The sequence below is a fragment of the Gambusia affinis genome, linkage group LG02, assembly GCF_019740435.1.
Source record: "Gambusia affinis linkage group LG02, SWU_Gaff_1.0, whole genome shotgun sequence".
NCBI lineage: Eukaryota > Metazoa > Chordata > Actinopteri > Cyprinodontiformes > Poeciliidae > Gambusia > Gambusia affinis.
In genome coordinates this window covers 14,418,019-14,524,994 of record NC_057869.1, presented here as the reverse complement: position 1 = coordinate 14,524,994, position 106,976 = coordinate 14,418,019, and the positions used below count along the sequence as shown (strand labels likewise).

Sequence of the window (106,976 nt, the reverse complement as noted above, 5' to 3'; positions counted from 1 at the left end):
TGTTTTATTGTATGTGAACTTGCAAATATGTGTCTCTGGGTGTAAAATATTTCTGATGAAAGCTGTAGTTTTACTCATTTTATGTGTGAAATGGTCAGTGTGACACTGTTATAAAAAAAAAGAGTTGACTTTTCTACTCTTATTGTTTTCATAATAAAAAAAAGTTCAATTAAAAAATGTGTTGTTATTTATCAGAAAAACCCAAACTCATTTACTCCCAGGAGTCTTCACATAGGTCGTGTTGCAGGGCCTGTCATAGACAACGCTTTGTGAAGCCACCTTTCACTGCAAACAGAATTGCCATTCTTTGGGATATTTCTACCAGCTTTGCATGTCTGGACATTTTGAAAATAGTTCAAGATTAAAAGCATTGGATGGATGATGGCTGAACATCAGATTTCAAGTCTTGCTATGACTCTTTGACTGGGTCATTCTAACATATGATATACTTTAATATGGATTCATCCATATTAGTTCTGCTTGTAAGTCAAGAGTCACTGACCTGTTGAATGTGAATCTTTGCCTTCGTCCTGAATCTTTTGGAACAAGTTTTCTTCTCAACAACGTGTTTGAGAAGAAATGCACATATAATTTACCACAAACGGCGAAACTTTCTTTCCTTTAGGTCCTATGAAGCCAGAACATTATCTTCACATGCTTACATATCATCTTAAGACTTTACTTCAGATACCTTAGAGTGGGATGGTAAGGTAGGAACAAAAAACCAAGAAACTGAGGCAAGAAGTTGCATGTTGGGTCATCAGCTTTCCAAATAACTGTTAGACCTTTTCTCCATGCCTGCACAGGCATGCCTCCTACCATCACAAATGTAAATTTTTTGATGTTTCTAAAAACACTGTGATGTGAGCTGAAACCTTATGCTTTAGTCAGATGAGAGTCAGATTGAGAAGTTAGGAATAAAACCTTCATGCAGGTTTAACATGAAACAAAGGATGATTTGTGGAAAACCTCTTCATGCCTGCTGGAGTATTTCTGATCCAGTGGATCTGTTTCTCTTCCACAAGCCCCAGAATGGTTTCTAGACTTCATGGCGCCGTGGACGCTTTCAAATACCGGGAGATTTTAATTAGAGATCTATAAGTCTTTGCCAGTAATCTTGGAATCTTAAAATGGGTCATCATTGGATTTTTAGACCTCTCTAATGCAGAGGAGAGCAACAGGATAGCAATGTCCTTATCCAGAGTAACAATATGCAACTACTAAACATTGTTCAACACTGGAGACAATTAATCATCCTGAACTTTAGATCACATTTGGTCACAAAACTGCAAAAATCCTAATTTTATATCATATGAGAGATTACTGGGTTTTTAAATAAATCTTTAAACTCGCCTTTTAACCACATCTTGTCTGCTTTAAGTCAAATCAGTAATCACACAAGTACTACATTGTGAAAACTTGCATAAGTTTTCTTCTTCACATGAACATAATAGTGGATCTGATGTGGAGAGGCCACTTGACTTTAATTATAACTAATTACACTAAATTAGGGCACAGTGTCACTGCTTTATTTTCAGGGAACAACGTGTTCAGAGTCAGGCAGAATTATGACTTCCTCTTCCTCCCATACAGCACAGCTTTGTCCATAGCACAGACCAAATCTCCCCAGCAAAAAAATAATGTAATCATGGTTAACTTCCATACTGTTAACTTTTTAAGATCATTTAAGATCATCAAGAGAGGTGTGTACAGTATTTACAGAATAATTATTAGAATGTAAGCTTTTGATTACATTTATTCATAAAGTGGATTTTCTGCTGCTCTTAACATCTCTTTATTTTATAAGCACTACTTGCTTTTAGAGAAAATATAATTTTTAATAAAATATTAATACTTTAGACCTATACTGGGCACTATGTGAGTGAACTTCCACAGTGTTTTGTACCATTTCTTAAATAATTTTTAGGTTAGCTAATTCTTTCCAGTGGTTGACAAGCCAACAAGTGGTACATTTCACAGTTAATTATGCTTATATTTACTGTCATTTCGTGTTTAAAGCTTCAACATGACGCCCTCGTGATTACTGTTTCTAGGAAAGGGCAAACTGCTTCAGGTTATGAGCCTTTTACTCTGAAAAGTCACTGAATAATATCATTCAACTCTCTTCAAAGAGCCATTGGCTTTTTGTGAAAAATGTTCACACATTCAAATGATGCAGAAAAATCCCTAGGCAATGTTCAAATTTACAAGACAGTCATTGTTGTACGCAGGTGATGGGCATGATCAAAGAAGACAAGATAAAATACTTTACTGGAATTAGACAGTTTGGTAATGCTCTCTTGGTCAAAGTGTCTACTTTAAGGGAGAATTCCCACGTTTATCCAAAGGACTGGTCTCTCATTGTTAATGAAATGAAGATGCCTCTGTGTTTTTCATTTGGTTTTACAAAGCTACAAAAGTCCAAAGGTGTTTGACCATTGGACACCAACCGGTCATGAAGGAACACAGCAGATTGTTTGAAGTAGAGCTAAAATACAAAACACTATCCAAAGCTTTGAAAAAAAATCTCACAGAACACCAATACATCATCTGAAACAAGATTATTGGTCTCTGCTTTATTTTACACAAATAAAAAGCAGTTTGCACAAATACCATCTTTATTCTAACATGGCTGTGCATCTCAGGATCAACATTTCTGGTGTATGTCTTTGTTTATAGTCTTTCCGTGCCCTCTTTCTTGTTTTTCGAGTTTTGTTGCTGTTATTGTTAATATTATTATTAGCAGTAACGTAGTAGTGGTTATAATATTGTTATAACTGGAATCAAAGAGCTGCTATTGTTATACATTTGTCTGTCTTATTCCAAATTTCTGTTTAATTAAAAAAGTTAAAACTCTTCAATTTAAAAAGTTAATTCTATGTGAGTGCATGTTTATTTTTCTTTTTAGCTACCAATAAGTCTTGCTGATGAATTTCCCAATGAGACACAATCAGAGATTGTCGTCTATTTTATTCTATTTGGGTCTCAATTAAGTTTCAAAGTAAATTCAGCAGTAATTATTTGGCTATTCTAGGATAGGATGAAATAAAAATATCACTAGGCAAAATTCAACTATTTTATTGGAAGGATTGGGTGCTCAAAATGCTAAAACTTCAAAATAAAAGCTTAATACATCACTTTAAACTTAGTTATTGTATTTAAATCAAAGGAAACCCCTCTTAAATTAATAAAATACACAGATATTGTCTTAATCTTTACATTATCTAAAATAACTCGCATCAAAAGTGCACAGATGCTCGCTGAAGGATTTTATTCTGAAGGAAACAAACCGGAAGCAGCGGTTGAGATGGAGGTAAATTTACTCTTCGCCGTGTGATGTTGCTGATGACAGGGGCAAAACAACACTCGGAGAGCAGCCCATGTTAACAATATTAGTCGCTACAAAATACGCTTTACCATCTGGTTGTTGTCTGATGTTTACACGGTAAAGGACGGGGTAAGTTTTTGTACATACTCGCTCTTAAATGCGTCAGAATTAGTATCAAAACAACAGAAGAAAACATTGCTTTTTGAAGCTGGTTAGCTCGTTAGCCTTAGCCGGGATGGTGTTTATTTGCCATTTCATGGTGGTAGGATGGCTGAAACATGTTGTTTTTCATATTGAAGATTATTTTCTGCAGTAATATGTGAAGTGTTGCGTTGTTTAGGTGACCATTCAACGGGAGTCCTGATTGGTTATTATGAGGTGATGAAGCGTGTACTTGCACTGTCTGCAAGCTTTAAGCTGTTTTTAATGATCTGAACTCATGCCTGTTTCTCAGATTCTAAGAAGAGATAGAGAAGACATGCAAATTAGTTATTTGTATGACAAGCATTGTCACTGCCATTCAGTTGTAGTCATTCCTTCTTTGATTGAGCTTTTAACAATTTTAACAGACAGCTTTAAAGGTACCAGCCATACAGTTCAATGAATCCAAAGCATTTATACTTCACTACTTTAGTTTTCTGGATTGTTGAAATCATAATTAGGGTTTAACTGACATGATATTTTCTATAGGAGCAGAACATTTTCCAATATACAGTTAGCAAGTGGACACATTAGCTAGCCAGCTTCCACTGTAAACTAGCCCTGACTATCAAGAACAGGGGAAGTGAATTTGACTGCCTGTGTGTCATCTTAGTTGGGTTTTTGTCTCTCTTAGATGTAGCCGATAAAATGGAGTATGATGAGAGACTTGCACATTTCCGTCAAACTCGCCTCAATCCCTTTGATCGTGGAGAAGAGAACGATCAACCTGGAGGAGGGAAAGCAACCCAGCAACATGGTAAAGAAAATTGTTGTTAATCACAGCTATGCAGAAAAACACAAGTATAAACAAAATATATAATTATGAGACAAAAACAAGCTGTAAGAGAAATGTTAACAGTTTTTTTCTACAGGTGAAGAAAGGTATTTAATAACGGTTTAACACCAAAAACCTGGCTTGTTTTACACATCACTTATCGGGATACAGTTTTACAGTCCCGACTCTGGCTTCCTGTGGCTCAGAGAATAGACTTTAAAATACTGCTGCTATTTAGAAATCACTGAATGGCTTAGCATCACAATACATTAAAGATCTGCTGCTGTTGTATCAACCTTCCTGACCGCTCAGGTCTTCTGGTTCTGGTCTGCTCTGCATACCCAGAACCAAACATGGAGAAGCAGCATTCAGCTTCTATGCACCACAAATCTGGAACAAACTTCCAGAAAACGGCAAAACAGCTGAAACACTGAGTTCCTTTAAATCTTGACTAAAAACCCATCTGGTTAGAGTTGCGTTTGAAACCGAATCATGAAACAATCAATAATCTGATGTGGAAAATGTAATGTTGTTGACTGTGTGTACTATGACTTTGTAATTTTGTGATGTAAAACACTGAAATGCCTTGTTGCTGAAAGGTGCTATATAAATAAAACTTGATTGACTCTAGATTTAAAAACGTCCCCAAATGTGGTCTTTAATTGAATGGAGAGAAAAAAAATACTAATCACAAACATTGTCCTTTCACTTTTAAAAATTTTATACATTCAAGTGTTATTTTTATTTTTGTTATGGGATATTTTTTTTCTGTGTTCATGGGCTTCCCCTTCATCTGCTTTTTGTTAATGTGACTTCCTTGTAAACTTCCTCACATTTGGTGCAAGACTTTCCTTCTTCAAATCCCCTTTTAAGAAATGGTTGAACATAATGAGACAGTTTTAATGTCAGTGAAATACTAGCAAAACAAAAAAGCCAAATGAACTCTTGTGACCAACTCCAGGGCTGTAAAACAAGAAGTGGGAAATGCTGTAGCTAAACCAGAATAAATGAGAAGCAAAAGCGTAAGCAGGAAATCAGTAACACTTCCTTGGTTGTTGGATTTGGGAGCACAAGCAAAGCTTCTCAAACACTTTATCCGTTCTAATTCTTATATTGCAAGTGATTCGACAAGATGTTTTGCTCTGATGTGTACACAGGTAAAGGATACATTTTTCTGCATTTTTTCACTTTTAAGCCATATGAATATGATTGATATTCATATGGATTATCTTCAGTCTTTACCAAAAGAAAACATTCAAATATATTTTTAGTCTTTTTAGTTATGTTTATTCTTCTTGGACTAACAAGTTTTTTTCTTCATATTGACTTAACACCACTTTTACAAAAATGTCTGATTTTTTTCTGTTAAATTTTGATGCAGTTTTATGTACTTTCTCATTAAAATGACAAAAAAAAAAAATGCAATAACTGCTAGGATTTACAAGTGGTTTGTGTTTTTGTAAAGCGAATGTGGTTACCCAATGTGCATTTTTGCCATAGTGTAAGGCCTTTTATCTGGATTGATATGGTGTTGCTAGGCACCGGCTCGTAAATAGGAGCAATTTAGAAACTAAACAGCCTTCTGCTTTTTATTTACATTTGAAAAAACCCCATTTTGGTGTCAGGTTTTCATGTTTTATCAGAAAGCAACATGATTATAACTTGGAGCTCAGCTGCTGACATAATGCACAGCTTAGTCAAACAAATAGGTGGCAGTTGCAGAATTTGTGGTAAAAGGAGAAATTACTTTTGGTCTAAATAACTATTAAAAAAGTGGATGTTAAAAAAACAGAAAGAAAGAATTAAACTTCAGAGTTAATTTACTCAGCTGATTTATGATTTATTTTTTTTTATGACTGTGATCACATGTCCTTTTTAAACAGCTTGGTTACACATTACTGGACGGTAATTAAAACAGTTCTCAGTTTGTTCCTCTGTTTGTGATTCTCCTGTGTGTGGAGTCAGTATGGAGGACTGAGTAACCAGTGTTTAACTTGAACTTAACTTTAAAAGTTGTGATTCTGTGTTTTCAGAAGCAATCTCTGAACTGTTCTCTGGGACCAAAACCCACAGTTCTGATCGCACCATGGACCTTGGCCTAGCTGAGGACCATTTTTCCAGACCTGTGGTGAGTTTTAAATGTTTTTCCTGTAACAGTTGGAAAGTAAGATGTGCGAACTGGCCAGGATCAGTGCATCCCTGTTTCTGTTTTGCTGCTGAAGCCGTGCTTTGCTTCGCTTTGCTCTCAACACAATGAAAGTGTTAAACTGCTGAACTCCTTAATTTAAGAAACGTCTTGGAGCACTGAAAATTCTCATAAATAGATGTAGGATAAAAAGATGGACTAAAATCAAATGTTTGGTGTTTATTTTTCGACAGTGACTTGTTATACTTTTTGCTTGATCTGTTTAGTTAAACAGATCATCTTACATAATCTGACTTTTAGCCATGATACAACCACTGTTGCTGAAAGCACATTAACCAAAATGGCTGTTGCTGAGATTCAATCAAACTGTTGCAAAGTAGAAACACTTCCATCTTAAATTAATGTTGTTTTTTTTGTTTTGTTTTTTTAAATGTTGTTGTTTCAGGGTTCCTTTGTGGCTTCTGACATTGAACAGCTGAAACTGGCCATAGAAGAATGTAAGAAGCTGATCTTGGAGCTGCCGGAGCATTCAGAGAGACAAAAAGACACTGTGGTCAAACTGATCCACCTGCGACTTAAACTGCAGGAACTTAAGGTTAGAACTGAGACGGAGATGATGGATGGATGATGCGTTCCTCAGAGTTCTATTTTTTCTATTTGAGTAACTTCTTTATTCTCTTCTTCTAAATATTCCTGACAAATCTTGAGTGGCACACTGGGAATTATTCTGAACTAACAGCATTACACTTCAGGTCATAGCGAATGATGGTTACAGAAATCAATCATTATTTTGAATTGATCCCTGTTTTTGATATGCATCCACAAACCCAACCACATTATCTCAAAATCGGAGTCTCATTTTGCGGTTTTCCTCTGAAGGACCCAGAGGAAGATGAGCCTAATCTGAGAGTCATACTGGAGCACCGCTTTTCAAAAGAGAAGAGTAAGAGCGTGAAGCAGACCTGTGACAAGTGCAGTACCATCATTTGGGGTCTAATCCAGACCTGGTACACCTGCACAGGTAAACCATAATATACACCGATGCAGCACTGCAGGGTGTGTTAGTGCAGAAAACTACAAAACACCACAGAATATGTAGAAAGTAACGAGGCGTTTGTCGTTCACATTAAAGGACTTAATTGGACCCTGGAGTTTTAATAGTTTAACTCAAAAGCATTTGATATGAACTGATAATGAAACCGTTTGCAGCATTTGTTCATGAACTCATTTTTCGAGTTTAGAATAGAATAATTTGAGCTGCACCACAACGTTCACCATGATGTCGTCACACAGATGTGCATGTTTCTGATTACATCATCACACAGATTGAGCCACGTTTGTTTTGTCTAGATGATTACATTTTTCCACACCGAGCTTCACTCCGAAGCTCAGAGCACGAAGGGTTTATTTTCAACCCTTCATGCTGTGAAAATAAACCGTTCACAAGTTGAAGGGTTTATTTTACTCAGAAAGATTATCCAAAATCCCACTAGCATTGCCTTTGTTTCTGTTCATACTTTATTGTTACTTATTTTTTGAAGGTCAGTTTATGTGTCTAAAAGAAGAAATGAAACGAACAGTTCAGCTCTGACTCTGCTAGAAGGGAAGTTAAAGAGAATATCAGTTTGTTTATGTGAAGCAGGTTTCGTCCAGGTTCTTCTTACTTTATGAATATCACAGTTTAAAGTCACAAGGAAACAAAATTTTAGTTTTACTAAAGCTTTTTTAAAGGCTTGCACATTCGAGATAAAATCAATCTTTGTCTGAGTAAGTTAAAATCATTCTTTTTTTGCTTTTTGCAGCATGCAATTGTGTTTTTCTTGTTTCAGGATGCTACTACCGTTGCCATAGCAAGTGCATGAACCAGATCACGAAGCCCTGCGTCCGGTCAAAGGTGAGCCACCAGTCAGAGTATGAACTAAGCATCTGCCCAGAAATAGGACTTGATCGACAAGACTACCGTTGTGCAGAGTGCCGGACTCCTATCTCACTGAGTGAGTACAAATGAGATGGAAAGTTGTCAAAATCTGCCATTAATTCATTGTGAGGTTTTGAATTTGTTCCTTAAAATTTGTCTAAAATAAGAATGGGGAGCCCATAAAGTGTCATTCTGTCAAAGTATGTTGAGAAATGTGTAGGAGTCCTGTACTGCCCCTCCCCTACAGTAAGTATAATCCTAAATCTCTGAATGAACAACACGTAGCTGTGATGCTGTTTGCTGCATGATGTACAGTAATTTCTCTACTTTCACCGCAGCTTTCCTGTAATGCGCCATGTTTATGCTTCAGGAGGCGTTCCCAGCGAGGCCAGGCAGTGTGATTACACAGGCCAGTATTACTGCAGCACGTGCCACTGGAACGACACGGCCATCATTCCAGCTCGGGTCATCCACAACTGGGAGTTTGAGCCGCGCAAGGTATCGTCAGCAGGCAGGGGATAAAAGTTGATGCACCAAAGCGTGAGCTTGTTGGAAATGAGTCCCGAGGCAGGACATCATATTCATTTGCGGTTATCTGCAGACCTTAGCAACTGAAAAGCCAGACAGTCAAAATGACTGCATGATTTCAAAGCATTTTACAATCATTTCTCTGCATCTTTCACGGTTTAATTCAGTTTATTTTCTGTTTTCTTGTTGAGAGAAACAGCGATGAATAAATAAGTTTCATGGTCTTTCTAATTTGGAAGATTATGGGTATATTTTCCTAGCAACTCAATTAGCTACTAAAACACAGTTCATGGTGAATCATGTTTTTCTTTTTTTTTCAAATAATGTTTTTGTTTTGGACATCACAAGGATTCTCAGTGCGTTGAAGAGCTGCTTTGGACACATAAAGTTACAGATTGTAGACGCGATCACCTGCTGCCACCTCAGATCCTAACAGTCTAATCAATCTTGAGTGGTTTGGTATTCAGATCAGACATAATGATCGGTGGTTTTCTTATGGCTAGACAGTGGTTAAATCCCATGAGATTTCTTTGCATTGTGCATGTGGAAATGCTCTTACTTTAAAAAGAGGACAGAACTGCAAGTTTTGCATTTTGTTTATGATGTGATTTCACCAAAGATGTAAGTGATTGTTAAACCACAACCAATCAAGATTTTTGTTTTTGACCACTTCAGAGATTGCTTAAGAAAGACACTGTGACACTATTCTCAATTTTTTGGGAAGTGAGTGCTAGATATATAATAAGAAGAAAGGTACATCTTTGTTTCTTGGGTAAAAGTATCTTTTCTGAGAGGACATTTTCTCTGTCCCAGGTTTGTCGTTCCTCCATGCGCTACTTGACACTCATGATGCCGCGACCTGTGCTGAAGCTGAAGGAAATCAACCCACTGCTGTTCAACTTTGTGGAGGAACTGGTTGAGATCAGGGTGAGGAAATTGATTTATTTCTCTTTCTAAAAATCTTAAGTTTCCCTTTAAGTTCACAATTTTGGGGAGGTGTGTAGAGTTTTGTCCTGGTAGCTCATTTTAAACCCTCCTTCATTGGATTGCTGCTCTCAAACCATCACTGTTACCCTTAAAGGTACTTTAGAAAACTCATATTAAATGTGACCCAGTGCTGAACCACAGCTGAAATTGCTTTATATATTTTTTTAAACCTTCCTCATTGGAGCCTGCCATAGCAGAGCATAGGAGATCTGCTGCTAAGTGATGAGCATGTATTCTGGTAACCAAGCGCCACAAAGTAAACATCTGAGTTTTACATTTGGAAAATTTACCAGCTGTAAATTTCTTGTGTCTAAGCACATGAAGAGTATTTAAAAATAACTCATGTTTTATAAACAATAATTAATTTTGTGCTAAGAGATTAGCTTTTTTTTTTTCTGGTAATGAACTGCCACAAAATATAAATCAGATTTCTACATTTGTTTATAATATATTCACCACCAAAGACAAAAGAAATGTAACATTTTCACTTTTCTTAAAAAATTCACCAACTGCACAATTCTTGTTAAGTAGTGCAAGATAAACAGTATTTCAAAAGACCAGAAGAAATCTTCAGTTTTTTGAACAATAAGAACGTTTGATAGAGATGAGCGCAATTTCTGGTAACCAAATGCCACGAAGTAAATTGTAAATTTCTTCTTTCTAAGCAGATAAGCTCTATTTCAAAAGAGCTTATGTTTTATAAGCAATAATTTTACTTTTTATTAATTTGTTGTTAAGGGATGATCTTTTTTTTTTTCTAGTAACAAACTGTCACAAAGTATAAATCCGATTTTTACATTTGTGTTTAATGTCTGTTTTATAATGTATTTACAACCAGCAGCTTCTGCCCACATTACCAGTAGCCTTTTCTCTGAAATGTGTTGTTTAGCTATTTTGTTTATTTATCAGCCATGTTCAGCACACTGGATGGAGGAAGTCAATGTAAGACAACATGCTAGTTGCACCTCATGCCACTGGCAGCATTTTGGCTAATTTTAGCTCATACACTAAATTTAAGGTGCTTGTGACTCTCCACCTGTTGTTGAATACATTATATCTTATTTAGCATTGATGCTAAAAGCATCAGAGCACTGGGTTCCGACCAACACTGTGGCAGACCCTGTTTAATCTTTTTCAGAAATGTTCTGGTTCTCTTTAATACTGCTGTTGTTACAGACTGATTTAGTGAGTTTTATTTGATTTTTAAGTAAAACAGAGACAGCTGTTCTTAACACTTAAAAACTTTTGAGTGATATGTAACAAAATGGCTTCTGTTAAAGATTTTTGTTTCATTAATATTTTGGTTCTTCATCATTTATTTTTTATTACAGCTGCTGATAATTATGATGAGAAACCCCCCCCCCCACATTTTTCATTGAGGGTGGCGATCTCATGCTGGAAGTTCCAACAACAACATTTATTTTTGTTTGTGTCTGTTTTGGATTCACAGAAACTTCGCCATGATATCCTCTTGATGAAACCTTATTTCATTACCTGCAAGGAGGCGATGGAGGCTCGGCTGCTGCTGCAGGTCAGTAACTATTTGAATTATCAACTTAACAAACATCCAAACGACTTAGCAGCATTCTCTTTAATCGGTAAAACAGAATGAAACATTTTCCTCTCTTGTGGTGAAATTGTTTACCTAGTAAAAGTATCTAGGCGGTAGTGTTCAATATAATCTCTCAAATGTTAAGCATTTTAATTTCAACAATCCTCATTTTTCTTTAGTATTATTTTATGTTTAGTATTTCCTTTGGTTATATAGAAACTCGTAGCATTAAAATCTTTCAATTCTACTCTGTTATGTCCATGAACACCTTATTATTGGGCTACTATCCTGTTAAAGATGAATCATTACAGAATAATAAATAATCACCACTTTTGCCATTTGAGCACCAAAACAGAAGTTTTCTTGTTCAGGAGAAGGAAAGAGAAACCTAGAAATAAAAACTTTCAACACATTAGAATACAGTTGTCAAACTGCAGCCCTCAAGGTACAAAACTCTGGAATGAAACGGCTTAATGACCTCCTCCTTGTGTAGATCAGTTCTCCAGAGCCTTAATGACCTAATTATTCTATTCAGGTGGTGCAGCAGAGGAGAAAACTAAAAGTTGCAGGACAGCGGCCCTTGAGGACTGGAGTTTGACACCCTGCGTTAGAACATACAAGTGACTATTTTAATTATCCGTTTCCTAATTTAGAATTCACCCGCTTCTTTCCAAGTTGAGAGTTGCTGCGTTCAAGTCGCCTGCACAGGTTCTAGGCTACACTGCTCTGGTTTTGCTTCATGTTTCCTTTGTGTTTTCGCTCCACAGCTGCAGGATCGCCAGCACTTTGTTGAAAATGACGACATGTACTCACTACAGGATTTGATCGACATCTCCACTGGGAGGCTGAGCTGCTCCCTCACTGCGATCCACACAACATTTGCCAAGCACATCAAGCTGGACTGCGAGGTGAGCCCAGTCCACTAAAAGTCATGAAGCTTCCCATTCGCACATTAGCATCGGGAACAGTTAAAAATATCATTCATGAAGTATCTAAACTTGATATCACTCTTGTTCTGCTCCTGTGTTGTACTTGTGTGTGTGTGTGTGTGTGTGGTGTGTGTCCAGCGTTGTCAGGCCAAAGGCTTTGTCTGTGAGCTTTGTAAGGAGGGAGACATCTTGTTTCCGTTTGACAGTCACACCTCAGTGTGCCACGAGTGTTCTGCCGTCTTCCACAGGTGAGGAGCCACCAACCTTTTAAACTGAGCTAAACTGAAATATCTCAACTTTTAAAGCTGAAATTGTAGACGTAAGGACTTGAATCACAATTGCTTCAATATGAAAAGATGTTCAATAATATTTAATTTCCATTCAATCTGAATTCAGAGACAGCTTTTCATTAATACCCTAACTGTTTGTTAATGGGTAGTTTTATTAATACATTCTCCTTTTGAGGATGTTTGTGATCTTGATGTGGCTTGAAATGAAAATGGGTTTGACACCCCTGGGTGTTCATCTGTCTAATCCTCTATTTAGGCTGTAATAAGTAGATTAACAAAACTTTATTGTACATTCTCATTTGACTGTACATATTGCAATAGTAAGCCAATAAAATCTGACCTGATCTGGCCGGATTGGATTTGGCTTAGGCCATAAATCTAAACTCTACCCACGTAGAAGGAAGATAATTTTCAGACCTTGTATTCAGGATCTCTTTCATTTAGTCATGGCACTGGGAATAAGATCAAATTCATGCAGGCAAAACAGACACAGCTGTTGCTTTGGCCATAGAGGGATCAGATGGCCACTAAAAGCCACCCAGATACCTGTCGTCCTGCAGAGCCCCACAAAATGCCTCATGGGAAACAGTCGTAAGCCTTAAGCAGATACACAAAACACATGTAGGCCGGAGAAGCAAACTCAACTGAGCCTCTCACCACTTTTACGAGTTTAAAGAAATAAACAAATCAAATGTCTGTATTATTTGCAGTTGCTGGGTCATTCTTCTAGTTAAGAAAACAACTGTTTGACTTGTCTAAATTTTGCATATATTGTGTATGTGTTTAGAGACTGCTACTATGACAACTCTACCACCTGTCCACGATGTGCTCGAATGACTGACCGCCAACAGGATGAGGTGGAAGAAGACAAATGAGCTCGACTCCAGGAAGAAGTTTTTTATAACATGTTCATTACTCTTAGTCAGGCCAAACTAGCTTCCCGTCTCGGTATTATGTTTGACTTGTTTTGTTTTATTTTTGTCTTCATCTCTTCTGTGCACTACATTGTGAAACAGGGAACTAAAACATTTAAAACCTGGTGTACTGAACGTTCTTGTGTGTCTGAGGTGATATAGTGTTCTTGTTTGAATATTTGTGAACATGGCTCCTGGTGCAAGATTACAATTCAGTTCCCTTTAGAACAGTTTCTTGACATCAGTCCAAGATGATGCCAAAAGAAACTATGTATTTCTCTTCTTGCATCTAAACGCATGTCCTTTAATGAAATGTTTTGATGTATTAAGTCGAAATTCCCTGCTTTCAATTACAAGATGGAAAAATGTTAGCCATCATAAATGTACTACTCCTCTTCTTGTTTTGTGATTTTTCATATAAAACTAAAACCATGTGCTCAATATCCATTATTGTGGCAAAACTAAACAGAAAAATACAGATTTTAATTCTGTCCTGATTCTGCAGGTTCTTTAAGAATATTTTCTTTTTTTTTTCAAATCAAACTCTAATAATCAGTTTGAAATAGTTTATGAAGTCTTTATATAAACACAACTACAGGACAAACGGCAATATTTATTTGCATGATTCAGTTTGCATTTATGCTCATATTTCTGTCAGTCAGTAGAGGAATAAACTTTAAATATTATAATTTGATGAGATAAAAAAAGTGATTATATGCCTCTGCTGCACAGTTTGGACTAAAGGAGTTAATTGTGCTTCTCTGTTGTTTAAATCTGTGAACTCATTCGTACATTCAGGCTGTAGCTAATGGGTTGGATGTTCAGCTGCTATCCAAACATCTTGATGTCATTGTGTTGATGGTTTCAGTCTTACGCTATTGAGAACAAGTTTTGTGTAGACATGAGGAGTTTATAAGGTGGCAATTTTGTTAAAGTGACCATTTGAACAAAGTATTTGTTTTAAAATATCAATGTTTTGGCTGTGTTATTTTTTCAGCAGCACTATAGTACTGTAAATATATTGTTTGTTTTTTGTTTTGTTTTTACTTGAAGACCATACATGCTGTTGTGGAAAGCAATGCCTTGTTGTAAAATGACTAAATCAGTGCATGAAATAAATAAACTTCCTGGCTAATTATCTGAAATTTTTATTTTTATTTTTTTCAATATTTCAACATAATCTTTCCTCTCAAAAAGAAAATGCCATCTAATTTGTGAAGTGCACCAGTGAAACACCCATTATTGTTGGGGACGGGGTTTTGTTTTGGATTTGTGTGCTGCTGCATCTTTTTCATCCACCAGAGGGCGCCTGAGGCTGCTATTTCTGGTGGGGCGTGCTGACGGTTCTGCTCGCCTGAGTTCTATCGCCTCATCATTCCTGGAGTTTAAAAAGAACAGACTGCCGGCACTTCATCGCTGGAGTGTTAGCCTGTTACAGTGCCCCTTGTGACGGCGTGGATTTTTTTTTTTTCCAGTGAGGATTTCGCTCAAACTTTCTGGACTACTTCCCTTCTTGACGCCGTGGATAATAACCCATTGGATGCCCGAACTCAATCTTGAGTACATGAACTCACCATCTCGTTTTGTCGTCCCTAGCGCACAGACGAGCCCGTTCCTCGGACCTCCATTTCCACCTGGTTTTAATAAACATCCTTTCCTCTGATTTCTGTTTTCTCCTGTGGTATAGTTCTGCATGTGGGGCAATCAATCTGACACCAACATGACAATTATATGATGCTGGTAAAGGCACATTTATTCAAATATGGTAAAAAGATGAGATGAAAAGTTTTTTGTTTTTTTTTTCCAGATTGCACATCATCAATAGATAACTGTACCCACGTGGTTCTGTTTCACGCTGCTAAGGATTTTTGTCAAGAGAGCTGAAACATGGACAGTTTCAAATATCCTTCAATTTTGACTCGAAATCTTCAAAGGTCTCAGACAGCTGAGGATGAAAAGCAATTTTGTTTTTCAGCACATTCAAGCATGCATCCAAACTGAAGTTTTTGTATTGGCTTAGTCAGATTACATAACAAAATGTTGTGAGGTCACATGAAGAGGGCTGCGGATGAAGGATGTCCCCTTGGAGACGTCTTGCACAGTGGAGTGGACGAATAACTGAAGAGCCAGAGCGCTGATGGACAGCTGTTGCTGAAATTAGAGATTTGTTTATTTTTCAGACGAACTGACCCCGGTACTATCTTGAAACAAAGCCATAAAATAGAAAAGTAGACACCAGATAAATAATTGTAATAAACTGAAATATGTTCGAGATATATTTAAATGCGTCTTCAATTAACTTTCATCTCGCGAGATCCTTGGTTTGAACTTGTTCTAGGTGCGCGCTGCGCTGGTCTCCAATGAGCGCAAAGCACAGCTTCCTCTCGGCTCATCCGATGTGCGTCTGTGAGCTGATGGGAGCAGATATCAGGGGGACTGTGAAATAACTCCTCGTTATTCTGTCTGACGGGAATCTTGGTCCTCAGCATGTGGTCTGTTCGGAACCGAGCGCGGACGGTTCGGACGTGGAGGCAAAACTTTTTCACAGTTTCAGCTACTTTGCGCTTCAAAGGGGTTTCGGTAAGAAGAAATGTTTTTATTAAGTAAATGTATGCATGTATAACAATGTATAACTTTGCAATAAAATAATAATAATAAAATTCTGTATAGAAAAATGCATTTTCTGTAAGATGCGTGAGTTCCTACAATGAGCCATGAACTTATCTGGCGTGAGAAAAACCTTTGCATCTCTGCTGACAGCTGCCCTTCAAAGCCTCAAACAAACAAACAACAGTAGCTCTGCTTCTGCATCATTCCTCCGCTGTTTGTATTCTCCTGGGACCAAGAGGCCCGGTTCTTTTGATTATGTAGTTTATGAGACAGTTTCCTTAGTTCCATGATGTTCTTTTTGCTGTCCTTGGTTTAACATGATGGATGAGAAGGAAGTCTTTTTTTAGCAATTCAGTGGGAAAAGTATTTCCTTTGTGCTTATGCCCAAATTATGGACATAAGAATCAATATTTTATGTTAGATTTACTAAAACAATATGATTGGTTTTGAGATACTAGCCAGGCCATTGTTACCTCATAAAACGATGTGAAATGTCCCACAGTTTATTGCAACAAAGACTTAACTAATAAGATTTCAATAATCCGGTAAAGTTTGGAGGAAAACAGGTGGTGGATTTTTCCTAACAACTCCTCGCTTGCCATGAATTATAGGGCTTTTGGTGAGCCTTTTCTGCTATTACCTTGGCGATGTTCATTTCCTGTCAAATATTTTTAACTGCAGATGGCGTTGCTCATTCAGGGAAGATGTGGAGAACTGCATCAACTCAGTTTTGCTCGGCTTCTCGGCTCAAACAGGCCTCTGAAAGGTACGTGAAGCACTCAGCAAGCCATCTTACTCTGTCACACAATACAATGAATCCATCTGACCAGGCCCAGTGACCCAAATATTTTTGGCCAGTGTCAGCCATCTGATTTGCTAATTTTCTTTGTTCTTTCAGGTTTTGAAAAATTGCTCCCGAAGAGAAAGGAAGGAACTGGCAGCCGAACATCAGCAGAAAGTAAAGAAAGAAAAAGAAAAGTCCTCATTAAGAGAGGCATTTCTTAAATTCCTGTGTGGTTTGCTTTTCTGCAATTTATATTTGGTTTTTGTTATTTAGTTAAAAGAAGTAGAGAGCAAGACTCACTTCGGACCAAAAGACGTGAAGGGAATGATGGCAGTGGTGAAAGAGAAAAGGAGAGATCTCAGTGGTATAAACGATTCAAGGTGAAGATCTAAGTGTCTACTTTAGTTGTGTTGTCAAAATGTTCTGCACATTCTTTAAACACGTGAGACTCATTTATCTTGTTTTGTGAAATAAAGTTGTAGTATAACACTTTGATAGAAAAGAAAGATTGGATTAGAAAAGCACAGGAATGTGTTTTTTTTATCTTCAAATGACAAAATAATAATAAAAAAAACTGCCAAGGTGAAGATGTTTTATAATTATGCAGTTAATTTGTTATAAAGCAATATTTGAACCGAGGCTCGATTGATTGTATTTGTTAAAGAACTTTACTAGCCTATAGGTAAACAAAATAACCTTTTTTTTATCCAATAAATTGTTAATGAAAGATTGTTCTGATTTACTACGTAGGGACAGGCTTTGTTGTCTTCTACCGCAATGTGAAAAATTAGGAAGGTTGCGTCCAAAAGTTGAGCATTTTATAGATAAACAAAGCATTAAAAGGTTTATAAATTTTAAAAAAAGAACTTGATCCCATAGATCAAATACTTAAAGCAGTTTATGTTGCTTTCAGAACCACTGGGTTTCAATTAGAAATGTTCCAAAGTTGTTGAAATTCACATTGTCTTCTTATAACAGTGACACATTCAGCAAATAAAAACAGAGTTTAAGCATTTAAAATGAAAAGGTGATTTACTGCTCGTATGCATATGGAGGGATTTTTTTAATATTACAAAACCCTTAGTCTGTAGTAACATGATATTGTTGATGTGATGCTTAAGGCTAAGTAGGTGAAATAATGGTTGAGCTTTAAGGTTTTAACTAAGTTGACCTTTATCGCCTTAACTTATGTGGTGGAAGGTTTTATCTTTAGTTTGGGCTTCCTTTGGTTTAATAGTTAAAACTTAACGTAACAGTGGTCAGAAGCTGATTCATCTGTTCTCATTTCAACGTTTCCTCGTCCTCCAGAAGGATTTTCCCTTTGATGAAAGGACTGTCCAGAACGTTGCTCTCGGCGCTGCGGGCATGACCGCAGCCTTTTTGTACTTCCACTTCAGAGAAACTGGAGTCCAGATCTCCTGGAAGGATTTTGTTCTGTATCTGAGCAAAGGCTTGGTACGTTTAGTTCAGTGTCGCTCCTGGAGTCTTTCTCAGCTAATCTCCTTTCATCAGTAGCGTAAACAGATCATTTTGTTCACACAGGTTGGTCATGTAGCGGTGGTCAATAAACAGTATGTCAAAGTGTTTCCGGCCGATGGAGTGAACTCATCAGAAGTGGTTAGTAAGATAATACTGTGCCGTGTCCTGACTCTCTTCAGAAAGGGGCCACTTCTTACGCCGTTTTTTTGGTTTTGTGTTTCAGGATTATTTGTGGTTTAACATTGGCAGCGCGGCCTCATTTGAACACAAGCTGGAGATGGTTCAGGAGGAAATGGGCCTGGACTCCACACAGAAAGTACCCGTCCTCTACACCAGTGAAAGTGACGGGTGAGAGTCTTTCCTCAAGCTGAAGCAACATGTAAATTGGATTTTCTTCTCCAGCTTCCTCTTCATTCCTCCTCAGGACGATGGTTTTAAGCGTTCTCCCTACGTTCCTCTTGGCTGGCTCCTTACTGTTTGCGAAGCGACAGGGGCCCATAGCCGGAGCACACGGCGGCAGTTTGAAAGGAAATCCATTCAGCATCAAAGCATCTAAAGCAAAGATAATTAAAGACTTTGGAAATGTTTGCTTTAAGGATGTGGCAGGCTGTGAAGAGGCCAAGCTAGAGATCTTTGAGTTTGTGAATTTTCTGAAAAACCCAAATCAGTACCGGGAGTTGGGAGCCAAGATCCCAAAGGTAAGTCTGTGTGTGTTTTCATATTGGAGTGCATCTCAGATTTTCTCTGCCACGATTATTTTCACATGCTACTCATGACACGCATTTTGTCTTTGCAGGGTGCGCTGTTATCTGGGTCCCCTGGAACTGGGAAGACGTTGCTGGCGAAGGCCACAGCAGGGGAGGCCAATGTCCCCTTCATCGCTGTTAATGGCTCCGAGTTTCAGGAAGTTTTCGCTGGGGTGGGACCCGCAAGGGTCAGTCCTCCATCCTCAGACATTGCTTAAAAATGTATCTGTCCGTGTCACAAGTCGCTTATGATCTGGTCTTTTGTCAGATGAGAGACCTGTTTGCCATGGCTCGCAAGATGGCGCCCTGCATTGTTTTTATCGACGAGATCGATGCGGTCGGCAGGAAAAGAGGCAGCGGGAGCTTTGGCTGGCAGAGCGAGCAGGAAAACACTCTGAACCAGTTGCTTGTGGAAATGGATGGTGAGCATTTAAGCACGTTTATTTTTCCAGTTCCTTAGGCAACATTTTAAATCCCCGGCCTGTTTGTATGACTCCAGGATTCAACAGCAGCACCGACATTGTCGTGCTAGCCGGCACTAATCGAGCTGATGTCCTAGACCCGGCTCTGATGAGACCCGGCCGCTTTGATCGACATGTATATTTGGGTGAAGTACAGCACAGACTCTTCTCTAAACGGGAATATCATTCCCCTTTCATTTATTCCCTGTCTTGTTGTATAACGTCCTACTCTTATGTAAGTGATTTTAATTGCACTTGATGCAACATTTTCCTGTTTACATGATGCTTTTTCGTGCTGTGTCGCCTGGGTGTCGTCGTTGCTGCTGCTGCAACTCGACAACAGTGGCAACAATGCCCAGGCATGACATTGTTAGTTTATTTTTTCTATTGGAGATGAGATGCCAAGCTTAGTCTTTGAAGTTTATTAAATTTGCACATATTTTCTCATCTCTGCTCTCCTCTAATGTCATTTAAGCCGTACTGTGTTTGTCTGGCTGCTTTTATGTTTTGGTGGAGATGGTTGATCGTTGTTGTACCAGCTAAAATCTAATTTGCTCGTAACAAGCCGGTCTAATGCTGACAAAAAAAAAAATAATTATGATAATTGATTGAAAGATAACTGGAGACCAAGCTTCGGGTTGGGACTAATGTTAGCAGTCAATCAGAGGGTGTTGCTTTTGAGTAGCTTGCAGTTAGTTGAATTATATCTTTCTTTCTGCAGAACTCTACAGACTTAGATCATGTTAATCTGCAAGATTAACGCCTGTTTCAAGACATCTTTCACCTTTTTGCAGCATTTTTATTTTCTTGAATAAATGGATGTTTCACAAAGAATGTATTTTACCAGCTTGCAAAGAAAAAAAAATCACTGATGTGACTTTGTGTTGCTCCTTTTAAACACAATAAAGTTTGAAGTTGTGACGTCACAAACCTTTTAAATTCAAGTAGTAGACATTGTTATTCGAGATACTTTACATATAAAGGTTCTCCTTAAGATCTTTTTTTATTTTTTAATTTATGGCTTGTAAAGGCAGCAGAATATAATTTCAGTGTAGGCTTCCCTTTTCACAGTTCTCTATCACTACTTTTTGAGTTCATTTAGATATTCAGATGACAGTTTCCTCCTCCAGCAAATTAACTTGATATTGCAGTAGAAATGTACTGTAGAATTCATACCAGGCTTGTTTTCTCTTTCCTGCAGGCCTGCCTGATATAAAGGGCAGAGCATCCATCTTTAAAGTGTATCTGAGACCCTTGAAGTTGGAGCCTTGTTTAAACCTTGAAGCTTTGTCCAGGAAGTTAGCTGCACAGACCCCGGGTTTCACAGGTAAGAATGGAAAGTGGGGCTCCTACATCTGTTGCTGATGCTAATTTTACAGCTCAACTTTCCAAAAATGCTGAACGTTTTGCTGCAAAGGCTGGAACAAAACTATTTAGTCCCAGCTTGCAAGCTTTTTTTAAAGCGTTACGAGTCACGTTTCACTAGATGCATTGTGGCTGTTTCTCTTGTGTGTTTTAGGGGCTGATATTGCCAATGTTTGTAATGAAGCTGCACTGAGAGCTGCACGTCATGTCAGCCAGTGCATCAGTGCCGAGCACTTTGAGCAGGCTGTGGAGAGGGTCAATGGAGGTAGGTCAACCAAAATCTAACATAAATAATTTTATTAAGCAACAATGTTCAATGTTCAACGAAGTTCAACTCTTTTGTAAAAAAAACAAATGCATTTGATTTCAAAATGAAAGCATCTTTTAATAAAGAATTGATTATTTAACGCCATCATTTTTTCATGACTGGATTATTTGCTTTCATGGTGAATGTTTCTGTGCGGATTCACCCACCAGATGTTAGCAGCATTAAGTTTTCTGACATCATGTGTCACAAAACCACTATTTGACGTGAATACATAAATGTAGGCTATAGCTCTATTTTCAAACAATGTAATGAAATTGGGCATTTCATGCAACAATTTTGGAATATTTTTTTTTTGCTAAGTTCTGATTCTGGAAGGCATCTTCTTTTATCTGAGGTCTGGATAAAAACACTCAGCCGTTACAGCTTGTGGAAAAGACAACCGTGGCGTATCACAGGGCTGGTCATGCCGTAGCAGGATGGTTCCTGGAGCATGCAGAACCACTGCTTAAGGTATTCCGTTGGAATAATTATCCGGTCCAGATAATCCAATAAGCTCCTAGTAATTACATCTGATTTGGAGGACTTTTACTTTACGTTACCGTCAGGTTTCCATTGCTCCTCGAGGGAGAGGTTTGGGTTATGCACCGTATTTATCTAAGGAGCTGCACCTGCTGAACCAGGACCAGCTGTTCGACAGGATGTGCGTGATGTTAGGAGGACGCGTGGCCGAGCAGGTTTTTTTTCGACGAGTCAGCACCGGGTCCCAGGACGACCTCAGGAAAGTCACTCAGACGGCGTACGAGCAGGTCATCAACTCAATTAGCAGTCGAGATTTAAAATATCTTGAAACGTTTGTCTTGCATGTTGGATTTTTAGTCAAACCTTCGCTCTGTAAGTGAACATTTCTATTTGCTTCTTCAGGTTGTTCAGTTCGGCATGAACAAGGCTGTGGGCCACGTTTCTTTTGACCTCCACCTTCAGCAAAACGCCGTCACAGAGAAGCCCTACAGTGAGTCGGCAGCGCAGCTCATAGATCAGGAGGTCCGCTCGCTTGTAGACGTCGCCTTCCAGCGAACACTCCAGCTTGTTGTCGACAAGAAGGAGATGGTGGAAAAGGTGCGACTCGTCGGCCTGCCGTGCACTATGCAGACTTTCACGTTTTAAAGAACACTTCTCTTTTGCAGGTGGCGAAGCGTCTGCTAGAAAAAGAGATTCTGGACCGAACGGACATGGTGGAGCTTCTAGGACCTCGACCTTTTCAAGAGAACGGCTCGTATGAGGAGCTTTGTGAAGCACTAGAATTTGAAGAGGAAACTCCACAACCCGAAGGACTAAAGTGTGGAGGGGATGATAAACAGAACAAATCACCTTTTCACATGATTCATTAACAAATTTACTGCACCTTTCAGAAATATTAGCATCCCCTGAACTTAACATTTTGTCATTACAATCACATCCATCCATATTTGATGGGGATTTATGCTGTACACCAGTACAAAGCAAGGGAGGCTTTTTTTTTTTTACAAATCTCCAAAAAGGGCTGATGTTTTCACAATGACTTGAAATTTTCTAGAACCAAATCTACATGAAATATTTGCCTTGTTTGCAAAAATATTTCAGTTTCTGCAAGAGTGTATGTAAGAGTGGATGTGTGATACTCAGATCTTATGATAGATTGCTAAATTGAATATGATCTCCCTTTGATTAGCTCACGACTCTGCTTTGATCTAAACCATTTGATTTGAATCATTACATTCAGGCTCTAGCAGGTTTTCTTCCCTGGATTTAGCTACATCTATCCCCCATCAACTCTGACAACAGCTGAGAATGTGACCTGCACTTTATCTCATTGGGTTTCAATAATGTCCTCTGGATGAAGCTGCACCCTGAACTTCACTGAGTTTCCTTCAAAAATGACTTTTTTGACCCTTTTTCTATGAAGACCACACTGCTGGTCTTCATAGAAAACTCCTGGACAGGTTGGGTGTAATACTGTTTTTATTTTATTTTCTTAATATTTATTTTTATTTAGCGTTATCAGTGAAAACAAATGCATGCCACACTTTTTAGAAACTATAAATTTTTTATTTTTTTTCTCCAACTCAATAATTTCAATTCACTACTTTGTGCTGGTACAACATGTAACATTCCAATAGAGAGGAATTTGTGGCTGTAGCCTGACAAAATTCAGCGTGTGCAGACTTTCTGTGCACTGAAATGCCCATTGACCAAGTTTTTGTAAAATTTGCTCTATGGACAAATGAAAGAAGTTATTACTGTAACTTGATCATCTCCGTCATAAAATATAGACAATTTTTTCCCTCCCCGATTTTTAAAAAATTAAGAAATCCGTTTTGGAAATTAGGATTTTTAGAAAATTTGTTTTATTTTGTTTCATGATGTTAAAAAATGCCTTCTCCGTCATGTTTTCCATAACTTTAAGGTCAGACAGACGTTTTAGATGCAAATATTTCTTTAACCAAGACTAGTGCTTTTAATTCATGGACACGGAAATCACTGTATGACTTTATATTGTTTGTAAATGACATTAGCTCAATGTTTATATTTTCTGTTCCTGCTCAGAACAAATAGGTTTAAAACATTTGTTCACGTTTTGCTTAATATGACACTTTTTCGGGAGTGCTGTGGTGGCGTAGGGGATAGCGATTCCTGGACCCGACCGACATTGGCCGCATGTCTTCCCCCCTGTCTATCCCCCATTCCTGTCAGCCTACTGTCATATAAGGGACACTAGAGCCCACAAAAGACCTCCTGGAGGAGAAAAAATAAATAAATATGACACTTTTTCAAATGTTTTTTAAATTAGAAATCAGAATGAATGACGTTACTTGCAGAACCTGATCTTCTGTCTCAGTAGTCTTAAAAAATTATTGCCATAGAAATTGATTTAAATTTTTTTAATTCCTCCTGTGGGTAAACTTGTTGCAGACACCAGAATAACTTTAAATTGGCTTCTCTGAAATTTTATACATTTTCATTTACATTTATAAAATTTCTTACAAAAAAGAAAGGTGTTTGCTGGATATGAAAATGACGATACAAAACTTAAAAGGAGCCACAATTTTATTGAATCCTCAACCGACCTCTAGCATCATATTTGATCCACAGCATTCAGAGTTGACAGTCCTATAGGCAGGCTGAACATGTGACAAACCAAGCAATCCGTTATCCATTCACTGACAGTAAAGAAATATCTTGAGTTAATTTTACTATTAAAACAAATGTTGGCACTTTGTTACGTTTTTTTTTTGTTTGTTTGTTGGGTTGTTTTTTTTTTTTTGGCATCCACACAAATTATGATGACCTTTGCTTTGAATGTATTTTCTTTTCAAGTTCTGCTCATTTGCATCCCTGGAGCATCGACTGTGGCAGCCACACATTTCTCTGAGGGTTGGAGGTTGGAGGGAATCGGTAGCAAAGAAGAAGAAAAAAAATCTTACTATGGAACAAATTATTGCAAGTTGCTGCTACTTTGTCTGTTTACTTGACTTTACTTGTCTACAATCCTGCAGGGGGCGCTGGCTATACAATTTAGAGAAAGAAGTGCAACTTTTTTATTCAGGCTTTTTGCATTGATACACTTTTATTAATAATGAAGATACCCCACATATCTCCATTAGGGCTACCTTCGCTATCTTCACAGTCAGCAGAAACCTCTGATGCTTTAATAAGAAACAGTAAGTCTTAATAAGCACCTGAATGTTTTAATTTATATTTCATCTAACCTCTCAAGAGCTGCCATCACTGTGGCTTTAACTTTTGCTGCCAATCTCATAATGTCGGCCCACCCTGAGGTGTTGTAAGGACGAAGGTGTTGATACTCTGTTGACCTCATACCCTGTCTATCTAAAAAAAAGAAAAAACTATTTAAATCATCTGGCAGCCCAGAGTGCAATAAGAACCCTCCGCTATAAAAACACGATGACTGCACAGGTTTGCTTGAGTTGGTGTGAGAAGAGAGCAGGTACAGTGAGATTATTGCACGTCATCATTGTCTGTAGAGCAGAGAGCCGAGTTTCCAGAGTTGAGCCTGAACGCGCCAGCACTGCGGGGCATCACGTGCGTGCACAGTGGCAGATGGAGGCGTCTCGGTGGCTTGGTTTCGCCACTGTGTCTGTCCAACAGGCTCGTTTCGGGTTGAGCTTTATGGATGCTTCGCTCTCTCCAGCTTCATTAAGGGATCTGCTGTGTCTGAGTCACTGTGATGCTTCCTCTCACGAGGCAGCTCCACTTTACTGCAGCGCGTCCACGAGGGAGAGCGCATGTAGCCGCTCCTGGGCAGCACAGGCTGGTGGGAACCTGAGGACCAGAAACACATCAGACGGAGGGTTTTGGAAATAGACGCACAATAAATCAGGCTGTTCAGAAACAGTTTATGCAATGAGAATAAGAGTGTTAATGTTTTTAATGTTGCACCCTACTAAAGTGCACTTGGAGTTATCTCAAGAGCTAATTTATTTCAGTGTATAGTATATAAAACAGAATTATAAACTCTTCTTCCATAAAAACATCTGAAGGAAATGATCAGTGTTTTGTCACTTTGCAACCAGGACATTTAATCGCCTTTTTTAAAGAATTTTATTGACCAGCAAAGTAGCACGTCATTGTGAAGTGGAAGGAAAATTATTGTTTTAAATTCAGTCAAACCATTTACCTATGAAAATTACCTAATTAAAAATAAAGAAATACAGAATTCACCAGTGTGTGATTCAATCTTAATATAACACCAGTTCTCCTGTGGAGATTTCAGAGGTTTATTAGAGACATACAAAGACCTACAATCCTTCTGAACTGCTGGGTTGGATAAGGACAACATTAATAGTAGAGAAAGCCCAGAGGTCCATGGTAACTCTGGAGGATCAGCATAGATCCACGGCTCAGGTGGAAGAACTATAGATGGTTGTGCATTTCAAAAATCTGGTCTTCATACAAGAGCTTCAACTAGAAAACCCATGTTAAATCAAAAGCCAAAAACTTTTTTTTTCTGCAAAATGTGGTGTGGATAAAAAAAAAGTGACAAATAAAACATCACTGTAAACACATTTAGCTTCACCAGCTAAATACAGGACACTTCTGGAAGAAAAGACTTGAGACGGGAGAGGAGGGTTACCTCCCGACAGGAAAACAAACACAAATAGCCAGAGCTGTAATTCAATGATTTATGTAAAAAAAAAAAAATTATATATATATATATATATATATATATATATATATATATATATATATATATATATATATATATATATATATATATATATATATATATATATATATATATATATATATTCCCACTGGATTGGCCAAGTCAAAAACTATTACTTAATTAAGTCAATATGTAACAGCTTCCAAATAGCTGTTTACAAATTCTGCACTCCCCATGACTGAGCTCAAGCTATTTCGCAAACTAGAACGTGCAATAATTTTAATCTCTAAACGTGAAGCTTTGGTAAATATAAATCCCAAAACTCACTGCATACAGATAAAAAGCGAGATTTCCATTTGTTTATACAAAAAATGGTTCAAAAATCCCAGATCCTTTTTACTAGTTTCCCTCCACTTCACAGTTAAGCTTTACTATGTTTAAGTCTAGGGCACACATTTCTAATTAAACACATTGATATTTGTGTTGGAAATGTGACAGAAATTCACTGAAGAAAAGAGACCTAACCATCACATAGAATAAACAAATAAATCTCTCAAAAGAGAGCGAAGATATTAACATTCTCTCCTCTGACATGGTACAGACGTTAAGGTGTTGGTGTTGTTGCCACTTCACGCCACTTGGTGGTGATGTTGAACCTTCGTCAATAACATAAAATCAGCCTTAAATGAGAGAAGTAGAGCTCTTGGGTCCCGTCTCTTCGAGTTCTTCTCCGCGTAGATATCTCCCCAGAGACACATTGTATTCTGCAATATATTAAAGACCGAATGGCGACAAAAGAGAGAGAGGCGTTGGAATAAGACAAATATTGATCTCAGATGATTGATTGCCTCTCTGCTGGATTTTAATGAGTTGTCAACCTCATGTGAGGCAGCGAGGACTCCGCAGTAACATGTCCCATGAGAGAAACCTCCCTGGTGCATTTACGCCACGAAATAAATGTCTGCAAAGTGTGCAAGCTGAATCCTGCCTGTGTAATGCAGACGTGATTGTTTTGTGTGCTGTGTTTGAATCTCTCCTGACAATTGGATTGCAGGAAAACATGAGAAGACAAAATGGAAAAAAATAATAATTAAGAACTACAATAGTTGAGATGTTTCTTTTTTCTTTTTGTCCCTTGTTCTTTTGCTTTCGAAGGCGCCAACTTTGTCTAAGCTCCCAGACAGTGGTATAAATATAGATTTCTCTGCTTCAGTCTGTGAGTTTCTGATTCACTTAGTGTTACTGAATCACAAGATGTCTGCAGTTTTCCTCTAATTTGTAAGGTATAGCTTATTAAACTGCATAAAATTTTGCTGTCCTATGATTACAGCTCAAGATTTCTTGTTCATTTGAAGACATTATAATAACATTATAATAATAATCACTGTAAACTGTCAAAGTAACAATGTCTAAAAATACATATCAGCACTTCCCAAATTCTGCCAAAAACAATTTGTTTTCTTTTTTTCTTGCACAGCTCAACCAGAGTTTGTGAACTAGGACAAGCAGTGACTGATGATGATCTGAAAGTAATTAAAGGCCTAGGTAAGTGCTAAAGGCAGCCAGTTTGAGCCGGAACCTGACCTTTTTACATTCAATGGCGCTTTTATAGACAGACTCATGCTCCTGAAGGAGGAACGTAGCTGAATGGCTGAAGAGAGGAAGCAGCTGTTGAATGTACACTTTGTGGGAGCAAACTTAACTTTTCTGTTTGGATTTCAAGCAATTGCATAAAGACAAGTGTAGTGTCGACGACGGGTCAGGTGATCCAAAATGCTGCAGCAGGAGTTCTAATCAAAACTAAAAGAAGAGCTCATTTTCTTTCCAATTTTGGTTTCCCCTCATTGGTTCCCGACCAAAATTGTCGCATTGTGAGATCAGATGATTGTTTCACATGTTTCCAAAAGAGGTAGCTCCTAAATTTTAAAGAGTAGAATGAGAGGCAGATGTTTTGGTCCTTATGTTCCTCTTTTTGTTTATCGTCTCACAGATGATGCTACCAGCTCCGCACTCCTCTGTTTCATTCTGTTTCTCTCCAATAAGAAGCCCTTATTGTGTACTCTATGCTTCTCTTCAGTAAAATCCTGGATCAATGCTTCTGTGTTTTAATATCTGTTCTCTGAAATCCTGCAGCTGAAGTGACAAAGCTCTGTCCAGGGTGGGTTGTCTGTGTGTGTCTAAATTTTATGTTTCATGAGTCTGATTTGAGCGTAAAACGAAGGGCAAACCAACTAAATCCTCGTCATTCTTTTGTTCAGATTCTCTAGAATAAAAAGCCCTTAATTGGTATTTGTTCTGAGCTTTCTAGAATGCACGTGTTTTGCTACATGTCCAAACTTACAAAATCTAAATAGGGATGTAGACTGCTGGCTGCCTAAAGGAAGGTGAAAATAAAATCACACGGCACAAGATTTGAGACTAGGAAGACAAAGTGCAAAAATGAATTCCTTGCATCCTGGTTGTGCTTAAATGGCTTGAGAAGAAACAGGCTTTGTTTCCAGAAGGGGAAAATCAATTATTTAACAGTCTGCACATAGCTTGAACTCACTCACCCATCTTCAGCTTCTCTCCCCGCTTTAACCATTGTCTCAACCCTGATACGTCCTCACTATTTTTCCATTGAGCGATTTTCTCTCGCAACCAAAGCTTAACGCTATCTGATCCGAGTTAGAGGGAAAACCTCACAATTCACAAAACGTAGAATCCAATGTAAAACCGATATTTCATTCACTCATGTATTTCAGCTGTCAGACAGAATTAATCTTGCAAATCTCTGTATCTCTGTGAACATACCGCATGTTTTGTAAAAAGTTGCCTGAAAATTCTGTTTTAAAAGATGCAAAACCTTTTTCTCACTGTCTGATTTTAAATCATGCCAAGCATTTCCTATTTTAGGCCTGTTAGGATCAGCAAAATGATTTATGTCTTCTAAATGCCAAAATGAAGAGGGAAGGTTTTTTTTTTTACACAACTTTTAATACTTTCTTCAAGGCCAGACAATTATCAAATGTAAGATTACAATGCTTTCACTTTCATTGTACAATGAGACTAAAATAAAAAAATAATGTTTTTTCAGTTTTAGTAATAAACAGAAAAGAGAACAGGGAGAGGGTGGATTTCTTGAAGATGAAGGTGTTTGCATTGTTCAAGGAGAAAATGACAAAAATACTATTTTTAGCTCTGAGGTGAATGTGAGACAGGAGCCATGAGCCATTATTACATAAATCTGTTTGATTTGCCACTTTGCTAGAGCTGAGCAAACACTGCTTCCATATTTCAGTGCCATGTCTAAGAGTTCTGTCTGAACTTTTCTGCACATGTATTTTATTCTTTTGTTTGTGTTGCCCACATCCTTTCCTCATCACCCCGACTGCTGGTGTGCCATAAAGATGTATGCCCAGTCCTGTCTCTTTCTTCACCAAAAACGGTGAACCATTTTAGAAAGAGGTTCAGAACTACCATGATTCACTTTGAAGTTGAAGTTGTAGTTTTCAACCCTCCTTATGTTTGAGTTGTCCCCTTGTGACAACTCTTTAGTTTCTTTAGTTTTATTTTATCGTTTGTATTGACGCTCACCACCAGTAATCTTCACTCATCGTGCAGTTCATCTGCTGCGCCGCCTACTCATCATGTTTCACGTCATGTGTCGCCACTCATGTTGATTTTTCACTTTTGAGCGTCGGATTCTCTATTTTTATGCCATGATTCACATGGCATAGTTATCCGGTTTCTGAGTTTTGCACAATGTGCTCGTCGTTTTTATTTTATTTTTGTTTATTTGTTTGTTCCCCCCATGCGGTTCGGAGCGGGCGGGAAGCGTATTGATGGAGAAAAGCAGACTGACGTAAGCTTTTTAAAACAAGGAAAAAATCCCGGTATTCTGATTATGGAAATTCAAAACTGCTGGAACGCTACCGTTTCATACCGGATCACTTAAAACAAAACATGTTAACTGAATAAAATGAACGCTGTCTATCGTGGTATGGTATCACCCATGGAAGGATTTTTTAAATTATCATTTAAATGGGTTAATTTTTCAGAGTGAGGGTATCGTGATTTTAGGCATCACATGTTTAGAAGAGCGATTTTCTGTTGTCCTTCTATGGAAGAGTGCAGCATCCAGAGGGACAATAACACACTTTTTAATATAAGTTTGACATGATCACAGCACTGCCAAAATATATGTGCAAAAATCCTGAATTAAACATAAAATATTTGAAAATCAGACAACAGACAAGTGAATCGCAGCAACGTCATCAGCCGGTGTAACGAGGAACTGGTGCAGTGAAGCTACCAGTAGCAGGAGAACGGAGCTGCGCTAATAAGCTAACAGAAACGCTGAAGAGAAGAAGAGCTGCCATCGGTACAGTTGCAGCCAAGCATGTTTTAATGTTACACTATACAATTTTGTGTATTGAGCAAGTTGCTCAAAGTCTAAACTGGCATAATTGTGCATAAAAGAGGTAAAGTTTACCATCGAGCAAACGTCCCCCAAAGGAATCGCAGAGCCCCCCTTTTGTAAAGATTTCCGCCAGCGCCCCCTGCCGTCCTCTGTACGCCCCCGTTGAGAAACGCTAGCTCATAAAACACCAATAAAGGTTTGTGGAAAAGTTGCAGTGAATTAAAGTGTTTTAAGCCACTCTAAAACAAATTGTGAAAATAAATAAATAAATGAACAAAATCTCACCACGAATATGAACATTATCTGTGACGCTGAGGGTCACTTGACCTTTGAGCTCATTATTGCTCAGCAGGGTTTTTTGGATCCTGTTGCGATAATCATTTGAAACTCTGTAACTCATTGAAACAGACTCATCTGCAAATGGATGGCTCAGCTCTATTGTGAGATTGCTCAGACACATTTATCCACATTCTTCATTCAATGTTAGCGATTTTTTATATTTTTCTTGATACTGTAGATTTTTTTGTCATCCGTTGAATACTGTGCCAGGCCAAGATATGTCTGATAGAGCTCATTTTTTTTCCTGGATGGAGGAGAACAATTGAACTGTTGTGTGTTTGTCTTTTTAGAGCTACTGCTGCTACTGAAGCAATAATTGTAAATCTCTTTCATTTACTTTCTTCCTTTGCGTTTACTGTAGCACAGGACTTACCTGCTGGGGACTCTCTGTGGTTTTCCTCATCAGAATCAGCGAAGACTTCAGCCAGTTCTTGGTCAGACATGTCTGTCAGCTCAGTCAGGTCCAACAGGTCAAAGTGGACCTCCAGAGACGACACACTGCTCAGAGGTTCTGTGGACAACAATGACAAAACCAGCATGCTCTCAGTCAGGAGTAAGGGGTTAAAATATACTAGTTGTGCACATTATTATTTCTCTTACAAATTATTGGACAAGAATTTTTTTTTTCCTGTGGCTTTTTTAAACATTTCCAGTTTCGTCAGTGCTCACTGCTGTTCACTGAGTGTATTTGTTTAAGCTTGACGCCTGTGTGTGTGTGACTGAAGACTGGAAGGAGATGAAAATAGCCACTTCTTTACCACTTCACTATATCATTTTTCTCCCCTACGCTGCACCTGTTCATTTTATTACCAACGCTTGTTCTTCAGCAGGTCAAATGCTCTGCTGCTGAATGCAGCAGGGTCATATTTACATGTAGCATGCATTAAAGTGTGTGACTCAGCACTGCAACCAGGCATCCAGGGGAGCTGAATTGGTAATGCACTGAGGCAAGGGTAAAATTTAATCAGAAGTGCAAGGACTTCATATATGCAGTACAGCAGGAGTCTAAAAGCATTTGCTATTCTCTCCATCGTTAAAGTGAGAAGCTGAAAAAGTGTGCACACTGCAATACAAAGCAGATTTTGATAAAATGATTAATCATTTTACAAACTTTTACTACCTTCACATATATATATTACGAAATTCCACTAGAAACAAATTTAGGGCAAGAGACATAAACATCAAAAAAAGCTGCAATAACCTGACTGAGTGAGTGTGCCCACCTTCAAAACAGTTTATTTTTGTAAGGTTTCAAGCATAGTTTGGCAGAGCCAATGCACAAACAGCTACATAGCGCTTTACCTAGTCCAGAGGACTCCCAAAGAGCTTCACACTACACCCAGTAATTCACATATTCACACACATGCCGATGGTGGTGAGCTAGACTGTAGCCACAGCTGCCCTGGGCAAACTGGCAGACGCAAGGCTGCCATACAATCTGACCACCACAGCAGGCGAGGTGGATGAAGTGTCTTACCCAAAGACAAAACGCCTGAGACAACTAGTCAGCTGTCCAAAACAGCTGATTTGACCTAGCACCACCTTCAAGGCGTGGCTATTTCTCCTCGACGATGCAGTATCCAAGTTACCAAGCTTCTGCCTCCCGCCCCGCACCTCCCCCACTCAACTCCTTCAGACCAGCCAGTAACAATTAGCAAACACCTGGGGGAACTGCTCAACAACAGAAGGTAACATAGTTACATAAATATGCTAAAGAGTGGCACTATGTTCCTTTAAAATACTTAATACTGGCTCTTTAAAGGAAATGATCAAAGCACAAACATTAAAGGAAATCAGAAACCGAACACCATAGGATCAGAGCAGTTGAACGATCCTTTGTTTCGTTTCTCTACTTTGCAAAATTAACCTCAAATTAAAAAGTAACCTCAGAGCAGAATAAAGCCACCACCACATTTCACTGTGAGTTCAATTTTAAAAGATGTTAACCAGGTATTGATGTTTTCTTTGGAAGAACAGTCTTCCAACCCAGATTAGGAAACTAGGAGCTTGCTGTCACATGTTCCAATCCTAGGTACAAATTCCTGCAGGACTTTCAGTGTTGCTATCAGTCTCTTGGCAGCCACTGTGATCAGTTTCCATCTATGTGTTTTGACTTTTTGAAGAATGTCTAGCACCTCCAGTGTTTCTATGGTTCCAAGTTATCTCCTGTTATTGACGGTTGTTATTCCTGTGGTATTTATATAAATTGCCCTGGACTAATACCTTTGTACAATAATATAATTTTTACCAGTTTATGACATCTCTTCAAACTATGGCTTTAGTAGAAGCATGCAAATGTACAAATGTCAGGAGTATCTGACTGGAAAGGTGAACTTTACTATATTTAATTAGTTTTCCTGACTAATGGCAGACATTAACTCAAGAACCTGACTGTTGAAACTGACTTAAAACGCACTTATGCACTCAGGTTATCGAACCTTTTGTTTTATTACATATTTTTAAACTTAATAAGAATCCACTTTTAAAATAATTTTTTATTGTCTCATGACGCTGCATCTCAAGAACATGGCATTTTAACAACATATGTTGTTGTCTTTTTAGCTTAAATCTAGATATGAAACAGAAGCAGATGAACGTGTGATTTCCTCATAAATTAGTTGATAACAGTTTACTTTGTAAAGTCTAAAGCAAAGCTCTTGGGTCAGACGTTGAGAGGAGAACAAAGGGAGAATGGCAGGCTGAAAACTGCTATTATCCCATCTGCATGCTGCTTTCAAGGCTGCTTCATGTTGACGAGGCAGAGCCAAATCTCCTCCTGGCTTCTTTGTCTGCTGTACCTCATTTCCTCCATTCTACACCAAACAGACCCAATATTGATTTATAGAAGAGTATCCATCATGCTGAAATAGTAGCAATGAGTAATTTGTCAAATATATTAAGAACATTCAACACAGGGTGTGGCGGAAGACATGTGGGATTGAAACTAGTAGGCTGTAAAAATGAGAGAATATTGATAATGAACTGATTTTATCATTTGCAATTATGTCTGAGTATTTCAAGGAATACATTTTTCATTTAGTTCACTGAAAGAGGCTTGTTAGCAGTTACTTTTGTGAGCATCTTTTTTCGGAGGTAAGTGGAAACTAGAGGCAATGAAACATGAAGAGAATTGTGGGGGAGGAGATGAAAAGAAAAGCGGGAGAGGAAGGATGATGGGGAAAGTAGGGAGAGTTGAAGCTACAGGAGAGATGATAAATGTAAAACAATAACAGAGGAAAAAATACATAAGTATAAGACATAATGTGGTAAAAATGTTCCTTACTATTGCAATAATTTGCAATCAGCTACGCTTCCTTTTCAGACGTTTTTGGGTTTTTTCCCTTAGGTTTTTTGCATCCTCCATGCCCTCTCGCTTCTTAAATTATTGATCAGTGTGATTTCACTCCCAGGCAGGCACTGAAACAACTGCCTCATCTCAAAAGATGATCAGAGAGCCTCTGAGACATGATTGGGGAGGACTACTAAATCCTGCTGAGACACACCTTAGCTGAAGCCAAAAAAACTGGAAGGATTTTTTTTTGCCTAAAGCACATGTAAATAAATCTCTCTCTGCATGCAAAATGATGGATTTGACTTCACAATTCAATAAAAAGGGCAAGATAGAACACTAATAGACACGGGTTGAGTCTTAAAAAAAAATAAGAAAGTGGGGTTTAGCTCATATATATGTATTTTTTCTTTTGCAATTCCCTTTTTGCTGGTATATAACAAAAAGATTTCACACAGTACTTTAGTTGAGTGTTTCTGTTATTTATTTATTTTTTGGTGCTTTTTCTTCCAAACAATCTTTCTTGCAATATATGTTGGCATTTAAAAAAAAAGTTTATTCTGTCTAAATGTAAGAAATAATGTGCATCATTTTGTGAAATATCAACCTATGTCGTGAATTTTTCCTGTTGATTGTTCATATGCTGCTGATTTGTCTGTTACACGTCCTTCATGTACTGAGATGAAGGATGTGCTGCTGCACTTTTGCCATTGTGTGCGTGTGCCACACATTATTTTACACACCAAACTATATTTTATGACCCCTGTCAGGCCCTGTTTACATGACAGTGATACAAGAAAAATGGAAATTTTGTTCCATTTCTGTTAACAGATTTACATGAAGACATTCTAATTACCGTACAATATTTGTTTACACAGTAACGGAACACATCGAAAAGGCGTAATGCCCTCGCCAAGCCACTAGTTGGTGATAGGTTCTTTGAAACTAAGTTCGCAAGTGTTAAAAAAAGTTCTACTTGAAGGCACGTCATTTCGCGATTTCCCATCAGGAAATGTTCCCCAAGATATTGGGGAAAAAACACACTATGTGTGTCTGATTAGGGTGCAGTTGTAAAAACGTGGGATAACTTCGCTGAAACACGTTGTTTGAGCTTTCACGGTGTCCGTAGTTCTCTAGATAAGAGCGCTGAACAAGCGCGTGCTTGTTATGATTGCTGAACAAGCACGCTTGGTTTTTGCCACCTGGGTTAGGGTGACCAGACGTCCTCTTTTTCCCGGACATGTCCTACTTTTCAGACCTAAAAAATGTCCGGGGGGAATTTCAAAATCGTCCGGGATTTTGGTCAACTGCCACAAAACACATTACATAGCTTACAGTGCATTGTGATTACATTGCCACGTACGCCGATTCTACCTCCCCCCCCCCATAATCCTTAGGAAGGTAAAGCTGTTTAAAAAGTTCAGTTAGGAAGCTACAACTGGTATTTCTGTTTCGCAGTCCACTTAAGCTAATCCCATTTTGTTAACACTATTATATGTGCAATAAGCTGCTAATTAGCTTTTGTCTCAAGGGTCCATGGATAAAAAACAATAGTTCCTTTAAATGTAACATTATACTATTTAATTGTCCCTGCTCAAAGAAAATGTAAATAAAAACAATTTCGTTTCTTCAAGGACTTCAATGTCCTTGTCTTGAAAACTTCAAGACAAGGACTTGTCTTTTACTTTTGGGTCCAAAAGTAAATAACGCAAAAATCTCAGGAACCATTACATTTGACCTTTTGTAGAAACAGGAAATCTTATCATCTTATCTTCTGTTTTGTACTGGAATACTTTCTATATTAATCAGAAAATAACCTCAACACTTGGGCATGCTTTGGTGGCGTAGGGGATAGCGCAACCCACATTTGGAGGCCTTGAGTCCTCGACGTGGCCCCCGGCGACATTTACCGCATGTCTTCCCCTCTCTCCCTCCCCCTTTCCTGTCAGCCTACTGTCATAAAAGGGACACTAGAGCCCAAAAAAAGACCCCCTAGTGGGAAAAAAGAAAAAAAGAAAATAACCTCAACACCCCAAGCATCTCAAACACATTAAGCATGAAACATGTTGGTCATATTTTGCTTCATTTAAAGTTTTAATAAGATCTTGTTAAAATAATCTATGTTATTTAAGACAGTATCATTAATATCTTGCATTTAAACCAAAATTCTGGTCGTTTTTTTTCTGAAGCATCGTCTTCTCACTGATTTCGCTCTCCCGTCTCAGCATATTATCTGACCTGCCAGGTACCAAGGGTGGTTAATGTGTCACTTTCAATCCCAGAGACCTGTTTAGTTAGTGAAGCAGATAAAAGGGGCCTTGTTGTCATTTATGTCGCTTCTGTATTTTCAGTTGCTGTGCTTCAGCGGCCTTGGGGTTTGGTGGCACATGTACACGAGCCTCTGTGTGACACAATGAGTCCTTTCAGACGAAACTGTGTCAGAGCAGTCTGGTGGAGCAGAATACTTAAAGGAGACAGAGACGGTTAAGAACGGTTAAAAATTCAGAATTAGTGCATGCTAGATGTGATCTAAACCAACATAGTTTTCAATCATCATTAACAATGAAAGCACCTTTCTTTCCTTTTTCCTCTAGAAGTGTGGCAGCTAATCTGTTAGAAAGTTTCACTTTTAAAAGTTCAAAGGGTCCCTTTCTAGTGAAGCAAAATTCTCAAATATCTTCTTGTCTTTACCCATTTTTTTTTTTTACACTTACGTCTCTTCTCGCTGATGTGCAGCAGGCTGGCAGTGTGGCCCGACAGGCTGGGCTCTGCCTCCCCTGACGGGTGCTGGAACAGCTCCTTGGATAAATCCCCCGAGCTGGACGGCTTCAGTAGCTTCTGGATGTCTTTGTTGGGCTCTGTCGTCACATGATCCCAGAAACAGAAAGGGAGAGAGTGGAGGTAAAAAAAAAAGTTATTGATCCAAGAATTTTTGTCATTTTTTTAAAAAATAGAACATTTTAGGAAATTAGATTTTTTTTTCTGTATGTTTGATCTCCACTGAAAAATCAGGAACAAAAATGTTACAAGAATGTAGAAATCTGACTCTCAGAACAGCGTGTCAGTTTGACAAAGAGATCTTCATTGTCTCCAAAGAGAAGGGACCGAATGATGGCAAAGGAAATAAAAGCACTTACGAAAAGTGGCAATAAGATGAATGACTTGAAATAAGGCAGGAAAGGTAGGGTGGAGGGAAAAAAGGTAGAAAATTAAAACAGAGGGCCAAGACAGAAAGATGAATACATTCAGACAATCATAGAGAATAAAGGCTAGGAATAAAACAAATGTTTCATACTCTGTTTTAGTTTTCTATATTTATCAAGACTTAGAAAACTTTTCAAACTTTTTATTATGCTTTTCAAGTGTGTGTATAAACTCTGTTAGAAATATTCTGTATTGAAAAAAACTGTGTTCATCAATCATCCTTGCTACACCCGCTTATGTGATTGATTTTTCATACTTACAACCTCTAGTCAAGTTTATGTATCAAAACTGCAGGTTTTATCCAGTTCATATTAACTTATATCTTAAGTGTTAACATGTTTGAAAAATATGTGAGCGTCTTTGTTGTTAGAAGCTTTAAATGGTTTTTCCAATAGAAACCTTTGTTTTCAATTTTATTTAAAGAAACCCAGCGATCATGTCCCTGCTGATAAATGTTTGCTTTTCCACTTTTGTCCAAAGTCCTTAAAGTTTTAGGCTTGTTGGTAAGCGATGTCATATAAAAGCAACATTTCTTAGTGGTGAAACGGCAGCTCTATCTGACACAGCAGTGCACAGACACACAATGCAGAAAGTACAACAAAGAGGTGAAGACACAGACTGAGCCACTCAGTGTTGAGCTTTGAAACTGAATACTCAAAAAGAGATTTCAATTCTCCTATTCCCTCTTTTGTTCTCATGATCAAAGATCAAAATAATTGTTGACGAGGAAAGTGTTCCTTTCTTTGTGTCCCTGCAGCACATTGCTGTCAATGTGCTGATTCCTGTGTTGGAAAAATGTTAAACTTCCCATTTTACTGCTTAATTAAACTCAGTTTAAAAATTGTAGTGGAGATTATAATCATAGAAAAAAAGGAAAACAGCAAACATAACAACATTCTCATCTCTAAGCCTTTTAGGAAAAACCAAGCTGTTGGTTATTTCTATGTTTACAAGAAATATAATTGTCTTAACGGCTCCTAAAGCCTCGGGGAAGAAAAAGCCCTGTGATGGAAATGCTCTTGGAAAGACAGAAGGATCGATGATAAAACTAGGTGTTTCAACAAGAACCCAAATCACACAAGCACTGTGATGTATAGGAGCATTTAACAGCAGAGATGAATGTGCATTAATGCAATACTGAATAGAAATGAACAGACAAACGTAGAGGCAACGTGTGATCACTTTCCTTTCGATGCTATAGTTTCTCAACACCTTCTCTGTTACTTTACACTTTAAGTATGGTGGGCTGAATTGGTGTAGATAAAGAAGACGCTCCTGTATTCTTATAGAAGAGTTTTTTGTGGGGTTTTTTTTTACAGTGCTTCAGTCAACAAACCTTGTGAGATCACTTAAAATGAAAAACTATGCGAGTCATAATGGGTTGTCCTTGTGTTGATCTGATCTCAGCATACAACGCTCACTTAGGTTTTGGATCAAACTGTCTGGACCGGCACCAACCTAACAAAATGAGGAAATTTAGGAAAACATTCTTCGAGGCATATGGAGCATCACATTAATTTTAGGCATTCATGTTATGTTTCATTTCATTTTCAGATGTGATATTCATCACCACGCTGTCACGTTCTTTCAGCTGATGTGTTTTGTGTTTTAAGGCTTGACTAGAAAACCATCATCCTCTTCACTTCTAAAGTCACTAAACAGAACGATTTTATAATAGCACATTTTCACATTTAGGAGTTAATGCTCCACAGAGGTTCTGCTTGATCAGGGTTAAGACATCAAAGACACAGTCTGAATACAAAGTCTGGGCAAAGAAAAGCACAAGTGCATGGAAAGTGCTGCACATCTTCCCGAAATACAAGATTGTTGACGGTGGGTCGAGCAATTACAAACTACACAATGATATTAAAAATGTTCAGTTTTTAAGGAGAAACGATCAGACCTGAAGAACTATTGCAGTGCGGTGTGGGAGTGCAGCAGATGGGTCTCAGCAGATGGCGGCCACCATTTCTCCGTGCAATATATGCTCAAAGATTGTTAAATTTCTGGAACAAAGACAGCTGAATGCAGTAGAGCGAGGGGGAAAGATGGACATACTGTGGTATGCCTTTGAGGAGAAATGGCAATCACTGGGTATTGATTTATTTCCCCCACTGAGGAGCTGTGCCTTGAAAGATTTCAGTTTAACCTCTGTAGTCATAATGAAATGTTTACTCAATATTTGGACGGCAGGATGGGTTTCAATTCCTACAGCAGTGTCTCTGTTCAGTCATATATCCATAAAAGCTGAACTTGAATGTAAAAACAGTTTTAAAATGCAAGATGTTAACGGCTATCTATGTCTAATGCTCAGAATGCATGTCATGTTAAAGTTCCCACAGAGTTTTCTTTCTTTTTTTTTGTTTGCATCTGTGGTTTTGGTGAAAGATGATTCAGATAGGAGTATGACAATGGTCTAGAGTGAGATTATTATCTGGGGTCAGATTGAATTTGATCTTGAATTAACAATCAATTACTGCAGGACAAGAGGGACAAATTAATACACCACCCAGGATGCTGTCAGTGTTTCTTCTGCATTCTGTGTTTATTTATGTAAAGTATACACAAACTTCATGCTGTAGGTGATTTTAGATTTTCAGTCAACATCTGAGTTGGTTTACAGTCATGAAGAGTTTCAAAAATAATTTCTGTTGTTAATATCGATTGTTTTCTTGTTTCATGTCAGTCAGACAGCATTAGGAAATTGCTAGGGTTTGCAAACACATGGTGCATTCCTTAACAATCCAATCACTGATAATCTGGGTAGAACTGATGACAAAGGAAAGATTTTCCACCGATAATTAGACAGCATAGATGGAAAACGATCCGAGTTTACCTCCGCAGTAGTCAATGACAACACAAATGAGCAATAATTAAATACAAATTACCTGATAACTGATATACACTAAACCTTCATGAATGTGATTTTACTGACTTTTATTTTACCCTATAAGGACACATTTTGCTTTAGCATGCAAACACCGGTGAGAGACTAACAGCTACTTGGCAAAGGAAATACTACAGCATACTATGGGGAAGACATTTAACACAATATCTTATTATTACGATATCTTAATCTCAAATCACTCAAGATACAATCTGTCTGAAAAGCCACTATCATGGTTTGAATTATATCCAAATTTGGGGAAACAGTGTTTTCTAATTGATCACATTAAATATTCCAGAACTGAAATAGGAATTCCACAAGGAACCGTCATAGGTCCCATAATTTTGAATTACATTTCAACAATGTCTTAGACTTTTGTATCAGTACTGCATGACTGGGATTACTGGGAAAAACAGAGATGCTAAAATTCAAGAGTAGAGAAAGTGTACACTTATGTCATGAATTGGGATTGTTACAAATTATGTATTTCAGTCCTGATTTGTTTTTCAAACATTTTAGGTGCTTTTTAAAAATTTTTTTTGCTTTGGTTGCTTTTTTTCCATTTATATGTGTAGTGTTTATTTAAGGACACCTCTTTTATAAATAATTTAGAACTGTTTCAGTATTGAAAACTTTCATGAAATTAGCTCTGTAATTTAGCTGGTGGCTTATGAACCTCATTATAGGACAATTATTACTTTGTAACACTGACTGCTCTCAGCAGCTGGATCTGAATGGTTAATGCTCCATTACAATCCGCACTTACCAATCGCATCAGCATAAAGTGGCTGCAGCCGCTCACTTTTAACTGAATTCTTGTTCGATTATTAAACTTGTGCAGATGTTTGTAACAGAAATACAAACCACAGGGTGTTTTCATGATTAGTTTATCAGAACAGAAGAATATGTGCAATTAATTTCAGGTAGTCCTGAACGACTTATAGAACAATAATGTTCAGCTGTCAAAAACAATTGTTTTGTCTTCATGTCTTATTACACCCCCAAAAAAATTCAATAAACTGAACAGCCCCCTTTTATTCATCACAGTTTAATGGGCGTGTCGCTGAGGGCTCCTATGTTATCTATAGCATACCAGTGCTAAACACAAAATACAGCTGTAATGTCATCACTTTCAATTATGATTCTGTCCAGCAGCAGTAATAAAGCCTCCTCAGTGTCACCGTAGCACAGGCTTTTCTGGGTGGCTTTTACACAAAGGCCACACTATTGTTCCACAATTTGTAGTTCAGCAGTCCAGCCTTTGCACGGTTGACCTCCTGTGAGCTGATTTAAAAGCAGATTAAACTGTGCGAATGGGGGGAAAAAAAATCCACCCTCCTTTTCTACATCCCTTGTAAAAGAACAATGGTAAGTAGGGCTTTGGTGCTATATTTAACCACATATATCGTTATTGAACTCTTCAAGAGTTGCTTAAGATCGGAGACCAAAAGCAGAGATAGTCACACAGTATATTTGAAAAAAGGGAACAAAAAGGCATCATTTTTAGCACAAGCCTCTTGAAGCGACACAGGATTCTGCTTCAGCCCTGTTCCCAGCTGTGGCATTAAAAAGAAAGGACAGGAAAATGGCTCTTACCTGGGCTCCCTGCCCCTCCCTGTGCCTCCATGCAGCTCAGCCGAGAGTGTTCTGCTGCTCACCACACCAGCATCAGAGAGTGGAGGACACAAATGGGGAAGGGGATTGTATGCGAGTGAGTGTGCATAGGAGAGAGTAAAGAGGGGGTGGTGGAGGTGGGTGGACACAGCGAGACCTAAGCTCTGAACTGGCTCTGTTCCACCCTTTTTCTTTTTTTCTTTTTTCTCTCTCTCTACTGCTGTGCAAATTGTCCCAAACAGGAGATGTGGAGTTCCTCCTCCAGCTCTGGCCACCTGTCCCGCTCTGCCATCAGAGCCATGTGAAGACTACAGAGCAGACAGGGAGGTCTGGCAACGGCGACATCACAGCAAATTTATCAGCCACTTGCTTTGGTAAACGCAGCATTGTGAGGCTTGGCTCAGAGAGAAATCCAGAGCAAAGAGGAGAGAGAAAGAGAAAAATGGGGAGGGCTGGGCTGGCCAGCTGCCCAGACTGCAAGAGAGAGTGGGGGAGTCAGGGAGGGCAGTGGACCACTGGAGATGGAAAGCTGTGGGAGGAACACTAGGGAGGACACGTGCATGAATGGGACACAAACCCAGAAGTCAAGTTGACAAACCCAGTTGGGTCAGTTAGTGTGAAATATTGAAAATTAAGGCGTGGTGTCTGGATGGCAGTGAAGAGCGGTTCACTGCAACAAAGACAGTTTGTTAGACAAAAAAAAAAAAGAAAAAAAAAGAGATTGCCATACCTTTAGATAAGAAGGAAATGGAGCCTCCCTCTTCCCAGTAAAATAAGCTGGTGCAGCTCGCCCTCTACTGGAGAAATGAGATAATGTCACGTTGTCAGAAGACAATTTTTGATTTAGAAAGAAATGTGTTTGAGAGAGCTGTTTGGTTCTACACAGAGAAATCAGAAGAACAGACAGCACAAATATTTTATGCAATTTCTTTTAGTAAAACTTAGAAGTGAAAAGTTCGATTTTATCTCAAGTATTAAACAGTCAAACAATGCTAATTTATAATTTCCTTCCAACGAGCCAGACTTTTTTCTTCTTCAATCTTTATTTACGTTTTTCTTTAATTATTTTTAAAACTAAAGTTCATCCTGATCAAATTTAAAATAAAAATGTTTCTGTTTGTTAGATCGCTTTGGTCTGACCTCTAAATAATTCAGGGATAAAAAAAGGCCAATGTTTTGTCTGCACATTACTGGACATAGCTTCTTTATAAGAGCGAAACTTCAAAGACATTGTGTACGTTTATCAAATACTTGCATTCACGGCTGCGTAAAAGTCGAGTTCGCGCTTTCTAAAAGACTGTCCTGTGCAAGCTTCCGTAGCAGTGATAAACATTGACAAGCAGCTGTTTCTGCATGTTAGCGCTCACGTGGAAGATTTTCCAGTGCAAGTCAGTGTTGAAGAAGCAGCTCATTTCTAACACCAACAACATCATGGAGCCTGTCATTAAAATAAACCCAGGTAAGGACAACGTTCCTCCTCGCTTTACTTCTGTTTATAAATGTAGCTAAGGTTCTGTCCAGATCGCTGCCATCGTCGATGTAGCTTCGTCTGTTTGGACTTCTCCTAACCTCACTTGCCTCCTCTAACGTCCAGAAGCGTCGAAGTGGGACATCCGTCAGAGGGTTTGGGACTACATAGAGGAAAATAACTTGGCTAACTTTCCCAGGCCTGTCCACAACAGAATCCCAAACTTTAAGGTAAGTTCCGACGTGTTCCGACATCGTAATACGTTTTTATTATTTGTTAATGTTCTTCCACCATGAGTGCTGCTTGTGGGCTATTTCGGGTCTCTGGGGGTCGTTATTTTTTAGGGACCCTAAAAATAGCATGGAACAACTGTTTTTCTCAGTTTTCTTAGGAGAGATACGTCACAGACAGACCACTGCGCAAAAGTTGCAGTTCTTCGAGAGAGAAAGATAATCATCTATGCAATCTGACGTGGTTAATTCCAAAAGTACTTTTTAGTTTTGCGTCACATTGTCGGTTTTCTGCTGAGTGGCAATATTCGACACCATGTGCATGAAAGAGACTGGTAATGGACAGCCTTGCTACAATATTTCATTATATTTTTATGTGGTAGGCTCACCTTAAAAAAGTAAATCATTGAGAAGTGGAAGAAAAATCTTACATAATATTCTAAAAACTTAAAATTTAACTTAAATTTGTGTGCCTCCTCTAATATACCTAAATTAAATCTAGTGCTAGTGAACTTGCTTTAAAAGTTCACCTAATTGTCAAATATAGTCCATCCCTTGTGCAAATTAACTGCTGTATAAATACAGATGCTCTGCAAAGGCTTCAGAGGTTTGTTGGGTAACTTTAGTGAAGATTCCATGTTTTCTACTTTTAACGTGGGAAAACAAAATGTTCAATTAAAATAGATGCTTTGGCAAGGTACTACAGCTATGATATATCTACAAGTTGTCCACTAAGCTTAATTAAATTTGGGCAACAGATTAATTGATTTAGAAACTTGCTACAAAGTTTCCTATTTTTAGCTACAGTTGCTACAAATCAGGAAACAATTAAGACAAAATTATCTTGTAAACATGACAAATAGTAGTTCTGTAATAGTGTTCATTAACTGATTGATACCCAAGTGAAAATTGTTTTATTAAATCAGGTGTAAACACAAATGTTTTTGCCTCTAAAATAGTAATTGCAGAGTCCTGTTATTTATTTATTCTTCTGGTTTACTTTCTTATTGTGTGTTTATTGATCAGGCAGCCAATCAAGCATGCAACAGGCTTGCAGAGCTTCAGGAGTTTAAGTCAAGCCAGACAGTGAAAGTAAACCCAGACAGACCTCAGCAGCAGGCTCGCTTTATCACCCTAGAAGTAAGTTGATCAAAGTGAAAAAAAAAAGCTTGTGTGAATTGCTATTCTTTCCTCTCTAGGGGGCTTTTGGAGCCTGCAGCAAAGTGGCAGAGTTGCAGACTTTCGCCCAGACGGCCGAGGTGAAGGTGGATCCTGACAAACCTCTGGAGGGTGCTCGGTTCGCGGTGCTGCAGGTAGCACGCAGCTGTTGGAAGAAAGCACCAAAAAGCACTTTTTAAAAAATAAAAAATTCTTTGCATTTTTATGAAAAAACTGTAGTTGCTCAGACTAATCTGGATATATAAATCTATAAAACAGTACATGCAAAACAAACTATTTAGTGTATTTTTTTTAATTTTTACTTTATATAATTAGTAACATCAAAGCCATTGCAACAGTGTACGTCATTTCATCTTGAATCTTACTGCAACTTTCATCCTCACTCTACAGTTCTCTGATATATGCTGGTTATATGTAGTGTTTAATTAAAGTTAGTCTAATTCCCAGTCTTTAGTGGTCTATTGTTTGGCATAATTTACAGGCACAGAAGACTTTGTTGGTTCCAACTCCTCGTCTCCGCTCTGGTCTCTTCAATAAGATCACCCCGCCGCAGGGTGCCAACAAAGAACAGCTGCGTGTTTGTGCCTCATCTCAGGTTTGCAATTTCAACCTGAAACAATATTCATGAGAGCCAAAGAAATTCAGAGGTACTTCTAACTGTCTAAGTTTTTGTAACTTCTAAATCTCCTGCAGGGTGTGAAGGACTTCAGTGTTCCTGTTGGCCTGGAAGCAAAAGTGAAGGTTGACTTGGTGGTGGTTGGCTCAGTGGCAGTTTCTGAGAAAGGTTTGTTCTTCTTGACCAAAGACTGATGTTTAAAAAAAAAAAAGAATCTGTATTATTTTGGAAAAAAAAAATTCCAATACTTTCAGATGTGAAAGTATTGGAATTTTTCTCATTTATTCATCCCAAATAAAATAACGCTCTTGATAAACATTTTCTTTTAAATTATTATTAGCTTAATTCTGTCTGTTATATAAAACATAAAAAAAAAAAACAATTTCTTTGAAAAATGCCTGAGCATACACCTTGTGCAGGTTGTCGGATTGGAAAGGGAGAGGGTTATGCTGATCTGGAGTGGGCCATGATGGCTTCGATGGGAGCCGTGAATGACTCCACTCTAGTTGTCACTGTTGTCCATGACTGCCAGGTTAGTATTTGTTTGATTTTTCTGGAAAATTGCAAAGGTTTTATAGTATTTTTTTCCCATTTAATGAAATGATTAAATGGCTCCATTTGTGTTTTAGGTGGTAGACATTCCAGAGGAGCTTATAGGAAGTCATGACCTGACTGTTGATTACATCCTCACCCCAACCAGAGTCATTAAGACTGAATGCAAGCTGCCCAAACCACAGGGAATCATCTGGACTAAGGTAAAAGCTAAGGCTATTCATCTGTCTTGTGTACTGTTAATAAATATTATTTTTATTAAATAAAAAATAACATTTTGGTTATTCTTTTGGCATGATGATTTAAATTAACTTTCTCAGGTTGAGAAATATATCATCTTAGTTGAAACATAATCAGAAAGGGACACATACAATTCAAAGGTTGTTTTTTATGCACAAATATTACAGCTATAATATTTAATAGATTCTATCGCAGCAGTAGGAACTATTGTTGCTGTTATACTTTAAATACAATAAATTAAATGTTTTATGTTGTAATTTTTTTCTGTAAAAACTGGGAATATACTCTTACTTAAAGGTTATTGTACCAATAAAATCTCATACCCTCTTTCTCTTTTATGTCAGACATTGTTCTCTGTTGTCAATTTGAAGTTGCATTTATAACAATTAAGACCTTGATCATGTGAAATATTCTACTATGTGCCAATACATAGTATTTAACATTTTTGAAGTGGAACCAAAAAATATACCTGAGATGCAGCAGTCATGTTTTTCATGACCGATTTTCCTTTATTGCCAGTATTTCAGCTGTTTCTTTCGCAGCGACCCCCAAACATATTAATTTTATTTTCCAGGAAACTAACATTCTCATTACATATGAATAGAAAACTTCCATAAACATAGTCCTCCTCACCACTGGCTTTGCTTCAAACCACAGCGATATTTCATTTTTTACTCATCCAGGAGCAGAGTGTTTGGTTTTCATAAACACAGTCAGCTGCTCCTCTGCATTGAAACACTTCTCGCTTTGTCATGCTTGTGTTAAAAACCATGACATATGTTTATAAAAAAGAAAGGAAGTTGAAAGAAAAGCAACAGCATGAATTAAGGCACTTCATCAGTCCTATTTGTTTCTTTTTTTATTATTATTATTTTTAGTATCATTATACCTGGAAGTCCTTTGAGATAAAATGTCTTTTTTGATAGAGACCTGGCCAAGAGGCACATTGGCATATAGTTTACAAAATTGTAATTAAAAGGTACAATTAAATCATTATAATTGTACCTTTATAATGATATAAAGAGACATTATATCATTATATAACTTGGTCATAAGTTATTAAAATGTGTCACTTTTTTCACTTCCTATTAACTATTTTATTAGAGTGTTACTGCATTTTAGGTACTTCTAGGGTCTTTCCCCCTGCTCAATGCACATATTGAATATTTATAAAATATATGTTTGATTTCTTTTATGTAAAGAAATACATTTTTTAATATTATTGCATTTATTTTTTCTGTTGAAACTGTGAACTTGCTTGCTTATTTCTCTTGCAGATGCTTTTGCTGATGTTCTTGTTTCATATTGGAAGTCGTCTGCCTCTAGGTTTTTATCAGGCAGGTTTTGCAAATGTACTTTACCTTAAAGGCTTTACCCCAGACTGAGCTTCAGTACCTACTTTATTAAGGTCACACTGCCCCCTAGTGGGCCAACCCCGTTTACTCATGTTCTCATGAGACGCGAGTGTTTTAAAAGTGTTTCTTTATGCAAATGTTTCACTCCTATAGCCCTCAATACATCTGCTGTGTGAGTGTATCCTCTCTGTATGATGTCCAATTACTACTTTCTTTCCTGTCTACTTTTAATATGGTGTGGCTTGAATCCTCCTCCTTATTTATTTCCACTGGCAGAGACTGTGTGTGAATTTCTTGTTGATAAAATTCCTTGTCATTAGACACGATGAGCGTATCATTCTCATCGTGTGGCCACGTTGTGTGTAACCTCTGGGTTCTCTCAGACACACATGTAAGTAAACAAGGCCCACTGACCTCCCAGCCAGGAAGGCCAAGTCTGATCATCAAAGGCGGCTCTGCCCAGCCACCTTGGCTCTGCAGGGTTCAGGAGGAACGACGGGTCAAACAGGCCAGTGTGAAAAACAATAGGCTTGTATCCTTTACATGACTGGTCAGCATCAAAGGCTGCCAGGACACTTGAAGACCCAACAAATCAAGACGGCAGCGGTTATTTTTAACTGTGTGGGAAGTGAAATATCCTGCCGCTGTAAAGATATTTATTAACGGCGGGCAGTATGGGCTAAAACCGGTTCTTTTGTCTTTAGCTGGATGCAGAAAAGTTGGAGAAAATTCCCATCCTGAAGAAGCTGCGTGCCCTGGAGGAACAGGCTGGGAAGGACGTGACTCTGGGGACAGCGTCGCATGCAGCAGAGCCCGGTCTGCAAACTAATCAACCGAAAAGACAACCCAGACGGAGGCCAAGGCGGAATACACAACAGGATACTGAGGGAGAAACCAGCCAGGAATCTAGACGGGAGAAAAAAGGAGAGGCAGATCAGAAGCCCAGACAGCAGCCAGCTAGAGCCAGGAAAGACAGCAGGGGAAGTGGCAGAGGAGATGAGGAGGGAGAGGCTGGCAAAGCGGTGAAAGGTAGGAGCAGGAGGATGGCGAGGGAGCAGGGCCCAGAGGAAGGTAGAGGTGAAGCGACGACCCAGCGGAAGCTCCCTCAAAGTGTGACCACCGTGTACCTGGGAGGAATCCCCGCCGGGCTGCGCGTCAGCGAGCTGAAGACCACGCTCAGGGAGAGGAACGCCGCCCCACTGAGGCTCACCTGGCAGGGCGCACAGCACCGAGCCTTCCTGGACTACAGCGACCCTCAGGTGGCAGAGCAGGCCCTGGAGGCGCTGCAGGGTCTGAGCCTGAACGGTCACAGCCTGCAGGCCGAGCTGGCCAAGAGCCAGCGGGGACACAAGAGGTCCGGACAGAGACAAAAACCACCCGCGGCTGCGCAGTCGAAAGCGTCCCCGCCAGATGCTAAAAGTGACACCGCCAAGGAGGCTGATCAGTAACGGCAGCAGGCAGTGTACCGCCACAAAATATCTTCATATTAATGCACGTTTAATATCTCTAGAAGTGTTGATCTGTTTTTATCATTTCAAATGGAATCTGTTACTTGAGCTTAATGTTCGTTGTAGTTTTCCAGCAAAAACAAGACTTGAAGGTGTGAGGAAATTAAATGTAGGGTCAGTCTCAAACATTTCCTGAATTGTATTGGTTGTAACATTTGAAATAAGCTTAAAGATTCCCACATGTGCCTTTCTCTGTTTACACCCAACTCTCACTCCATGTGTTTAGGTGATCTTCCTGCCTGAAGGTTTATTTTGTGTAATTTCTTGCTGCAGCTCATGATGTATCTGTAGTTTTCTGTTCTAATTTAAAGACACACTAAATTTATTTTCCATAGTCAAGCTTTTCCAAGTATAAAAATAGCTTTTAGGGCTGAAAGTCTGCTGGGTAAAAAAAAACAAAAACAAAACAAAACAAAAAAAAAAACTACACAAATGACTCCACCGTGTAAAGGATATTGATTATGGATGCATGAGACCCTACAGTGACATTTCAAAAAACTTTCAGTTTGCAAGAAAACTTGCATGCACAAAGTTGCCATGTCTTTAATTTATCTTTTTTTTTTTTTTTTTTTTTTTTTTTAAAGCATTCTTTTTTCATTTTTTTAAAATTCTAAAAAGCAGAAGTTTTGTCAAATTTTGTATTTAAGATAGCATTGGAAACCACTGAAACCACAGATGTCCCACTGGACAAGCTCAAAGTCAAACCTTTTGTGCTATTTTAGCTGAGATTTAAATGTTAGCTCAAATTTAAATCTAGAAAGTCTAGAGAGCCCTAGTTTGGCCGTAATTATCTTTTTGAGTTATTTGTGTGATTTAACCTGCAAAATTCAGGTTTTGTACTTCGAGTTTAAGATCATTGTTTGTATTTTTTGTGTAAAGCTGTTGCGTTAAGGCAGACTTGCTTCTTAGTCATTTGAACTTTTTTTACTGTGACATCCTGATTTGATCCTCTGTTTAATCTGTTTGATAGTATTATTAAAGCTCCCATTCATAACTAGACAGCATTTGTCTTTTTCTCTCCCCCCAAATTTAACGGTTGCACCAAACTTTGTTTTGGTTGTGATGAATGTTGAAAAGGATGAACTTGTGCCCTTAAAATGAGAGATGAGAATTGTGAGCTCAGTCTTCAACTTAAAAACTATTCTAAATGGTAGAGCTTACATTTATGCATGACGTTTAGACAATCATTTTCCTGTTTGAAAACGGGTGATAATGTAACACATAAGATGCCAGTTACACTTTAAAAGTGGAGCAAACCTAAAGTTTTTTCCTAATGAGTCACTGCCTTTCTGAAGTTCTCACTGCAGCTCACCTCTGAAAATGTCTGAGCTTCTCACAAGAGATTAATCTGAAACTCAATCTTACAATCCACTTATCCTGATTGGTGTGTAATGTATTGTAGCTCTGTTTTTTTTTTGTTGTTTTTTTTTTGTTTTTTTTACAGATCTCAATGTTACCTGACAAATGACCGCTTCCATGTCAGCTCTGTTAGCTCTAAAGCCAGGCTCCTCTGAGACACCAGCCCACGGTGCATCTGTCTGCACGGAGCGGGGCTTGGGCTTTTTATGGAGCTGTCATCCAGGCCTGGCCTGGGAACAGCTGCCCGTCCTGCTCTCTCTCTCTCTCTCTTTCTCTCTCTCCTTCTCTCTTCCTCTCTCTCTCCTGAGCCCCAACAGAGTCGTGAACCTCAGCAAATGTCGCCAGTTAGTTAAAGTGCCGTTGCCCCTGCTCAGGCCGCGCAGCGTGGTATTTCACTGGGGTTCAGTCAGTGGTCATGTGAGATATCAGAGCAACTAAATGGAGTGCGTTGCTCTCTGTGAGTATGCGCGCCTGGACTCCAGCGCCAACAAATCCTACAGACTAAGATTAGCAAAAACGATCTTGCGTGTTCCGGATTATAAGATTTGTGAGTCGGAGCAGGTCGTGTTGCGTTTGGCTTCAGACTGTAGCTTCTAGAACCAAAAGATATGTTAGCATCTTTCCTGGGGGTTAATTCAAAGGATGACACCAAAGAAACGACAGCCGCAACCAAAAGTAATGCCCATAAAAAATAATGTTGTTAAACTTTCACCATGCTGAATTATGTATTGATTTGGGTCTACTGCGATGTGATAATAGAACACGCTGGTCTACACGTATTCATTATTTACGTTTACTTTAATTGAGTCGTATAATAATGAGTTAATGTTAGGTTATTCTTCATTATGTAGTTTTTTTTCCACTGCACAATTATATATATGTATTTTTTTATGTATCCCTGAATGAGTGAGGCTATAGCTAACACAGTTCATTTGCATTTTTGATGCAGATTGAGATTCTTTTTCTCATTTTATGTTATTTTACTTTAAATTATGAATATTTTGGGGTAATATATCTGAAATTTACACTGGAGTGAGATATCTTTTGTTTCTTATTTACAACATAAATTTTTTTGAATACCAGCCAGCGCAACCACCTGACCTTGTGAATCAAATTTTATTTGATTTATTAATTTTCCATTGGAATCGATCATTTTTCAATTTGAATGAATTAACGTAGTGACCCGCCCCCCCTCCAAATTTCTTAAAAAAAAAAAAATAAAATCCAAATTTTAGGAAGAAGGGATCTGAATTATTGTTGAGCGAAATGCACGTTGGTTCCCAATGGTTGCCGTTTTGTCTTTACCTATTTCTTCACAACATTCCTCTAAAATGCAAGATAAACTCTCGTTTTATGGACGTTGAAGGTCAAACTGCCCCAGAATTCGGGTGGTTTTATTTTAATAAAAAAATGATGAAACATCAACTCACACAGGATGAACCCTCGCTGTTTTTCCTGATAATAGCCTATCTACACTAAGTGATAGAAGTAATAGTCCACATAAATTTGACAAACGAGACAGTGCTTACAATATATCCTTATTTTCATTTTTTTTTTCAACAAATTACACGCATCTTGACAAATATTGCCAATAAAGCACGTAACTCCTTGGCCAGTTCGCCTGAAACTGAAAATACAGGCCTAGAGAATAAATAAAAAGTTGCGCTTATAGGCTATTCAAAAAGTGCCATTTTTTTTTTACACAGTATACAGTATGGACGTACAGTATATAGGCCTATGTAATGTCCATAATTATTTATTCAGAAATCAACGCCGGGTATTTTGTTCCAGCTAATTTGTCAACAACATGAAAATTAGAAATAAAAAAATAATAATAAAAATAAAAAATAATAAAAAAAACTTTAAACGGAAAAAACGAAGGTGTGCATATTTTACAAAATGATTAAACACGTGAGAAGTGAGAGGTCATTCGCTCCGCAGGACTAAGTACCAAACAGCGAGTTTTTTTCCTTCCTCTCTCTCTTTCTCTCTCTTTTTGTTATGCCACTTTGAAGGTATGAAATTGTTTGTTTTGTTATATATTATTATTATTATTTTATTACTGTGTGGCTTCAGTCGTCTGGTGTCCAACAACACAGGGAATTAATCCGGTCTACAGGAAGCAAGGCGCTCTCTCCTCAGCACAAAAGTCTCTCAGTGGTGATTTTTGTTGTTGTTTTATTGTTTTAATTCTCTGTTCCCGTGCTGCTGTCTGCATGGTTCCAGTCCGAGTGACTCACACACACACACACACACACGCACCCACCCACACACGCACCCCCTCATACACACACACCCACACACACCGTCCATGCGGTGTGCAGCGCGTCCCGGCGGGGTTCACATCACGCACGGCTTGATGTCCTGGTAGGAGACCTGCTGGTGGTGGTAGTAGGCGCCGTTTCCCGGTGAATGCATGGCGGAGGAGGTCATGGCGTTGAAGGAGAACACGAACTCCTTCCGGTCGCACATGCTGGGAGACTGGGAATGGTACCGGGGAATACCTGCGTAGAGAGGATGGGGAATATTTAAAAAAGAAAAAAGGAAAAAGAAATCACATATGTATAAATTCTGGGAAATTTAATTTTTGAAGATGCCATAAATTAATTTTAAAAATTGTAGATTTATTCCTAAATACAAGAGCAATAAAAAAATGATCATACTGGCATACAATAAGTAAACTGAAAATATAATCCCGGCTCTTCTAAACAGTGCAAACAAAAACACATTCTTTCAGTTTTAATTTAAACATTTTCCAAATTACATTTTTGTTTGCACAATTTTAACTATAAGTTGAACACAAGGATTTTTGTTAGTTGGTTTTGTTTTGTTTTTCTCTTTCTCACAAAGCAGAAGTCCATTAAACGGGCAGAATCAAGATCATCGAAAGCAGAGGCGGGCTAAGAAGGGTTAATTGACAGCGGCCCTTTTGCACGCCAGTCCCGGAGGATCGGGGCCCTCGGGGCAAGGCAGGCTGGACCTTACCGCGCTTGTTTTTATAGCGCCGAGATTGGCACGCTTCTCTGCCATGCATCCCCACGCCTTATTTGTCTATATCCTTTCCATAAAATAAAGTAAACGTCTCGTTCTCATTCAAGTTTTACTCAAAAGGAAACTGATACTTGCACGTTAATTTCAGAAGAATAAAATAGGTGGTGATTTCCCCTGGTGGTATTAATTTAGGATATTCCGTAGTAAAACAGCAGAATAAAGGCTGCCATTGCCAGCACTGCGCTTATTTGGCACAAAAACCGATGTGTCCGTTTTTCATGCAGCCTATAAAAAAACTACTTCTTTTATGTGAATTAAATTTTGTGCCTCTCTCTTTGGAGTGTGCTCTTCTTATTTGTTTTCTTTGTGAATTTCCACAGCAGCAGCATCGCGGAATATTGAACAGTTTTGTGACATCGTAAGCTTTAAGTATACCTTGTAAATCTGTGGTGCTGTGTCCGTTCTGGTGCAGGTACGACTGGTCCAGTGAGTGTGTGGGCAAGCTCGGCTGCAGGCTGTTCGCCCCCGGGTTGCACGGAGACAGCGGCTGCTGCTTGATGTACGAAGCCCCGTTGTTGAGCGACGCTGGCGGGGCCGAGGCCCACGCCGAAGCCGAGCTCGAGTAGACGGGGTGAGGCTCCATGACTCCCCCGCTGGTCAGCAACGGGGAGGCGGAATTGTCGTGGTGGGGGTAATCGCTCCCAGTGGATGCCGTGCAACTTCCCATGTAGGAATGTCCACTGTTGCTCGACAAGTGAGACATGGAGTGGCCGGACAGACCCATCCCGTCCATGTTACCTGCCAAGTGTCCATTCATCATCCCGATCCCGCTGTCCAGAGACAGGCTGTTGGGCGGACAAGACAGGCCCCCGCCGCTCCCCTGGTAGTTGTACGCCTCGGGAATGTGGTTGAATCCCAGGCCGTTCATCATGCTGTACATGGGCTTCAGCGCCTGGCATTTGCGCCTGAAACCTCTGGGTCTCCTTCTGAAGGAGCCCTCCTCGAACATGAATTCGCTGGCCGGGTCGATAGTCCAATAGTGGCCCTTCCCCGGTCGGCCCAGGCCCTTGGGCAGCTTAATAAAGCACTCGTTCAGAGACAAGTTGTGACGCACGGAGTTCTTCCATCCCTGGTACGAGCCCCTGAAGAACGGGAAGCGGCTCTGCAGGAACTGGTAGATTTCACTGAGAGTCAGCCGCTTGGTTGGGGAGCTCTGGATGGCCATGACTATCAAAGCTATGTACGAGTAAGGGGGCTTCTCTGGTCGCCGGATCCCTGCGTTCGTCTTCTTGGTTTTCGTGGTGGAGGACGCGGTTTCCATCACCACCGTCTGTCCATGCGGTTTCTCCGGCGCGGACATCGGGCTGCTCTGGGCAGGAGGCTGCGCTGGGGGCTGCTGGCCCTCTGCCGTCATTAGTTTGCCTGGATTCAGTCTTCGAGGTGGCAAAAACAAAGAACAACAACAACAAAAAAAATTCTCCACTTATGGCTAGAAAGTTTGACAACACTTCCCTGGCATAAAGAGGAGGGGTGGGAAAAGACCCCAAGCCCAAAAGCGGACGATTGTCTTTTCGACTCTCCTTCGTTGGTTTTAATTCTGTCCTGTTTGGAGTCTGAAGCCGGAGCGCTTTTTTTCTTCTTCTTCTTTTTTTTTGTTTGTTAAAAAAAGGCGACGTCCGAAATGGAGCGCGGAGCAGAACAGGAGCCGCTTTCCACTTCAGTTGGTGTGTTGTGCGTCCGCGGAGCTCACTTTTTACTTATCTGTTGCCATCGGCGCATTGGAAGCTGTAAGCCTTGTCATTCTAATGCTGGGGGCCCGCCCAGTCCCCTCCTACTCCAGTGGTGGGCTGCAAACATACACATCTGCGTGCATGCGCTCCCCCCCCCTTTTTTTTAGTAAAATGATTTTATATCGAACAGATATGGATTTTATGTTATCTCGAGCAAATTAATTTATTCATTACACCCCATGGATCATAAAAACAACTACATGCATCATCTGTCTTCAGCTGCGTATTTGTGTCGTACTGGGTTCCAATTTGAGTTTATATTTGTTTTTATGCATGTGTTTATATATTTTTTATTTGGACAAAAATAATAACATTTTCATTTGAAACGATCCAATCTCTACAGAATGCCTCGTTTTTACTGTGCGAGTGAGTCAATGAGCCTCGTTGAAGCTGCAGCAGGAAGGACATGAGTCACATTAAATACTTAAAACAAAAAACGCATAAAAGGTATAAAACTATCTATTAGACAACGCGCTCCTCACATTCAAAATCTGCCTCCGAATTTCTGTGAAAAATAGTCAGGGACCTGGGCAGGATGTTTATACAACAAAATGTAAACATTTTCCCGGACCTTCTTTAAATAAGAAAATCAGGCAAAAGCCTTGTTAGATCTGCTAATACCACACAAACTAATGAGATATAGCAAGAAAAAATGTTCGTCCTTCTTACGGCAGGCTACATGTTGGACTTTTTGCACCCCCCCTCTCTCTCTTCTTTTACAAATGTATATTGTTTGTGCAATGCAGTCATAATATTTACGCAGGGACGCGGGAGGAGTGAGGTGGAGACTCAGCCGAGCTGGGAGCGCACAAACTCGGACGGAGGACTTGAGGTCGACTCCTGCAGGGGAGAGAAATCACGGAGTGATCCGGGATCCGAGGTAAGGATTTACCAGACTCACAACGAGATCGGTGGTCGCTTTAAAGATGCGGCGCGTTAGGAGCAACTCTGCGCTTAGTGTGTGGGAGATGGATAGATGGAAAGACTAAGATTGAGATTAAAACATGCATGCAGCTCTAGAAATTATGACTGGGCTACAAATCAATCAGAGGACGCTGCGCACAAGTTTCCGTGTGCATGTTTTTGTTGTTGTTGTTTTTACACTGACCTGTGGCGTTAGCCTGTTTCACCCTGGGAGTGAGATCAGTCCATATAGCCTAAAACTGTTGACAGTAAGTTCCTTATTGTTCCCAGGAGATCTCAGATGCGGCTGCAGTCTTAAGTTTCTCCAAAATCCGCGGGTTAAGATAACCTTTCCATTGTTTTATTGATTGGTTCTCATTCTGACTGAAAATCCGTCTTGGCTGTTTGAAGCATCAAAAAAAAAAAAAAAAAAAAGTAAACATTTGGCCTCTGCGTAAAATCAGAGAACACCTGGATAGAGCGTCTTCGTGTAAATATGTAGGTAACAGATTTACACGACAAATGATCTCTCAGCTAATATACGTTGTGTTTGGCTGCTTCAAATACACATATTTCACAATAAAAGGGGTAAATATGTTGGAAATAAGATCTCGCCCTTTGTTTCAGTCATATAGAAGGGTTAAAGTCGAACATAAATGCCCACATTCGACTCTGCTCGGCCGCTCACTTGCACTGAGAGCCGCATGTTCAACAGTGAAGCGGACCACCCAGCGCGCACCAGGGACAGGCAGGCGCGCTCCCGTGCTCCCCTCTGCCCGCTGCATTTAATTACCGCTGATGACTTCATTCCATTAAGGCTTTTCCCCTCTCTCACGCTCAGTCGCCTCATGTCATATTACTCCAAAAGTAGAAGACATATTTAGATTTTTTTTTTTTTTTTACTTTTTTGCTCATGTGTCTCAGGCCATTTTCCAGAGCCGGCTCAAGGAGGTACAAGGCCTTGATTCGGAAATTCATATGAGGGGGCCCACCCCACAGCGCAACTTTAGTTGGTCATTTTTGAATTTTACATCCCACAGCTTTTTTTACAGTTTTTTTTTAATTTTTTAATTTTTTTACAACCGAGTAGAGAGCATTAATGAATGGATCCAATTCACACAGAGTCCTGATTGTTTCTAACTCGATAAGCACACAATCACTTCTAATTTTTAAATGAATGTCATTTGGAATAAAGTGTTCATTTTTATCTTCAGTATTTCCCAAATTGTTCTATACAAGACCGTCTTTTGCTTTTTCATTGTTCTGTAATTAAGTGGCTAAATTAAGCAACACTGTTTGCCTGGTAATGTGTTTAGGTGGATTGTGTTACAACTTCTAAAGTTAAGCTAATGACAAAGTCAAACAAAAATAAAACCTATGTGGTCATTTTCTTAAAGTCTAATCAGCAACATGGTTAATTTAGAGGATAATCATAATAGTATGATTTTGAAAAAATAGATAAAAAAAAAATGAATTTACACATGAGAACGGCAGACGTCTGGTAACATGACAAGACTGTTTAAAGGATTCAGAGATTTAAAGGCACACCACATTTCTGCAGACAGCAAAATCCAAAAACAAGTTTCTCTGACTTGCAGATCAATTAGCAATATCACAGATGCAGTTGGCAGCGAGCAAATGTAAAAAAATAATAATAATCTTGCATATTTACTCTGGGTTTAAAAAAAAAATCTGTACCAATTTATCATAAGAGAATTTCATAATGTAAATTTCTGTTAAATTAAGCCAGAAATTATTTAGATTTTAGAATGACACTGAAAAGGCTCGGGCTTTATAGAGTCTGTTTAAGTTTCAGTCACTTCAGCAGCTTTGAAAAAGGTTTATGTTATATGCTGTAAATGTAACACTATATTATAATAAAAATGTACAAGGGAATGATAAATAAACAAATGCAGCCACCTTGGCTTATCTTTCAAAACATTTAATAAACAAACAAGCTCATTAATTTAATAGACAAAGTTTCCTCCTGGCTCCCAGGCCTGCAGTGGCCTTCAGCAGCCGCCAAGTCTGCTTGTACATCAGGCTGGCTCTGTCAGTTTCTGTAACATAAAAATGTGCATCCATCAAGTGTTGGACAATGATTCGGCAATCAAAGTGGCCTTCTCCTTTTTCCCCGTTTCAGCTGTGCGTTCAGGAGAGGTCACTCTACCTTCTACCAACATGTTCAACAGTTTGAGCCACAAAGGAAAAACGCTGCCATGAGAAAGTGGTAAAAAAAGATTAGTGCGTTCATTGCTTCATGCAGAGGCTTGGGAGCCGAGATCAGAGCTTCCCTGTTGCTCCGTCACAGACAAAGTCCTGCACTTTTCCATGACGTCCCAACATGAAATATTTGACAGCGCTGAACCCTCAGGAATGTTCAGTCACTTCAGTTCAGGTACAACACTCTGAAACATTAAACACAGTCTAGATGTCAAGCGCAAAAATGCATCTTACATTAACTTATACATGTCTTACGACTGCTCCTTATAAATGGAACATCGTTATTGTCTTATGAATTACTTCAGTCTTTAATGGTGTTTAATAAAAAAAAAACAACAACAAAAAAACAAAAAAAAACCTTTCCTAGCTCCTGTTCAGAACAAAACGAGACACAAATACATGAACAGTGGCGAGTTCAAGGGATCCAGGGGGACAATGATCCTAAATTTGCCAGTGTGGGCCCCAAGTATCAAACATTAAACACACGAAATTAAGTGAGCAAAGGAAAGTTTTTGAGGAGTTGCCTCCTCTATTTCATTCAAAAACTAGGAGACTTCTAATATTTGTAATCACTTCATAGGGACTAAAACAGGTTCTAACTAATAAAATCAGCAGATGCTTGAAAAAAAATGAATTTACTGACTATGATTGTTTGAAAAAACACACAAAAAAATCATTTTCAGATTAAATTTCAAGCTAATAAGCAAGGCCAACCTACCTGAATAAAACACTGTATTATCACACAAGGTCGTTTGTGTGTCAGTGACCTTTACAAAACCTTCTATAGGGTCCCCTGTAGGTGACCTCTGTGATGTATAGAAACATTAAGAGCCATCTGAACCTACCTGGCCACAGCTTTTTTTAAAAATTTCTTTTTCAAATTTATTTATCCAGATAAACTCAGATGACTATTGGATGAATCACACATTCAATAGTAGCAGTCAGCAGGACGCTTTTGGAGCAACAGAAACTGAAACATTGGCTCATCGAAACCGCCTTCGCATTTTAAGTGTTAAGCATAAATTGAATTTTCATCCACAGAGCATCACGTCTGAGTAATAGTTTCAACAGTTTGTCTCCTGGGTGGTGAAAGAGGGCGGCAGAGGGTCACCGAGGGGCCGCACAGACTTTGTTTGGAGGACAGCGCTCCAGAAAAATCCATCAACTGGGCCTGAGTCCATCCGAACTGAACTTGAGTCAAGCTTCGGGAGAAAGCTTTGTTTCTGAGGTCAGTGTACGGAGGTTTATCGCCCAAATGCCCCCAAAGCCTCAAGAGGAAATGCGCGTGATGGTAACCCAATTACTATACTGAGCATATTTTCTAAAATTTATGCTCGAAACGGTTGGTAATGTAATTAAATGCAATTAAAAGACTCAATGCCAACAGATTTTAAACGATGTGTCATTTGCATCAGCGGGCCTGCAAATGATTTGAAGTTTGGTGCATTTACTGTTTTGTCTTTTATCTCTATAGCTTTCTGGCCATGATTGGCGGGAATCAATGATTGAGTTACATGATGTGGCGAATAATAGAGACAGAGCCGGCACATAGTTTGTAATAGGGAGAACTCACAAATTAAAAAGAAACTAATTGGTTTAATCAATGCATCTGAGTCTTAATGCCACATATTTATTAATGACAGTTGAACTATTCAATCGAATTAAATATATTTATGGATTAATTGCGATATAGATTGCTTTTGTGTTCTTTTACCTCCTGGGTGTCGTCTGCAGCTCACTCAGCATTGTCGCTTTAATTGAAAACAGTGTAAAGTCGACGCGGGTTCTCTCCCCCCCACATCACTTTCCCTGTGCGCAGTAGGTGGCCGTGTATATTTTCGTTGAAGTGCTGTTTATGTGATCGGGAAGGGACTGGGCTGCGAGCAGACCGCTGATTGCGCGCATTGGGTCGCTGCGTCAATGCGAAGCGGGTCTGATGGGCGCCGCCAGCAATCAGCGCTCAAAGAGTTTTTGCGCGTCCAAAACAGATATTTGAATTGTGCTTCGTTGTATGCGGCAGCGCAGAGACATAGTCTTCATGCTCCCTTTGATTTGTGTTCATTGTCAGATGACAAACTGTTCAAACAATAAGGATATATGTGGAATCCCGGGTCATAATTTGAAATAAATGGAAAAAAAAATGAATGAATGAATGAATGAATGAATAAATAAATAAATAAATAAATAAATAAATAAATAAATAAATAACAATAATAATCTCATCAGGGTATTTAAGGTCATTCGAGATGGACACATTGAAGCTTGTTTCCACTGCATTTGGTGATTTTTAAGTCTAAATGTATACCATGATGCGCATATCATGCTGCGGGTTTTGCGTTCAACAAATTCGTTAATTTCATCTAAAAAAAAAAAGAGAGAGAGAATCCAATATAATGTTTTTATACTGAATTTATTCATAGGAAAGACTAAAAAAATTATTTCGACCTGACGCTGCATTAAACCGTCGAGTCGATAATGTCTTTTAAAATTAAAACAAGCTGAGCCATTTCACTTACACATTCAACTAATGTGTAAGTTTTATGACGACAGCAGTTTATTTCCTGCACAATAATAAGATGAAGAATGAAATAACGTGGAATTATTCGTCCCTCTTAAGGGGGAAGTAATCTAAATCAATCTGTCTTTTTTCAAATCACTTTCCATTCTGAACGAGCGCAATGCAAGATAAAATCAAAGGGCGATGGAAGTCAAACAACAAAGAGAAAGGGAGAAATAATGAGCTAAACATGGTAAATTGTGGGGAATAATAAAGGACGTACAGAAAGGCCTATAGTTAATAAACTACAATAGAAGTTTCAAAGTTAACATTGGCAACGAGACACTAATAAAAACAAACAAAAAGGATGAAATAAGTAAATATGTGAATGAATAAATACAAAAAATCCCCCAACTTGTTTAAAAGTTAATTAACAGCAAGAAATCAAAAATAAATCAGCAAAATATAGTAATCCAAAATAAACACAATTGAGACAAAAAAAAAATATAGTTGCACTTGATGGTTGGCACTGGTTTATCTCTGGCTTAATTCTGCAAACCTCTACAGCTGCAGTTAGTTGTTACAGCAGCTTCACCTGGGCAAGCAGGACTCATGGGAAATATGTGTTGTGTAGAAATTGGACCTACGGAAATAACATTCACACATTAAATTTGTTAATAAAGATTTTTAATTTCAAAGCTGAAATCAAACCAGTTTGATTTGGGGTGAAAACGTCCCTGAAAAGCTCTGAACTGTGATGCTTTTAAGCTGTATCAGGCAATGTTTATGTTATTTCTTTTTAACAGTTGAACGATTTCAACCAAAATGTGGGTATTTTTCACAAATGTTATTATGAGAACTCCAAACATCCTGATCAAGAATATTTCAGGAATGATCCCCAGTGTGCCATATTTTTAAAAACAAATATTTAATGTCCCATTCGTGGTCTCACTTGTTAGTACCAAATATTAATGAAATGAAATCGATTAACTGGATGACCGTGGTATTTTTAGTCACTTTTATATGTTCAGTGCCGTACACACCACAACATAAATGAACATGAAGGCCGCAGAGGGAAGGGTTTGGCAGCTCCAGAGTTTTTACAAACTCCCAACCGTCCAGATGTGGTTTACAGTTGCACAGAAAATGTTTCATAATGTTTCATTGCTTATACCTGTTTAAACTCAACTCAAGCTCTTCGGATAAAGAAAAAGAAGAAGAAGAAGAAGAAGAAGAAGAAAACAGCTGTACCAAAAATAAAATGATATTACACAATAAACATTTCAGAAACGTGTTACTTTAGAATTGAAAAGTAAAATAGGATAATGTAGCATTTTTAAATCTGAGGAGGCTGTGTTCTTTAATTTAATGAATTTTTAGAGAAACAAATACATTTATTTCAGATTCATGACTTTCACAACTTTTTTTTCCAGAATAGTAGTTCATCTTTTACTATTATCCCTTCTGCTCTTTCATGATTTTTTTTTTCTTCCATTTCTAAGAATCCTGAGATCATTTTGAGTAAATTTGCAGGTTCCTTTTTGCTTGTCATGTGCGGGCATGTGTGTGTGTGCGGGCGTGTGTGTGCGTGTGTGTGGGAGGGGACTTTGGGGGTGTTCGCATCTGTCTAATGGATGAGGGCTGTGAACGCAAATGATTGCTTCAGGTCAAAACTGGAAAAAACATTCATTAACCTTATTTTACTGTCAAGTTGATGATTTAAAGAGCCACAGACTTTGGGTTTTAGGTTAACTCAATTTCTCATGATTCCACACTTGCATTTCTTTTAAGATGCAACAGAGCGACGCTTCTAACTTAGTTGCAGAGCTTTATTGATGTGTAATTTATTTTCATAAAATGAGACAGATGCTAACACAAAAACATGTTTTTTTGTTTTTTTTTACAAGGCAAAACAAACAGAGCGACGCAACTTCTGTCTGAAGTTCTTCTTCTTCTTCTTCTTCTTCTTTTGTTTTTTAGCTTCAACTCTCTTTCTGCTGGCTTGGCCTCTTTGTAAATCCTCGGCCTCTCGGTGAGTGGGAGCCTGTTTGGGGCCCCACCCTGCAGACCCGCGCACACCTCCCAGAGTTGGTCCATCATGGCCTGTCTAACTTAGGGAGACATCAATAATGAGAGCTGAAGCAGAAACCACAGCAGAGAACACAAAAGAGACAGGGAGGGCACTCGCAGGCCACAACTGGCTCTGCTGCAGGTTAGCTCCTTTGATACCGCCTTGATGGTAGTTTGATGGGTGCACATGGGGCAACATGGGTTTATACGTCCATGTTTACATAACATCTATGGTGTTTACACGCAGCCCACCAACCCTTTTCTGCTCTCGTCTGAAGGGGGATTTTCCTGTGGCACACTGCTTCGGAAAAAGCAATTAAGAATTCCCAAACAGCGCACCACAATGGGCGATATCATTGGTGCAATGTGTGTTCCATGTCCCTCACAGTTTTTGTCTGGAATGAGCCGACTATTTTTAATCTGCGCACAACCCAATCCACCTACAGAGAAACCACAAATTGAATGAAGAAGAGAAGGGGGGGACGGGTGGGCATAATTGCCTATTGTGGAGCTCAAACTCCTCTGTTCTGGCATAAACAGCTTTGGTAGTTTACAGTTTGATAGTCAGTGCCCCTGCCGGTTTCAAACTGGGGCATATCCTCGTTGTCTGTGGGAACCCGTAGCCAAAAGCAGTGGTCGGAATCAGCCAGGAATGTTCTGGGACGGTAACTGGATTCAGTCATATAATGCCCGACTCTCCACATTGGAACACCGGGGTGGGAAAAAGGCTGAAAGCATTTCCTGAGAAGACGGGGGGGTCCCAGTGAAGCATCACATGTATGGCATCGTGTGACAGAGATCCTGCCAGGTTTAGGGAGTGATCCCGACCCAGGACAGGAGCACAGAGGAGTACAACTAGCAGGGAGATGTGGTGGGCAGCGCGAGAGGGATGAAACTTGGAAAGAGACTGACGATGCCTGGGAAGAGCCAAAATATCGCAGCCTGAAAGATATTTCAGGCTGTGGAGCGCTGAAAGATTAACAGGTCAAGGAGCAAATATATACATTTTACTACGAATGTATTTAATGTCTATGCAACAAAAAAGTAATTTTACTTCTGGCACCTCAATTTTGCAACATAATATGATTCTGTTGTTGCTTACCTGCTGTAAATTCATAAAAGCACAAATACATTAAGAAGACTCCTGAAGGATCAACAGGCTGTTAGCAGCTAATGAATCTGATTCAATTCTTTAATAGATAGATAGATAGATAGATAGATAGATAGATAGATAGATAGATAGATAGATAGATAGATAGATAGATAGATAGATAGATAGATAGATAGATAGATAGATAGATAGATAGATAGATAGATAGATAGATAGATAGATAGATAGATAGATAGATAGATAGATAGATAGATAGATAGATAGATAGATAGATAGATAGATAGATAGATAGATAGATAGTTTAGTCCAGCTGTAATCTTCTCAACAAATTGATCATTATTTTTTGAACTGACAAAATAGGAAGTTCAGAGCGCATTAATACATTTGCAGAGCACCAAATTTGAGTCATATCAGCAGAGTGATGCCATAACCTTTATTTGTGGTTTAACACTTCATTTTGTTTTTACTGTAATGGTGCCATTAGCAGACATTAGAGCAAATCTGTCTACTTTTCTGTGCACACACGCATTTGTATGTCAGCGGCCGGTTGTGTGCGTCCGCAATGTCTGCCTGTAGCCGCATGTGTTCATGTGTCAGTGCCAGTTGGAGAATGTTGTTGACTAAATATTTGTATGCGCGTTAGTGGACAGGCTCTGCTCCCTCTGGCTTGTGTAAACGCGAACGACGCTGGGAGAGAAATCTTACCCTGTAATTGTCAGAGGACTTTTTTATTTTCACCTGCTACCGGCCTCTTTCCGTTGGTCTGCTCTATAACAATGGCATTGAGAAAGCTGCGGAGTACAAAGTGATTGATGCCGGACTCCGTTTGGCCCGTCTTCAGACTGGGGGCCTGAAAGGAAGTGGCTATCCCTCCCTTCCACCCTAACTACCCTGCAATAATGTCGGGTTAAAGAGACCAAAGTGCTGATCAGTGCTCTCTTAGTGCCAATTGGTCCACAGAACAAGTTGGCAAACCCATGTAAACAATCCTTTCATGGCTTATTAATCAGTTTCTCAGTAGATGAAGTAGAAAGAAGTTCATTTACGGCCAGATAGACACGGCCTTATCCGCTCCATCTTGCTTCCAGTTATCACTCTTTTTCTTGTGCCTGTCAGTAAAGGAAGAGACACAGGCTCATCTCTACTGCATTCTTTCCATTTTGCTGAAGAGCAGTGTGGTAGGGAAGGTAATCTATCACCTAAATCGCCTGTCCTTCTCCCTGCCTGTGTCTAACTGTTTCTCTTTCTCCTTCCTCCAGGCTCGAGTGGGCAGGCGTGCGGCTTTGGCCACAGGAAGCTGTGAATTCTTCGGAGAATGGAAGATGTCTCACGGGGAGACGTGCTGCACCCCCGCCCCTCTCCCGCCACCCACACGCCACCCCAAGATGACCCCTGACCCTCTCACGTGTTTATATCAGGCCATGGAAATGAGAAATAGTGATGAGTCACTCTTGCCGTGTGTTTACACTCCGGAGTCACGCAAGGAAGGAAATCAGCCACGGTCTGCTAAAAGTGGCGAGGTGAGAGAGAGGAGCTGCTGTGATTTACCTCTCAGAGTCGTTATTTGTTTCACATCACCTCTGCTGAGCAAATGATCTTCCAACAGAAAGCAGCAGAAAAAGCTGAGGACTGTAGTCGAGGAAAGCAAACACTGCATGGGGCAGAGCATGTAATCGCTGCAGGGGTAGGTGTGCGTCTGTTTCCCAGCTTGAAACATGCTCATTTCGGAAACGTTGATGGAATCTGCATATTAGTCAATGCATTCTGTAAGATTTTATTAGAAATGTTCACATTCACCATGGTTCTCTGAATCAGGGATCAGTTAAAATTGTCCCGATGAACATTTTCTATCTTTTGTAAACGACTCATTCCAACTTAAACTACACATGGCTTGTAAACTTTGTATAAAATAAAAATTACGAAAAGTGGGATGCATTTGTATTCAGACTTCTGACTCAGAATTCAAAACTGCCTTTTTCTGAAATTACAGCTGAACAATCTCAGTCAATCTCAGATTATCTCTTTTTAAATCTTGCCACAAATTCTCAGTTTGATTCAAGTCTGATTTTGAGCTCTTGTGATGCTGTTTGGAGTCGTTGTCCTGCTGTAAAGTGAACCTCTACCCCAGGAAAAAGTCTTTGGTGGCCTCTTACTGTACATTTATCTCCATCCAGCTTTCCAGCAACTCTCAGAAATTTACACCTTTCTTGTGGATAAAAGCAAAGGATGAAGCTTCTTCACATGTTCAGGATGACAGTTTCCCTCCACAAACGGCGTTGGCCTAAAACTGTCCTGACACTGCCAAAACTAAAGTCACGAGTGTTCATATCCAACACACAGAAATGTGTTCCTTGATTTACCTGTACAATTATTATTGTTTTTATAATCCTACCCTCCAAAGACATACAGCAATTCAGCCATTTCTCTGTTATAATTAGGTTTCAATAATATTTAAAATACATACTATGTAATGAAAATCTAAAGTGCATCAGCTGTACGTTTTAGAAAAGGTGTATTTTCCTCAATTTTTGATTACAATCTGCTTGTCAGTCAGGCTTCTAATGCAGTCATTGTTATCAATTCACTGACTAAAATTAAAGGTTTAGGTCTTGATTGATAATATGCAAAGAAATTTGTGCACAAACCAATTTAACAGTTTTAACGTCACATTGTAAGCATTATTTTCTTGCATTATTTAAATACTGGAACCTTAGTTTATTTTGAGGTGTTTGTATGCTTAGAATGATAGAATAATATAATGTAAATTACACTGTCAAATGTGATGGTGTATCTAAATCAAAAGTGACTCCTAACACCAAAGGGCTGCACATCCCTGTGTTTACTGTGCCTTCCTCTGCTTTTTCAAACATTAAGCGTCATTGTTGTGCTGAAGGTTGAGTGACTTTACAGTACGGATTAAACAGCTGTTGTTTTCCAGATGCGGCTTCACCTGGTGCTGTTGTGTTCTGTAAAATTAAAGTGATGCTTTTTACTCTTTCCATCACCACTTTGGTGCGAGTAGCTTCGCTGCAGACTGCAGCCGGTGTCCTTTTACACACCAGCATACACACCGCCACAATGAGAGAGTGAAACCACTCTTATTTTGGCCAATCTCTCCTGAATTGTAAGTCCTGTCAGGAACCTTGATTGATTGTTGTGTTTATCACCATGTTATTAAGAAATCAGGCTCACCGCAGCCAGCCCTGAAGTTCCTTAATTCCAACTTTGTGCTAATTAAAGGTTTGCTGCACAGGTTTAGTTTTCTCATTTTCTTTTCTTTAAATATAGACGTCTCTGTTTTTTTTAAAGCGAGCATATTGTTGCATTTTCTGCTCTGCCTGGACCGTCTAGTACCAAGTGCGGTGTGGTACAAACAAAAAATCCTCATTTTTACACTGCACAATTAATGAGTTGCCTGTAGATCAGCAGAGATCGAGTTGTTAATAGAGCTGGCGGCAGGCTGCGTTTGTGTATCTCCGAGGTAAACACAGTTATGGCCAAGTGGACGCTCTACTCAGTGTATCCTGAACGGAGACACAGAGCGCCATGGCACTGTACTTTTTGATGCACTGGCGTCTCTTTAGACATGGGGTTAATGTGATGAATAGCCGTTTGGTAATGGGCCATGTATTAGGCTGAAAAGGCTCTTTTAAAAGCCACAGTTTGAGCCTTCGCCATGGGCAGTTTGGATCAGCAATCACTCAGGTGGCAGATGTTTGGTGTTGGACTGAACAACTCTACCCTGCTTTCTGTCTTTTCGGCTTCCTCAACTAAAAACATGCATAATGACGTCAAAAGCAGCAAAATTGTGAAAACAAAACAAAACAAAACAAAACGCATATTGGTGCAAATGACAAATGATTTTCATATGTTAAGTTCATTTTTTAAAATCATCTTGTATTCAACCCATTTTAATTTTTTGGCCCCCTAAAAAAAAAATCCAGTGCACACCAAGAAACCCCTAATTAGTAAATATTCAATCTGTATGTAATTGAATCTCTGAATTAGTCCAGCTGTTCTGCGAAGGCCTCAAAGGTTTGGAAATCCTGGAAAAGTTAAAGGTATTAGTTAAAGGAGCTGCAGAGATCCAAGAAAATCTGTTGACAGGAACACTGCAGCTGAAGCACTTCACACACCTGGCCTCACTGGAAGACTGGCGCTAGTGCTGAACTGTTAAAGCAAAGCCAAATGAGGCTTCATTTACAGTATCCCATAAGCCATGGAGGGGACACAGAAAATAAAACCAATCGTTTTGGCCAACATACAAAAGACTGTGTGTGGAGGGAAAATAATACACGTCGCAACCCCATGAAATATGGTTGTGGCAGCATCATGCTGAGGGGACACTTTTCTTTTTAGGACTGTGAAGCTGGTCTGAGTTGAAGTAAAGGTAAATGGAGATAAATGCATGCTAAAGTAGAGACTGGAGTGGAGGTAAACCGTAAACACAGCTAGTGTCTTCGACCAGTCTAGATTTAGGGTTCTCAACCTACGGCTCCGGAGCTGCAAGTAGCTCTTTGGGCCTTCCACAATGGTTATTTAAAACTTTAGCAAAAAAAAAAAAAAAAAAAGATAAGTAACTAATGTTTAAAATACATGTTCCAGTAGTTTTTCCAGTTTTTTCATGGAATAATTGCATTGAAATTCTACAACAGGATGGAACTAAAAGTCATATTCTTCAGATCTATTTTTCGTCATTGACTAGGAAACTATTATTTTACATAGTTGTATAACATCCAATACAAAAAACTGTTTTCAAGTTTGAATTTGCTTTAAAATCTAAAAATAGAAATAGCATTGTGGTTCTTTAATAATAACATCAGATTTTCCATAGTAAATATTTCTCAAAAGATTTTCAAAATTTTATTGAACATTTGCTGCTCTAAACAAGTTTTATCTAGCTGGGCGAAGGGCAAAAATTGCTCTTTGAATTGTTAAGGCTGCACACTCCCGGCCTGGAACAACATTTCTTACAAAACATTTTGTAAGACCCGTAAATCAATGTTCACAGCTGCTCTCCATCCAGTCTGGTTGAGCTTAAGCTATTTTGCAAATAAGAATTGATTAAAAATCTGTCCCCAGAGGAACAAAGCCATAGAAGATATTCCCAGCTGTACGGCAGCTGTAACTCCAGCTGAAGCTGTTCCTACACAGTGTTGAGTCAGAAAAATTAATACAAATGCAGACACATATTTCACAGTGTTATTTGTAAAAAAAAATATATATATATATATATTTTCAAGCCATGTATAATTTTCATCCACTTTACCATAATGCACCACTGTGTCACAAGAAATCCCCAAAAAATACATTGAAGTTTGTCACTAATCCAATCATGAAAAATGTCAAATAAATATTATTACTTTTTAAGGTTCTGTAAATGTGTGAACTGTTATTTATGAGAGTTTCTTCTACAGCCATTCTTAAGGTGCTCATTCCTGTATTGCAATTTTTTTGACTTCTGTTTTTATATCACTGACTTTGTCTTTAATGAAACTATGAAATGTTGTGGACATGTTTACAATAAACTTTCATAAATCAAGCTTATAACATTCTGTGATGTCTTCATCCATAATTCTGCATGATATTAAATATATCTGGGAAAAAGAAACATCATAAACTAAGAGAAATTTGAGATTTCGGTTTTGTGCAACATTTCACGTGCGAAAGCTCTCGATTCCATTTAAATTTAGCTTAGGGGTCTTAATCTTTGCCAAATTCAAGAACCACTTAAAGACCTTCTGATGACTTCTCTGTGTTTGCGTGGTGGGATCCAGAGCAAATACAAACACTGTCAGAAACAAATTCAGCAAAGAGGAAGCTGCTGGTGGTCCTGCTATTTCCTTTACTCATATTATTGCACATTTTTAAGAGGATATGTAGCACTCACACTGCCCACTTCTCTAAATAAATGGATCCTGCAGCCTAATGACACCTAACATTTACCATGTGTAGCATATTACGATATGACATACTTCTAATATCTGTTGGATCACAGCCTAAAGCATACTTCTAAGAAAATGTGTCTCATTTTCTTGTATTAAAATCACTAAAGGTTGTACTTTTTTTTGTTCACACACGCAACCTTTAGAATGGTATTAATCTTGCACAAGTGAGTCAGAAATTCTTGGCAACATTGTTATTAAACATTTTGTCTTTTTTTTTTTTTTCCTGAAGCTAAACAGATAAACGGATTTTTACAGTTCCATGTTAATGTTTAGCAGATAATGAATATGTAAACCCTAAGAATGAATCCATAATGCTAAATTAATGTGGAGGCACCAGAGGCTCTCATGTGAGGTTTCCCTGGATCCAAACAGTCTTATCACAGGTGTTGGGGAGGACGGACAGACGGACAGCCACATGGTTCTACTTTGACATCTGCTAATTCCAGGGAATCAATCCTAAATGACACCTATGGGATACACAGAGTGGATTTCCCTCTGATGCAGATTGGCGGTGGTTTGCAGATGAAAGACAGTAAAATAAATAAAGCTGTGGTGAGCAGGCAGAGCTCCTCTGTCCGCACAGTACAACCATAATGGGATACATACTGACATGAGGGGAGAGGTGGAGGCCCGCTCCTGTCTTTTTTCCCCCCCATTTTCTTGCTCTGTTAGATATTGAAACGCTGATGGATGTCTGCTGTTTGTCCCTGATATTCAGGCGGACATTTGGTGCAAAAATTATAATATTTTTCGGTTTCAGGGGTTAGGACCTAACAAGTTGGATAACAATGATTAGCTGAGAAAAGCTCTGTAACTTGTCACCCCGTCTGCCTGCTGGTCCACTGCTGCTGGCCCACTGCTGCTGATTTTCTTTTAATCCTAAAAGCGGGTCATTAAATCAAACTCAGCAGTATCAAATGGCATTTTAACCTTCTCCAATCAATCTTTTCATCAGCTTCTACGTCTGTGGTTGGCCTGCAGTGAGAATGCTAATGGTAAGGCAATCCTTCATTGACTCATCCTGGCTGGACTCATGATACTCCTGCAGGTTACACCGACCTGGCTGTCCCTGTATTGTGCCAATGCAAATTCATCTTTCCAGTGTGCTGCACTGTGCATTAGCCACGGGAACTTTAAATTGATTTTAGCAGAATACCGCTCTCACAACGTTCATAGTGGAAAACATGAAATTATTCATTCAAATGAATTAGAGGTGCTCTTGTTTAATAATCAAACTTGTGCAATTAAAAATACAAATGTAAAAAAAAGGAAAACATTTGTGTTCATCTCAAAATCTGTGCGTATAGAAACATAGGCGTAGGGGGTAGGGGGGTGTCTGGACTCCCCTAATCTTGGAAAAGTCTGGAATTGTCCCCCCCCCCCGAAAAAAATCATTGAAGAAACGTTTGCATTTAACTAATGTCAATATAAAAAGGCAAAAAACAAACAAACAAAAAAACAAACAAAGAACAAACTAAATCTGTAATTTATCTCAGAAAAAAGTAAGAATTAACTTTTAGGTCCCCCCTACCATTGTTAGAACAATGGTTCAGTCCAAAGTGTAGGCGGAGCAACAGCAGCGCTGAACGGAACAGGCTGGCTAGAACCGATGAAGTGAGGAGCTAGCTGTTAGCTGTGGCTCTGCAGCACAAACATAAAACCCTCCAGTAAGTAAATATTGAGACATATAAACAAGAGACATATAACAAATTTTATTTACGTTCACTGTTCAACAAGAAGAAACACATTAACAATAAAAATCAGACTGCAGTTTGTAATCATGATAAGCTGCCTCATTAGCAAAACTGCTACACTGCTTTGGTAGACTTAAGCTTTCAAAGGCAGCAAACATTTTATTCATATTAAGCTCTTTAACATTTAGTTAATTAGAAGAGTTTGAAATGGGAGGAACGGGTTGAGCAAGTGGACCAAACTCAGAGTGTGGGAGCCGAGAACAGAAGAGAGAACGGATAGAAAAAAAGAAAGTTGCCTTTATTTCTCACTATCTTCAACGTAGAGCATTTAAAACCACAAAATAGAATCTGAATATTTTTCTATATAAACCCTGATGCTTAAGTGTTATTTTTAAGTTATAATACCCTGCCAATATTAATTTCTTGCTGGTTCTCAGTCATCAAGGACATGACAAAACTAAAAAAGCCCTAAAAATAAAGCAACTTAAGTTATAATTTAAACAGCCCATAACTGGTATTGGGAGCCCTTACAAGAACCAAATCAATGTTTACGAGGAATTTTATTAAGAGCAGTAACTCATTAAAGATTTTGTATTCAGAACTTAAAATATTTGTAAAGGTGTAGCAGAGATTAGAACAGTCAGACTGAACAAAACTCATATCTAAGCACCACCATTTTAATTTTAGTTCTACTTCTCAACAGTTTGCTTACTTAGAAAAACACGTTTGATGTGCATTACTAGTCATTTTTTGGTTCTGCAGCTTGAATGTGGTTTAAAAACTTCCTAAACCTCATTTTATGTTACATTTCACTGTAACTTTGCCGACCCCCCCAAAAAATTGGTCTTAAGAAATTTTTCTGTTTATGGTCCCCCCCAAAAATGAGATGGGATTCATGCCCTGGTATAGGAGTAATCTGAGACATGTGGGACATGGTCTTTATCTTTTAGGATATGAAGCAGTGACAATAAAGCTAAAAGAAGCACACAGAGGAAACGTCATCACAAGCTCAAAATGTGTTTAATGCTTTGGTGCAGTTAAAGTAAGTAAAATTTTTTACCTTTCAGGATAAAAATCACAAATGCTTCAGCAAAATAATAATAATAATAATAATGATAATAATAATAATAATAATAATAATAATAATAATAATAATAATAATAATAAAGAACTCAGGACAAAATGAAATGATTATACAAAATTGAATTGTGTTTTATTATGTAATTTATTGTGTTTATATTCATCCTTAGACATCAAAAAATAATTATAGTTTTTTTTTCTAAACATGTAATTTTCAAACACTTTTCACAAACCACAAATTTTGACATTTTCTAATATTAAGTGTTATGAAAAAGAGTGAACCTCACATCCGACTCCTCAAACTGTAGTCCTGTTTCTCTTTCCACACTCATTCAGATCTCTGCTTTGGTCTCTTCCTGTTTATTTAACCAACAAATATTTCTACAGAAACAACAAACTATTGTTCATCATGTTAGAGTCCTCAATGAACTAAATAACATACAAAACCAACTGTGAAATGAGTTAGTTTTCAGTGTTTGGTGTTTGTCCTTGAGTTTAAATCTTCACTTCCTCTGCAGCTTCATTTCCATTGTTATTCCAGTGCATGTCAATCTGTCCTCCCCTGAGAAACATCCATATTCACCATCAGCATTAACATTTGACTTGGATATTAGCTCCACTACGTTTCTTTTAGACTCTTTTCAGGTGTGAGTTTTTAGATATTGAAACTTATTTTTACAACAACAAGAATAATTATTAATCTAAATTGAAAGAGAAAAAGAAAGGCATTTAAAACTGTATTTTTAAAGTAAATAAAACATCACACAAATATTTGAGTTTTCTCATTTATGTCCCTGCTGAATCTTTGTGAAATAGCTGTCCTGTCTAATTACACACACATGCGCGCGCACACACACACACACACACACGCTCCTGCAGATATCTCAAGGACATTATCACAGTTTTGTCACTGGTGCCACTGGAGTGATTTATTCAGAATCTGGTCAACTCCCGTCTGATGCACCTCAACAAATCACAGCGTGAGGTCTGGGTGCCCCGCCCCTCCCAGTGACCCCCCACACAGCGTATAGTGTCCAGGGACAGCACCAAGGATTAAAATCAATCAGAGCTCAAGAAACCTCAGGTCAAGCCTTTCTTTCCTAGGTTTTCTAGTTTGAGAAGGCAGTTTGGCAGAGTCACAGATGTATTTGTATTCCACAAAAGCTGTAAATATAATTTTTTCTCCTAGTAAAAAAAAAAAAATTATTTGCTACTCCAAGGAACATTTCAATTTTATTATTAATAGTTAAAGGGTCTTTGACCACCAGCAGCACTGCGTGACCCAGGGGCTCAGGGTGATAAGACCTCCATAACTCTACTTTATCCGCCCTGCTCATTATCATCTGCCATCCCAGATCCACCCTGAACCCTCAGGCTGCAGCAGGACACACTGCTCTTCACCTTCCACCGCCCGGAGATTATTGGGGAGACAGGGAGGCTGGGTTTAACAAAGAAAGCCCGAATACTTGGCAGCTTCTTTTGGGGAGGAAAGCAAGGCTGAGACATTTTACAGTAATCACAAAGAAAGGAAAAGGAGATTTATAAGTTATACACAAAACTAGCAGAAAGTTAGAATGAGGAACATTTAATGTATAGTTTAACTTATTTTGAGATGTGAAATTTTTGCCCCTTGCCAAATTACCTGCTTTTTTTTCAAATCACATTCTTATTACAATCATGTGACTGTTTCTAAATATTATACAAGATCATTAATTTTCATGAGGACAAATCACGTTTGTTTCTAAAATGCCTGGAGTCTGTTAGACCTGCTAATAGAGACTTATTAGCAGGACTACTGAGGTTGTGAGCATTTGCCTGGTTTCCGTCCCTTTCAGCTTGTGCATTCTGCAACGTAATAACCATGGAAGAAGCTGAGAGTTGTCTCTATCTGCACAACTCCTTTAATTTTCACCACCTCTTTTTATTTGTTAGCGTTCCAAGTTCTCAGAGAGATTTTATGAAAATGTCTCCCTGGTGAGACAAGATCTATGTCTCTCATTTTACCTCATGTGGTTCTCCTTTAAGTGTCATATTGCATTTTGATGGCTGTGAACTCTCTGTTTTTGTCTGTCTTTGATGCTCATAGGCTGCATCCTAAAATACATGTTTTTCTAAGCTTGGGTTTCTCTTAAGCGTTTGGCTGTTATTGGCTTGTATAATTGCTCTGTGTTCCTGTTTTGGTGTGACTGAGGATTTCCTTCAGCTATCCCACTGCTTGTTTATACATTTATGTTTATGTGCTTAAAACGAGAGTGAATGTCGGTACACCCGTGAGCGTCTGTTTTATGCTTGCTGTCTGCGCCAATGATAGAAATGAAAGAAACTAGACTTCTCTCAAAGTACTCAAATGCAGCACCTGGCATTTGTATTCACCCCCTTTTATTGGACACCCCTAAGAGAAAGCAAGTTCAACCACTTGTCTGCCAAAAATATCCAAGAAATATTGATAAAATTGTGAGGAAGTAGCTCACAGCACATCTTTCAGTCAGGCTTCTGAAATTGAAAAGGATACAACTATAAGTCTTCAAGACAGGGCTGTCCATCTTTACTGACAAGCTGGACAGTAAAGATGTCTGGCATCCTGATTAATGCCAGTATTAATCAGAAAAGTCCCTTTTGGCTCTGCAGGAGCTGCAAAAATAAGAAAAATTCTTCGGTAAGGACAGAAAAACTTGTGAGAGCTGATGAGAAGATGGGTGGATCTAACTACCTAACAAATCTGGAATCTGTAAAAAGACTGAAACCCGGGGCGTATGTTCACCTTCCAGCAGGACACGGACACCAAACATAAAGCCAGATCAGTTTAGATAAAAAAAAAAATGGCCCAGTCAAAGTCCAGAAAGAAATTCTTATGAGAATCTGTGGCAAGACTTTTGTTTACAGAGCCCCAAATCTGCAAAGAAGAGCATGCAAAAACATCATGATTTGCTAAGCTGGTAGAGAGAGTGTTTCCTCAATCTCCTCACAAGGTAAAGTCTGCTCTGAACCTTTCTGTAAAATACATCAGTGCTGCAGTTCTGGTCCTGTTTAATATTCAAGTGAGTCCACTTTCTCAATGATCGTTCCTCAGATATTCATCGGCGTCGGTGTGGCAGTCTGTACCTATGGAAATCCATCACCAGTGTCTTAGTTTCTCCCCACGGTGATCTCACACACTGATGATTTGCTCATAAGGACCTCTGCAGTGACTTCACCTGCAGTGATGATGCCAGTTACGGCAGTCACCAGAAAACTAAAATACTACCATCCAATAGCAGAGGAAACGTCTTCCTGTATTGAGCCTGGAAATAGCTGGAAAATATGTCAAGTCTCTGAAATAATTGAGTCAAATTTAGGTTTTATTAGCACAAAAGACTAAATTTTTCCAATAAAACAGATTTTTGTTTCAAGCCAAAAAAAAATCACTTCCCAGAGCCAGTCAGTGTGTTTGTCATAGATTCCAGTAAATGAATGCGGCTTATTTTGAAGGAGCTTGGCAGACATTGCAAAACAGAATAAAAAACTTGAACAATGTCTTGTACTTGAAAAAACTAAATCAGTTATCCAGACCTCACTGCACGTGAGTCAGACCCCACACATCAGTCAGCTTTATCCCGTTTGCTCTCTCATGGATGGGTCTTTTCCTGCTTAAATGTTGTAAAAATGACAATCTCAAACCTCCTGTTCCTATTGAGTTTGTCATTTTATTGTCTTTCAGTTCCCATTTCACATCAGCAAAAATGAGAACTTTCTGCTGATGTTTCCAGGGTTAACCACAACCCTAACCCGAAGACCTTGAGTAGAATATTGGACATTAGTTATTAAAGTGGTTCATCGTCATGCTGACCTTTACCACTTGCAGGAGGTTTTGTGTCCAGAAGCGCATATGTAAGAGAAAGGGGAGCTGAAAGCAGTGAGGGAGGCTTAAAGTGTGCAAATTTCTTGCTTTAATTTCTCAATTGGCTTTTAACCAAGGGTCAAAGGTTGGCTTAGCACAACTGTCTGACAAGATAAGCACCTGTTTCTCTGCTGCTTGAGGCCAGAGTTATCCTATTACCCTCCATATGTAAACCTCTCAATGGGCCTGTACACACACGCATGTGTACTGACGTAAATATGGGACAACACCAGAGCAGCTCTATCAAGGAAAACACTAACACTGTCAACACCTTACACCCCCACATCTTTGCAGACATCCAGCATTACCTGACAACAAACTCCTCATCGAGAGCTCTGTTTGGAGCTCTGTTTGAAGTGCTGTTTACTTCGTTAGATGGGAATCTGTAATTGGATGTTTCAGGATGCTCATTACACTTCACAAATTAAGAGAAGGTGATTCATATGAAAGGTGCTGGCAAGGATACCTCTGTAGGCTGGCGGTGCTTTTGGCTAGTCATTGAGGTATTTTTAGCTGGTAAATAGGCGCAGAGAAACCACCTTTCTCTGCCACATTTTAGCACCGGTAATTTTGCCCACCCCATGTTTATCCTCCGTGAACCTTTTCTGAGCTCTTTTTTGTTGTTGTTATTTTTCTGCAGGTGATGAGTGGTCAGCACAACTGGACAAGAGACTCAAAGAGAGAGACAGAGACTTTTTACCCCTCATCCCATGTACGATGCAGAAAATATTTGTAGGTTGCCACAGAAACATTTTGTGTTACACTTCTTCAACTATTATATCGGGTGAAGAGTCATATCTGACATGTTTCTAACAGCAAACCTTCTTCATAAGATTTTATGACAGCTATTTTAAGCTCCCCACCTCCCCATGTAAAGCAAATATATTTTTTTAAATTTCCAAAGGTTTTATTTAATGGTTTTATTTAAACTCTATTTATTTTAATCCTCAAGAAAGTGTTTTTTTCCCCAATTATATGTATGTAATAAATGTGTACACTTGCAATACATGAAAGAAATCACATGGAAACAAAAAAAACCCCATACAATTCTACTTGTTTAAAAAGGTAGAAAGCTTTAAGAAAAATTAAATAAATTCATCCCAAGATCTGCAATCTTGCAAAAAAAACAAAAACAAAAAAAAAAACGTTCTGCATAGAATAAAGTTTAAAAATCACAAACATGTCCTTTCACCTGTATCTTGTTGTAACTCCTGTAGCGGAAAGAAATTAGCTCATGTGTTTCGATTTTAGTTCATATTTCTTGTTTCTGGCTACAGTACTCATTTTGTGCTGCAGAAATTGTTTGCATGTTGCTGCTGCAGCAGTGGTCACTGCATGTATCTCACAGGCAGCTCTGTCAATCTGAGTAAGTGAGGAACCATGACGCACCATCATGTTCTTGCCAGGGGGGATAGTATGCAGTAGATATTTGAGTATGTACTTTCCTCTCATTATTCATTGTTAATTGAGTGCAATGATGTCAGTGTTTTTCTGGCCTGGGTGATCAAAATTAGATGGGCTGCATGTGAAACTACGGCAGGACTAAAAAAAAAAATCTGGAAAAACAAAGCCCTTCTGGCAGCTCTGTGTTAGCATTCTTGGTGAACCTGAAGAGAAGGCTATGGCTTTTCAATTAGTCTGATCATTCGTATCGCATCATTATTCACCCAACATCAGATTTCTTGGCTTTCAGCTTTAAAACGGAGGCCTTGACACCTGCGTTCCCACAGCGTGGTTTCAGATGTGTGAGAGGACCTGAAGGTTTTGAGGGAAGGAGAACGGTCTCAGGGAAGGTAGAAGAGAGAAGGGAGCTAGACACATGTGTGTGAGAGTCAACACTGGCAGACTTGATAAGAAAGGTCGGTCCAAATGAATGGGGGTCAGCAGTGGGGTGTTGTAGCGGGACTCAGTCTGGTCACAGAGGTGCTCCAGAGCCCAGAGGTCCAACAGGTCACAGAATCACACAGACAGGGTGTGTAGCTTTACATTGTTCTGCTGCAGAGCTCTGGTAAGAAAGACGGCCTGTCACAATGAAAGCAGTTTCTCATGATTGTCTGTAAGAATGTGTTTGCTCATGTACTTAACTATTAAATTTAATTACAAATTCTGTTCTGGACAGAAGTCTAAAGGTGCAATGGTTTGAAAAGGTATTAATGGCCTTCATTTTTTTTAATTACAGTTTACATTTACATTTTATATTTAATCACAATTTTACTGTATTTTACCACATGATTCAGTGTATTTAACTGAATTCGACAAAACAAAATGATGCAGTGGATGCTTTAAATCAGGAGGAAACATGCAATTAAACCAACTCACAATCCTTGTTTCACATTTTGTCATGTTATGTTCACAACATTCAAAGCATTTTATTTAAGTTTTTGTAACAAACCAGCACGTAGGTTCACATTTATGATCAACTAGAAAGGAAAGACTATATATATTTATATAACTTTAAATTTCTCACCAGAATAATTACCTGAAAAGGGTTTATGTCTCCAACAGATTTTTTCTTTTTTTCAGCAAGTCATAATTTCTCCTTAAGAGGATTCTGCATCATCGTTTTTGCTGCTTGTCTAATCTCTCCACTCTGACTTTGTTCTTTGCATTGTGGAAATTTAGAAAAAAAACTATTCAAACCTTTTTGCCCTTTGGCCCTCACTCTGGCTCTGGCTAGTTAGTTGACACACACCATGCACCATTGCTCAGCAGCATGTCTCCTATCGGTGATGGACAGGTGTAACACCGCCGTTAACACCTCTACTCCATCTCCACTCCGCCACAGAACTAATTCCGCAGTAATTATGCCCCCATTATAGTCAATACGAGCATTTACACTTTATCTGCAGAGCAACACACAACGCTGCACTTCCGTAATGCCATCCGCCAAAATTACAACCAATACTATAGCAAAGTGCTCTCATGGTGCATTTAAAGACTGCTTGGAAAACCATGTTGCTGCATGTTGCATGTTAACACCAAATTCAGAAATTGTAATGGCTGAAAAAGGTACTTGGGGCATTTGGCATGAAGCGGGGGGATGTGCCATGGATACCCCCTGTACATCACACCATGTCTTTATCATTGGAACCATAACAGGGGCCAGAATAGTTCTACAGGGCCACTGGACCTTGTTTGCCCCCATCTGAAACTGCCCGGGCATAGACTAAACACATTCTCATGACTCCTACCCAGACCAACAAGCAAAATAGTAGGTTGTGCAAAACATTCTACAACGGATAATTGGATCATTCAGATGAACATCTCCCCCAGTTTCAGAACTGTGGTTTTTTTATTTTTTATATTTTATTCCGCTTCCTCCATCTTTTCATCAAATTTGACCATCTTGAAAACATCTGACCCAATAGCATGATGCTGCCGCCAATGCCATGTTTGACCACATGCATGGTGCTCTCAGGTTGCTGAGAACTTACTGTGCCAGTTGTTTACCATGTATAGCATTTTATATATAAAGGTCTAAACATGTACATATAAACTGTAAATGTTCACATTATATATATATACTGTAAATGTTGTTTTTTAGACTCATTAAAAGACAAAATTAGGGATTCTATAATCTAAGTTTAAATAGTTTGTGAGCTTGTTGAAAATGTCAGTACAGATTTAGAGTAGTGGAAGCTAATTATTAATCACACCTCAAACTCAAAACCTCCATATCCTTAAGATACACAGACAACACATTTATGTGTGTTTGGTGCATGTTCAGTCTAAAACAGACAGTGTATGTCTGACAAATCTGAACTCACCCTTTAAAATAATTTAGCAAATTTCCTGTCCCTCCTGGCAAGACAGTCTTAAATACATATAAATCATTTATTTATATGACCTTTCTTGTCTGTTTTAGTGCACTCTCCTCCATATACAGTAAAAGCATAACAAGCCCTCACCGTTTTTTAATTACCTGCATACATACTTCTTAATAGCACTACAGTAAATGAGTGTGTTCCAACTGAAAATATTAATTTATCTCCTGTTTTTAATGGTCACTGTTTTCAAACTCATGCAGAAGTAGAAGTCTTTCTGCAATCATAAGGGTTTCCAGAACTTCTACGTCCTGGGCTCTTCAACACAGCCTCCGTGACGTTAACTCTGGGTTGGCTGTGCCGCTCTGATGACCTAAAGCCACCCAGTCTCAAACTATTTTGTCCTTAAAGCCCTATCATTCTCACACAGAGCCTTTATTTGAGGTCTCTTATTACCGCGGTGGAAACTGTCAGTGTGACGCAGAAATGGTTTGTCTTGGCATCCGCTCCACTACTATGGGATACAGATGGTAACAGTCTGTGTGTGTTTCCCAATTAAAGCATTAATCCAAATCAAGCCAAATGATCGCACACAGCGTAACAACAGCCAGGGAGGCCCCCCGTTACTTTCATTCTGCTTCTCCTTCCTGCTCTGACTCTCTGTCCTCCGTTCCTTTCTTCTTAAATGTCCATCTTTTCTCACCCTGTGGCCTCTTTAATCGACTCCATCACCTCTTCGGTTCATCAGAAAAACACACCTCTCTCCTTCCTCTTCATGCTCCTCCAAGTGATTATTTAAGCTGCATTCCTTCAGCATGCATCCAAGTGTTCAGCGCTAAATGTGGAAAAACTGAATGTGGCGATGGGGGAAGACAATGGCACATTGAGGCTCTACTTTGTCAGTCGTTCTATTTTTTTCAAAATTCTTCTCATTTTAATAATTTTATTTTTTATTTTTCCATAGTCTGTAGTTCTTAGCAAACCCAATTCATTATTTTAGGACAAGGACAGATTTTTCTGACTAAAAAACTGAATTTGATGTCTACGGTAAGGTCACTGAAAACTCTTACAGTTGGTTTTTGGGAGCAAATGTAAACCAACAATTCAGCCACCCACATACCGAAGTGTACTCCCACACGTGTGCAGGTCCCAAACATCCTGCTGCAACGAACACTAACTCATCGTGTGTACAAACAAATGTCTTCAGGAGGCAGGATGCACTTTGGAGAACAGCATCCACCTGGGCAGGTCAAACAGTTCACAATCTTATGGACTCACCAAGGCATGACCAGAACTTATGAAAACCTTCTCACTTTTTCCCTAAGTGAGCACACATGGGCTGTGTGTTACTTCACTTGAGCATGCAGCATATATATACTCCCACTTCAAACATGTTTCTGAATATATTCACAGAGACAAGCAGGATTAACAATAGCCAGATATGGAGGAATTTTGTGTAAACAGTCAAAATATGGATTTGAATAGAGTGGAGATGAGCTGCATTTGGAGAAGATGATCCCGGAAACACAAATATGCCTGAGAGCATTCTTTCTTGTCCAATTTCAGTTCTGGAGATGAAGATGTCAGTGTCCTTTGCGTGTATGTGTCGGAGAATGTCAGTATGTGTGTGTTCTCCTGTCCTCCCAAACCAAACACAGTTAACAGTAGCGTGCTGTCAGAACACCCTGCCATTCTGCAATGGAGGCTGCTGTTTGCTAAAAACAGGCAGAAAGGCAGAAGGGGTGGAAGGTTGAGGGCTGTACGTGTAAATAGGGAGAGGCTGATTAAGCAGCAACATCATGGAAATAAGGCATGAGATTAGGCTCTGGTTGTGTAAAAACAGAAGTTGCATTTTGTGAGCAGGATGCAACCAACAGAATGTTGGCAAAGTGTCAAGAGAAGAAATGATATGCATCCATTTGCATTAATGTTTAGGACTGCTATAAAAATATCTGGCACACCAACAAATAACTTGTTTTCCTATGATGAACTTCGTCATTCTGTGTACGTATCCAGAACTGGAATAAAGTGGATTGCATGTACAATGTTTGGGTAATCATATCAGGTGTGTCTCGAAGAAAATGCCTTGAACTGAGTACTGTAAATTGGTGCCATGGACTGGATGATGTCAGGAGTCTTCAGGTGGCAGGTCATCTGCACAGTTATAGGTGAGCAGTCCAGAGTCCAGACCAGAGAAAACAAAGATAATAAGCTAATTCTACTCTACCTCTACAGATTAAGGAGGGACATTTAAGGTGCTCAGAAAAAACCCCCCAAACGATTAAAGTTGGTGAAATTTGAGGTGTTTGTATGTGCTCAAATTTTGAACCTTATTTTGATCCAAACCATGCAGGCAAGCCTAAATTAATACATATTTGGTGTAAAGTTTATATTTCATTAAGTTATTGAATAAAAGTTATTGGATAAAAATTTCAACTGAAAATCACTTCGTTCTAAAAGCTTGCTCAGTTTCCATTTAAAATCATCTTGCGAAGTGAATTTCAGTACTTGCGAGAGTTTAAAGTTTAAAATTAGTTTGAATATTTCTCTTACGATTGTGAATTTACAAATTTCATATGAAGTCAATACATGAAGGTGTAAACAGTGAGAATAGCTGGACTTCTCCCCCTAACACACACAGTATGTCTTTCTAGGACTTTGTGTTTTATTTTATCAGTTGGACCCCAGAAAGATTAGTAATTACTTCAGGGGAGACTAATGGGGGTCTTAGTAAATAAATGAATAAACTTCCATTGATTGGTCATTCACTTCAATAACCTTAAACCTATAACCTAAACTCTCTCCACACCTTAGTCCTAAACCCAACCCAGAACCCAGAAACAGCACTTATTGTTATGCAGCTCCATAAGGATCAGTTGGTTCTCATAATGTAGTGTGTGTTAGAAAAATGGTCCTTGCATTGTAACAAATCCAAAGCCACAAACACACACACACACCCACATGCACACGCACACACACATCTACCCCTGGGGGTTCAGATGTAAACAACGACATGATTTTATTTTCTTCATTTCCACAGTTTCATAAACCTGCTTTCCCAGACTGCCTTTCCATTTCTCCTTGACATTTTTACAGGCCTGTCAAACGCATTAGTGTGTAATAGTACATATATGCTAGTGATTTGATAAGCATAAGTTACAATAATATCTCAGGACTTATTTCTCACAGCTTAAAACATTTCTTTCTCATCATTTTCTCTTTGTTTCACAAGTCCGGTGATTTGATTCACTGTTAATGGATTTGGAAACTAACTGTGAAGTGGAGATACCAGAGGGAAAACTTCACATTATATTCGCCTTTGCAACAAGAGTTTTCACCATTTTAGCAGCAAAGAATGAAGACACAAATATGCATTCAGTGAAGCAGAAAATGAAAGCCACATTTTCAGAAATCATTGTTCAGTTTTTATGTTATCTTTTTATTTAAGAAAACAAAAACATTAAAAAAGACATATCTAAACAATGCAGTTCCTTCTGAGAGCATTTAACTCTCTTCTAAATACTATAGATAAATTTTCTAAAAACATTTTTCAAATTATTACATTAACTAACAACCCTAAAATTACTGTAGTGGTTGCAACATTTCATTTACATTCAGGTATAAGAAAACAATAAAATTAACATTAAGAAATCATATATTTTTCACAAAAATAGATTTTTTTCTTCCATTATGCCTCCTCCAAGTGCAGATTGCAAGCATATACATATACCCCTTTTCTTCTCCATAGTAACTGTGTGAGGTAGCTCTTTTTTCTCTCTTTTGGCCTTTTGTCTCTGTTTTGTTTTACCAGATCCCCACAGTATCTTTCTCAATTAGAGGCCTGGGAGTGCCACCTAATAACAGGTTACGCTCTTAAATGCAGTCCAAGCCATTTTGTGGACGGATACCTGATACCTTAACTCGTCCCTTCATTGTCATCAAAGATGCGTGGCTCTAATTTGCTGTAAATACAGGTAATTTTTTTTTTCTCCTGCAAATTACACACAAAGTTGCCTATTATTTAAACTTTTAATCTAAAACACTATCAAAGGCAGATAGAGGCAAACTGTAAATGTTAAATTATGTTGTCGATTGTTGCGCAGTAAACACAACAACAGAATCGAGAGGTTGGATTTCGTTCTGGTGTTGTCCTCTGGTCGTTCCTAACTTGGCTGCAGCGTTGGTGGACATTTTTCTCTGTCAGGCCGCAGGAGTCAGTACAGCAGAGCCAGCTGCCGAGGCTCACAGGCTGGCCTCTAATTAAAACAGTGGAAAATGAGATAACTCCGCAGATCCATCATGGCCGCTGTTGGCTGTCAGAGCGCTCAGGGGCTGCCACCCACCGTATGTTTACAGGAGGGCCACTCGGCCTCTCTGCTCTCAGGGTGTTTTTAGAGTCCCAGCCTGATTTCTCTAATGGGTCGAGAGTTTTTTTTTCTTCTTATTTAAACCTCCTTGCACCCTTACTTTGCTGCAAATATTTCCCCCCCCTCTCCCACCTTTCCTTCAAGTGTTCATGAAGGAGTTGACAGAGACTCGAGGTGGAAGGGCACCCCACCAACGTTTCCCCTAGTGTTTCCCACCCACTCTGCCTTGTTAGCCCTTCGTTTATTAGGCTCTAATGGAAGCTGGGAATGCTATGATGTCATTTTCCAGCGAGGACAGCTTTTCTCCAAATCTTAGCGCTTTTCCATTTTGTCCTCGTCTGCTCGTTGTGACTTTCTTCTAATTGTTTGTCTTGAACTCTGGAATCCTCTTTCATCTAAGTCAGCTGTTCAACATGAGCTTGCTCGGAAAGCAGCAAGGCCAGTCAGGCAGATCTGTTGCAAGGTCGGACTGTGAGGAAGGCAAGGATTTGGCCCGGGTGGGTTCTGCCTGGCGATTTAGTGCTAGAAGACCTATTTTGACAGCTGACATTTAAAAGAGAATCAAACTGCTGCTGTGATTGCAGTCGGGAAGAAGAACTTTCTCCATATTAGCTGAATAACATCAGAGTGTTAACAGATATTCGTCAACCTCTCGTGCCAGCCTCACTAATGATTAGAAAGCCTCTTCCAGAGTTTTTTTTTTTTTTTTTGCCAAAAACACTGCAGAGAAATTCAGGCTACCAGATCTGTTTCCTTACACGAGTAGAGATCCTTTCGCTCTGGAAAGAATGTCGAGGTGAAGCTGAAGGACTCCTCACAGCTGGAGACGTGGCACCACCCTGTTAGCAACTCAGAAATGTCATTTATTGAAAAAATAATCCATGAATTAAGCTTTCTGATGCAGTTTTGACAGGAAAATGTTTTCTTTGCCACTGATATTTTAATGATTTAACAGGTTATTAAATTGAGTCCATATATGTGGTGACAGCTTGAAAACACATTGATTCCATTGATTCTTTGCATTTACAATAATATATTTTTTGTTATTCTTAACACCAGCTTCATCCTGTTCATTAGCCCACATCCTCATCCTGCAGAGTTAGGGTAATTGGATTTTTGGGTTATTTCATGCAATATGAAAAAACCCACACACCAATATCTTTCTCTTTATGTTGTTCTGTGTGTCTGCATTGTTGTTTACTTTACTTTTGTTTAATGCAGTCTTCCTTTAATTTGAGCTCTGGCTTATTAATATTTGCACCCACACTGCCTCAGTTAATCATTATGCCAGTGTGTATAATTGCAAGATTTTAAGTTTATATAGTCCGATCCTTGTTGTTAGTGCTTTTTGTTTTGACTGTTTATTTTACATTTAGAAGTTTGTTGGACTTTAGCTCTTAATTTTTCTGCTCAAGAAATTCTCTATTTTAGTACCCATTGGTAAACATAAGATAGGATAAACATTTTGTTTCTAACTGATATTTTTAATTTAATGCCATTGTTAGAAAGGTTTAAATCCATAGGCTATTTCTAATCTATTTCCTGGACCAGAATTATAGATTCACTCTTAACATTCTGGGTTGGTTTTCCTTTTTCCATTTCACACCCTTATTTTGTACCAATCTGTTGCCATTTTATTCTGCTCCCAATTTAAATCACTGAGCAAAGTATTAAAAAAAGGATTCTCTGCAATTAAAAGAAGTATTTGAAAATGTACAAATAATTTCAAACATGTGTGTAAGTATCTTTAATACAATGTAAATTAAAACAAAAACAAAAGCAGATAAATATATTTTTTCAAAAATATAAGAAAGAGACAATGAGACAGATATTTGGCAATTACATATTTCACATGTTCATTTATGAACTTATAATTTTTTCATTTAAAAATAACTATGATGAATAAAAGAAGTAGTTAATGTTGTAGCAATAAACGTAGTTCAAAAATATTTATATTATATTGATCATAAACATATTTAAATGCTTTGTCAATGTCCTTCTAATTTATAATGCAATACAGTCAAGAACTGTTAATACATCGATTGTTAGTATCTAAAAAAGTAGTTAGTAGTTATTTAAAAATTTGATTGGCTCATTGACCGTGCAGTGATCTCTCCTCCTGACCAAGCATACTACGACAGTGGAAAGGAAAAACACCATTTAACAGGGCGAGACCTCCAGAAGAAAATAGCTCAGTATGAACGGTCATCTGGTGCTTTGAGACCATGTATATAACTTACAGTGTTTTCTACATACATTTGAATGGAGACCATTCATTCATGCACATCTTCCCTCTTTCCATTATTTTAAAACCACCAAGTAAGATAATTAAGAACAATTTCCCATTAAGACTAAAAGTGTTAATGGGAAATCTAAGGACTTAGAAGCTTAATCCGACTTAGAAGACGATCCAAATTCACACAAAATGGTCTCACCTGTATTTTTCAAAATGGATGCTTCGTCTGTTGTTAGGGCACAGTGACAAAAGTTCTTACTTTTGTCACATTGACGTTTGTGATGCAACACAGTTTTGTTTTTTGTTTGTTTTCTTGTTCTTTTATCTCGAATAAACTCGAGAGATTTAGACCAGGAAAAGGTACTCATGATTTAGGTGTGTTTGAACGTTCATGTATGTGTGTGTCCAGCAGACCACCCAGCAACAAAGCTCATTAGTTTCAGCAACACATTACTTCATGTTTCAGGCTGAATATCATTACAAAAGCCCCATTGATCATGCCGCCACAAATGCAGCTGAGCTGATGACAAAGACCACAAATGCGATACTCGGCCCTGTAACTGGATCTGGATGTTTTTGTTCTCATTTCAGAGGCGTGTGCGAACAGCTTGGTCAGCAGGCATGTGCCTCATTTAGAAATCAGGCAGGGATCATTACAGCACCACCCTCCCCTGATCCCTCGTTCTCTTTCTCTGTAGTAGCTAACACGTTTTCAGGCGTCAACAGATGTCAAATTACTCCACAATTAGTCCGACGGACCTCCTTGCATGACTACGCTGTGTGCTTTTGCTACAAGAGGGTTTGGTAGATTGGGCTTTTGATTTCTGTTAGATGACAAGTCATCCATCAAGGCGAACACTCACTTCCCTCACTTACACACAAGATTTTGTCTTTGCCTGTCTGTCTCCACCCCTGACCTTGCTCCATGCTCACTTGGTCTTCGTCTGGCCTCCCCATGTCTCTCAGTGCCTGCCCTCCTGTCACTCTCGATCGGAATGAATAAAGGTCAGTGTGAGAGTCAATGTGGAGAAAGAACAGGAGAATAAACAGGGGAGAGAGATCAAGAGTGTTTTTTACGCCCGGTATAAATATTTGCCGAAATGTGGCTGCAACACGTGGAACACACATGAAGACAAAGACAGTTGGGGGAGCATTGTTTCAGTCATATTTTTGCATATGCAGGCATGCACATATACACAAACCAACAGAATCTTTGTGAAATCCTGCCCTGTTGATGGCATTCAGACTGGCCGAGCAGAGTACTGACTGGAAAGACCACCCGTCAACTAAAAAGCCTTGTGGTGCAACCGCGAATGCAACAAAGCACTGTCCTTGAGCACAAACCCAAATCCCTTCAGCACTGAGCCGTCCATGTATACCGAAATACAAAAGCTCTCCAATTAATTTAGGCGTCGGACTAAGTTCCCCAACCTTTGCTCATCTGAAAGTTGCCAGCAGACGTGCTGAAGAGTTTAAGTCTCTTCCTGTCATCAGTCTCCTGTCAGAGCGGAGTTGTCTGGCTGACTGCTGAGCACGGGTCGCACGCAGCTGGCTTCACTCTCAACACCTCCCTCCTAATTACTGTCAAACACGCAAACAGCCAGAGATGCCACCGAGCGCCGCTGCCTTGATGGATGGACAGGTGAGGATGCCTCGTCGCAAAGAGTGTGATGGCTCACACGGAGCAGCCGGGTGCTGACAGAGCGATAAGTTTGTGCCAACGGATGATAGATAACAGCTCAGAGTGGCAAAAGGACGTGTGATTGACCATGAAAGAGGTGGCGACAGACGGCAAGATGAAGACATAAGTACTGCAATTAAAAGAAGGATGTGTGTTTTATTAACCAGAGTCTTTAAAAAAGTAAAAGGATTCGAAAAAATAAAAAGGGTAATATAACTAATACTCTCACTTTTTGAAAAGCTATCTGTCACAGAAGGAATTTACAAGAAATTTCACTTTAGTTACCAGCTAAATCAAATTACAGAGACATGCCCTTGTATGTCTCTGTAGACATACAATTAAAACCATAATTTTCAATGTTTTTAACTGGGATGTGATAAATCTACACAAAGCATTTTAAAATTAAAAGGAAAAGAACCGGTTAGTAGGGCTGCACAGTGGCGCAGTTGGTAGAGCTGTTGCCTTGCAGCAAGAAGGTCCTGGGTTCTGGCGTATCATTACCAAATGTTTTATTAATTTTCACTATAAATATAACTTCTAACTAAGTCCTCAGAGAACATCAACACTTACATTCAGGATATTTGGCATTCTTTACCAGAATATCATGTCGTCATTTTTCTCAATGCACTCCTCCATCTCTACCACTAAAGATATACATCTTTTGTGGGCATTCGGGTCAGTTAGTCCATCAAAATGACCAAATATATCACTGATATGTAGAACATGATTTCCTAACTCTTGAAATGCAATACCTTACCAAATAGTCATTTACTGAGGCAATATTCCATACATTAATGTTGCAATTAACTAAAATGACAATTTTGGAAGTAATGTAATGTGCGTTTATATTGCAATCCTATCAAAACATGGCTGCCCACCATAATCAGGCAGAATATGTGAGAATCAGTCAAAAGGACAATGGTCACTCTGAGGGACCCGCACATATTCACAAATAAGGTGGGATAACCTGCAGACACAAAAATCAGTTACATCTGCAAGCCTTCATAGAATGACACATGCAATGGTTGCAAGAAAGCCATAAGTAGTTCTGTTTGCCACAAGCTATGCAGGAAATAGCAAACAAGATTAAGAAGGTGCTCTGGGTGTCAGATGTAATAAAAAAGAGCTGCATGCAGCATGTTGTTTGTTGCTGAAAACAACCATTTCACTTCTCCCTGAGTGAAAGATATAATTCCCGCAGTGACACATGTTGGTGGCCGCATCATGCTGGTGACTGTGTCAGCATGGACAGGGACACTGGATGGAGCAATAATGGATGAAAACCATTAATTCCTGCAAAAATACTTGGGACTAAGGTAGAGGTTCACTTTCCATTAGAACAACTTTAGACATGAAACCAGAGCTACCACAGAATGGTTTAAATTAAAGATTTTTGTGTTAGGATGAACAAAAAAAGCACAGAACCAAATCTAATTAAGGATTAACCAGTTGGTTCAAAGTTGAGCTGTTTTACAAATAAGAATGGAAAAGAAGGAAAAGAAATGCAAAGTGTAGTTAGAGACATTCCTACAAAAGGCTCCCAGTTGTAACTCCTGCAAATGCTGGTTCTCAGAATAATGAACATAAAGGATTGACTACTTTATATACATGCTTTGTATAAAGCTTTTACCACACCCTAAGTTCTTTGATTAAAAACATTATTGCATTATGTTATACATTATTTTATTCTTGTACAATTAACACTCACTAAAACACACAGAACCACTTTATCACGACATCCCTCCCCCTTTATTCTTTATCTCTGTAAAGGGTTAAAAGGCCATCAGTGACCTCTGTCTCCTCCCAGTTTAGCCCAGTATAACCTCCAGGCTGTGCTTCTGAAGCTTCTATAATGCCCTCTGCAGCCCAGGGTAATTGAGTGGAGAGCAGATAAGGAAACTGGCTGGACCGATGGGCTGGTATGAGATGGGGGAGGCCTTTATAGAAAGAGCAGAAGGAGGAGGGAGTCCCAAGAGCAACAGGGTCATTTGGCTGCTCTCTCTGGATTGGTAAAGGAATGTAAGAACCAACCAGACACATTTTATAGACCTTCTTACTGAAGACAGTGTGGCGGATGGGATGTCTTTAGGTCTTTGTGACCCAAAGTCGAATCATTCCAGTATTTGAGCAGCAGCAAAAAAAAATTGCAAATATATAGGGATCTTTCTTGAATATAAATATAAGGGTTTTAGGTTAAAACTTTCAAATTTGTTGCTAAAACAAATCTTAGCAAGAAATTGTGTGCAGTAAGGTAGTTTTTATTTCCAGCAGTAGGTACAGGGAGTTAACTTCATATTAATGGAGGAACAGATTGTACAGCCCAATCATTTGGTCCTGCTACTTGTATTTCTAAAACTGTCAAACATATGCAGAGTATGCTGTCTCTTGAGAAATGGTTGTCTGGTATAACAGTATGTCTAATGTAAATTCAAATATTCTTTTTCCATCTTAAGATATATCCATCTTCGTATGCAGAGGCTATTAGTTCTCAGTGCAGCAGTGTGAAGTTTAATTTCCAACCTTGGGATCTTTGCTAAATGTCTTCCCCTGTGTGTCCCAGTCCGTTTCCTCTCCGATTCCTGTGAATGTAGGCCAGCCATGCCACAAAGCAAAACAATAAATAAGGATTCATAAAACATTCAGTTTTATAATCTTAATATCAGTCTGATCTTTTATTTCCTCTCAGCAATCTTTGTGCCTTTAGACCGTTTGGACTTGTTAACTTTTAGCACCAGAACTGGCACTAAAGGAAGAAATTAACACTTTACTGTTGCAGTAACTTATTCATTACTGTGGTTGTCTGCAGAGCAGGAAAAATAGATCACAGATGCGACCCAAATTGTGTTACAACCCTTGAATGTAAAGGGGGACAGTAACACAGACCACAGTAAATTGAGTCCTTGTAAACTGATAAAAAGTTGTTTTTTTAAGTTTCAAAACTTAAAAAAGTTTTGAGATGTGGGGGAGAAAGGAAGTGTTGGCAAGGAGACAAAACAAAACTGTGCTTAACTCTCAGCTATTATAAGTGGAAAAGAAAGAAACAAAGTAAGAAACAAAGAAAGGTAGAAAACTGCTGTCTATATCCTATCAAACAAAAGGCTCACCAAAATCTTTACATGGGTGTCACCAGACAACTTACCTGTTGTGTCTGGTGGAAAGGAACCTATCCACGTGTGAAAATGTCCAAGCTACCCCAAACTTAGTCAGTCTTCCAACTTCCACCAAAGTCTTTAAACTAAACAACGTGCAGCAGAACTAAACACAGGTATGTAAAACACTTATCATCAAGGAAAAGAAGGAGAGACAAACCCTAAAGGTGAGCTCACTTTGTCCTTCCCATTCTGAGTCCTGGTTGGTCCTTTCAAATTCTGCATCCAATCAGAGCTCAGAATTCCAAATTGGCAACACCTGTTGTTCTGAAACTCAGGAGGAAAACAAAAACAGGGAGGTGGAAAAACACAAACAGTCCTCCAGACATGTAATAAAGATCATGATCATGAGAAAAACATTCACACATGTTCATTTTAATACATGTTCAGGTCACAGGTGTCTTTTATTTTGGGCATATCAGGACGCCATCTGGATGGAATAAGTGGCTATGAATAAAAATACTTTTCAATTGGAGAAGCAGGTTCTATAGAAAGAGCAAATCTCGGTTTAGCATGTTTGGTAGCAAGAAAAGAAAGAATGCAGAAGATTGAAACATAAAATGAAAGTATTTTCTCAGATTATATTGTGATATAAACACAATGGTTCACTCAGGAATTGTTGTATCACTCTTCAATTTAGTGAAGTAATTTAAGTTTATAGCTGCAAACTTTAGTTAATTAATAAATAACATGTTAATTATGTGTCTGTGACTGAAAGTTTATAATACTTAAAAATGTCAGTCTATTTAAAAAAGCTTTTAAAATCTGATGCTGTACATATTAACAGAGTGAAAACATTAGCCTAATTTCTTCTGTCTATTTTCCCCCTGGTTGTGATTTCATTCTGTCTTCTTCATGGTGCTGTGCTCTGGTGTTTCTCTCACCTGCAGCTGCTCTCTCTATCAGCTGTCATCACTTCTACGAGATCATCGGTGCAAATTATTTCCCAGCATCCCCACGCTAGTAGACACGAAGGGCAGCTCCATGTTTTTTTGCGTGCTATTCTGGGGAGCTACATCAGTGGTGTTCAAGGCTGTGACGTCACATCGGGGAGGCAGCTGTTTTTATTCTTATGTTCTTTCCTTGCACCCAACCTCCACTCTACATAGTGCTGAGTAATAACTTAATGCAGAGGAATTTCTTGAGCTTTTTCGAAAGGATCTAAGGATCTGGTCTTGTGTATAAACTCGCCATGTTCTTGCACCCTGGTCAGAGATCTCTCAAATCCATTTGGATCATTTGTACAGTATGCAGAAAAAAAAGAAATAAAATAAAAAGATAAGTTTAAGTTAAAATGTGCAACATATCTGAGGTGTGTTCAGGGCTCAGTGGTCCACTAGTTGCAGAGTAAGTGTAGGAGGAGGGGGGTAATGAACCCTGGGGTCCTGTGCTGGCTCAGTAATGACTCGGTTTTATCATCCTACGACTTCCTGTAGCCTCCTCTCCTGGGAAAGCCTGCTGGAGTTGTGCTGGAAGTCCTCTGATAAAAAGAAAAAAAAAAAACCCTGGCCGACATTCGCAAACTGCTGGGAACAAGAGAGACAAGAAGAAAAAGTAGTAACAGCGAGGGGGGATAACGGCAGAGAAAAACTGTCATAAAACAGAGTGTCCCTGCCTGCGCCTCTCTGTGCGCATACTGTGCTCTGTGTGATACGAGAAGTTCCACTGCTTTGACAGAAACCATGAGAACGCTGTCTGAGATCTGTGGGTGTCACATGACATCTGTGGTGAGACACTGGAAAACAGACCAAAGTGTAAGAGAGAACAAATGAGGGGAGGGAAGGTTGTTATTTTGGTTTTTTTGGCCTCAGATGAGAGTGTGTCCAGTCAGAGGACAGGCATGCTGAATACCAGGCAGAAAAAGCCATGAGAGCAGCGACCAGGAAGAAGAGCTAAGGATGATAGTCCCAGGACACCCTACTGGCTTCCTGTGTTAGGAACTAATGATGATGGAAAATACACTTAGAAATTGTAAAAAAAAAAAAAAAAAAAAAAAAAAAAAAAAGCGAGGGGGAAAGGTACAGTAACAAATAAGAGAGCAACTCATCAGCTTTAATGAAGGGAAAGAAACCCCTCTGGAGATCAGAGTTAGGAGAAAAGGAAGGGGAAGCTACAAGATGTACTGATAAGCACACTGAGTTTTGCTTCTATACATGAATGCGCTCTCTGTGACCTTTCATTAGCACTAACCCAATGCAATTATTTCATGTTTTAGCAGATTATTCGTTTCCGAATGTTATTTTGGTAAGTGCACAAACATTTTACTTCTCTTTTTCCGACTCAATAATATCAACAACCTCACATAACGGATGATTATCCTGCAGAGTTTCTCAGGTATGACAAAACTTGTCATTTGAGCTTCTTGTTTGAGTGACTGCAATTCTTTCACTTTCTGAAAGGTACACTTTAGGCTTTCCATAAAACAACTCATGAACAAAAGAAAACCTGTCAATGTTCTGTTCTGGTTCACAATGGCCTAATACAGTATATTTCATCTGATGAGTTGGTGCTGTAGTTAGCGTGTAAGGGCAGGGTTAGGTTTCAAGGTGAGGAATGATTAAGGTGCTTCGGTATACAAGTTAAAATATTATTATAAATGAAAAATATAGTTATTACGTCTAAGAATTGCTAAAATTGTTAATAAGTGTGATTAACTAATTAACCTCTAATTAATTCGATAATTGTTTTAAATTGGGTCCCTCCACTTATATGAACATTTCTGATTCTATTTCGAGCTGAGAAGCAACTCAGCATTCATGATGTTATCCAGCAGTTGCTGTTTGTTTGTGTTGGCACATGGTCGCTTGATGAATCTGGTGTGGAAAGAATGTTTTCAACAGACTGTAAATATTTCATTTCAAAGTGTTGCTTTTGATTAAATAGTCATCATCTTTATTGTCTATACAGCCATCATATTCTGCATGTAAAAACGTGGAGGTTCAGCACAGTAAGAAAAAACATTAGTTAGAATACAGCCAGCTGCATCAAATTTTAATATCGGGTAAATGCCAAAAATATTTGAAGCTCAGAGACATTTTGAGCAAAACTGTGTTTCAACACCAACTATATTTATAAAGGTAATTTCTGTTAAGCCCTTGACACAAGTGGACAAAAAAAAAAGATAAAAAAAAAACAAAGGATCTGAATGCATAATTAACACAGATATGAGGAAAATAAAATCAAATTAAAACTTGCATTTTGGTTGAAAATCCAAGCAAAGAGAGGCACTTTAAAGATTTAAAGATGGCTACTGGGGAAATCTGCCACCATTTTCTTAAATGGAAATGAAATTAACTTCCAGGGATCTGGAATATTTGTTTTGTTTCATAGACAACTTTGATCATTTTTAACTACCTGAGCACATTTCATGCTCACAGTTCGGTTCAGTGTTTTGGTATTCGGACATCGGTCTTGACACACACAGCTTCAGATTCTTGGTCTTATGCCTCTTTTCATCATAAACTGACAAAGTTGAGTCGCCTCTGTGCTCCCTCTGGCCATCTATAAATTACATGAGAACTCAGGAATATCTCGCATCACTGTGAGTTAAAAAAAAAAAAAAAAAAAAAAAGTAAAAGCTAAACAAGCAAACATTTGTCCGTGTAGCATCGTGTTGGCTTTATGCATCATTTTACCTTCCATCCATGATCTTACACACTTATCCCTAGATAAGCAGTGCTGGTGCCTACCTTCAGAGGTACATGGGCAAGAGACAGGGTAGCCAACCTGGAGAGAAACCACGCATGCAGAAGACCCCAGGTTGGGATTTGAACCCAGGACCCTCATGCTGCGAGGCAACAGAGCTACCAGCTGCGCAGCCCATCATTTTATCTTCTGAACTATAATATCAAATGAAGTCAGTGTAGCTGCCTTGTTGGCTGGGCAAAGGCCTCCTGTTTAAATTATATAGCTCACCTTCCTACTCTTTTCATTTCTTGACAGAAATTATCTTTAAATGTTTGCAGCAGCAAATAAATCACTTTGATAACAGTACTTGTCCTAAAACTGGTCTCACAGTGGTAGTGGTCTCTGACTTGGTCTTTTCTTTCCCATAGTCCCAAAGGTTTTGACTCTGTATAGGGTTAGGTTGGCTTGATATAATAAAATTATGTCAGATCTTACATAACTTTGGTGCCACAGCAGTTTCCACCCTGTCTTTAGAGCTCCTTTCTCTGTAGACTCATCCACCATAAACTGCCACATCAGAAAACCTGTGGACTGGTCACAGGATTCAAAAAAAAAAAAGAAAAAAAAAAAAAAAGAATCTCATAGATTTAAATTCTGGCAACTAGTTTATATCACATTGTAAGTCATTATATTTTAATTCATCTGTAGAATATAAACCTTACAAAATGTTCACTTGTATAAAAAATGTTTATCATACAAGCTGTTCACTGTCTTTTTTCAATGTGATGATCAAAATGATAAGGGAAATTTACTCTTTCTAACATCTGCCTGGCAGAAAACAAACAAACAAGCAAACAAACAATTAAATACATTTTTAAGAAATTATTTTTAATACAAAATATTTCCCAAATTAATTGAAAGTTATTACAAAAATTGTATTTGAATTTAGAAATGTATCAAAAGACAAAAAAATAAAACAAACAAAAAAAGACTTTACTGATGTAGAGAGATGTCACATTTTTTCATGCTGCTTATTTTTCTGGATAATTGCACTTCAAGAAAGCGAAAGCTTGCAAAGTGAATGCAGAGTCTTAACCAAGCATCTATTAGCCAGGAGTTTAGGATGAGGTTGACCCCACAATAACTGCTTACTCACTAAACACTTACAGCTTCCATCAAGGTCATAATGTTATTATTACTGACATCAGATTTTTGAAGGGGGTATAGTCAAACTTAACAATTATTCCAAATGAAAGATAAACAACATGACTGAAAGTTAAAAGGTAATGGGAAACAAAGCCTGTCAGAAAACAGAGGATAGTTTCACTCTGTGTCATGTCTTGTCAAAAGTATCTTTACGTCTCCGCCGTCCGGCACTGAGAAATACAATCCCTCTACAATGACATCTGGGTTGGGCTAGAGCAGAATGTTAAATGAATTCCATTAGAACCTAAATTGTCTTTAATAATAAAACAACAGGTAATTACTGGGGCACCATTAGCATGGCACTGAGGTGTTCGCTCGTGCTTTTGGCATGGGGCAAACATATGGTTCGGCTCATGGCGAGCTCACTGTTATAAAGCTAACATTGTCATGACTGATGTATGGTGGCGGACTAGTGGGGCCTGAAAGATCCATTTGTCTTCTCAATTAAAGCTGAGAGGGGGAAGAGAGGAAGGGGATATGGGGCCAGAGGGGTTAGGGGGCTAACCCCTGTGCGGTCCACACTTAAGAACATGTGTGTGTTTGTGTTTTTGTAGGGGAAAATGAGGGAAAGAAGAGTGAACAAGTGCGTGTGGGACAGTTGGATTCAGGCCAGAGGAAGCCTGGGAGTTGCTTGGCAGCCGCTTTTCACCTAAATGCTCCCTACCTCCCATTTTACTCCCTCGCCTCATATCTTTTCCTCGCTGTGTTCCCCACCCTGCTGCATGTTGCCGTGTAGTCAGGAATCTCTTCCCTCTAGCCAGAGACCAGTTTAATGTGGGAAGCCTGGCAAAGGCAATCAGGGACCCAGACCTAACACACACACACATACACGCACACGTGCATAAACGTGCTCTTAAACATAGTGGTATACTCAGAGTGGTCTCTTATCAGACTTGACGACATGGCATGCATGTTCTCTCTTTCCCTCCACGATCCAACACTGCCTCACATTCAGGCACTACAAGCTAGATAAGACCAAATGAGGGCGATGGGGAAGAGGGAAGCTATTATTACAAAGCTTAAAGCTCCACAAATCAGTTTCTTTAACCATTTCAACCACTAGTTAAATAATTATGGTATCTACAAAGACATTCTTTGATGCTTGTCAGCTCATCCGGTTAATGCATGATCTTTTTAAAGTTATTTTATCTGACAAGTTGGCTTAAATAGAGCTGTTATTGGGCCAGGCTATTTTCTGCTTGCATGTATTAATTTAAGTAGCTGATGAATCAGTCTTGATCTCTGAGCTGGGAAACTCACAACAAGGCATATCTGCTGTTGCTTAAATTGCGAAGAAAAATCAAACTGACAAATTCCGAAATGGCTTAATTGGGATGTCTGTCTTACATTCCTGAAAATTAATACAGTGACAACCTGTCAAAGTATTCTCTATGACAGCAAGCTTTGAGAAAATGCTCACCAAAACCAAGTTTCTTTGTATTTACCATGAAGAGCCTGAAGTGGTCTGCAAGAGACAACCACTGAGACTAAACAACTCTTTGTGATGTCTCGTTTGTTACGTGACAAAGCCTTTCATTTTCAGTGCAGCTCAAAATCAGCAGAAATCCTTCAGTGCTTCAGTCTCGATCCTCTTCCTTATGATAGCGTGTGATGTAGACCATAAGGAATCAGTTCCTTTTGTAAATTATGAGATGCTGTTCCAAGTGTTTTGTTTTTCGCTGCAAAATAAATGTAAATGAACAAAAACATACAAAACCAACAAATACATGAAATGTTTGTAATTTTCGAAGAGGAAAATAGTTTCAAATTTATTTTCTTGACAGATCTCTTTTATTTTAGTATATGTCTAGTGATGTCACAAATTAAGAGATGCACTTCGTAAATGCATAGTTGTATGTTAAACGGACTGAACTTAAATATCACTTTTCCAATCATTTTCACCACTCAAACCACACTACACTAGAGTCACATTCACCTGTAGTGATTAGTAGGCAATTTGGGGTTAAGTGCCTTGCCCAGGGGCACATTGACATGTGGAGGGAGGAAGATGGAATCAAACCAGCAACCTTCTGATTACAGGACAACTACTCTGCCCATAGAGCCACAGTCGCCCTGAATGTATCAAGGTTTTCTTCAGCATCCACCAAAGCTGTGCTCTGGAGGAAGTGGGAGCTTTTTATCTATATGAGGCAGAACATTTTCAGCTTTCCGTGTCTGTGTACTACAGAAAAGCTAAAATATTTTAACTCTGCTCCAGACAGTTCAAGCAGGAATCAAGGAAACTAGTTTCATGAATTAAGTGATGCTAACAGAATTTAATAGTGGCCATCTCTGTCTTTCCTATAAGAAACATTCTGCTTCCAAAATCTGGATTGTCTCTGGGCAAAAACAGTAAAATGTTGTATTTAGAGACAGTGTGAGTGGGGATTTTTGTCAAAGTGACTTGTCCCAGTCCAGTGCTAGGATAAAGATCCCGTTGCATACAGTTCCTGTCAAATGTATATGACAGGGATTGTCATATAAAATGACAATCCCTGTCAGGGATTGTCATATAAAATGACAATCCCTGTCATATACCACTGTTATAGACCACTTATTTTATGGCATCTGAACCAGTCAATGCACTAAATAATTAAAAGGTAGTAGCAGTTTAGAAATGTAAACCACTTGTACCAGAGATGTCTACTTTGATCCAGTGTTTTTTTTTCTTGTTGACATTGTGTTATTTTCTGACTATTAAACCCATTTAAATGCTTTAAAGCTGTATTACCCTGGAATGCTGTTTCTGTGTGAAGTAACTCAGCTGTCTATGCATTTCACTGCTGAAGGCATCTGTGTTAGAGATGATTTAGCAAATATGACCATGTCTGATTCCTCCTTATGCAATGTTGTGAAACGTTAATCTATGATTATTAAATTTATGGTGAGTTAGAGAGATGCAGCATTGCTACAACAATTAAAAATCTGATTGAGATTGCATTAATTTTACTTTTCCTATCCATTGCAGTAAGCTGGCTGACTAAAGAGATCATGTTGAGGGGCCTATTGGGACTATGGGTTCCTGTACGGTGCACAGATGAGATGAGGGATTTAGGACACAGTAAACACATGGTGACTTTCCCAAATGTTTATCATTGTGTTGCTGGATCTTATCTATGGTACTGTTGACCAAAGTATCATTTTATCGCAGTGAGAGCACTGGGTAGAGATTACAAGAGCAGCATAATCTAGCGTCAAACCTTTTATAATAAAACTGAAATGATTTTGTTCGGGCCTATGTTGGGGTATCTCCCCAATGATTTTGGACTCTGATTTTATCAATGATAAGCAGATTAAGACTTTTTTGTAAAGAAATTGAGTCAGATAGTTAAACTTAAACCTGCGTTTTCCAGGCCTGACCTTGAGAAAATAGTTCAACCTTCCTCACAACCAGACTTGATTATTGAAATGTACTTTATGCTGGAGTTGGTTAGGTTTTCCTTTCACCTGCGAATTGGCTTTTAACAGAAACTCCTAGTTTTGAACACATTTTACCAGTTTTTCCCTCCCTTCGCTGGCTCCATTTGTGTCATAGAATAGATTTTAGAATTCTTTTGAAGACTTATAAATGCCTACATGTTCTTGCACACCATATCTCACTGACCTATTTCTCCTTATATTCCTTCCTGGGCACTAAGATAGAGGTAATTAAAGAGGTTGATTGGTAAAACTCTACTCTAAAAATTGTACTGCGTAAAATGAACTGTGCAAAAATAAGTATGTATAATCTAACACACCAAACTTACCCGACAGAAAGATATAGAAGGATAAATTCTATAGTAATTTGGCCTGACTATCTACACCCAATTAGATCAAACAAGATTAAACACCAATACTACATGGGGACCGACTAATCAAGCTAAACCTAAAACACCCCCCTGCTGACAAGGACATGGTTGGTCCTGTTGAGTTGGCTTTGCCCAGACAGGAAGTAGACAACTCCCCAAACCAGGTAAGTCGAAAAAAGAAAATAATGTTGTTCTGTACCTTCTTCACAACAGCATTGTAAGTTTAAAGTAAAGAAATCACTCAACTGAATTACTAAAAGGCATGTTTAACTGCAAAACAATGTTAGCCTGAGGCCATCAAAAATCCTGATCAATTAAACTATGTTACATTTGAGTCGTCAAAATACTTTAACTTCAGGGGTAATGTTACTTTTTTGTGGGTGTAACCTTTTGCTGATTCAATGTTTTTGCATTCGGAGTCTACTGAACCTGGCAACCCAGAGTTTCCTAAATGCTTGGTCGTAGCTTTGTTACTTACAGACACCACTTTGTGTCTGTAAGCCGTTGGTTTGGGTGTACCTCAGTCAAAGAGTCATTTGAACAATCAGAGAAGACAGGTTCTTTCAGACGGTGGGCCTTTTGCCCTCTTGAAGCCCAAGATGTATATCATTAATGGCTTCATCAATCTGTGAAGGTAATGACGGTCATTCTTTTAAGACGTCAGTCACTTTAAAGTCATTATTACTTGCGGCTTCATTTAGACGTGTCTGTGACAGTGATGGAGGGAGTCCAAATCCCTGTGCAAAATTTGGAATATGCACAAGATTAAACTATAGCTCAGAGCAGCGGCCTGTTCCCACATCAAAATGTCATATATCAATAACTATTTATAATAGCAAGCTGAGAAAATGGTGTTTGTGTGAAACACAGCAGTGATGGATGGAAGCAGCTGAAAATGCTACATTTCCTTGTGTTAAAGCTTGTTAAAAAGTTTGTATCTTGCCTGAGAAGGGCTGATTATGCTACTGCTGCTGTTGAAGTTGAAGATAAGGACATAAATAAAATTGTCGTAGCTGTTGTGTTAGACGGAAAAAAGACTTTACGACCTTTGAAAAAATTTCTAACCATCTTTGAAGTTTTTCGCAGTTTACATAAATACAGTCTTATGTACCTATCATTCATTTTTAAGGAAAATCTTTATTGATGGACACAGACACGATGTTTGGTTGCCTCATTACACCGGGAGCATAAATACCTGTGGTTTTAAACAATTTTAACAACAATTTCTTTTTTCCTTAATTTGCTCCAGTCTGAGGAGGAGCAACACTGCTATAGTAAAGACTTTATTGTAAGTTATTTCTGTCCACTTCCTCTGACCTGCTATTCAGTCTGACTGTCAGTTAAAGTGCCTTACAAAAGCATGTATGTGACAGACATATAGAAATGCATAAGCAAAGAAAAGGAAACATAGTTTTCCTTTCTTTATGAATACGATCGCAAAGGTATAGTTTGCATTGTTGATCACTCCTCTGATGCTACTAAATAAAATCAATGCTTTAACCTACCTCTAAAAGTCACATTTATTAGTGAACATGCAGTCCACATGTGTCTGATTTAATCTCAGTATAAATACAAATGTTCAGTGAAAGCCTCCGGGTTTTGTTAGAAAATATTTGTGAAGAAAACGCTCAGGAGGAGCTGGGAACACAAAACGTTAAAGAAATAAAGCTGTTGAGATTCTTAAATGCCCCTGGGAACTCTGGAGGAGCAGCAGAGATCCACATTTCAGGTGGGAGAATCTGATGAAAGGAGAACTATAAACCCCACAAATGTGGAACAATTCCAAAAAGAAATCCATTAATTAGAGAAAACCATGTAAATACCTTCCTGTATTTTCCGAAAGCCGAGATGGGGACACAACAAGCAGGAGAAAAAATGTTATATTACTGATAGGAATGAAATTAGAGTTTTTCCACATTTGGAAACAAACAAACACTGCACATCAATTTAACAACTCACCATTCTGAAATATGGTGGTGGCAGCATTATGTTGCAGGATGTTTTTTTTTTAAATATGACAGGAAAGCTGGTCTCCATCCATCCATCCATTTTCTGTTCACCCTTGTCCCTAATGGGGTCTCGAGGGTTGCTGGTTCTTCTCCAGCTACATTCCGGGTGAGAGGCGGGGTTCACCCTGGACAGGTCGCCAGTCTGTCGCAGGGCAACACAGAGACATACAAACTCCATGCAGAAAGACCCCGGGCCGGGAATCAAACCCAGGACCTTCTTGCTGCAAGGGAACAGTGCCACCAACTGCGCCACTGTGCAGCCCTGAAAGCTGGTCACAGTTGATTAAGTAAGAGACTGCAAAAAACTTGAGACTGGTGTGGAGGTTCATCTCCCAGCAGGACAATAGAATCCATCCATCGCCACAGTGAAATAGTTCAAATCCTACCATTTTCTTGTGCTACCTCTAATTTGGGCAAAGCTTGAATCTTACTCATCACAGCTGCACTCTGTCCAATCTGACTGCAAAGACGAATAGGTAGGAATTTTTCTCACAAGATTTGGAATCAGAATTGCAGCTAAAAATTGTTCTACGAACGATAATATCTGCAAATCAAGAGAACATTATACCCTTAACATCATTTAGTTTCACATTTATTGCATTATTGCTCATTTATTGCTTTATGTTCCTCTATAACAAAAAAAATCTATTTAAAAAATATTGCAGTTTATGTCCGTGATGTGAGAAAATGGGAAAAATGCTTTTGGAACTTGCTTCTAAAGCAAACCGACTTGCTTTTGCAAGACACTGTAATGTAAGTGAAACAATGTATAAGTGTGGGACATTATAAGGATTAAAAACTAGCTTAGGTAAAACGCTAAACCTTTTCTAGCTAAAACAACCCCCTAAAAACTGCCATTTTTGATATCAGAGGGATTCTACTGATTTACAGCTATAAATACACACTGCACACAAATAAATTGACTAAAGAGAAATCACAATAAAAGCAGCATTGTTCTAAGCCTTCTTCACCATCTAGCTGCTCCTAATTAGCCCTTCTAATCATCTTGCCTCTGTGGTACACTGTTGGTGGTATGCAGTGAAATTAAATAGCACTTCTGAGGAGCACAGGGGAAGTGAACTACATGCTCAGTGTGTGACGCCTTTTAATTCAAGGTCTCATTTAATTCCCCTGTAGCTGTGTGTGATTGAACATCTGGACCAGGCGTTAGTTCTTCGTCAGTGTATCCAGTCACAGCTGGCAAAACTGCACATTTACAGCAAAACAAATCCCATTGGTTGTCTGTGAGGCAGTGCAACACAAGTTTTTAAATCTTTATGGGATTTTGTGACATGGAATCAGTAATGAGAAAAATTGCAAGGGATCATGCAATTTCCCTGACTAAAGTCAGACTAAAGTGTTATAAGTTTAATTGAGGTAGTGACTTAATTTTCCTCAATACTTACTGTAAAAATAAAAAGTGAAAAAGGAAGCAATTCACAGAAGAAATGTTTTAAGCAGGCTCTTCTAATGTGAAACTGAATCCTGTGCTGCGTTATGGAAAAGTGAGGCTCAGAGTCAGTGCTAAGAAAACTGAGTCTACCCTGAGACTGCGGCGCCCTAATGAAATCATGCAAACCAAATTCTCAAAACAGAGAGGCACACAAACACACACGCACACACACGCACCGCCTTTCATCCTCTCAATCCTCACCCAAGTCGTATCTTCAATTGGACGTTCTGGGACAGGCGGCGTATTCAGGAGAAGAGGCTTCATGTCTGATCTGAGTAAAAGGATGGCAAAATATCTCAGAACCTGCTGTGCTTTAATGCTCCGGAGGCATTATGTTTTCTGCCAGGGTGAGCTTGAGAACAGAGGGGAAGATATGTGTAATGCACTGAATCAGAGGCGACTGTGGTTTGCTGCTGAACACATAGAGTGTGCAGGAGGAAGAGCCAAAAGTGATCATTTTAACTTTATTAAAATGCTCCGATGAGAAACAGGACACAAAACATCAATTCAGCTTCTCTAATTGTCCTGAAACAATGACGACATTGTGGGTCAAAACAGCATCTTGTTATTTTTGTTTTGTAACTTTATATTTATATGAGCAATATTTTTTCTCTGCATCCACACCAGTTCAGGTTAGCTGTCCAGCTGATGTATCAAGATTAGAATCGCTTAAAATCAGTGGCCAAGCCTTTTTAAGGAGGTGAATTGGTAATGTTTGGAACCACCGCACACACCAGCAGACAGAGAAAGACTTAGGAAGCCTCGGGTTAATTAGATTTGTCCAACAACGCAGCTCAGCCCTCTCCACTTCAAATATTTACGGATCACACATCAGAAAAACAGATACTTGAGACCTCTTCGAGAGCTGACTGACACGAATTCCTGCACACTCCCACACACAAAGAAGCAAGAACACGCGAATGGGAGTGGGGAATCAAAGCTCTGCAATGCTCTCTTACATGAGCACCGATATGGTCTCTATTGGCCGTAATGCGTGCAAAGGAATGCGGGTAAATTTGACAATAATTTATACAAGAAAGATGTGGAAAAAAGCAGTCTGGTTTGGAAGGCATTTTCTCTGATTTCCTTCACGTGGAGGTCTGTGCACGACTCTCTCTTTAGTCTGTTGTTTTCTTTTATTTAACATTCAGTGTCCCAATCCCCTATGATTTCAAAACACCTAATCAATCCACATGTCAGTTTCTATATGTCTATTTATTCATCTCATCTCTAAAAGTTGTAGGTGTGTTTTGGTCCTGTTCTGGACAAACGTCAAATCCAGACTTGGATGGTTACATTTTCATCTTAGCACAACATCTGGGACGTCGGCAGCTTCAGAAACTCAGAAGGGAAGCCGTTCCTCCCTTTGTGTGCGTGCACTTGGCTGTGTGTGAGAATGTTCATGTGAATGACAGTGCAGGCATGATTAGGAGTCCCTGTTCATTGCTTCTCTTCGTGATGGGTCAGAGAAGACCTCTGGTTTTCTGCGACCCCTATCAACACCTCAGGGACTCTCTCTGATTAAGGTTTCCTCTCGACTTCTGCTTTAAACCATAAAGAGCACAAATGGACATTGGTAAATGTTCTGAACAAGCAAATTAAATGACACAGAGAAATAATGTTAAAAGACAAAAGAGAACAAGCAAATGTTGTTAAAAACAACTAGACTTGAACTAAAGTGAAAAATAATAAGAAAAAGTGAAAGGATAAGATTTAGTAAAGGCTGCCAGTTGCCTGTTTGTAGGCTGAAAATAGGCCTGTCCCAGTATCTTCCTTTGTTCTTTGATGCTCTTCGAAGCCCCAGGAGACATTTTATGGTGGAAAACATTCAGATCCTCTTGGCTTTGGAGTCATCTCTGAATCCATTACTGTTTCTATAAGCAGATTATCAGGCGACAATACCAAAATCACAAAAGTAAAGAAGTGATTTTTTTCTGTTTACCAGAACAAAAATAATAATAAAAAAACCCCCAAAACATTTCCAATACAATTCTCAGTTGAATTCTTTTGTTCATTTGTTCCTGGTATAGAGGATTATGAGGAGTATTACTGAAAACTGTGGAGTCTCAGCTTCCTTTGGATGTATGTTTTCCCAATCCAGCTTAAGGTTTAGTTGTGACAGAGCAAAAAATGTGGTGAATGTGTGGAGGTGATTCATAAAATTTGATCTGTAATCATTCATTTACAGTAGTTATGTCATTTGTATTGGGGCTTATAAAAATGGATTTGATGCTCTTGTTGCCCAAGATGCTGTTGAATTTGATGTACAGCATCACAAAATTGTTCTGTGGTTTTTACATTGTTTGCTCTCTAAGTTTCTTTCCACCTATTGAGAGATTGAAGTGTTAGGAAGCCTCTTTCTGAATTCAAAGTCCCCTAATTCCCTTTTGGACGACAACATTGTTAAAGCAGAAAAAGCAAACTATTCCTCCAGCTGAGAGAGAGGGAAACTGATGTTCCTGGAAGGCTAGAGCAGGAATGCAGGTTGGTCTGAAAGTATCCAACACATTGAGATTGTCTGGAAAAGGAAGAGATCCAATCAAACTTAGGCTGCATCACCCTTTCTTATATTCTAGAAGGTGCAATGCCCTTTTGAAAAATCTTGTCCTTTAATCAAATTAATTAGTATTTTGAAGGGTTGCCAAGTAAAAACATCTATTATGTCGAAGATCTAAAATTAACATAATTATATTTGTTCTTCAGTGTTGTTTGTTTGGCTTCCTACAGTAAATTAGATTAATTAATATTAAATTTAGTATTTCAATAATTACCTGTTTTAACTGTTTGCACTGAAGTGGAATCATTTTAAGTAAATAAATTATTAT

At 38.8% G+C, this 106,976-nt stretch overlaps 6 protein-coding genes across 13 annotated transcripts; 4 read left to right on the top strand and 2 right to left on the bottom strand.

Moving 5' to 3' along the window:
* Nucleotides 1-3,321: 3,321 nt before the first annotated feature.
* On the top strand, nucleotides 3,322-14,706 carry def8 (differentially expressed in FDCP 8 homolog). Of its 4 annotated transcripts, none has more exons than XM_044137586.1 (12): nucleotides 3,322-3,457; nucleotides 4,164-4,286; nucleotides 6,338-6,432; nucleotides 6,896-7,045; nucleotides 7,330-7,471; nucleotides 8,280-8,444; nucleotides 8,739-8,866; nucleotides 9,710-9,823; nucleotides 11,334-11,414; nucleotides 12,203-12,343; nucleotides 12,503-12,612; nucleotides 13,442-14,706. In XM_044137586.1, the coding sequence occupies exons 2-12, from the start codon at nucleotides 4,178-4,180 to the stop codon at nucleotides 13,527-13,529; spliced, it is 1,323 nt and encodes a 440-aa protein (XP_043993521.1). In that variant the 5' UTR covers nucleotides 3,322-3,457; nucleotides 4,164-4,177; the 3' UTR covers nucleotides 13,530-14,706. The 4 variants fall into 4 exon arrangements, with proteins under 4 accessions (XP_043993521.1, XP_043993529.1, XP_043993534.1 ...); XM_044137594.1 differs by having other exon boundaries at nucleotides 3,331-3,457; nucleotides 12,254-12,343; XM_044137599.1 differs by lacking the exons at nucleotides 3,322-3,457; nucleotides 4,164-4,286 and adding an exon at nucleotides 5,334-5,461.
* A 1,169-nt stretch (nucleotides 14,707-15,875) lies between these two features.
* On the top strand, nucleotides 15,876-24,846 carry LOC122843075 (AFG3-like protein 1). Its single transcript, XM_044137557.1, has 17 exons — nucleotides 15,876-16,148; nucleotides 16,860-16,944; nucleotides 17,077-17,136; nucleotides 17,236-17,342; nucleotides 18,271-18,417; nucleotides 18,505-18,579; nucleotides 18,665-18,789; nucleotides 18,866-19,139; nucleotides 19,238-19,375; nucleotides 19,456-19,609; nucleotides 19,687-19,794; nucleotides 20,850-20,975; nucleotides 21,168-21,278; nucleotides 21,676-21,791; nucleotides 21,887-22,087; nucleotides 22,203-22,397; nucleotides 22,466-24,846. Exons 1-17 carry the CDS (start codon nucleotides 16,056-16,058, stop codon nucleotides 22,667-22,669), a joined length of 2,319 nt encoding a protein of 772 aa, XP_043993492.1. The 5' UTR covers nucleotides 15,876-16,055; the 3' UTR covers nucleotides 22,670-24,846.
* Nucleotides 24,554-42,650, bottom strand: dbndd1 (dysbindin domain containing 1). Its single transcript, XM_044137572.1, has 4 exons — nucleotides 42,163-42,650; nucleotides 37,190-37,333; nucleotides 31,560-31,697; nucleotides 24,554-25,601 (listed from the first exon to the last, which is right to left on the bottom strand). The coding sequence occupies exons 1-4, from the start codon at nucleotides 42,191-42,193 to the stop codon at nucleotides 25,447-25,449; spliced, it is 468 nt and encodes a 155-aa protein (XP_043993507.1). The 5' UTR covers nucleotides 42,194-42,650; the 3' UTR covers nucleotides 24,554-25,446.
* An 831-nt stretch (nucleotides 42,651-43,481) lies between these two features.
* On the top strand, nucleotides 43,482-50,327 carry mthfsd (methenyltetrahydrofolate synthetase domain containing). 4 transcript variants are annotated; one of them, XM_044137497.1, is made up of 9 exons: nucleotides 43,482-43,639; nucleotides 43,775-43,878; nucleotides 44,905-44,970; nucleotides 45,078-45,191; nucleotides 45,539-45,652; nucleotides 45,751-45,841; nucleotides 46,093-46,205; nucleotides 46,303-46,428; nucleotides 48,525-50,327. In XM_044137497.1, the coding sequence occupies exons 1-9, from the start codon at nucleotides 43,534-43,536 to the stop codon at nucleotides 49,266-49,268; spliced, it is 1,578 nt and encodes a 525-aa protein (XP_043993432.1). In that variant the 5' UTR covers nucleotides 43,482-43,533; the 3' UTR covers nucleotides 49,269-50,327. The 4 variants fall into 4 exon arrangements, with proteins under 4 accessions (XP_043993432.1, XP_043993423.1, XP_043993441.1 ...); XM_044137488.1 differs by having other exon boundaries at nucleotides 44,905-45,018; XM_044137506.1 differs by lacking the exon at nucleotides 44,905-44,970.
* Nucleotides 50,328-52,427: 2,100 nt separating this feature from the next.
* On the bottom strand, nucleotides 52,428-55,781 carry foxf1 (forkhead box F1). The gene is made up of 2 exons (XM_044137529.1): nucleotides 54,114-55,781; nucleotides 52,428-53,191 (listed from the first exon to the last, which is right to left on the bottom strand). Exons 1-2 carry the CDS (start codon nucleotides 55,090-55,092, stop codon nucleotides 53,028-53,030), a joined length of 1,143 nt encoding a protein of 380 aa, XP_043993464.1. The 5' UTR covers nucleotides 55,093-55,781; the 3' UTR covers nucleotides 52,428-53,027.
* A 339-nt stretch (nucleotides 55,782-56,120) lies between these two features.
* On the top strand, nucleotides 56,121-69,814 carry LOC122843063. 2 transcript variants are annotated; one of them, XM_044137541.1, is made up of 3 exons: nucleotides 56,121-56,348; nucleotides 65,532-65,792; nucleotides 65,879-69,814. In XM_044137541.1, exons 1-3 carry the CDS (start codon nucleotides 56,121-56,123, stop codon nucleotides 66,080-66,082), a joined length of 693 nt encoding a protein of 230 aa, XP_043993476.1. In that variant the 3' UTR covers nucleotides 66,083-69,814. The 2 variants fall into 2 exon arrangements, 1 of the variants encoding a protein (XP_043993476.1); XR_006372663.1 differs by lacking the exon at nucleotides 56,121-56,348 and adding an exon at nucleotides 59,662-59,822 and having other exon boundaries at nucleotides 65,532-69,814.
* Nucleotides 69,815-106,976: the final 37,162 nt, after the last annotated feature.

Excerpts from the sequence above, each read along its gene's own strand:
- def8 (XM_044137586.1), top strand. The coding sequence starts at position 4,178 with ATGGAGTATGATGAGAGACTTGCACATTTCCGTCAAACTCGCCTCAAT. Across the intron at positions 7,046-7,329 it reads TTAAACTGCAGGAACTTAAG|GACCCAGAGGAAGATGAGCC; the intron begins GTTAGAACTGAG and ends TTTCCTCTGAAG. Across the intron at positions 9,824-11,333 it reads AGGAACTGGTTGAGATCAGG|AAACTTCGCCATGATATCCT; the intron begins GTGAGGAAATTG and ends TTGGATTCACAG.
- LOC122843075 (XM_044137557.1), top strand. The coding sequence starts at position 16,056 with ATGTGGTCTGTTCGGAACCGAGCGCGGACGGTTCGGACGTGGAGGCAA. Across the intron at positions 19,610-19,686 it reads GTTGCTTGTGGAAATGGATG|GATTCAACAGCAGCACCGAC; the intron begins GTGAGCATTTAA and ends GTATGACTCCAG. Across the intron at positions 19,795-20,849 it reads TGATCGACATGTATATTTGG|GCCTGCCTGATATAAAGGGC; the intron begins GTGAAGTACAGC and ends TCTTTCCTGCAG.
- dbndd1 (XM_044137572.1), bottom strand. The coding sequence starts at position 42,193 with ATGGAGGCACAGGGAGGGGCAGGGAGCCCAG. Across the intron at positions 37,334-42,162 it reads GGGAGGGGCAGGGAGCCCAG|AGCCCAACAAAGACATCCAG; the intron begins GTAAGAGCCATT and ends ATGTGACGACAG. Across the intron at positions 31,698-37,189 it reads GCACATCAGCGAGAAGAGAC|AACCTCTGAGCAGTGTGTCG; the intron begins GTAAGTGTAAAA and ends TGTTGTCCACAG.
- mthfsd (XM_044137488.1), top strand. The coding sequence starts at position 43,534 with ATGTTAGCGCTCACGTGGAAGATTTTCCAGTGCAAGTCAGTGTTGAAG. Across the intron at positions 45,192-45,538 it reads CTCGGTTCGCGGTGCTGCAG|GCACAGAAGACTTTGTTGGT; the intron begins GTAGCACGCAGC and ends CATAATTTACAG. Across the intron at positions 46,206-46,302 it reads CTGTTGTCCATGACTGCCAG|GTGGTAGACATTCCAGAGGA; the intron begins GTTAGTATTTGT and ends TTTGTGTTTTAG.
- foxf1 (XM_044137529.1), bottom strand. The coding sequence starts at position 55,092 with ATGACGGCAGAGGGCCAGCAGCCCCCAGCGCAGCCTCCTGCCCAGAGC. Across the intron at positions 53,192-54,113 it reads CAGCACCACAGATTTACAAG|GTATTCCCCGGTACCATTCC; the intron begins GTATACTTAAAG and ends CTCTCTACGCAG.
- LOC122843063 (XM_044137541.1), top strand. The coding sequence starts at position 56,121 with ATGTTCGTCCTTCTTACGGCAGGCTACATGTTGGACTTTTTGCACCCC. Across the intron at positions 56,349-65,531 it reads GGAGTGATCCGGGATCCGAG|GCTCGAGTGGGCAGGCGTGC; the intron begins GTAAGGATTTAC and ends TCCTTCCTCCAG. Across the intron at positions 65,793-65,878 it reads GGTCTGCTAAAAGTGGCGAG|AAAGCAGCAGAAAAAGCTGA; the intron begins GTGAGAGAGAGG and ends ATCTTCCAACAG.